Source organism: Pollachius pollachius (assembly GCF_949987615.1).
Source record: "Pollachius pollachius genome assembly, chromosome: 12".
NCBI classification, from domain to species: domain Eukaryota; kingdom Metazoa; phylum Chordata; class Actinopteri; order Gadiformes; family Gadidae; genus Pollachius; species Pollachius pollachius.
The window spans coordinates 12,452,404-12,578,406 of NC_136945.1; the positions used below are offsets into that span (position 1 = coordinate 12,452,404).

Consider the following 126,003-nt stretch of genomic DNA (forward strand, 5'->3'; position numbering starts at 1 on the left):
AATTTGAGTTGCGAGAGGGCTCACACCAAAGCTTATCATATGCAGCAGGTTAGTGGTAGTCCTACCAACTGTCTCCTTCTCTGAGCCTCTCTTCCCCCTTATTCGTCACTAATTGTAGCAATCTTCAGACGCTAAGCCCCTCGCCTTACTGGACCTCTGGGAAAGCATGGAGCACATGCTAGCCATTAGATCCCATTCATTCTGCAGCTTTAAGATGTGGCTGTCCCTGCCACAACCCCACGGGGCTGGCTTGAGCCAATCTCGGCAGCAGTGGCAAACGCAGAGGGCTGAGAAGAGATTTAGATAAAGGAGTCTTAACGAGCCAGGCTCCATAAGTGAATCATCTCAGTCCAAACTATGGAGGAAGAGTTTTGTCCACCAAAATAGTTAATTGAAGGGGAGAGAGAAAAAGGCAGATACAGATATCATGGGTATGTTTGCTAAGAGAGACCACTGAAATGTAACCTTATTGTGAATGAAATCTGAGCCTGTCCACCAGGTGATGTAAATCAATAAAGATTACCCAAGTTGTATCTGGAAAGTTGGTGTCTCTTCATTGAAGCTATTTTTTTTTATGATTTTAAAATTGTAAAGGAACATTAATTGACTTGATGACCGTTCAGTTGGACCTCTAATTAGTCCAAGGGTCACATTTGTAAGGAACATTGTTAACATATAATTATATTTAAACTGTCACTGATGTTTTGACACACTCTGCGCCATACTTAGAAATCGGAATTATTAACGTACACTGTTGACTATATATATATATATATATATATATATATATATATATATATTACACTTGGTGTGGTAGCTGCTTTTTCTCATTCAGATAATGTCCCTGGACTTTAAGTTGTGTACTTAGTTTATATTTACTGTTAGTATTATATATCACTGCATTGAGACTCAATGATTTGCTGATTTGAACTACATTGCCACCACTCTGTGGGGCTTTGGGTTGAAAAGGATCATCAACTCCAGCTCTGTTGAGAAACTCCAAATAGGCCTACTACTATTTGTGTTTGACCTGGTAAACAACTGTCTAGACTTGTTCACATGGGTAATGTTGTCCAATCTATGTTATTATTCTTCATTATTTGCCTACTATGTTAAATGTGTCGTTTTTTCAGTTTTCCGGCGAATGAACTAAGAACATGACCATAATCACTTGTTCTTCTTGGTATGTTATTTATTCTTCTTGGGCTGGGACTGTTAAACTGTCGTACACTTCTTGTAGGAAGCAGAATACCGGAAGTTGCAATACGTTTGACCGGGATAACGCTACAATTCAGGATCCTTTTGGCCCAGAGCAAGACCATCAAGGAAACTACACGCAGGCGCAGCTGGACTAAAGAAAGGGGCTGCCCTAAGGATATAACTCCTCCCTTCTGAGACTATTGAATTACGAATGCCAACTACTTACCGTTTGGTACTTTGATTCATATATCGACTACGTTGGACGTTGTATTGTACTTCTAGTTCGTTTTAGTTATTATAGCGGGGGGTTTATTTATTAATCTCGACTATAACCAAAAGAAGAAATGGCTCAGCAGTTTGTCGAGACTACAGTTAAGGGAGACAAAGTGGTGATGTTTATGAAGCCAACGTGCTCGTATTGCATTATGGCCAAAGATGTTTTATCCAAATACAAATTTAAACCAGGACATTTAGAATGTATTGACATCAGTAAACGCAGCGACATGGCCAAAATGCAAGACTATTTCCTGGAAATCACCGGTGCTCGCACGGTAAGTTTACAATTTGATTTCCTTTGATCATGAGGCGATTGTAGCGGTTTAGTATTTTTGAAGAAATAGTCTGTTACTGTGGACAGTTCTTGTTTGATTAATGTGTAGGCCTTTTGTAGTATAGTCGCATTACGGGTATTTGTGAACTGATGTCCAGTGTTCGCTGTATCCCTTCCCTTTGATCCAACTGATCAAAGTGACTCAATTACCGTCTCGGAAATGATGCAGTGATCATGCACAGCTGTTCACTTCAAACGGTGGAAAATAAAAAATGGTATCAATGCAACTGAACTCATCAAATGATCTAAATATAATCAAGTGGATGAAGTCGTTTTTCCATTGCTTTGAATGTGTATATACTGGGGGGAGGTGCACACAATGGTTCTGTGATCACGTGCCTCACTGACAATGATGTGCGTGTGTATCGTCTACGTTCCCACAGGTGCCACGGGTGTTTATCGGCGAAGATTGCGTGGGCGGGGGCAGTGACTTGGCAGAACTGGATCAGAGTGGCAAACTGCAAGGCATGCTTCAAACTATTGGAGCGCTTCAGTGAAGTATCACTGCCCGCACAAGGTACACACACACACACACACACACACACACACACACACACACACACACACACACACACACACACACACACACACACACACACACACACACACACACAGCATGAGGCAGTTCTTTAAGAGTGGTAGGACTAGCTGCTACGTCGGGAAGAGGGAGTGGAGGGGGGGGGGATATACAACCATTAGGTTTAAGGACATGTTCACAGCACATGGGTAAAAAGAGTGAAAGCAAACAAAAAACGTAACATTTTATTGCTGAGAAAACACGGATACACCCTGACATCAGTTTCATAGGATTAGTAATGTGCTCCTCCTGATTGACAGGTCCTCTGTGGTCCCCCCCCCCCCTTCAAAGTCAATCTCTCGCTGTTCTCCCATTGGCTGTGTTAATCATATGCCAGTGATCTTAGTGCATTAATTTCCCTCAGGGGGTCACATATTGGAAATGCTATCGGCAATAAGTGATGTATTAAAGAACACATTTTCAATTTGATATGTTGATCAATGGGTCCATGAAGACGTCATGATAGTGTTAGCTTTTGTGTGTGCCGACTTGAATTTGAGCTTCGGCCAAAACCATATTACTACCCAGCATTACATAATATGGTCTTAATTATAATGATAAGAGGATATAACATAATTCACTTGTTGGTACCATTTAGGCTTAAATAACGAACTGTCGAAACAGTTGATTGAAGTGCTGTGCAATAAAGTGTCGCCCAACACTGAAAGTGCACAAAAGGAAAGAAAATAAAAAACCTTCCATATTTAATGGCTTACAAAAATAATCACAGCACCATTAAATCATAATATATGATTCATGTTATTCCAAAATGAAATAAAATATATTTCACCTCTTAAATTTCCTAACCATGAATAAATATTCACATAACTTGAAGAACATTAAGAAATTATGCAAAAAGCACCTTTTTAAAAATGAACCAAAGGCCATGTTGCCTATATTCATCTACATTTTATAATGACATTGTATTTCATTTTCTGAAATGGATCATAGAAATAGCCCTGTTCGACCAAAATGGCATTGAGACACATTGAATAATGAATCGCATTTGAAATACTGATGCATGTAGTCTTTTAAAAGGAAAAGAACGTAACATAACGTAACGTTATATGATGTCTTTCCACATGAAAACAAACCTGAATGTGCTACTGGTGGCATTCGGGGTTGTGCATCAGACCTCTGAAAGCTTTACACTATGTTCTCCCAACAAGGCAACCCTTTTAGCTACATGACATTTAGATGTTTTTGAACTCCAGAGACAAGCAGTTTTTAGTTGTTTTTTTTTATTGAAACCCTTCAATGTTTTTTACGCAGGTAAACAGACATCATGGGCCAATTATATAGTGTTAAAACTATGGGATTTAGTAAAAGTGTCTCTCAGGCGTTAGGGGATGAACAGAATGATCCAGTAATGTCTCTAAAGTATACAGGGCTGCAGTCCAGCACAGTGGTGTTTCTGGTCCAGTCCAGGCTTGTTCCACCTGGTATGTCAGTATTGGTTGTAAATATTTCATTTTCATGTGATAGATGGTACCTATGTACACTCAGTCAGCCAGTCAGATGAAATATACATTTTGAATGGCTGTTGGTGGATGAGTCACTGGACCAGGCTTGACACTCAGGCTTTTCCGCGGGCGACAGAGTACGGGTCTCGTCGTGTGGACGCCGTTCCATTGGCTGCTTGGGGCCACGGCGACCTTTGCACTCTGCCCCACGGCGGTGGTGTTGTTGTGGTGTTATCCCCCCTAGCGTGTCTCCGCTTCGCCGCACTCCAGCCGTCCAGTAGAAATCCCCAAGCAGCCAGTACCGCAGCCCATAATATTGCTCTCCCTGCCGTCTTCTCTCCCAAACCAATGTGTTTGATATGTTCTCATGTTTGGTGACCCCCAACCTCCCCTTCCCACCTTGACCCTCCCCCTTCCCGTGTGTTCCACAGGGTGTGTGTGTGTCGGAGGGGGGCCGTCACATGACCGTGCAGCGGGACTTGCGTAGCTTGCGTCGCCGCTGCTGGTACTCACTGAGTTCCTGCAGGTAGCCCCTGGACGGCCAACGCAACCTCTCCACATGGTCCCTCTCCTCTTCTAGAACGCACACACATCACACGTCACACACACACGCAAGCACATGCATGATGACACAAACAAAAAACGTATAGAAACACACACACATGGGGACACGCGCACACACATGCACGGGCATTGATGAACACGGACGTGGCAGCTCTCAACACTAATGCTTAATGTCTATTAATTGCTGAGCACACAAACCTACGCTGTCCCGCCTTGTATAACGGCCAACACGTCAACCGTGTTTGTGTCACGCTTGATGCCGTCTTCTTTTTTTTTACAAACTACGAATGAATTATTCTTCTTTCTCATTTGGTTGTCCAGCTGAATCCTTTTCTTTACTCGTGCCTTTAACGACCGTCCAATGGATCCTAAACAAGTTTCCTGTGTATGACTAAAGATGACAATAAACGCTTTCCATCACAAATCATGTGCGTCACTGAAATGAGTCACATTCTTATCTGCTCGTTTCATAACATGCTTTAGCTGATGCATACGTACTAATGCCAGAAGGAATATAAAAGAAGCGGGCAATAACAACCTCCTGTAACCGACCACTCAGTTATAAGGAACCATGAGCCAGTGTGAATGAGCAACGGAGCATTCCCAGTAAACGCCACAGCCCGGTTCAGCTTCAGCCAATTAATGATGTAATATTCAAGACTAATCTGACCTTCTACTTTTCCATGAAATGAGTGTGTTGGAGTTAGGCCATTTCCTGTGGTGAATTCTGGAAGCATGGTGTGATCTAAAAAAAGGGCTTGTATGCCATGGAGGTGAAAGGTGAGAGAGTGGGGAGGGGGGGATACAAACAGACACTGACCCGAGAGCTCCAGGAAGTCTGCTTTGTGGCTGAAGATCAGGTAGTTGTTGGCGATGAAGTGGAGCAGCCATACATACAGCTGCTCGGCGTTGTGACACTGGGCAGCGCATAAGACGTTAGAGTCCTACATGGATCAGTACAGCATATGCTCCCATCACACGAAGTGAATTTCTCTTATCACAGACACACGCACGCACTGACCTTTGCACGGCGGAGTAGCCGGATCACACTGATACCGGTGGATGCCAGCTCCCTGCTGGGCATGCTCTGAAGGTAGGCACACACGCACACCTCACACAGATGCTGTAGGCGCTTCACTTGGTACATCTCGGCACAGACAAGCACTGCCATGGCCTGCAGCACACTGGCTGGACATAGAAACACACACACACAAGCACACACAAACAAGGCACAGTCTGATAGAGTGTAGGCTTTCACAAACACATCAAAACCTTTAATTTCTATATATTGAGAGTAATTAACTGTGGCCAGTATTCGTCCAGTATGGTTCTTTTGTTTTTTATAAACAGTGAATTTTTGCGCTTGTTGTCCTTCAAGAAAACACAATTGGTCATCACAGCTGTCAGTCAAACCCGCCTGTGGGCAATATGCACACTATGCCAACTCTCCACTGATTCCGCCCCCGGCCAAATGACGGGGTTGAATCCCTGCTGCCAGCCCAGTGTAAATCAAAGAGACTGCTTGTTCGTAGGGCTGCCCTGCTGAAGCCGACCATAAGCACCCACTGCGCTGCTCCAGTGGGGATTCTGACGCCTGTGGCTTTTGTTTGGCTGCTTCTGGAGATGTAACCTTGACTTGACTTTGAGCAAAAAAACGCAACAGCACAGCGGCATCGCCTCCCCCTCTCTTTGGCAGCTCTCTTTTCCTATTTCCACGTTCTACTGAGAGACATGTGGGCAAGTGAAAGCCCGTTTTGTCCTTTGCATGCACCAAAAGGGAGTTTGTTGAATATTTCTCACCAGCACCACTATTTGTGTGTGGGAAGACATAGAAACACGATTGTTTATTTTAGGTTTGGGGTTATGATTGATTCATCCTGAACCCGTGGAGGTGTGAGAGGCTCCTTACTAACTTACTTTTTAATATAATACATATAATGGACTTCAAAAAAGTAAAACAACGATATGTGTGACACACTGATAATTCAAGTCTTCTGAAGAGGTATGCTTAAACAAATCTTTGTGTACCAATGGAAATTTTTGCCATGAATGTTTTGGGTGTGTGTAAATATTTCCGAGAAAGACTCAAATACATATGTTGGTGGTGATTCCGCCTTGTTTTGACTTTATGGAAATTACCCACACCCAGTTTGACCTCCTGCAAAACACGTGACTTTAATATTAGCAGTGAGCATTGCCAATGAGTGCTTTTATTGAGCACACTTATGCATACTGCATGTGTAAAAGCTGGTGATGGCTCTTTCACACCTGGGAATGTAACTGGACAACATATCTCCTCATGCTAATCTCAGCCTCCTCTGTTCACTTGGCCAAGGTCACCATTGGCCTCGCCCTGATCATCTGATACATAGAGCAGGCAAAACCAGGAAGCGTCTACAAGAAATTATAGACATGATCCTCATTGGCTGTCACGATTGTCATTCCCAGAAATGTAGACATAGCCCCAGGTGACATGTCTTATCTTTATTTTATCTTTAGTTCAATCCCATTTAAGTCCCAGGTGTACGGTCCACGGTTGGTCATAATTGCATGTCAATCAAGACCTCTTCCTAACAAGTAGGTGGTTCTTGACACAGTTAATCAACGCAGTGTCCCAGGGTCTCCATATGAAACGTCTGGCTCTGTGAGGCTAATGAAAAAACCTAATGGCGGTGATGTTCCTGAAAATGCATGGTTCAATTTGGGGAATGGTATATGTGGTTTAATTTGAGCTCACTACTGTTCTCTGCAGTACTCCGGGGAGACGCATTGGCAGCCTGTGCAAAAACACTTGGTTTCATAAGGCCCTGTCATCTTGTTTCAGAAGGACCATTAGGCAATTTGGTCGCTATTGTGTGTTTAATATTCACAAGACCTTAATTGTGGGTTTCATGCCCTCTCAAAGGTAAAATAAAAAAACTATAATGGCTAAAATACTGTATGCAGGCTGATGACAACAGTGTGATGTAAGTATTAAGGAAAAACACAGCTTTGCCCACATCTCAGAGCCCCAAGATCAGCCGACACTGCAAAATACATGCCATAGATTTAGCTAGGTAGATATAGCTATTAGACGGAACTGCAGATTGGATATATTAAATATTGTTGGGTAAATATAGTATTTTCTGAAAAATGATCTTATAAAATGTATAGATTCAATTATTAACAAAGGCTTGCTATTATTTCATAAATAGTGTAGCTTGAAATGTTTTCTTTTGAGGTTTTGTGTTAAATTGGTTTTATTGATGTTAACACAAATGAACACAAAACCTCAATGAAAAACATTACAGCATAAACTGCTGCGTTATGCTGCTTATGCTTTTTCTTCCCGCTGTTACCCTCTGGCCATGGCCTTTTGAAGTAATAATTTTGTATAATGGGGGTGCTGGCATTCCTTGCTAAGCCACTGCATATGTTACTTCTGGTCTATGTTTTACCGTTTGCATATGAGGTGGTCTGTGAAAGGTCTTTATGACATTTTGGTGGTACACCTAAACTCAAAAGTTGGAAACCACCGCCATAGATCAACTTTAAAACAAAAGCCACGGTCTACAGCTCAGGCCCACCCAGCACACAACGTCTTTTGGACGTTGATATCTGGGCTAAATCCCCTCTAGCCCAGATATCAACGTCCAAAAGACGTTGTGTGCTGGGTGGGGGCCATTCTATATCATTGTGATATATATATCTATACAAATGGGATTCAAATCCTTTCTAGTGTGTTCTTTAGAAGACAGCATTCTGTCTTCAGTACCTCTGCTGATGTCTTTGACGGTGGTCTGGATTCTACATCAGTGACCTTTGGTGTTGAAGGAGGTTGACATCTTGTTTGATTGCCCAGCCATGAAGCTGTTCCGAAGTCATACAGAGCCTATATTTAATTTGCTATGAAATATGTAAAGCACGTTGGCTATCTTTAAAAGTGCTTTATAAATGCAATTCATTATTATTAATTATTATAATAATACTATTATTATTATTTATATTATTGCTCTTAAAGTCTTCAAGCTGAAAATTATAGAAAGAGACACCCTTCCTAACCCTTAGTTTAGAACATGGCTTTTCAAGCGTTTGCATGAGATTAAATACTTCCCTTGCTTTTTGAAGCAGCAGCAGCAGCCGCAATGATGGTGTTCATGTGTTATTGGGGCGTTTTGAATCGTCACGCAGTACACTCACCAGGACAGCAGGTGTCAGTGTAGAGGTACTCCAGGAAGGAGAGGAAGGTGTCTGAGGAGACTCCGTGGATCGGCACCACTCGGCTCCGAGCCTCTGCGTACTTTCCACTAAACATGGCCGCCATGACGTCACAGCGCGCCACCAGTACCGCTCTGTGGGCTGGCAACACACTCCCTAGAGAAAACACACACACGGGCACACACACGCGCACGCACACACACACACACACACACACACACACACACACACACACACACACACACACACACACACACACACACACAGACATACACACACACACACAGACACACACACACACACACACACACACACACAAACACAAACAGAGACACAACCACAAAGCAAAAAATAGATAGTTATAGTTCAGTCATAAGACAGATAGCACAGATAACAGATAGAAAGGGAATAGCATACATGAACATAGGCTATATTATAAAACATCAGTGCCTTACAGATTCAAACATTCTTGAATCGAAAATAGAACACATTGTGTCACATGAGTCAAATTAATTCCACCAAAAGGTCATTTAGCAACATAATTACTGTGATTCATTGAATCAATTATAATTGAGGGTCAGGGGTCAGGGTCAAATTTCGAACTGGGGGCTAAGGTCTTCCCGACTCAAAGCAAATTTGAACTCTTACTACTTGGAATTCATATAAATTAGAATCAGTTATCTGATGAGTAAGTAAAGAATACACCAAGACGGGGTGAATAGAATGTATGTGTTCTATGTTTTTGTGTGTGCCTACCACTGCCCGAGTGTACCACATTAACCAACAGTGATAACATATTAGATACTTTCATATATAACAAGCGCTGTGAGTGCAATTTTGAAAAAAACCTAAATATACATTCTAGTTTTATGGATGCAACAACTGTTTCGTATACACAGTAGTACTCTAATAAGAAACTAAGGGAGTTTATCTGTTCTATGTTGTCTGTTTGGGGGAGCTTTAAAGGGTAGATGTTGATACTGAGGTATGTGTACATACCAGCACGTCATGCGTGTGTGGTGATGTTCTATTAAGGTTACTGAACGGACAGAGCTCGCACTATTCCGCCCAACATCCCAAATCTCCTGTCTGTCTCGTGAACAGCATAGAGATGCCCACCAGATCTGAGGGGGCCTTGAATGTAGAAGAGGCTAAGTGAATGCTTGGGGCATTGTCTGCAGCCTCTGCCATCTCTCACTGCTGCTTAATACAGTTTCAGTGAAAAATATGATGGCCAATTTAATCACAAGGATGGATTGTGCTGACCAAAGCCGGGAGAGCCGCGCTCTAACTCCCCTCTCTCTGAGGCAGAGGATGCCGGAGGAGTGAAGCATTTATGGGACGGCTTCTCGCAGCACAGGAACTATTCTAGCAATACAGATGAGCAGGAGGAATAAATTGTGGCTATGGGGAAACTGGAGAAACCTAGCTGTTTTGGTCATCAACAACATCATGCCGCAATAGGACACAGTGAACAATATGATTGAAGTGTTTTCTTGAGGTCAAAAACAAATAAATGTGATATTTATAATCCTTAAATCAAGGATTATTAATGTGACCTTTATTCACTGTCAGAGTCAGAGTCATTGCATTAAATTAATATGTGTATTCACTTGTGTGTGGGTGTCTGTTTGCGGGTGTACGACTGTGTGTGTGTGTGTGTGTGTGCATGTGTGTATGCAAGTGTGTGTGTGTGCGTGAGGGAGGACTTGCCTTGCACCATGAAGATGACGTCAGAGTAGAGAGGAGAATTAAAGAGACTGACGAGGGTCTGGGGGCCAAGGACTGCAGCCCGCGCACTGGGGGTCTCCCTGGAGGCCTACACAGAGCCACACACACGCAAACACACGCACACACGCACACACACACACACACACGGCCACACACACACAACCATACACGGCCCCCCCCTCCACACATACACACGCACACACACACACACACACACACACAGTCACACACACACACACACACACACACATACAGCCACAAACACACAGCCACGCACACACACCGCATACACACAAACACAGACACACAGTCACATACACAGAAGGAAGACAAGAATAAGAAACACACACACACACACATCTCGAGCGTAAAGGAACTCATCCACCCCTATATATCTTCAGAGACATGGAGGAGATTCTACTCCACAGTTGCCGCGGCCGCTAAGGCTCATAATTCTAATTCTATGCATTGGTCTTCGCTCACCTATCGAATATTAATAGGCTGTCGGCCACTCTGCTTCACACAAGTCACGCCATCTGAGCTGAATTGCCAAGCACAGCCGCTATGGATCTGATGCTAAGGCTGGGAACTGAACAGCCAATTGAAAGACTTCCTGACACATATTTGCCCTTGAGAAGAATGTCTTACGCAAAAATACTAATAATCCATGCAAAGGCTCTGAACCGTGTTTTAAAATGTGACTATTTGTGATTGTTCTATGTGTGGTGGGAGCCACTCGTGTATATTGCCACAGAACCCCATCGTCGATACTTGACCTTTCTCTTTCGACTGAAAAACAACAACAATTGACTATATTCTAACAGCAGTGTTGGTGGCAGTGGTGCCTAGGGAGTGTTTGATATACACATACCAGCTTTAGAAAGCGTTTGAAATATCCCTCGCTTTATATAGAAGACATACAGAGGACGCATTTTACTGGGAGCACCTTGCACTGTACATGTATCCAGGGAAGCTGAATGAGTCGCTCTGCATTAGCCTAGCCTAGCTGCCTGTGGGTTTGATCTGTGCTGACCACTGCTGGAGGTGAATAGACCTCCTTCATCCAGATGGGTAGCCATGGTGTAGCGTAACGTGCCTGGTACCACAGACCTGTCAGGTCTCAAATCCTTCCTCTAACTGTGGTAATAGTAGGCACTCATGTTGGCACGCGCATACACATACACAATTCACACAGCTGGTCCTGGCATTGGAAACAGATCACAGTGCTTGCTGTTTAACAGGGTTTTCTACCCTCTACATATGCCTCTAATTGCTTATTTAATCATTTGTGATATGCTTAGTCTCACAGTGGCTGACATGTGATAAGGGGCAACTAATTGTGTTAATTACAGGTTCATTATTGTTGCTTATTGGATAATGAGATGAGAGGCGCATGGTTGGTTTAAACAGCCAAAATGTGTGATTAGACTCTAAAATGGAAGGCGTTTTGTTGCAAAATGTCAGGTAGACATTTGTTTTCGTTAAACACATAAATAGTAACACTATCTCTCAAAAAGATCAAATAAGAATTGCATTACGGACTGCTAAATAAATTAAGCAGTCCCACAATGTGTATGCGTGTGTGTGTGTGTGTGTGTGTGTGTGTGCGTGCGTGTGTGTATGTGTGTGTTTGTTAGTGTGTGTATATATGTGTGCGTGTGTGTGTTTGCTTGTGTTTGTGTGTGAGTGTGTGTGGGACTTTGTGTATTTATACATATGTGTGTGTATATATGTGTTTGTGTGTGTGTGTGTGTGTGTGTGTGCGAGAGTGTGTATATGTGTACGTGTGTGTATGTTTGCTTGTGTGTGTGTGTGAGTGCATATATTTTATGTGTGTGTGTGTGAACGTGTATATGTGTACACGTGTTTGTGTGTGTGTATATATGTGTGTGTGTGTGTGTATGTGTATATATGTGTATAAGTGTGTGTGTGTGTGTGTGTATAGGTGTATATGTGTGTGTGAGTTATCACCTTATCCATGCCAACGAAGGAGCGGATGCGCTCCATAAGCTGTGCCACAGCCAGGGTGTTCTTCAGCTTCTCCACGAGGGCCTCCTGGAGGTGGTCCCATTCCCACGCTCCTGCACCCAGCACACCCTCACATTAGATACACATACACACCCATACTGTCAACCTGCAATAGCCTCCTTTAGTTCACACACACACACTCCCATTGTTATGATCCTATTTGTGAAAAAACAGGACCTATAAATAACAATAATCCCATTCACCCGAACTTAGCTTTGTTTAAGTGTTTAAGTGTTAAATGATTTGTGGTGTATCCTTCTGCCGATATGCATTTGCCCATTTTCAGAGGTCAACACAGTGGGAATAACCCTTTACGACTACTTTTCTGTTAGAAATTGAACCAGATAACTCTCAGCCTTCGACTTCCCGCGAAGCAATGCTACTTAGCCATCTGCTGTAGCCGCACATTATCACCAAAGATAGCGACATACACACACAAACAAGCATTCACAGAAACCAACCACATTATATGCAGCCAGCCACTTCAAGATCCAATAAATCAACTTCTCTAACCATTAACCCATACAGACCAAAATAGAAGAAAGGGGAAAATATAAAAGTCCTGAAAAAAGTTATGATATGTCGCCATCTCTGTGGCAGCGAGACAACATCCACCCTACATGATACACTATGGTTGGGCGCGCTCCTTTAAATAACCCGGCAAAGCCCTTCAGCCTGATTGAGGGGCGGAGCGCTTCAGTATCATCCACCCGTAACACAGACAGCTGTGGGGAGCACAGAGGCGGATGTGCAGCACTCGGCTTATTAGCTCTTCAAAAGGGCTGTATGTGGTTTGAGGAGAGAGAGAGAGTAAGAGGAAGGGAGAGAGAGAGAGAGAGAGAGAGAGAGAGAGAGAGAGAGAGAGAGACACACACACACACGCACACAGAGAAAGAGAGACAGACAGACAGACAGACAGACAGACAGACAGAGACAGAGAGAGAGAGACACACACACGCACACAGAGAAAGAGAGAGAGAGAAAGAGAGAGAGAGACAGACAGACAGAGAGAGAGAGAGAGAGAGAGAGAGAGAGAGAGAGACACACACACACACACGCACACAGAGAAAGAGAGAGAGAAAGAGAGACAGACAGACAGACAGACAGACAGACAGACAGACAGACAGACAGACAGACAGAGAGAGACAGAGAGAGAGGTAAGAGGGGAGTTTGGCTAGGCTGCTACCGGGGAAGATATGTTGTGTTTGGTTGCTAAGATGCAGGATGCTTCACTGTAGGGTTGGCTGAGATGAGGAATTGAACAACAGGGCTGGGGTTGAACCTGAATTGTTGGGTAGTGTGTGATGCCATGAACACAATCAACAGTCAAACTCATCAGATTAAGATCCCACACACACTCCCTCACTAATGGTAAGCAATTTGGGTGTCTTGAAAAGCGCTCTAAGAATGCATTTAATTATCTTATTATTAACACTCAAACATCTCTTGTCAGTCTAACATCACATGACCACTGTTCTGTGCACGGGGCAGAACTCGTCCTGCCCTGAACATGACACAGAGAAACCGTCTCTGCTGAATAATCCATCGGTATGCCATGGAGACAGACCTAGAACAAACAAACAGACACCCTGTAAAATCTGCCTTGAATGACAAGCAGCTCTTGTCCAAAGATTCCCAGTGAGGGATGGATCGTGTTGGCAGGGAACAACGATGTCTCCATTGCCCTGCTACACCGGGAACGAAGATTCATTCAAAATGAAATTGGAAAACAACTGTCCACTAATTTTTCAATTTCCCGCACTGTACAGTGCAGTACAGAACAGCATGACAGAAACGGTCAGACTTACACACTAATTCAATGATCAGAGAGTGAGGAAGACAGTTATACTCCATTAAGCACTGAACATACAGAAATAACGCACAAATGTACACACACACGCACACACACACACACACACACACACACACATACAAGCCATGCTTACATTATTCCACAGCGATGTGTGAACCATGTTGATGGTTAATTGAATTCCTTAACACAGCTGATTGTGCTTTATTGAGATGCGTCATCGCCTTGCAGAGGCTCTCTATAATCACACACACACACACACACACACACACACACACACACACACACACACAGCTCTCTCTTGCTCTGCTTATCTCATGGAAACGCAAGCTATTTTTTTTTCTTTCCTTCTTGTTTAAACTCCTCCCCCCCCCCCCCAGCCCCCCTCTTCTCAATCTCACATCCCCCGCTCCTATTCTCTCCACAAGCTTTCTATGTGCCTCGCCTTCTCATTGTACTCAATGCTCCGAGCGCACACACACGCCTGCACACACGTGTGTGCACGCCACTCAACCTGTGTGGGTCCTCACCAGGTTCTTTATATTCTCTCAAACAACTCTCTCCCTCCCTTCTTTTTATTCATGCAATCACTCTGACAAATACACACACATTGCCACACACACATATACACACACATCATGCCTCAAACACTCCCTGCCACACGCGGACACTGCAGTTTGTCTTTCTTAGGTTGTCCCATCTCTTGTGTTGCACATTAACACTATATTACGCTATATTATTTCAATTATTGTGTGTATACTGCATGTGTGTGTACATTATATTTGTGTACGTGAGTGTTTGTGTGTGTATGTGTGTGTGTGTGTGTGTGTGTGTGTGTGCATGTGCATGTATTCAGTCAATCAGTGAAGGTTGCTCCTATGCATGTTAAATTGGCACACAGCGGTGAACAAGATGTCACTAGGGTCCTTCACAATACGGACCGAACATGAAACACAGACCGTAATGAAGGGCTGGCATGCAAAACAGCACAGCACTGCAGTCTCTCAGCTTAGGCTGGATATAAATCCCAATAAGAATTCCCTTAACTATTTTGCATAGCTATGATAATTGGTAAAATGACGTACGGTGTACACAGAGGCCCACATACCAACATGTTATCTTTGCAGAGGTGTGTTATTTACCTTTTGGGATGACTTTAATATCTACCTTAAGCCATCTACTACCTAGTGAATCGATTTCCTTTTACAACACTTTTAATTAGCATGCCATTGACAAGCAATTGTTAATGAACAATAGAAGGTCCTGGATAAAAGCCAACAGATGGCAATATTGTCAATAAAGTATTGTTTCCTAGTGCTAATGCATCTTTGTTTGTGTCCATTGTAGAGCAAAACAATGCCAGATCAAAATAAATGCTCAGAGCTCCTTCGAGTCGCAGCACATGGTTATTCAACCTGAATTGTAGCAGAATGCTATTGTGAGTTGCGGCACATTTCATATTCATGTTGTGCCTCTTATGCAGAATAAACCAGAGGACATGTCACCAAAGGAAGTAGACTGCATTCCACGGCAAACATTAGTTGTGATATTTAAATCACACCGAGCTTCTTCTGACGCATGAGATCTAAAAGTCTCTCTTCTATCCTCCTGGATGTGTCATTGCAGATGTAGCGCAGAACAACTGTTTCTACGGTGATGAATTGAGGCTATTCAGAGACTAAAGCACTTTGTCAGAGATAAAATATAAAATGATTCTGTTTCATGGGCCGTGTCCGTGCATAAAAAATCGCAAAGGCCAAGCATAAAGTCAATTTTAACACCATTAACAAAATTGTAATTTATTATTTTTACAAATGTTTACTTCAAAACTAGCTCATGATGGATAATCCATTTCCGCTCCCACAAGCTAGTTTCTTAAAAGGATTAAATCTGAACCAATCCAGATATCGCCCTGGGGTAGGAACTCAATCCAGGAATACTGCAAAAGCACCAATACTGTAGACGCATTGAAAATGACAGTGTGACAAAACGATTCATCTTTGCAATCCCTTGTTAAACCAAGCCCCAGACAACCAGGCGTTAAACAGTCAAGAGGTTATGTGGCATCGTACAGACACAACATTATGGAAGGCGCCCAGTATTTAAAAAGCCAGGACATGCACAGACTTCCTGAACGGTAAAAAAAAAAAAAAAAGCAGCTGGCATTTCCACACTCTGAAACTAAGACTTCAATGCTGTTCATGCTAGCCTTGGGGACAAACAACAAGCAAACCTTTCACACCTTACACACACTGGGGTTTATGACCTGCCTCATGCAACTTTTATTTCCCCCTGGGCGGGAATCCAACCTGGGACTGTTACCACACATCACCTCGAAATTCTCCTCCTACTTCCCTGTCTCTCAAATCAAAACATCATTTTTACTAACACAAACTTATCGCATTCATACACAAACACACACACAAACACACACACACACACACACACACACACACACACACACACACACACACACACACGCACGCACACTCTAACACACACTAGCACACACATACACAATGCATCACTGAAACCAGCCAAGTAGTCCCTCACACGGCCTACCTTACACCATATATCACTTATATCGCTCAATAACTCAAGCTACATAAACAAATTCATCACCTAAAGAAAAAGAAGAATTGCTGCCTCAAAAGCTACTATGCACAAACCGAAGACTCTTATCACATTAGCAATAGTAACAGCAAGAACCATCACAATTAGGGGAAAATCGCTTTTATGCCTTTAGGATTGTAGCTTGCAAGCATTGCAATTTTAATGATATACAATTTGGGAAAGATACACGCTTCTAGGTGATCAGTTAGGCGGTGACTCCAGCAAACTACGTCAAAACAGTGCAGACGTGTTGATTGCTACCATGTGTACTGTAGAGTCATCTCGCTCAAGCAGTCCTACAATATGATAGCAGAACTTCTGGAGGAGACAGCACAGAGCCTGGGTCGGGAACCAGGAACTGGAAGGGGCGGAGTTAGGCCTTGTTTTCTGTTTCGTTGGAGATATTCTACCAGAGTTAAACTCATTCATGTGAGCGGCTGGAGGGGAGTGTAATGCGCTATCGGCCAATCCACACAGTGTTGATTTGAACTCCTTTACAGACACACATACTGTTTATTAGTGCTCGGCGAGTTTGGTTTTGCAGCCTCCAGCAACATGATTAGTCGAAACAAATACGAAGCGAAAGAAAGGAAAATGCCCTGTTCCCCCATATATCATCTAGACTTTAGATTATGAATTACTCTGATTTCTGAGACAAACTGTAGAGTAATACAGAGCAGGCTGATGGCAGGGCCCATTTCCTTAGGAGGCAGGTAGTGGAGAGAGCGTGCAGGTTAATGGGGCCGGCTGGTTCTGGCTGTTTAGACATGTAAGTGGCCCGCATCGCCCATATGCTACGATTGTACTCACACACTTTAAATGCCTGATTTACTGTCGCCTCTTTATGCTCTCTGTGCTGCCGTCATATGCAATGTTGAGTAAAGGCTTGAGTCATAGGCCTCCACTTCTGTTGACTATTGATTTCTTTGCAATATGTATTCTTGTTTCAGCTTAGCCTCAGTTTAATCTATAGCCTTCAGTGGGTTTCTAAGTGGGCTGTGTGGAATGTGTGCCTCACCTCTGTAAAGGAACATGAGGGTCTCCCACAGGCACAGGCACAGCAGGGGGTCCTTTACCACCAGGCGAGAGAGGCGTCCCACCGTGTGCCCGTCTGGCCGCGGCATATCGTCAATAATCCCGCCATCCCACGTGGAAAGCAGAGAGTGGGGACCACCGTCTCGCTCTCGACAAATACACCTCGACTGGGGTCGTTCCCTAGAAGTGCCAGACACCAAAGTCACCCTAAGTGCTCTTTATACAATTCAATAAAACTTTATCGCTTCATCACCCTTCAGACGGGGGGGGGGATTGCTAAAGCGCTATGATTTACGACTGAAGGCTTTTCAAACAGTGGCCCCGACCTGGACTTGGGTCCCAGAAGCAGCTGTCTGAAGTAGGGGCTCACGGCGCACAGTACCGCCGCGTGCGCCCAGCCTAGCTCCTTCCCAGAATCCCCGGCGAAGAAGGCCACATCAGCGAACTGCACGCCGCGCTCCAGCAGCCACTGCATGTCCTGGGAGAAGCTGGACTCCTCCACCCGGATCGGAGGGAGGCGAGCTGCACCGCAGGAGGGAGGTGGGGGGGGGGGGGGGGGGGGGTCGTCGTCGAAACGAAGGCGTCGGGGTACAAAAGGGAAGGAGCAGAAAGAGGGAGTGGGCGGGCGAGAGGGGAGGTTTAGAGAGATGGAGCATCGTTCTGGAACAATCAATGGCACAACACATCATCCCCTCCACTGGTGACCGTTAAGAAGGACGAGAGGACGGATGGATGCGGAGACATAAACGACGTGAGAATAATGAGTTGTAGAACAAAGAATACTGTGATGTCTAGCCAACAAGGAGGAACGGAACGGGGGCTGTGGATATGAGAGGAGAACGGGACGACAACCCTTGGAAAACCAGAGGTGCAGGGATGAGCCGGATAAAGATATATAGAGGTGTGAGACAAAGACAGGGAGTTAAGTACATAATGATGCATTAAGCGCGGTGCTTCGGCAGGCCCGGAGTGAGGAGGTCTTACAGGTAATGGCCATGTAAATAATAGCCCCGCAGCAGACCTCATCTCCTTTTTAACGGTCCCTAAAGCGTATCGCTGAACCATTGCCATATATATTCAGGGCTGGCTCTGGAGCACCGGATCGCATACAAACCTACAATGGAGTGAAACCTACAAATTGAGACGAAGAAGCCGTTGCTGCCAGGGCACTGCCCTCTGTGATGTTCAGGGTCACGGTTCCGGGCTGAGATAGACTCAGCGGACGGATCGATATCACCTCGAGAACGGAACAGATTAACCTATTTTGAGATTTAGGAACAGGGACACATGGGGGCTCGCCGTCGACGGCTCGGGCAGAGGGTACGGGGAGCGGATTAAAGACCGGCGCGAGGGGGAAGGTCAAACCGTAATTCAAATAACCATTTGTTTGAGGAACAACAATTTGAAAGAGAGAGACGTGCGCTAGACGCCTCTGCCTCTCCTCGCTCCTCCCCCCTTCCCTCTGCCAGAAATGGCAGGGATATGTCCTTGAGCAAATCACTGAGAGCGAAACGGCCAGTTACTCCTGTCGATTTTAGACTGGCTGGGAAAATATCAAAATGGTGGGTGGCGTCATGGGGGGAATGGGTCTAACAGTGTGCATGTAGAGAGGAAACGAGCAGGCGGGAAATAGCGCGTTCTCAGCAAAAGCACTCCCCTGCTTCATAAAGGTTTATCCTTTTATAGTTTCATCGTTTTATAGTTATCATTTTATCATCAGAGATGACATCAGAGAAAGATTTATAATTTAGACCTTAGAGGTATACCATTATATTTTGCAGTTGCTTTGCCGTTCCAAATGAAATGAACAAGCTCAGCAAAGCTTCTTGTTGGTAAAATGAAATTATGATAGGGTTCATATATTTCACACGTTTCATCACTCATTTCATGGCTCTTCAAATTCAATATCAACAAATAATAATACCCTCAGAAATACGTCCTGTGAGAGACTATATCATCCTAATGCGCAAGCATAGAAACATTGTGTGTAGAGCTGTATCTCAGAGTAAAGGGAGCACCATATTGACCTCTGACCTGGTTGTTCCAAGTGAGGAGGCTGTGGTTCATTCACTTTATTGACACGCCTCTTATCTGGTCTCTCTTTGGCTTTCTGCTTCAGACACTGGATCATGAAGAACTCCAACTGGGGACGAATCAAACATAGGAGAATAAAGACTTGGTTAGTTTGAGGAGCAACTAACAAGCTTTGCCATTACAGTGTTCAACGTTATTTACTATTGTTATGTAAATATCGATTCCTCTTTGTTTATTTAATACTGACGACCATTGAGCACGAGTCACCAGTGCAAAGTTTCTGCAGCAATAACCAATAATTACATGTCCTGTGTATTACGCCAGGCTCAGGAACTGTAGCATTTAAAGAAGAGCAATTCCTACCTATTGGAATGATTCACATGTTCACACTCTGATAGCTTACATTTTAATCAGATCTACCTTCATCTGGTTACACAGGTCTGGTGCTGCAGCCTCGTTATCAATAATTTGCACCTTAATCACTTAAAGGTGACATATTATACCACCAGATGTGAGTGTGATTAGCCATTACAAGCTGTTTTGAAAATCTGCCTCTTCTGACATCACAAGCGGGCGTGTCCGCCTAGATGTTTGCTGGATAGATGAGTCTACCAGCCTAACCAGTGGACTTTAGTAGACGTGCTCATCTGTCTTATTAATCCCAACCACACCTGGTAATATAACATGTCCCCTTTGATAATTTCACACGGCCAAAATGCTGACATAAAATGGGAGATTGTCCAGTGTGTTTGGTCATCACAAGGAGGCGCAGAATAAGAGCAGCACCCACCACACTGCCAAAGTAGCGTCCCACAAAGACGTGGTTGAGTGAGGGCAACTCCAGGTAGGTGGCCCCCAGGTCCCGGGACAGCTGGAGGCCCTCGCTGTGGGGCACACTGCTGCTCCAGTCGGAGGCACACAGGGGACAAGTACAGGGGGGCCCCTCGTCTGGGGGCCACAGGGAGGAAGAGGAGGAGGAGAGGGAGGAGGAGGACGAGAAGGAGGAAGAGGAGGAGGAGAGGTAGGAGGAGGAGGATGAGAAGGAGGAAGAGGAGGAGAAGAGGTAGGAGGAGGACAAGAAGGAGGAAGAGGAGGAGGAGAGGTAGGAGGAGGAGGATGAGAAGGAGGAAGAGGAGGAGAAGAGGGTTACACATGAATAAGGGGTATTTTTCATATGTTCTCTCAGTTTTACCCTTTATTTAACCAGGTTGCTCTCATTGAGATTCAACATCTCTTTTACAAGATAAACCCCGGCCAAGACAGCTGCAGCAGACAATACAATACACTACACAACAACATACAACAGGGAATCATTGAGTCGGGCAGAGAAGAAGGAGCTAAACGTACGAGGCCAGACCGTTGCATTGATCTGCAACCGTTGCAGTCCCAGCTTCGACCATTGACTTATTATTCTGTCAGTGGGACAGCTGCCTCAGCCTCATCTTGTGTTCTAGCTCATTCAAAGACGAGGGGGGCCGGAATACTATTCTGTTTCAAAGCATTTCATCAAGTTGCATCAAGGAACCACTTTTTTAAGTAAGGCTGGCCCTGGTTTAAGCAGGCAAGAGTCTTGCGTTGGTAATGCTTAAAGCCCATGAACTAGACCAGGACAAAGACCGCACCGTCATGAGGGGTAGAGAGCTCCTGTCATTGTTGCTGAGGATGATGCTGATAAACTGAGATCAAATCTCCTATTGTGTGCAACAAGGTCCTTATCGTGTACACCAAAACCAAAACAATGACCAAAGCCTTCAGCGATGAAGGCGGTTAAACATTTACAAATGGGACCTGACTGAAGTTGAAACAATACCCATTCGCTATCTCCGGTCTGGGCCATTAATTCCGATAATGTCTAACCTGTTTAACATGGGTTAGGGTAAGACAATAAGGATAATGGTAAGATGAAGATTCACCCTCAGATTCAGCAAAAAGCCTGATTAATCTGGCTCTGCACATCAGTACTGTATGTGCAATAGCGTGCGTTCATTGAGAGGTTTCGTATGCTCGATACATCCAGGGCTGACAACGCAAGGGGAAAATTAGAGCGATTAAGCTCGAGGAGAATTCCGCTATGGAGAGATTGCACAAAGGAAGAGGCAGCCTGAGGATGGCAGGAGCAGAGTGAGGGAGCTAGAGAGAGAGAGAGAGAGAGAGAGAGAGAGAGAGAGAGAGAGAGAGAGAGAGAGAGAATGGAGAAAGAAAGAGCCACACATACAGCTCAGTGATCAGGCTTTGACGTCTTAAAAATCGGCCAGCATTGGTACACTGAATGTGTGTATGTACGTTTGTGTGTGTGTGTGTGTGTGTGTGTGTGTGTGTGTGTGTCTGTCTGTCTGTTTGGGGGAGGTGAATGTATGAGTGTTTGTGCGTGCGTTTATGTGTGTGTAAAAAGGGAGAGGCGGAGAGGGAGAAACCTGGAATAAATTGTCCAAGGCTGATAGACTGTGACTGGGCATCGCTCTGACATCATCACTCTGTGCGTTGCGCGCTGTGTGAGGGTATGCGCGTGCGTGTGAGCTTTAATGGCCAAATTACCGCTACGCTATAGAGCATCCTCTGCTCCACTGGCGCCCCTGGGTGCTCTAAATCCGTCAGCAGGAAATGGTCGACGATCGTCCGTCAGTCTCAACGCTCATCACAGGGGGATTCACTTGGAAAAGCTCATAGCCGGCAGAAACACAATAGAGACGACCTGCATCCCTCACCTCACCTCACCAATGTCCGTTCCCTCCATCCTTCTCTCACATCAAAACATTTCTCCCCGTGCAACAGCGTGATCAGCTCGGCTTGCCCTAGCAGATCTCTATCTCTTTCAGGAAAGATTAAAATACAATGCCACTGGGTTTGCTTGCTCACAGGGTTCATAAAGGGGTCTGTGTTGTTTGGTGCCAGCGGCTGCCGGATAGACGTTTGTCAGGTTAAGGAGAGCTGACGTTGAACAGCACGGCCACAGGGGGCGGGGCCGTTACTCATAAACCTGCACTTTGGTGTTTATTGAACTCTTGGCCTGTCTGTGATTGTGTGCCTATGTGTTTGTGTGTGCGGGGCTTCTAATATCCTCATAAATATAGATGAAGGTAATGCCTTGCGCCGGCTTGTTACCCCACAAATATGCATTAGAACCGGCAGGATGACCAGCGATCAAATTGTCAGTAGATCATTATCATTATGTTGAGGACAAGCTAAAGGACAAACGCCTCATACAGCATTGAGGCGTGACTATAATAAAATCCCTGCCAGGTTGAGACAGCAGATTGTAGCAACCCCGAAATCCAATCCTGATTGTACCAATGACACTGGTGACAAAGGGACTGCTTGTTCAAAGATTAGAACGAAAACAATTGCAGGCAGCTCATTAACAACGCAGGTAGATCGAATCTGCTCCCAGACATCCATCCCTTAATGCCAAGAAAGCTCTTATGGGACTCCTACTCGTGGGCGATTGTGGGCTTTTTCTGAACCTAGTTATTATACAAGGGCATCTGATGATATACAGTTAACATTACTAGAACAATGTAATCCATAAAGGACGAGAGAGAGAGAGAGAAAGAGAGAGAGCAAAAGAGAGAAAGGGAGAGTGAAAGAGAGAGAGTTAGAGGCGGATGCTGCCTAGGGCTAACATGTGGTCGTTCTTCCCTCAGCTCCCTGGAGCCCTGAGATCGATGCAATATCGTTGCGCTCACCGTGCAGACGTGCTCCCACGGCGACCAGGATGACCGGCACACCCCAATGCCTCAGGAGGGGGCGGAGTCTGGGCGCGTAGCCATTCCTCACCTGCTGGAAGGCCAGCTTGTCGTTTACAGAGTACTTAATGACCAGAATGTCCGCCTGCTCAAGCACACTCCGTACGCTCGCCCAATCACTGTCCAGCAGATCCTGGTGGAGGTGATGTAGTAGGTGGTGGGGGAGGGGGGGGGGAGGGGGGGGGGGGGGTGTAGCATGGAAAGATTAGATGGTGCTTAAGAGCAGTTTAGCGTAACAGAAAAAACACAGCATTAATCTACGCCATACGACTCTGAACTCAATTTCCCCCCCCTATGTATCTTCCTATGAGTCTCCCTATTTCCCCTCGTTCCGGGATATAGTTGCATTACATAATATCTGAATTATTTTTCCTGCTCAGTGCAAGATTACGGGCAAACCGTTGCAAGCTTTGAACAGAATCGTGTTTTGGAACAGATTATATCTTTGCCACGATAAAAAACGAATGGACGGAGGCAGTTCAGTCACCATCATGTCAACAATGGAAGTGGGGGGGGGAGGGGTCACAAAGGATTGGTTTAAAAGGATCAACAGTTTGTCGTTTATTTCACATATACGATTTATCATTAACCACCGATTGAGTGAGTTGAGGTCATGTGCGTGCCCTGATTCCTGCTGGAATGACCATCATTCACTAAAGAAAGAGAGCGTTGTCGTGCAGATGAGAGTCTGCATCCCAGCAACGGCAGCAGCCTTGAGTTTTTGAACATCCTTTGAGCCACGGCTGCAGACTCAGAAGTGGAAAACAAAAAACAAAAACCAGCAGCTCCCTGACTCACGCTCCCAGCACAGACTAAAATACCCTGCCTGCTTTCATTGCATGCTCCGCCGTCTTGGCCTGTCCTGACCTTCCTCCATCGCACTGAATCAAATAAGAAAATAAAACCTGCCGCGCAATCTTAAATTAATGGCTGGAATCCAGATACGAAAGAGAGAGAGACAGAGATAATAGAGGAGCCCAGGAGTGAATGATTTCATAAAGGACAAATGATTGGCCTGTCAGGGAAATGGATTAGATTGAAAAGTCGTGTCTATCTTGTCTGTCTGATTGTCTGATCGTCTGATCCATCCATCTATCCCTTTATCCATCCATCCATCCATCCATCCATCCATCTGAGCAACACGTTCGTCCGGACCCAGGCAGCAGCCTCTTACCCAGCTGGGGCAGTCCCGCACCACCACGCTCACATCCCCAAAGACCTGCGAGGTGTACTCCATGAAGGCCGGGTGGTGCAGGCTGTTCTCCAGGTCGTGGGGTCCCACCACTGCGCCCTGGCCCAGGTAGCTCCACAGCAGGCCCCCCTGCAGCTGGCCCTGACCCATGGGACCCTCCTCCCCGGGGCCCACAACCCCGGGGCATTCGCTGCCGAGGGCCACGATATGAATGGACCTGAAACAGCACACCAGCGGCCCGACATAACCATGAGAGACATGGGGGGGGGGGGCCAAAACAATGATCCATACGAAGCACTGAAGCCGGTCCAGAGGTTTGGCGTGCGTGTGGATGGCGTTGGCATGCACAAGTGATTTATAAATCGGATGCCAAGCCGCTCTCTGTCCTCCCTTAATGTTAATGTGTATCACGCGGACAGCGCATCAAATCATTGAGAAATAACTAGCAGTGATGTAAAGAATGAAATAACTGTAACATATAGGCTTAACCGTTTGTCTTTTTTGCCATTTTGGTTACACTTCACCTCATTTGTATCATAACTGATAATAACAACACAAATTATAATAAGTAATATGATAATGAATAAAACATACATTTTGCAATTAGAATAATTATTATTATTGCATGATTATTGCATTGTTATTGTATTATTATATTAATATATTCGGGGGAAAACAGCGTGTATGAAGATACATCTGAATGAGATAGGACATTATCTTAAAGCAACTTACATTGTGGGGTTTTCTCTCGACTCTGCGCCGCGGAGCACGTTCTCCACGGTGCGTTTTCACATGAGTCTGCAGTCAAAGGCTTTTCCGCAATGAGTCGCGGTTCTGCTTGCTTTCTTAATCCCTCTCATCTGTGGCATGTGCTCGTTGAATCACGGCCGGAGAGTTTCGCAGCTCACTCGCATGTGTGCCTCTCTTTCGAATCATTAAAGCGAACCTTTTGGAGAAGAAACCCCCCCAAAAAAATATGTCCTGACCGCAGATGCGCACCGGACCGCCGCCTGGCGAGCCTGCTGTCCACCGCGCTTCGTTTCAGCCGGTTAATAACATCAGGCGTGCACTATGCTACACAGAAACAAGTTGTCATTCGCTTAAAGAAAACAGAAAATGACGCTGAACCAAATATCCTTGCATCTCGATGTCCCAGTCCATGCCAAGGGTTATTCCGTAGAAGAATGAAGCCCCCCCCCCTCCCCCTGTAAGTATTTCTGGCAAAGTGTAATAAGTAATAAATAATCAGGCTCGGAGAGCGAGGCAGCGAGGGAGAAATGGGACTGAGAGACAGACAGAGCAGAGAGCAGAGCACCCTACCGAAGAGAGGGCTCGCGCCTGACTCAGCACATACACACATACGCACACAAACACGCACACACACACACACACACGCACGCACGCACACACGTGCGCACTCACACAAACAAGCGCGCGCGCACAAACACACACACGCACGAACACTAACCAACACAATCACACACACACGCGCACACAAACACGCACACGCTTTGCGCGTTGGAGTGCCATCGGGAAAACGACGTTATTGTAGGCTACCCCTTTGGAGCGACTCGACATCGAATAAATCCAACTATTTTACTGCTCCATACAAATGTAGCCAATTTCTGTAAACTCCTTGTCATTGTTTGTGAGCTCCGAATTAAAGGGACTGGACTGACTGCTTGTTGTAAATTAGACTGCCTGACAATGGCAAAGAAGACTTCAGACGCCATTCCTTCACACGATAATTCAGGCCAGTTCAGACAATTCAGTTCCCTACTGCAAAGTAATTACAGAGAAGTGCAGAACCAGTTTGAATATGTGGATCATTTTGTATCTGGGGTCAAACAATAGTTGTGCTTGATGTCCCATGAGGTAATTTATAGGCCTGTATTAAATTATGTCTTGAAAGGTCAGTGTACCTACTTGGCTTGCAGACCAGGTATGATTTGAAAGCATGACGTGGAGTTGTGCTTTAAATGTCTGTTCAGAGTCCCGCCCGGCCCTTTACTGCCATGAATTATGAAAGACGCACACAGTCATCCGAGGCCAAACGGCCCGTCAACAGCTGTTTGTGCTGCGCTACCTTACATGCTGAGGCCATAATGGGAATACATGAACACAGGAGCAAGCAGTGTCCTGCATTACTCCACCCGCTGTTGTGTCTACTCGCTGACCCCCTCCGTCTGACCTCATGCAAAACGTCCATCTGCTGGCTGTTCTATCTCACCCCTTCGCAGGTTTGTTTTGTCCTGCAAGTCAACTTTGTTATTCTGAATGTTCCCTGTTCAGCCGTAGCCCTAGGTCTCGTGCGTGTGTGTGCATAGTGTTTTACATGTCAAATGGTTTGTTAGTGTTCAGAGAATACCAGAGAAAAGCGCGGTACCTGCCTCGTGAACAGGGCCTCTGCAGGCCTGTTGCAGCCCATGGGTGCCAGAGAGCCAAAACACAATCTCTGCTTTCTTTTTGCCAGCTCATCGATAAGTCAAATTATATCACAAGATGGCCCAATTTCCTTTACTTTCATCAAATGACAAGGAGACTTCTATGGCTGTGTGGATTGTGAGCATCCTAGACATAATTATTTATGGTTAGGGAAATGCATTATGCATGAGGGATATTGGTATTCCTCTGGCTGCAGCAGTGCATCCATATCCCATGCATTTAGCAACCCCGAGACTCCTAGACTTTTTCAACTGCAGATGTCTTAAGCAGAACAGAACATTTTACTGGGAAAAGATACAGGTCAACATTCACTTCATTTATTAATGAATACACATTGTCCACTATGATAAAATCCCAGATCCACAGCATCACTATCAAGTAGGGATGAACCGATATGGAATGTCTTGGCCAATATGATACTCAGAAGCTACTAAAGGCACCTAATGATATTGGTTATTTATCCATCATGATCACTATTGATTACTTTCAATGCCAACATAGCTGCATGGGTGCACATAGACAATTGATGAATCCGTTTTCTTCCCTGCAATATTAATTAGTTAATACCAGCTAGTAATGTCAACCATTGTCATGCCGTCTACAGATACCAATTACAAACATCGGTATGGCCTATATATTGCTTCCTCCATACGATCAGGATTTCTTCTCCTGTAGGGCTTTAGCTGCTTTGGCTGCTTTGGCCTCCTCCACTTTGGCCCTCTGCACCTTGCCCCTCTCTCCCTGGTAGAAGTCTGACTCCCGCCATTGAGGGTCTTCCGACAGCTTGACGTAGACCTCCCCGTTGGCCTCGGTGACGGAGTGGACTCTCTGCTTCGGGCCCTTAGAGAGCCACCTGGTAACAGGGGACTTCTCCTTGGGGTCGGTGTACTTGTATAACCCCTCCCCTTCAGCCAACGTTATCTTGTACTTGTGGTTTGGACATATAATGCACAATTTGCCGCCCAATTCCTGCAAGAAGGTTACAACTTTGAAAACTAACAAATAAACAACATCCTCTTTGAGGAAATCTCTTTCAAAAAGTATTTTACCTGGGGACGTTGCAACTGAATTGTGTAAGGGCTTTGCATTTCTAACTTGGGCGTGCAAAGAAATGTTACTTTATTAACAAGTTTAACAAGTTTAACTTGTGTCTGGGTTTTTTCTCAATGTATATCGTGGGGATTTAGCCTAAAATGTCCACTGGATAGATTAAAAGCAAAAAAGAGTTAATAATGTTATAAAGTACACAAGTACACAAATCTATGGGAACTCTTACCTCAATGTCCCCAGTCTGCAGAGCTCCTGCCTCATCTGTTTCAAAGGGGACACAATAATCACTGAATTGCAAAGTAAGAAAACCCTCTTTAGGATCCTAACATTTTGCTGGCTGAATGCACCTTACGACTGTTGGACACACCCGGCCATAGATAACAAGGTTTTTGAGGTTATCAGTGATAAACAACAAGATCATATATTAAGCCATGGTATTTTGGATGCTTGTAAGTTACAAAAAGCAGGTAAAGGTTATGGTCATTTTAGGTTTCGGTAAATCATGATAAGGTTTTGGATTTTGGGATTATAAGTGACAAATTATAAGAATGAATGATGACAATTAATTGACTAGGACTGCAAGCAGTCACACAAGGTATTCAAAGCCCACACACCGCCTATCCCAGCGGCAGCATTTTTCAAGAGTTACACACACACACACACATTTTCACAAACACACGCACACGCAAGCACCCACATGCACGCACACACACACACACACACGCACACGCACACACACGCAAGCATACACGCCCTATTGCACACATAGCAGCCACACTGGCACACACTTACGAACGCTCACACACACAATTAATTAATAGCTGTTCTCTTCACTCCCCCCCCCCCATCTACAATTAAAAGCAGTTGAGCCTTATCTTTTTTCCAAACGTGGTTTCAAAAGTTACTCACGATAACAGTGAGAGTCCATAGCATAGAAAGTTTCCAGGTGGTAGATGACCAACACATCTCTTCCCCCTAGTGTTCTGATGGAGCGTTTGGCCTCAATCAACTCCTCTCTCATCCCCACGAAGTAGGCCTCTCCTCTGGCATCCTTCTTCCCTTCCATGGCATGAGACAATTCTCCAAAACACAGGAAGCATTCAAACATAAATATACATATTTATAAAATTATAAATGTGTTATATTATTTCAAAGCACTGCTAGAGCACCACTTTTCTTTCTTAATGGTATCCAAGGTTTGCCTGTTCTCAGGCTCATTGAGAATATTGCATTATTGCATTTTTATTATTATACGTTGTTGATAAGTTCATAACAAATAATCGTACCCAGCCTAATTTTTTTAGGAAATATATTTGTATTTGACCAAAAACCTAAGAAGCATACATTTATCCTAGTTCTCTGTCAGTACCCAAGTTCTGCGTACCGACAGAGAAACCATTAGTTACATAATCTTAACATAGTGTGACAGAGATGATGCCAGGAGACACGGCTGTATATCTGTCCGCTTTTCCAACACAAGTATTGGGCTTCTAGTGATGACAAAATCAGAGCAAACTATGAGTAAAAATAAAGTGATGTTTAACCCAAAATATCTCAATGCTGTAAACCATATCATATCATAACCATATCTGTAATGCATGTAAACATATACATACCAAAGTGGTATGTACCAGAAAGAGTAATGAACTTTTGAACAACAGGAACCCCATTTGGAGTTGCCTCAAACTAAACTAGAGAATAACATACTATGTAAGAACTACTCCAGAAATGTACCAGTCATGGTACTGTATAATAATGCTCTTCCACTGACACTTTCTTGCCTAGTACTGTAATACCAATTTCCTTTCTGTGTCAATTATTTCCTGTTTTCAAAAGTTTGGTTTCTTTACCTTGGCACTCAGCAAAGCAGTTTCTTCACCAAAGGCCAACAAGAGCTCTGACAGCATTTGGGGAAGGAGGCCAAACACTGAGTTCATCGTTATCTGTAACCCCCAGGCAGGTATACGTTGACTATATTGCGTAAATGTCTTATCACTGTCTGCCAGAGGCTCGCAAACGGTCCAACAAAAATTAGTTTATTCGTCATAATTCACAATTCAATTAAGTCTATGGATTTAACACATGAATCACGTAAATTAATTTCCCTGCACTTTCAATTGGTAATCAACACACATAAATGATCATATTTCTTATCCTTATTCAATACCATTCCTATAATGCTTTTCATACTATACTTTACTATATCATATACCATTATGATGCAATAGAAAAGTGGACCCAATATTTTAGTTTGCTTTGCAAGCCGGAATTATTTCTCTGTTACCCCCTAGTTTCTTCCAACCAATCAGCTTTCAGAAGCTGACGGAAGCGTTTTAGTTTGATCGGTAATGCAAAGAGCCTAAACTGCAGTAAAAACAGAGCCGTATCGAAATAAATCATTGTAAGTTATAAGCCTTTGTATAATATTAACATAATTTATACAAATAAAAGGAGATGCTTTATAAAAGTAGCATGTATCTTTGCGTCATTCAGACAAGCACTATCCGGTGTTAACAATACTGGTGTCATCTGAATCCATGTGCCTGGATTCATCGGACTTTTTAGTTTGCTCTTTTTGAGGAGGTAACATTGATCTGGATCAGTCGCTTTGGGAGTATGCTTTTCGTGTGCCTATCGTTTAATAATACGACACTACGTGACGATACTATAGCCTACTCATCAAAAACTCTTCGAAATACATACTTGTCATTAACCTTTTTGATAAATGAATCCAGTATTTACTTATTATATTATCAGATAACGTATTGGCACCTACAGGCATACAGACATATTGACGGGAGCATTTATGTTCTAACAGGATGGCGGCACTGCGAGCATGTGGCTTCATAGTGTTCCGTCGCTTAGCCAGATCTACACCTCCAAATAACATTGAGTACCTTCTCTTGCAAACCTCCTACGGAAAACACCACTGGACCCCACCTAAAGGTATAACATATTAGGCCTATGTGAAATGTTCAAACCATACCACTATCAACTATACAACCAAACAACTATCACTCCAACTGTCTCTTACCCCTTATATGGCCAGGTCACGTAGACCCAGGGGAGGATGACCTCACCACAGCCCTGAGGGAGACCCAGGAGGAGGCAGGCTTTGGGGCCAAGCATCTTCGGGTGGTTGAAGACTTTGTAAAGGAGCTCCGCTATGAGGTGCAGGGGAAGCCCAAGGAAGTGTTGTATTGGCTCGCCGAGCTGAGAGACCCAGAGGCGACCGTGACTCTGTCTGAAGAGCACCAGGACTACCGCTGGGCCCCTCTGGAAGAGGCCTGCTCCCTGGCACAGTACAAAGACCTCCAGGACACCTTGAAGGCAGCACAGAAACACCTTACCTAAAGACAATGCAGAACACTAACAGAGAGCCTATGCAGAAGGAGAGCATGAAGTAGAATAAGTCATTTTTGACTGAATAGGGATCGGTCTGATCAGAAGCAGACCAACTGGGAAAACATGAGAATACGATTCATGTGCCAGTTCTATTATAAAATTGCTGCTATTGTGGGCTCTATGGTTTCAGTTTTTATTTTCTTGTTTGCTAAAGTTAATTTCCGCAAATAATTGTATCCAAAAACATTCTAATCACTGTCTAACAAGTGTTAGAATGGTCCCTTTTACATTTAGGTTCCGTTAACATAACACAATATAGTTGTCTGGACAATACTAGCCTTGTGAGACTATCCTGATTGTCTTTTGCATTTTGCAATATTGCGAAACCATCATGCAGAAAGAAACCGAATGTGAACTTGTGTGATCTGGATGGTCTCACGAGGCTAGTACAATGCCCTCATTGGGTTATATGATAATATCAAATGTAATGCTGTTGAGCAACTGACATGTTGCCTCACACTTTTCTTTTGCAATAATCTGTCTAATCACAAGTAAATAAATTATTTTAATTTATGTTTGTTCTATTTTGATGGTTTTGGGAGCAATGCCGATGCTGCTTGTACCTTTCAATCCCTTTTAATTAGTCACTGCCTAGCTTCTGTGGAAGGACAAGCCATCAAGGAGGAGCAATAAGTCAGAGATAGGAGACAAACAGTAAAGACACATGTTAGCAACAGCCCTACTGGGAGTCTGCTCGTCCCCCTGAGCGTGTCAGCACCATTTTGCCTGTTTCAAATTCTGTGTTTGCAATTGGTACAATTACTAATAATTGATTGAAGTATCTATTTAAATCTAAACAAACAGCTACATAATGACAAACAAGGTGAAAACCGATTACAAAGTACTCCAATGACAAACTATTTTATTTGGATAAATTGCCAACATTTCACAATAATTGTATGCTGTATGTTTCTTTTGCAATAGTTCCCCCCACTTTATCAAGCCAAAACCCCTCAATGCATTGTCAATTTCCAATGGCATGTCAGTCAAACGCTGACGCTAAAATCACAAACAAAAACCCAACAATGTAGTTCATACAATATAAATCTCGTGACATTTGTATCCTCGCAAACAAAACGAAATGAAGCATCAGACAATCAAACTAGGCCAAGTGAACACATAAGATTGTGGGTGGCTACATCAGTTCTCAGTCCAATAAGTGCGTAGCCTTCATCCTCAAAAGGGCATTTAGGGCACAGAAAACACATGCTCCAAATACACACTCATGGATGGAAAGAACTAAGTGAATCCACCTTTGACCTACCCCAAAAATGGATATATATATTTTCCATATACACTTTCAAATGTTTTTTTTCAAATAGATACTTGTGTGCGTGTAGTGGGTGTGTTTGTGTGTGTGGGGTGTTGGGAACCTTTTCATGGTCTTTACATTCTAAGGAAACAAAAAAACAAAAAAGGCAACGAACAAGTTACAAAAAAGGGTGACTTCTAAGATATAACATTTCCTCTTTTTATCAGCTAAGCCGAAGACGAGCCCTAAAGAGGAACTACTGCTGGCTCTACTCTCTGAATATAACATGGACATGGGTTGTGAAAATGTGTTCTCTTAATGCTCATCAGTCCTCCCATGAATTGACATCAGTCTTCTGCTCTTGGGCGAGGAGGAGATCCATAGCATGCAGTCAATCCCTGTAATGTGAATGACCGCTAGATCCACGATTGGCCCAATTCGGTGAGCAGGAGTTCTTTCCTCATTCACCTTTGTGTCCCAAATGCGGTGAGCAATATGGAAGATAAAGCATTTTGTTTCACAGTCAAGAGTCACAAGATCCATTTTCAGGGATTCCAGGAGAACAAGGAGAGAACCATCTACATGCATCAATCCCTCTATAGCACTTGAAAGTTTGTCGATCTTTGTCGACCAACTGGATTTCCTTGGCAGTAAGTCCATCCATGTGTGTATGCGCGTGTGTGTGTGTAATAAAAAGGTACGCCAGGTCCTTGGCTCTGCAAAATGTGATGACTAGAATCAAAACGTTTAAAAAAAGAAGCGTCAAGCAGGATAACTTAAAACAGAGCATGGCTTTCATTGTTAGGATCATACCTTTAACATAATTAGTCACATTGTGATTCTCAATTCAGGCTGAAGAGAGATTTCAACTAAACCAGTCAAATCCACGCCCGTGCAGGCTGCCAGAAACGATTACAGAACACAGGCCATGTGGAAGGTTTGTCCAGTTATCCAACTGGACAAACCATTGGGGTTAATTCAGACAACTCTAAGGTGACAAGATGTTCAACCAGTTGAAGAAGAGGCAGAGTGGAGAAAGGCATGAGTAAAAGTCCAATAATAGAAGGTGCACACTATCACAAAAACAATTGGTACTTTTGTTGAGATTGATTGCAATAAAATGTTTGAATGTTAGTTTCCGTCACTCAACATACGTTATTCTGTCCTGTTTGGGGTAACAATGTTTTGGCTCAATTAAAGCACAAAAAGTAACAATATTTTTGGGACTTGAATGGAATCGAAAAGTTCACATAGTGCAAAGTTTCGTTAAATGTCCAGATTTTTGACTCGCCGAGAACGAAAAAAAATAGGCTATTCTGGACCGTGAGTAACTCAGTCTACACTTATCGGTGGTGGGATACTGTATTTACACATTTTTTATCATGTATCCCTGTCCTCGAACAACACCCACAGAGACAAAACTAAGAGGAAAATGAAGGTGAGGAGGCATATAGTTTTTACTTTGACTTATTCCTCTCCTGGCATAGAGTCTGCAGAGGCCCTGAGGTTTAAGAGGCAGAGACGTGAGGTTTAGGTTCACCTGGGATACTCCATCCAGTGTCAGGAGAGCTCACCGTCATGTTCTTCACATTGTCCTTCCTCATATCTTCTTTTCCTTATGATGTGATGTGAAGTGGGAGATGTACAGGGGACTGGTCCAGATGTGTGTTGTGTGAAGGTACGTTTTTGTTTGCAGGATGTAGTAGGATGCATCAAATTTGGGACAGAAAGACAAATTAGCTATGTTTAAGAGGCACACAAAATGACTGACTGAAATGACGACGAGGGAAGGAGATCCGAAAGACAGGACAGATACAGAATGAGTTAGCCAGCCGTTAAGAGGGTCAAGCCACAAACTTTACCTTATTCAGACTCCTGAAGAAAACAAACAAATTCAATCAGAGCCAGTCACACAAACAGACTGATACACACAAAGACAAGTACACTCACTCAAACCCCCCCCACACACACACACACACACACACACACACACACACACACACACACACACACACACACACACACACACACACACACACACACACACACACACACACACACACTTCAATTTCAAAAGAAATTAAAAAATGGAGGCGGTTGCAGCACGACCAAGTCAGGTCATCATGAGTCCTCGTTGCCGGAGTCGTCCTGGTTGTCATAGCGGCGGGTGGACGTGCCGCTGCCCCCGGTGGTGCTGGCCTCTCCGCCAGATTCCATCTCGCTTTCGTCCTCGTCCTCGTCCTCTTCCTCCATGTCGTCATCGTAGAGGTCGTCGTAGAGCAGGTCCGAGCTGCTGTCCTGGGACGGCACCCTGGTCTGCACGCAGTACTCTGCCAGGGTGGTGGGCACCTTCACCCCGTCGCGCTCCGCCTCTGCTGCTGTGGACAGCACCTGCTTCCTGCCGGGCCGAGGAGGGACAGGTTGTTGATCAACTACACATTTAGCTTCACGTATATACTCAGTTCACACGTGGATCCAGTAGGTCATGCCACGGTATTCCTCTGTCTTATTTGTGTGGACTTGTGTAAGCTCCCCAACTATCAGGTGGGTTGACTGTAGATTCCGCACTGTAAACATAACCGGCTTGCATTGTGATATTTGATCAATGATTCAAACATTCCTACCCAGCCCCAGTATTTCCCAGTGGTATCATTTCATCATAAAATATAAAAGCTATTTAGACCAAATACTAAATCAATGATGCGATGACTCCTACTATAGTTTCCAAAGGTTTGGGATTTATATCGGTCTTGTTCTCATATTTATTTATTTTTGCATTTTAATGCTTTACGATAGAGTGAGATAGACAGGAAGGTATGAGAGAGCGAGGGGAAGGCATGCAGCAAAGGACCACGGGCAGGAATCAAATCTGGGTTGCTAAGGTAAGGACTGAGCTTCAGTGGTACGAGCTCTACCCGGTATTTGACCAGATAATTTACAATAAGTTCTCCTGAATATTTAACATTATCAAGATTAGAGAATTAACAGAGATGCATTCTCCTCTAAGATGATGTTACTCAAATTAACTCCAGTCACATATATATATATATATAACTAGTAGAACTGACATATCATAAATAAGGCAGGATATCAATTCCTTCATTGCACGTTTCAGTGTTTAATTACATGTAGCTTAGTGTCTAGATCTGTATACCCTGATGGCGTATTGCTGTTGGCGTATTACCTGATGATTTCAGCGTATTCTTTATCCTTGCCCTTGCTGTCCCGCCACTTACGAAACATGACGGACGCGTCCACGTTGGCAGGGGAGAACGTGTTGGGCTCATTGAGCAAAGAAATTACACTTAGTAAAATGGTCCTAGGGATAAGAACAAACACAATGACTTCAGAAAATGTTGCTGTTTATGGAAAGGTCTATCATCTAAAAACCTGGACCTCTTTTTCTATAGAATATAAATACTAAATGCATACAGTGCTAAAGAGCAGCAAACACCATTTGGAGTCTTATGGCATTTGAATTACATTCGGTCAGCCGTTATTATAGAAAGAGTAATCAAAAGGTTGTGCATCTTCAATTTGGACCACATGACATCCACAAGGGGCACGGACGTAACTGATTAGCGGCGAGATGTTATTACCTAACGTTCTGAGTGGGATTCCATCTTTCTGAAGGAAGTTCTCCACTCTGAGGGTCGTCCACAGGAGGATGCAAGATGGATATGCAAACGTCCCCATTCTGGAAAGACCAACCAGAACTCACAGTCTGACAAGCTCACAGAAAATATTGCCTTACACAAATCATTAAATCGAATAACGAAAAGTTGTTGTTTGGTAGTATTGTTTCATAAATTTAGCTACTATGAAGGTGATGTGGAAACAGTCAAAAGATTTTGACTTTAAAATGCAGAAACCAACATGATATCAAGACTACTAATGGTAAAATAATGACACAAATTAAAAAACAAATAAGAAATTATATACTTGGTTACATAATGAATATGAAAAAATGAATTGCATGTTCAAAAAGATGTCCAACCCATAGGAGTGTTGGAGTTTATATGAATGTTATACCTCATAGATGTTGGGATGCCACATCTTGGTGAGGAAGCGGAAGGTTGGCGGCGAGTATGGATAATCGATCGGGAACTTGATGTGGGCCTAAAGGGAATCCGATAAAGGTATATGCATCATAGATTACTAGTCTATTTAAATGTGACCATGGCAATATTACTTGTGGATGCAACTTACTACTTGTCATTGTCGTTCAATTGACAAAGGTTTTTATCTAAATCTTTAATTTCTAGCACTTTAATAATGGCAAATGCCCATGACTATCTGAACATTAACATGGTCAAAACAAATTGTCCTTACATTTGCCTAATTTGTCTAACATGCAGCCGTATCAAAAGAAAATGCATTCTTTATTTCTAGGGTAACCCTAGCTTGTGAACCCCAATCACAAGCAGACCATCTTGCTCACTTCTCTTCTCTGGCCAACTTTTGCTTAAAGTAGAAAACATCCAATGATAACGACTACACATTGCCACAGGCTTTTATACCTTCGGATATAACCCCTTGGCCAAATCACTGAATGTAAATTTAAATCAATGTTTTCTCGAGTTCATTCGGTTTGGCTCACCTTAAAGTAGCCTCCCTCATAGAGTGTGTTTGGTGGACCAAAAATGGCCACCTCCCAGTTGTACAGGTCAGACTCTTCCACCAGTGTGATGCGGAATCCCTCCACTGGCTGCTCCTGAAGAGACTTCAACTCCATCATCAGGGCCTTCTGGGAGCTTGGGGTGGTCTGGTGGGCCATTCTTATCCCACTTCTCACACAAATAAGAACGTTGGAAGAGAAAATAAATAAATGCAATCCTTTTCAGATCTGATTCTTACACAAAATGAGTGTTTTACATTAAAGTGTTTGGTTAAATATAAGGGGGGTGCATTCGTAAACAACGTAAACAGGGACTACAATTATTCTAGAACATTTGAGGTACATTCAAGCTCAATTAATAACAAAACACATTCTTAACTGACATAACCACTGAATATTCAAGACAAAATGGCTATGCTATGTAAGTGGCATTGTATGTAATTTAGGGCCTTATGGGGAAAGGCGAAGTTATTGAGCAATGATTACCTGAAGTCTTTCTCTTTGATAAGTATTCGTTTCGTTACAGTGGACTAATTGAAGCAAAACTACTTTCGGTCCATAGTATTACCTAATCTTGGAAAACGGCAGCAGCAGCTAATGGTGGATTTTCTGTAATGGTCTATGGCTAACGTTATTCCTCGTGTTGTTTCCAAAATTCTTTGTGTGCCAATGTTGACAAATGACATGGAGCTAACACCAATGTAAATCAAGATATCACGGTCATCATTATTGGAATCAACAGTGGAGGCTTGCCCTGCTTGACATTTTCGTCCTGTTGGTTCGGATCGGAAAAGCGCTCAGCTGATCCCTGCTTGTTTATGTTTGTTTATCTGCTCTCTGGCAGTCTCAACTTCTCCCCACGTCAGCTAAACCCCACCGAGGAACTTCGTTAAAATGGAAGATTTTGTTCTGGCTGTTGTCATCCCGTCGAGCACATCGACCGTGTAGACCGCCGCAAATAATCGAGTTTGTATTCGCGGAAGGGGCAGTCAACGAAATACCTGTATTGGCGATTCACTGTGTATTTATCGATTTTTTATTTTCTACCATCGATACTTCCGGCTACCTTTGCGCGTGTCTGTAAACGCACGAACGTTTACTTCTGAACCCGACGTGCGCGCACACTGTCGATATTACCAATCTCTGCAGATAAATATTCTAAGATAAACATATTTAGAATATAATAATTGGGCTACATAACAAATTCACCCCAAATTCTGACATTTTGTTATTATATATTATATTGTTTAAGATTTTAAATCCAAGTGATAAGGTAAAACTACATAACACATCAAATGAGATAAAATGAAAGAGTAAAACAGGATTAAGGTTTAATATGGGAGAGACATCTGATTATAAAAATGTTTACTGCAGTTTTCTTCCAAAATAAAATTGAGTTCGCCGAGGTGTATCTGAACGCACCATTTACACCACTCTGAAAAGTAAGCTAACAATGATCACAGCAGGGATAGGGATTCTATGTATTCAGTTTGACAGGTTATCTGAGGTGTGCATATAAAATATACAACACTACCAAAAAAATAAAAATAACAGGTGAACCCCACCTTCTTTCTATAAATTTGGAAAGTACTTGAACGAACCATCAGCAAGCGAAAGAGCTTCCGTCATCTGCGTGAGGCGGTGACGTCAAACAGGAACCCGAGGAAGGAAGGTTGACAAATCAAGATGGCGTTCCACGATGAAGCAGGAAAGAGATTTCAATATAAATAATACTCCTGTGCAAAAACACACTCGAAGCAAGGTGTCATCTCAGCAAGCGACCATTTGGATTTTGGAAGAACAAGACGTGCGGATACTGGTACAATACCTGTGTGTGTAAATGTTGAGTCAGTTTTACATGGGCGGTGGCAGCATTGAGTCAGCCAGTCATAACACAACTACTACCACCAGGCCAGCAGCATAGCTAAGCTTTACGCGTCAACGTTTGCGTTTTACCTAAAAACCCACATACATTGCAAACATACACTTGAAAGAATCATTATCGTTTACTATAAATGTGGCGAACCATAACTTCTGTGTTCGTCACCTCCTTTAAGGTGAGTACATTTAGTTTCGCTTGTTGCTGATTAAAACATAACGGAACACCGATAGCTTGTTTTAAGGCGACAGTTTGATAAATGTCCTTATTGACGCCCTCTGCATATAATATTAGGTGGTTGGTGAGCTGGTAGATGGTTGATTGCTCTGTCTGTACAGGTAATCATTACCTAAAGTGCATGGGATGTTTACATTGCATCTAAAACCTTCACAATCTAAAATGAATTCTCGAGTATGCTGTCATAGTACAACAAGTGTCCTTGCTAATTCATTTGTTTAACGTTACTATTTGTTTTAGGGACCTCGCAATAATTAGACATTTAAGTATCAGATTTTAGTTCAAAGGACGCAACCTGTTGTATACATATATTAGCAAATCCCTTTATGACAAGCGAATCACTCAACATGTTATCATTTGTAAGTTATTTATCAATAAGCTGTGTCAATGAAGCACCTTATTGTGCTAGAGCGTGACTAAATAAGAAAATTACCTTTTTTTTTAAGAAAAACGGTAATCTATGGAATGCGCAGAGCTAATGACCCTAAAAATAACTTCGCAAATAAGTACAATTTGAAATGGTGTCTCTAGCATAATGATGAGCTCGAGCTTTGAATTAGACAACCTTTCTTCTTGCATAAAGATATCCTTTATATAAACTAAGCTAAGATAATGACTTATCTGAATAGGAACCAGTTAAAGCCCAGGGGGGTCACAGTGATGCACTGAATGTCATATTGATGCTATGTTCTTTTCTATTAATTTCTTAATTTGCTATTTGTTTACAGAATCTCTAAATGGCTGCAAGGAAGTCTGGAACGGACAACTACAACAATGGTTAATATCAATTTAATTAGCTTTAAATTCCTCTGCAGTATTCTTTTAGTTTTCTCTTTCTATCCCTCAATTCAGTTCAAATAAAAATGGGGCCACCCCTTGCCATGAAAATGTTTTTAAGCTCTTGTTAAACTTTATTCTTTCCTTGCCGTATGTTAGGTCCCCTCAGTTACCTGGAAGATGTTCCCTTCAAAATCAACGAGCGGTTCCGCTGCCCTGCCAAAGTGGGGCTGCCTGTTGGGTTCTGTTTACCTGATTGTGGTTCCGTACTGAGTGACTTACAGGTCTGTTTGCTTTATCAATGGCATCAAGGAATGTTTATCTTTATCTTGGCTATTTACTGTAATATTGACATTAATTGAAATAATACAAGGGTTAGTTAACCAGTTCTGAACATAATGCATTTGCTTGCCTAGCTGACACCACAATAAACAGTGTTATCCAAATAGGGAACCCACATCCAAAAGCTGTTTGCAAATAGCGTCTCTTTAGAAGCTGGATACTTTGAACATAAAATATTTAAATTCCATCTTGTTAACCTTTACCTTCTACTCAAAGCCGTTGCCTTTGGCATTAGCATGAATAGCTTACCTAGGCTAATTTAAGGGACAAATGTGTAGACGCTGTAGTCACAGGTATGTTATGGTGTAGCCAAAGTTGTGTTGGTCTGTTCAGTCAGATTTCGTTCTCACCACAAACAGCATAATCGAAACAAAAAAATCCAGGGTCATCTTGCATCGGTCAACAGCCAAGTCAGATTGATCAGTTGACTTATGCCCAAAGAAACCGAACCAATAAGGGAACTTCACCAGGGTGAGGAAAAAATGCTCCAAACAAACAGTGCCCTGAAAGCGCCTTTGGATCCATGGAATTAACTGGCAGGCATTTTGCTCTGGGAGATATCCCTTACCACTAGACTATCCTTCTCCCTTATGACGGAGTCTTCTCTACAAATGCAAATGCGTCCATGTCTGTGCTCGTAACACATGCTCAGAGGTTGATTGTGGTTAAGCGGCACTGGTTGTATAGTTGCCAGTAGGGGTATTTTTCTCAACTGCCTCCATATGCTTTTCTGCAGTATGACTTCTCGCTGGAGAGGAGAAGTGTGCGTTGGGGACAAGAGCTGGCCGAGGCCCGGGCAGGCGAGGCGAGAGCAGAAGAAGCAGCAGCTGCAGCCAGACAGGAAGCAGAGACCCAGGCTGCCTTGGCCCAGGATGTTGACAACAGAGATGGGAACAGACATTCCGGAAAGGACCAGGACCCCCCACCACCTGCACTCAACCCAGTTCTAGCGGGACTTTGCCACAATGACATCCTCACCCCACTCCCAGCACCTAGCCTGGGGCCTAGGAAGGCCCTGCCCAGCACTCCTTTAGTGCATAGCCTCAACCTGGCTGACTTTGAACGGGAAGAGGACCCTTTTGATAAGCTGGAACTCAAGACTTTAGATGATAGGGAGGAGCTACGCAACATCCTCGAGAGCCAACCACAGCCCCCGCCTCCTCCCTCTATTTCCCCACCAGAGCCTGCCCAGATACCGCCAGTCGTGCACGGTAGCTCTCCTCCTAACACCAACACCAGCCACCTGGTTAAGCCAGGCTTTGTTCACAAACCTAATGGGTTTGTTGGTCTGATGGACATGGATCGAGCAGGGGGCCCGGGTAGAGGAGCACTGGACTCGGACGATCGACCCTGTAACATCCGGTCGCTTACATTTCCCAAACTATCAGATCCTGGTGACAGTGAGCCAGCTCGTATGGGCTACCACCCTCTTCCAGTCCCAGTTCCCCGACGTAACGTAGTAAATGGCAGCCCACCAGCGTTCCCAAAGACCCATGTGATTGTTCCCCCGGACCCATCCAGCCACCCTAGGAACGGTGCTCCGAAACCGGTATGAAGTTGATTGACTAGTTTAATCCTAAATTGTCTTGAAATAATTATTTAAATGTTAATTGAAACTTAATTATGTATTCATTTCTATTTGTATTTTCTCTCTGAAGACCCACCCAGGGGCGGGCATGGGGGGTCTGCCATGCGGGGGAGCTCTTCTCAGCCTGACCCCTAGTGAGCGCCAGTGTGTTGAAACCATCGTTGGCATGGGATACTCCTATGAGGGAGTCTTGCGCGCCATGCAGAAACAAGGGCAGAATGTGGAGCAGGTGGGGTCCCCACTCAACACATCTGTAATCCCAAACACTGCTGTTTGCCTATGTTAAAACCAACTCTATTTGTTAATCTGCTTCTTATCGTGAACAATTTGACAGATGATACCAATTTCCTGTAATCCAGGGAATGTGATCTGAACAGGTTCACCTTGTTTAAGAACATCTTTTCAGCTATGAACCTGAATCAATTGTGTCACAGGTGCTGGACTATTTGTTTGTGCATGGACGTCTGTGTGAGCGGGGATTTGATGCCATTGCTGTGGAGGAGTGTCTAGAGATGTACAAGTGTTCAGAAGAAAAGGTGTGTATTATAATTGTTGTAGCAAATTGAGTTGTAACTGTCAACAGCGCCAATGGAAAGTTGGCCCTCCCAAATAATTAAGGTGTTTGAAAAGCATGAAGCAAATCGAGGTCAACACTATGTTCATGATGTGCTGCTCAGAATTACAACGCAATATGCACGCCAACCAAAATATTGAATTTGACGCAAACGCATCACAAGGAGAATACACCAGGCCATTGCTTGCTAATTGACAACCTCGTGCAGAATGACATGACAATGTCATTTGTGTTAGGGTGCCTACATAGGCTTTCCCCTCATGATCTGTCCCATAGAACTATAGATTGTTATTTTAACCCATTTCTTTGCACTCAATGTGAATTGATATAATAAATTGTACCTGCGCGATGCCCTTTAATTGTGTAACACATTCTTATTTCCCCCTCAGGCCTTGCAGTTTCTTGAGCTGATGTCAAGATTTGGTGAGATGGGCTTTGAGCGAGAGACTATAAAAGAGGTGCTACTGGTCCACAACAATGACCAGGATAAGGCTCTCGAGGACCTGATGGCACGTGCCACAGCCAGCTGAGCCAAGCTGGTTGGGAAGTCAATGCCCAGTGCGAGGCTTGTCTCCCTCGATCGCTCCCCCCCACTCTCCCCCAATCCCTTCCTTCTGCCTACCTTAATGACACCAGGCCCATTCACTCTGCTTTTGGAAGGAGAGAGGGCCTTGATTCCCGCTCTGTGTTCAAAACATGCCTCTGTACTTCTTAAATACTGTGTGCCTAGAGCGGAGGAAGTCAAAAATGTACTGTTTTTGTCTTTTCCTAAATCCTGTGGTTGAATACCACAGTTGGTACTGCTTGATGAAAAGCCAAGATTCTCTTGGCATGGAAACAGTCTGACGCTTTCGAGTTGATCAGCTAGCACTTTCAAAGGCGTGGCATAATTTGATGAGGGCTCTGAGAGCAAACAGAAGGGAATCTGGAGCCAGATTCACACCACACCAGAAGAGGAAAAACAAGTTTCACATACTGACACTTGTCAGTTAACTAAGCTGCATTCTTCCAACGTTCAGTTTAGCATAGGCAGTACATAGAGATCAAGCGGATTGAGGACCTAAGGAGGCTGTCTGTAGAATAAACCAACAAACATCTGAACTTTAAACACACACAAAGGCACCGCCACCAGACAGAGAACTGACTCCCAAGAAGTGCCCTCTCTGTTTTGGTTCATGGCGCTTGGTTGTACTCTTACTTGTCTCATGTTTTCACTTATTATTCATCTCTTTGTTTTCTGAAGGGCACCTTTTTTTTTTTCATATTACGTTTTGTTTTGTTTCTTTTTTTAGGAATTGCATAATGGATTCTTAAAATGTATTTTAATTGCCTCTGCTGTAATAGTGGGCTCTTCAACCTGCACTGGAATAGATTGCTTAAAGATTTGGGTAGAAGAGGTCAGTTCTTTCGCAGAGAAATATTAGGACATGTCTCAATGCATACCTTTTGTGGCACCAGTTTGTCAAACATGGCACACAATATCCCATTTTGTAGATGATCAACTTATTTAAATATCGTACACTGACACTTTGGTTGGAGAAAATGGTTATGGAGTCATGTGCAATTCTGTATTGTAAACAAAATGACAGAAGTCACCCTTTCGATTATAATGGGTTCTGTTTAGAGACTAAAAATAAGTCTGTGGGAAAAAGTTAAATAATGTGAAGTGTGTGCTTTCCAACCATGCTAGAGTGCAATAGACCCAATTAACAATGAATGACTGGTGACCAGCACTTTTCAGCCTCTGCAAATATAATAATGGGGATAAGGCATGGCAAGTGTTTGGGAAAAGGCTGATTTGTCCTCATTGATTTGATGCTGTGTGTTCTTTATTCTCATATTGGTTTCATGGAACACAGTTTAATCCAAAATAATTGTAGCTGTTTGACTTTCATATTCATACACTTAAAGTTATCTGTTCTGACATGTAATGCAAACTGAATTTAATCTCGACTGGTCTTTGTTTTATTCTTTTTTTAAGTTGAAATATATATTCACACATTTCAGATGTGAAAGTATTTTTCATGATGGTACAACCCCGACCTCTCTCTTGCTCTCTGTGCCCGATTAGAGTCTCCCAAGAGTCTTCAACCACTGCTTTGTGTGGACTGGGGTTGTAAAAGACATGGTGTCACATTAAGGGCTTCAAGTAAAATCAGTATGGGGCTAAACGTGACAACTTCCTCTACTTAGAATTGGTCCAGGACCTAGAAACAGCCAAACGAGTGTTTAAGAGTAATAGGTTTGCTCATATAGGCCTCTTTGTTGCCAATACCAAAACTATATTTTGTAATTGATTCACTGTTGGAAACTGGGTACATATAAAATAAAATGTACACCATGAGGATTGCAACAAACATATAATTGAGACTACATTGTTTCATTGCATTGGTCCAAAGCTGATGCTAAGATCCCTGACTCTAAAGTAAATTGCATTTATCAACAAAGCCTTTTTTGTTTAAAGGAAGATGCATTGTGCAAAATACTAATAAGGTCTCCAAAATACAAACCCTATTATTGATTGACAAACCTCAGCCTAAATCTGTAGTTCATATCCTAAGGGATTTCTTCCTATTGTATGCACACCAGATGTCATTGTTTGAGACTGTCTTATGCAGAATAAAACAATGTGTTATTTTGATGACATGTTTAACTTCCGCCCCATTTTGCTCTATGTTACATTACATTACACAATTTGATTATATATGCATATGTTATGTTTATCCATATATATATATATATATATATATATATATACATACATGTGTGTATACATATTTGTGTGTGTGTGTGTGTGGAATTCTATATAATATGTGGCCTACTCTGAACAGCTAGTAAACTAAAGTTAAATTTTGCCTCCACTGTGAAGGATACCTTATAAATTAGACCAGAATTCCAGGTTTCTAGGGCAACTTCTAATTCATATTATTAGTTGTCGTGGGTTGTGATGGGGAAACCAAAGCTGGACATGTATACTGTGTGTGTCTGGATTGGTGATTAAAGGAGATAAATTGTTAACATATAAAGTCTCTACAGAAAGTCAAATCTCCTTGATTGCTAACACTACGCCATACCAATGAAATCCTACTGATGAAACGTAAGGGACCTTTACTTAAACAGTTTTTCAGCAACCTGAGTTACTGTTGGGTTTGTGCTAGAAACCAGTATATAGATGATTGCCACTTGGTGACACTCAAATTTCTACCTAGATTTTCTTGAACTGAAAATAAAACAAACACATTTCGTTTTTCATGTGATGGTAATGTAACCACGTATTTGGGTTTATCGGGATGTTTTCCATCTGCTGGATGAACATAATATAATTGTACCAATGCATTTCAAATAGCAGTTATTTTAGACCCGGAACACCACAGGTGTGACGACGTTCACTAAACCACTAAATATTCAATGAAAGTGGTGATCAGCATTCAAATGATCAAGTTAAAATTTTGAAACTGCTAGCTGCCAACACAAAACATTCGCCAATATTGGTCCCCTGTTTGGGGTATGATGTCATGTGACGAAGCCAGTGGACGAGCACGCACATAACGTCAGTGTTCACGAACGACCTTGTTTTTGTTGATATTTAATCTTAGTGCGGCTGCGCGAGGGTCAATGTTTTCATCGTTGCTGACGCGACTCTCAAAACGGGCAAAAACGGGTGTTAATATTGCGGAGAGGGGAGCCTCTCATCTAGGCTCCTCTGTCGAGACCGAGTCAATAACCAAGAAACGCCGTGCCGATACTTTCTGCGGAACCCAGAGGCTAGCTGACGTTAGCAAGAAGCGTTAACCCTAGCTAGTATCTAACCTAACCCTTTATGTGATCGCTCTCGTTTGCCACCGGACGAGGGCCAAGAAAAACATAGTTAATCGCCATTATATGATCCAGTTTACAGTGTCACTATTACCCTCCATGTGGGTGAGGGAATTGTGTGTGTCAGACTATGGCGAGAAAAACAGTTAGCAGGAAAAGGAAAGCAGGGGAGCCCAAAGACCAACAACAGGTAGGCGGAAACCGAGCGCTGCGATGGTACCGTAAGCTAGCTGAACAAGTTAGCATCCTAGCTGGGAAAGGCGCTAGCTCGTTTTTGTATTTCGTGACAAATGCATATTTAACATTTGACAGCTTGGTTTGGTTAGTCATTTCGCTGATCATTCCCATCCAAGACGATGCACGCAAAAGCCCATTAAAAGTAATCGTGTTTAAAATTTGGGTTTACTGTTTGTATTTGAATGTTCGTAGTTGGCTAGGCTAACGAGTAGCGTGCCATCAAATGTTTTAAGATGACACATCGTCTCATAACATTAATGTACAAGGACAATGTTACAAGTACAGCGTTAGAGTCGCCGAACCATTTTACCAACCTCTACGGCGAGCATTAGTCGTATTTAACACGTATGAGGAAATTCATATATTTGTATTTTAAATCGGTTGATTACGGTAAATCATTTGGCTTTGAAATTGTTTGTTTTTCAATTTAAAAATCAAACCAGAAATCCAAACGTTTTTAGCGGAGGTTTGTAATTTAAGGTATGACAATGCCTTGTGTGTTTTGTCAATTATATGTATAAAAATGCTCTTGGTAAAATGCACACAGATTTACAAAGTATATCAATTTATTCTTATTCAAATTTATAAAATAGGAGGAATACGCTTTACGCGGAGTCGTTCTTCGGTAGCCACAAGCAAAGACGATGTTACAATTGAGAGACGTATCTATACATGAACAGCTCATTCATATCTGCTTGGTGTATGGTGCTAAACTCACCAATAATACACCTCTACCGACAGCGTGGGCATCCTTTGTATCTATATGCCCATCTTTCACGAAAATCCACGTGTGTTATGAATGAGAAACTTCCGTCAAGTCTGCCATGGCTTGGTGTTCTTAAGTAATTGAACTCATCACAGAATTATTGACAGAAAGTTTTTTTTTTTCTAACCCTTAAGAAAATGCTTGGAGTCAAAGAGAATGACCCAAGCTGTCTGTAGAGTCGCAATATTGGTTAGTCGATCGACATTAAATACAAGCAGATAAGTCTTATATTTTCATGTATAGGGCTCTCCATAGAAGGAATTGCGTTCTAGAGGCCTCCGAATTGTGATCCTCTTGGTCGCTTACAGCTAGTTTATAAGATTACCACAATTTATGTATCAAGGAATGCAAATAAAGGTATTCACATAATATATCCTCTCTCTGTGACCTTGCCTAATGGCCAAAGTCTGCTTGTATAAAGGTTAAACCCAAATCAATAAAACACACTAAGCAGGGTCTGATGTTCTTGTTGGAGGTGTATGTACTAAATCCAACAATGACTAGGGGGATTTTTCTTAACTGGGTCAGAAAGCTTGGAGCCCTTCATGTACTCCATGGGGATAGGTCATACATCCTCATTGAAAAGAAAATATTGATATTTGATGTATTAAACATTGCTGTTTTTCATTTTATTATATTTTGTCTTGACAGTTGGGCTGGTGTCAGTCTGCCCCCAAGCGGAGTCGCGTTTCTTCATCTTCGCGCCATGCCCATCAGTGGTGGGGCAGCCGGAGCTCGGTGGTGTGTGCCCTTCGCGGGCGCGAATTTCGGCCGCAGCAGCAACATGAGTTGCGGCTTCAGCGGAGCCTCCGGGGGTTTGCTGCTGGCCGGCTCCCGGGCATCCTCAAGGAGAGGGAGTTCTCTCTGGGCCGCCTCAACAAGGTGTTTGCCTCGCAGTGGCTCAACCACCGCCAGGTGGTGTGTGGGACCAAGTGTAACACGGTGAGATGGCTCTTGGTAGCAATTAAGGAACTATCCAACCTAAACCGGAGCATAGAAATTGAGTAAATAGGGGCTTCATTTTCAGGTAGTAAGAGAATAGTAGTAGTAGTAAGATTTAAATATTTATGAACAACTCCATACATATCCATGTGGTCACTTAATCAATTATTGTGTGTTCAAATATTTTGTTTGTGTGCTAAAGCAATATGGGATCAAAGTAAATGTATTATAGATATTTGTTCTTTGTACTTTTTTTTGTTGTTGTTCAAGCTGCTTGAACATTGATATTTCTGACTTGGACGAGCTAGGCCCCAGCTTTGGCCTAGATCTTCTTTTTAGTTAAAGCATAAGACGAGTCTGCCTTTCTTGCATCCTTTCAGAAAGGCACATAAAATAGCATTACCCTGAGACATCAGGAAAATCTGAAGGAAATTGTTGATTGGACAAATGCCTTCTTTCCTCCTCTCTGCAGCTCTTTGTAGCGGATGTCCTTACCGGGCAGATTACCCGTATTCCAATGCTGAAAGACCGGGAGCGTCCCAGCGGAGGCTCCGGGGTAGTGGGCGCTGGCGCCGCCGTCGGCAGCCACCTACTTCCAACTGCAGGCTCTCGATCCAGGCTTGACCAACAGGGCTGTGGTATTCACGCCATTGAGCTGAACCCCTCGAGGACACTCCTCGCCACAGGAGGGGACAACCCTAATAGCCTGGCTGTCTACCGCCTGCCCACACTGGACCCAGTTTGTGTCGGAGATGTAAGTACTTGAGCCGCTTCCACTGCCTACCTATGACTGGGTACGCAATTTATTTTAAAAATATATGCAATCAAATATAAATAACTCTTTGATTTGTGGTCGTTGTCTTTCAGGATGGCCACAATGACTGGATTTTCTCAATAGCATGGATAAGTGACAGCATGGCTGTTTCTGGTGAGTAGCTTTACTACCTTTTGCGTTTGTAAAGAACTGACAAATGGATCAAGAACCAAACCGGAGACTTGTGAACATGCATGGGGGACGATTGTAGCACATAGTCAAGATTGTTTTCTCCAAATTTGTAGGTTCCAGGGATGGCTCCATGGGCCTGTGGGAGGTGACTGAGGACGTGCTTGGCCAGGCTGAAAGGAGTCAGGAAGCGGTGCCCTGCTACTCCCACATCTCCCACAGGGCCCTCAAGGACATCCCCAAGGAGTACACAAACCCGTACAATTGTAAGGTCCGAGCGCTGGCCTTCAACAATAACCACAAGGTAACGTTAGTGCTGAGGAGACAGGGAAACCCAGATATCAGAACACTTGAATGCCAATGTCCATTTCAAGTCCCTTATTGAAACTAACCCTTATTTGATCATTTGACCTTTTACCATATTGTTTTTTAGGAGTTAGGCGCTGTGTCTTTGGATGGCTACTTTCACCTCTGGAAGGCTGAGCATAACCTGTGCAAGGTAACCGTGCATAGTGCCTCTACTTCACATTCATACTTTTAAACCTAAACATCCACCTGACACTTTCATTCCATAATTTGAATGCGTAATTTCCATATTTTAGCTGCTGTCCACCAAGCTCCCCCACTGCAAGGAGAACGTATGTCTGGCGTACGGACAGGACTGGTCAGTGTATGCAGTCGGCTCACAGGCTCACGTCTCTTTCCTGGATCCTCGACAGCCAACACAGAGCATCAAGTCTGTCAACTCCAGGGAGAGGGGAAGTGGTGGGTACTCCATCCAAGACACCCACTGTACAAGATAAAAGCTTCCCCAGGAGACTTCTCTTTTTGAGACATGAATAATGGCTATACAAATAACATTCAATTGAATTTAGTATGTTGCATTGATTTAAAGGATTACTCAAAGTCTTAAACATTGGTTTCAAATGAAATACAACTTAACACAGGGAACCAAATATAGCATTACCTCTCATAATAATAATATTATTAATAATATTACTAATGCTAATACAATAACGACAGAAAATTTAGATTGTAATGTGTTAATGGTAATCCATTTAAAATGCTTGTGGGACACTAAGCAGGGAGTAATGTACTCTTAGCCAAGGCCTGAACATTGTTTTTGTCCGTGTGCAGGGATTCGATCTGTGAGTTTCTACGAACACATAGTGACGGTGGGCACCGGCCAAGGCTCCCTCCTCTTCTACGACATACGGGCCCAGAGATTCCTGGAAGACCCCCTGAACCCGGCCGGCGGGTACCGGCAGCGCCCAGGAGAAGGAACCCTCAAGCTCACCACAGGGAAGGGCTGGCTGGTATGTGCTTGGCTTTTATTTCAGTTGATTCACTCCCAGGGAAGAGGTATAAATATCGGTCCGATAAACCAGGGCTGTAGATTGCAACAGTTTTGATTCCATATGTTTTTATGATTGTGAAGTTAAAGGTATTAACTTTCACATTTGCGAGTGGAATGTGCTGCTATTATATATTTAAAATCAGGTGAAAGAACTATACTTTTCTTGAACTATATAAACAAATTTCTATAGTTTGACTATTTCTATAGTCAAAATTCTATTTTAGTAGTCAATAGCATCGCCTGAACCAGCCAGAATGATGACAACAAAGGAAAATGATGTCACTTGGAGGTTATGGAGTAATTTGTCTCCAAAGCATCCAGCGTTAACAACTTGTCGTTTCAATGTGACTTTTGTGATCGGATGCACCAGATCGGAACACAGGTCTGATGTCAAAACTGACCCCCTCTTGAATGTGAAAGCTGTGGCAAGATATGTGTTCAGATTTCACCCTCAACAGCCTATTTTCTGCCCCTCCTTTTGTAATTATTTTCAATTTAATTATTATTATTTATTTTTAATTGGCTTCCCCCATCTTACATTCAAGGCCAAACTATAAGGAGTGGCAACGATTTATTTCTAAAAATATGTTTAAAGGTGTGTGCTACTCAATTTGTATTTGTGCTACTGAAATCTTTAGCTTGTAAGCATCAATCAGCACTACCACCTATTAAAGTTGGTTAACAGCCCTAAATAATGGTGAAGGCTTTATTTGAGCCTGCTTTAATTATATACCCTGCGACACAGCTTCACCAAAATGCATATCATCATATATATATAAAATGTATTCATAAGAATACAAATGAATGAAAACTCATTGGGATTATTTGTTTACGGTTTGGTGGTGAGTACTTGTTTACTGGAGTAGGCCTACAAGTTTGCACCCCAGTTTGAAAAAGTCAAATCTTTATAAGTTACTACAATTAATTAATATAATTACCAGGGATGTTGGTTGGTCACAAACGTTTATTCACTCATTTTTTGCCATGAGTAGCAGCTGATTATCGGTAAGCGGGATCAGCTTATCTGCTGTATTGTTGGGTTTATCTGCTGTATTGTTTAGTTTTTTCCTTCACTTATTACGCCCCTCCCCAGTTTTTAATGTGTGTGTGTGTGTGTGTCTCTCTCTCTCTCTCCCCATCCACCCTCACTCCTCCAGAATCACGATGAAACGTGGAGGAGCTACTTCTCAGACATCCACTCGTTCCCCAACGCCGTCTACACCCACTGCTATGACGACTCCGGCACCAAGCTGTTTGTGGCCGGTGGTCCGCTCTGCTCCGGCCTGCATGGGAACTACGCAGGGCTCTGGAGCTAGAAACTGCTCTCCCTGCCCCTGTCTCATCCCTTGGTCCTCCTGTGGCTCTATGACTTTTCATTCAGACCTTCACTGCTCCCCCCCCCCCCCCCCCTCCTGCAGCTTGGACCCTTGACTCTCCGCGGTTTCACCTCCCCTATTTAATCTTTCCCGCTGTTTGGCCTTTTTATCACACGTAGACTCAGGAGCACAATCTTACTCCCTAATGTATGATGGCGTTCTTTCTTTTTTTTCCTTCCAATTGCGCTATAGCATGGTGAACCTTGTTTTCTGGATCCACCATTTGCAAGGCCACACTTCTCCATCAAGTCCTTGAGATTCCTACTGTTTAGGTGCTTTTTCTTTTCATTGTACAGGTGTAAAGACAATTTAACCAGTGAATTCTGAAGAGCTGCGGGGTCACCTCTGAGAAACACACAAGAGAGTTGCGAATAAAAATACGAAGAATAAAGATATATATATAAGTATATATATCTATATATATCTCTATACGTTTTTCACCATTCACTACCTTGATAAAAGAATTGTAGGAACTGGTCTACATCAAAAAAAGAATCAGTGTTCAAGGGGTTTTATGTGCAACTAGTGACACAACTGTCTCTTTACACACTCTGGGTACACTTGGCAGTTCATTTCTCCCATCAAAATGTATACATTTTAAAAGAAGGAGAGGAATAGTTTGTATTCAATATTTAACTGGAGGACAATTTGGACTCGGGGATCGATTGGCTGGATTGCGCAGAACTGTTTTAAATATGTTTATATTCACCATCATAAATCATCAAGTCAAGTGGACAATTTATTTTCTCGCTCTAAGATAATGGCAGTACGAACTTATTGCTAAATATGAAGTAGAAATTCTTCAAATAATTATCAAAGCAAATGTTTGTTTTTTTTGTGTGTGTGTGTGTGTGTGTGTGTAATTTGAAAACCCTGGCCGTTTATATTTTTGTGAGGTTTATTATTTATTTTTCCCCACTGTCACCCTTGTTGATATGGTAAGCGGTGTGGAATCCGCCACTTAACTTAAGGTTCAACGGCTTAATTGACTACTGCGTGTTAGTGTCATCAGTTTAATCCAATGACAGCTCTCATTGGCATAAGCATAGACAAAGCCAAAAACAGACTATCATTAACTGTTTAAATTCCTCTGTTGAAGTCTGGCATTTGTAAGAGGGTTCCATCCCTCTGATCTGAGCATCCGTGCAATGTTCTCTTGTTAGTCGATTAAAAGATTTTATTTCTTTTTCCTTTATTTTTTATCAAGGAATCAAGTATTCCTTGATAAACAGAGGCAGGGTAAACATCGGCCTTCCTGAAGTCTTTCTGTGAAAGACTGGTAGGGTAACATAGGTTTGCCTTTCTACATTGAACTTACATCCATAGTTTTCATAACAATAATGCCATGTAGAAAAGAGAACCCTAATAAGGACAAAGTTGAACAAAGAACACCCCATCACCTTTAAAGCGTATTTTATATGTGTGTTAAATGCATAGGGTGAAATGCATACATTTTATGGATATGTCTGAGAAACACTGTGGATTGACCTGTGTTTAAATTGGTGGTGCCCTCATTTTTTTATACACACATGATTGTTTTTACAAATGACTGAATCAGTGGATATCGTATATCAACATCTGAGAACCAACCTAAAAGAAAGTAAATATTGAGGATAATAAAAGTATATTGATGTAAAATCTCTGTATGCCTATCTTATTCTCCATGCACCATATCATGTATTCTAAGATATAAAGTGTTGGCCAGAGGTATTGTCACTTTTATAAAAATCTATTTAAAACATATTTTAATTCGCTATTTAGGTGTGCAATGAAATATAGGCATATTTGAATATCCATAATTGATACACCAACCGTCAGAATTAAATGTGCACGTCCAATGTCATACTAAAGCACAGTGTATTGGGAGCCTTAATTTGCAACTGGGACAAACTGCTAAATTAAATGTAAATGTTAAATGCGATTTTTAACCCCGGTTAATGTGAGGATCTAAAACGGTCCAATTACTAGATATCAAGGTATATCATTTGGGAAATGTGGGTGTAATCTTGGCTCGTTCCCAGGCGTTCTCACCTCACACACAGCGAAACTGTGTGTGTGTTTGTGTGGGGGGGGACTTTCAGTTACATGGGTTGAGCTTCTGAGAGGTGTGACTGTGAGGGAATGACTTCAGATAGAGGGACATCGTTTCCCTTACATCTTTCGGATACTGCTTTGTCGAATTAATCGTCAAATCTCTATATTTATTATCCTTGTCTTTTTTGTTACGCTTGTCATGCTCTTATTTTCGCTTTGGGGCTGTATAATACCCCAGAAATTGCGTTGCAGTATACCGGGATAACGCCTAAAACGAGGTTCCTCTCCCAGCCTCTTGTGGCTTTGAAGAGATTGTGGTTAGGAGGTTGCGCGGCTGCGCAGACCAGACTCGGGCATCAACCGCGACATCGCAAGTCACGTGACCACCTTGTCTGCTGCTGGCGGAGTGAAGCGTGTTAGCAGGTAATAAAAAAAATAAATCTTCTCGTCTTTGTCAAACTTAAGTGTTGGGTTATTAGCACAATTTAATTATTGTTTCATAAGAAATCGTGTGTATGTGTTGAATATGCGTCTCCGTCGCGCCTATTACACGCTCTTTTGGTAGCTTTTTTTTCGCATTTTTGTGATTGCTTTTCACCCGGCAAGCTGCGTCGGGATGGGATTGTGCACTGAGGCCATTTTCCATAGGATCGATAGAGCTTTGTTGTTAGCCCACTAGCATGTTTTGATGTCATGTGTTATAAACTACCAGTGGCATGGGATGAAACTGTGTTTTGGTGTGTTTCTCCTTATTGACGATTTATTGTTATGCACATGACAGTGCGCTGGTTGACTTTCTATCCCGACCCTATTTTGTTAGCGATAGCCTCGACGGCTAGCGCCATCCCTGCATTTCTATGGCATTGTGTCAGCTAAGGGGAGTAGGCTAGCTAATCGTAGCTTACGCTAGCGAGGACAAAGGGATACATAGAATTAGTATTACCATTTCGGTTGGTAATATGTTAAATGGTACTGCATCGTGAGGAGAAAATATATTATGTGTGAAAACTAAGGCGTTGTTGGGGATTTTTTGTATCCGACTATGAAAACAAGTAATGCAAAACGCAGCTGGAGGATCTGACGGTCCGAATGTATACGTGTTAACGTTTAATATGCCCAGGGACAAAATACGTTTGAATAAAGTGGCTAAACGTTGATGGTCTTTCACGTCATATATGCGGTGCAATGCCATATAAAACTCATGACATGCCAGATTGCATCTCTCGAAGGTAGGATCGTGAGTTTTGTTGGTAATGGTTTGTTGTTGTTTGGTTTCGTATTCGTGTTGGCGCAGAATCTTCTCTATTTTATGAGTCAAAAAAGAAAAATGGAGAAGACAATACACATATGTACGGTATACAACGACGTTGCCTCGACCATTTCAGTATTTTTTTAAAATAAAATTGTACAGTCTTTTCCATGGTGTTTTCGCTTTAGCTTTGTTCAGTCCTGCAGCCAATAGCAAGAGTGCGTCCACACACGTCATTCAACAGCCGGAGCTGTATTGCTATTGTTCTTCCACATAAAACAAATGGGTCAGTGGGGATAACAATACACGAGCAATAGATCGTTATAGTTGTTTGTTTAAACTGTACCAGTATTAGTAACAATTAAGAATCTTTAAAATATGAAACTTTGCATGTTGTATTGTGTTTATGCAGTGATTTAATATTTAAAACCTTTTATTTGCTCAAGCTAAAATGTGTAACTGAGCCGAATAGTTTTGGTATTTGGTAAATAAAAACATCTGATGACTTGCCACGAATGCTTTTTTGTTTTAAATGTCACATTTTACAATTTTCCTAAAACAGTTTATCTGGGACAGTGTATATATAAATCGCATGTATTGTGTCGTACCTTAGAGTGGGTGCCTGGTGTGTGTATGTTGATGATTCTACTACAAAATTGCACAGTTGTTTATGCCTGCTGAGTGTGAGTGGACGTTGAGCTCACTTCCCTCCTTGACCTAGTTTATTACTCCCTCAGAGCTATTGCATCACCAAGGCAATAGTTAGCCAATGTTGGTTTGTGTTTTTCAGAAGGCAAAAAAACGATAAGGAGGAATTTAAATGGCTGTGGAGTTGTTTTGCCTAGGTTTAATTCATGTGTTAAGACATTTGTACGAATGTACTAAAAACTATATAAACGGCCTAGCCTTTATTCAAAGAGCCTTATTATATTAAATTTGTTTATGAGATGAAGGTGAGTATGTGTCGCTCACATTTTTTGTGCTTCCTTTGCAGATTTTTCTATTTTGTACATACATAGTTTTGTATATACTGTATATGATGAGCTCGCTGGGCGGCGACAAGGCCCGGGGCCCTCGGGAGAAGACGCTGCCCACCGTCACACACTCCTCCCAACCACAGAAACAGATACAGGTGAGGTCTCACCTTCCACAGTGGGAATTGATTGCAAAAGACCAACATATACAGTTGCATATTTTTCCGCCACAGAAATAGCTATAATACTGCAGATACACAAATGTTCAAATTCCGAGGGAAAGGGGAATTCACTTTTGCATTGCATGTGCGTTTCCATTTCCAGTATTTTCAATTGAAGAAGAAAAATCTGACTCACCCACTTTAAAACCAAAACACTGTTTGCACTATATATATATATATTCTTTCCATTTTTGTCTAATGATCCAGGCTACTGCAGAGCAAATCCGCCTTGCCCAGGTGATCTATGACAAGAACGATTCTGACTTTGAGTGCAAAGTCAACCAGGTGAGGATGAAAGAGTCCCCTTCTAAATGCCAATGCAGGATAATTGTTGCCAAACCCTGATGGTTAGGAGTCGGCCTCAGTTTTCCTTTGTGAATGTATGCCTTTCTGCTCGTCAGCACACTTCAAGACCATGCTCAAGTTAAACCTCTTGTAAATGTGATGCTTTATCCCTTTTAAATAATTTTTGCTTGACCTTATGGCTCTGCTCCTAGCTCATGGAGGTCACAGGGAAGAACCAGGATGAGTGCATGATAGCGCTCCACGATTGCAACGAGGACGTGAACAGAGCCATCAACTTCCTCCTGGAGAGTACATCCGACACGGTAGGCCATTACCCTAGACCCACACGGACTACAAGAAGCTTCTTCCTTCCTTCTGTTACCAATTTACTAAGGAGTTATTTAGCAGATGCTTTTATCTAAAGCGACTTAAATGGATATAAAACATTTTTCTTTCATGTCATAAATGAGCAAGTAGGGGTTGGGCATCCTGCTCAAAGTCTCCTACACACTTAGTACATTGAGGTTTGAACCAAAAAACCTTTCAACTAGGAGCCAAAAACCGGTCTTCCCTTACCCTAAAACGGTTCGCACCCTCGATGCGACATCCACCAACATGCGTTCTACCAATTCAAAACCATTATTTCCAATGCGATCCCTCACACTTGGCGAATCAATATAACTTCCAGGACTGTTTAAATTCAGCGCCACCCATTGCCACCCGTTATAATAAACGCAGAGCAATACCTTAAATCCAATCTTCCCCGCCATGTCCTTGCCTTCCCTATCAGGCGTTTTATCCACTCATGTATTTTTGTGTTGTATGGCTGTCCCCCAATATTCATTTTTATTTAGCAGCCTAGAGGATGGACATTGCCTACATTCTGAATTAAAGGCTTGTTTCATTTGACAGAGTGCAAGGATTCTAGCTTTTGGATTGACTTGGGGTAGCTTGTTATTTCAGCTACCCCAACAGGTGAACTTGTTTGAGTAAGGATTAAAATACTTGCTTGCAGTGGAAAGGGGCTCGGTAAAGAACAAAGATAAGATATGCTCGACCATTCTCCAGAGTACCAGACACATTTTGTCTAGTTTGTTGGAAAGTCTGTCCTGAGAAAACACAATAGTTATTGACAGTATTGTATTTATTAAGGATAATAATGGCCAGTGGACAAATGGTTAAGTGTTTCTCCAACTGCATGCTGGACATTCTTGGTCAAAGTCCCAACCCTTCCCAGGCCGGCTTGTGGGCACAGATGGTTGGGGGCAGGTGGGGGTGGGGTGGGGATCGCTCAACTCTCTGTAGTCCCCCCCCAACCAGCTACCTTTGTTGTTTTTGTCTTGATTAAGGAACCAAAATAGTAAGTGGTTCCTGTTTTGAGAAGGGCAAAAGCCTATTCGTGGTAGGCTGAAATCTAACCCTGATCCAAATTAACAACATAGGTTGTGGTTCTGCACAAATCAAGATGAAACATCTTGGTAAAAATGCAGACTACCAAGATAAAGTATGGTTAAAAAAAAGACTTGAGTCAAGAACCCTCCTTCTGCATATATAAATACTGTCTGGAATGGGCAAGTGGTGCACATGTAAGTTGAACCAAGTTATTAAATATCTGATGAAATTCCTATGTTTTTATGTTAAAAATAATACCAGCTTGTAGCTTAAAATAACCTACACATAACTTTGATCAATGCTAATCGGTAAGAATTACATTTTATTTAAGAAAATGACATCCTATTATAAAAAAATAGTCTCGTACCTCTTTATTTCCAAGAGTATTACTATTGACAATCTCAAAGTTCCCAAAGGCTCCCAAGTTCCTCCACTGCTATATAATAGACAGAACACCATTATTTATTTATTTATTTATTTATTTATTTAAAATCTGAAACTCTCATGAGAACTAACTGGGAGGTTAGCTACTAACGTTCATACAATATTACATATCATTCATGCAGAGACACATTCAACAAAAACAGGAACAGGGAGAAGAAAAACAAAATCAAAGGAAATGAAAAGGGCTGCAAGCACAAAATAAGTAGAGTAACATAACAAGACATGTTTGCTAGTAATTTCAAACGACTCCAATGTAACCCATAAAAAAATCAAGAAGTGGTCACCAATTGTTTTGAAATCTGTTCCACGTGATGGTTTTGATAAAACATAGGTTTTAAGCCGAAAATGTACTGTCAGATTTCCTTTCAACAAGAATGAGATTTCTATCCACCATATCCTTGCACCTTGACATCAATGTATTTGGAGACCTCTCATCCTCTGTGTCTGTGCTCATCTCTAGACCTCATGGGAGACCGTAGGGAAGAAGAAGCCCCTCGTTAAGGAGGGACCGTCCGAGAGCAAGGAGAACAAGGAGAACCGGGAGAAGAAAGGAGACAAGGAGGCCAACAAGGGTCGCAGTGCCTCCAGCCGCAGGGGCAAGGGGGCTAGTCGCAGCCGACCGGGTACAGCCCCCACAACAGAGACAGTCACATCCCACCCTGTGTCGCTACCCCATCCATTCGTGATGGACTCACCTGTGTGTGTGTCTGTGTATACAGCCGCACGCCCAGAGGAGAATGGGGTGGAGGTGATGCCCGTGGAAAGGGGCTCGGAGCGAGGCCGGAGGGGCAGGGGAGGCAGAGGAGGGTTGATTGGTACGTAAAGAGAGAGAGGGGGGTGGGAGACATTCAACCTTGTTCCGTCCTTCTCAGTGGCCGAAGGCTGAGATGCATTGTCTTCTTCTCTTCTCGTATTCTGTAGGAGCCGGAGGTCGAGGCAGGGGCAGAGCGCCACCAGGGAGCCGGTTCTCAGCCCAGGGAATGGGGTATGCACCTAGAACCTGATGTTGTTTGCCTTCATAAGCAGAACTGCAAATTACATAATGTGTTTGTTATTAAAAGCATTTCTTTGTTTCCCTGACTATCTTCTGTCGTACAATACGGTAACAAAACTCAATAGGATATAGACCCTTAATGTTATTTGCTTTGCAACAGAATTTTCTTGTCTTTCTCATGCCCAGTCCCTCTACTTTGACTTATCACCAACACTCCTTTGTTTTTCCCCTCCTCTTCTACCCCCAGGACCTTTAACCCGGCGGATTACACCTCAGATTCCCGCACGCGGACCGTGGACTCAGAGGTGTGGGACACCGGGGCCAACGGCACCAACCCAGATGGAACAGGTAGGTGGCGTTAATGTGCGTCCTCCTATTACGACACGCAATTACTATCCTGACCGGGTGGGGCTCTGATCTCTTGGCGTTCCCCTGCGTCTCTTAGCCTGGAGGAATACACTGGAAGACTGGGCTGCTGAGGACTGGAGCGAGGATGTCAGTGTGAGTTACAGGCAAATGTTGTGTGTTCTTATGTGTCTTCTCTTCTAACCTCCAGAGCCATTTCAGAATGGGTAGGATGATGAGTGTGAGGAGGCTGAGCATATTAAGCCTTTATTAAGAGTGAAGATGTTAATCTTCATTTATACCACTCCTATAGTGGTAACCGTATGAATTGCCGCTGCTTGAACTATAACAATAATCTCTGTGGTTTATTTTTTCCTCAGCTCTCCGAGACCAAAGTGTTCACCTCCTCGTGTGCGCCTGCGGCTGAGAACCACATCACACCTGGACAAAGGTAAACAAAAACACATCCATCATACCGCTGATGGATCAGGCTCTTTAATAACGTGATGCACTTTAATAATGATAGTCAATACCGCAGCAATAAAGTTGCTCTGCTAAGGATATTCCCATGCTTCGTCTCATTGTTAGCCTGGACTTGGCCACGCTGCTGCAGAAGCCTGTTGGTGGAGGTAGGGAGGCTCCCCCTTCCTCTTCCTCCTCCACCTCTCAGAGCCTGGTCTTTACCAACTCCCACCACCACCACCATCAACCGCAGCAGCCCCAGCTTCCCCTCAGCCGAAACGCCACTGGCAGCACAAGCTATGCACACGTTGCCCTGGTAAACTGACAATCGCTTCTGCTGCTCTGCCCTTTCCCCCTACATTAATGATACTCTTCCTCCCACATGCTAACAAGCATCTTCACCATAGGTCCCCTTTTTCGTTTGGGATGTAAATTGTTGTTTTTGGCATGACACAGGATTCACCTGTGTCATGCCAAAAACCCTCTGCTTAAAATATATTTCCATCTCTTGCTATGTGCATCAGTCGTCCGTGCTTGGAGCTGGCTTCGGTGACCTGGGACAGTCTAAAAGGAGCCAGCCAAGCGCCGGAGCTCAGATACTGGAGCAGCTAAAGGGTCCCGGCCTGGGTCCGCTGCCATCCTCCCAGGCCACGCCCTCTGTCGGCACCCAAGGGGGTCGTCTGCCCGGCCTTGGAGTCCCAGTACCTCCGCCAGTCTCCTCCAGCTGGGACCTGAAGGTGTCAGAGCCCGGTGCCTCCTCGCTGTCCTCGCAGTTCAGCCGTGAGTGTGTTCTCTTTCCTTCTCAGGATTTTTTCTAGCAATGTTGATCTGGCCAAGGGGTCGGCTCTGGATTATTTTCATAATATAATTTATGAAATCCCTTTTTTTAAAATATCTATGTCACTCAGCCCAGCCCTTCTTAAGGTTAAGGTACACTAAGGAATATTAGCTAAATCCAAGGGCTGGAACAGTGAATAGGAACAAAGCAGAGGGATCCCTCCTTCCAGGGAAGGTTAGGAATGCAATAGTCACCAAATGGGCAGACATAATTGCAGCAAAAATAACAAATCAGGATTAGTAACGATTAAAGAAATACATAGTCATGATTGTAGACTAGTCTGTTTGATCTGACGCGTCTGTTTGATAAGCCTCCTTTGATCCCATCAGCGTATTACAAAGGTAATATCATAAATCTGTGCCCTTCTGTGGGAAATACTAAAAGCCACTCTGCAGCTGAGTGAATGCAATAGAAGACGTCGTCCCAGTACCTGAAGGTTATGGTCTGCTGTACCATACCGTCAGCACTGGGTTGAAAAGGCTTGAGTGTTTTTGCCCCTCCTCTCTTTGGACCGCACCTCAATGTGTGTTTGTGATGCTTCCAGGGGAGTTTGGTATGCAGCCAGAGCCCTCCCTAGTTCTGAGCCAGCTGGTCCAGAGGCACGCGGGACCCTCGCTGCCCCTGGCACGCCAACCCAGCCCCCCGACGGGGCAGCGGCTGCAGCAGGCCGCCCCCGCTGCCCCGTCACCCGTGCTCCAGGCGGGCCAGGGAGGCCCCGTGCTGGCTGCTGGTAGTGCCAAGTCTCCTGCGCCCAGTGCAGGGCTGGACCCTCCGGGCGGCGGCACGCCGCACCAGCAACAACGGGCGCAACTCAAGGGCCAGAAGCGAAGGATACCCCCCACGTCCAAGGTACAGCTGGACCCCCCACGGACACTGTGCAAACACTACTTAGGAAGCATGCCATGCAACGTTTGGTCTGTGAGATGCCTGACGTCGTGCCTGACTTCCACTTTGTAATGGAAGGTTACAGAACCAGCTCTTGGCAGCAGGCGTTGCCGTTAAATAAACTAAAACCCATCACTTTAAATTTATTTACAGTTCTCTTAAACTCAATGGTTGTAGTCAAACTCTTTTGCCGATCTAATCCTCTACATAGAGCTTTACATTTTTAACATCAACTGTAACATCTCTAAAGGCCCTTGCACAACGAAACAAAAGCATAGAGCATAAGTCAAAGCCAAACATTTTTGTGGCCTCGTCTTTACATCAGAGCCGTCAGCTGGTGGATCAGCTTGAAAAGAAATGCATCAAATGCTCCACCCTGGAAATCCCAGCTCCGCATGCGGTGTGGAATTGCTCGTGAAGGCTCATGAAGGAGGCAGATTGAAAGAGGATGTGCTTTACGCTGGCGCTGTATGCTTGGGTCTCGTGTGACATGGCCCTAAATAATAATAATAAATGAATAAATAAATATTTTATAAAGCGCCTTTCAGGATACTCAAGGTTGCTTCACAAGAGTGGTAGGTGAGGGTTTATGGCGTGTGAGTGAGAGTGCAAAATGCGCAAGGCGCTGGGTGGGGTCGTGAGTTAGAGGCCATAGGCCTCAGTGAAAAGGTGTGCTTTCGTGTACTTTTTGAAAGTCTCCACAGAAGTGGCACAGCGGATGTTGGGGGGGGAAGCTGATTCCACAGAGTGGGGGCGGACACACAAAAGGCCCTATCCCCAAAGGTCTTGAGTCTCGGGGAATTGCCAGCTGGTCCTTGTCAGAGGACCTGAGGGACCGTAGGGGTGGAGGAGGTCAGAGAGGTAACGGGGGGCCAGAGCATGAAGGGACTTGTATGTGAATAATAGAATTTTGAATTTAATGCCGACCTTGACTGTCAACCATTGGAGCTGCATCAGGGTGGGGGTGAAGTGCTGCCAGTGCTTAATGCCAGTTAAGACCCTGGCAGCTGAGTTCTGCACATATTGCAGTCTGTCCAGGGTTTTAGAGGGGAGACCGGTGAGTATGGCGTTGCAGTAGTCCAGGTGGGTTGAAATGAAGCAGTGGATCAGGGTTTCAGTAACTGAGTCTGAGAGTGAGGGTCGGAGTCGTGCGAGGTTCTTCAGGTGGTAGAATGCAGATCTTGTGACGTTCTTAATGTGGGACTGGAATGATAGGGTGGGGTCCAGGATGACACCCAGGTTGCGGACTATGGGTGATGGGGTGATGGAGCAGCCATCCACTTCAAGGAGTAGATCACCAACCTTCCTGAGCAGTGACTTGGGGGCCGACACCATGAGTTCAATTTTAGTGCTGTTCAGTTTGAGGAGGTTGGAGTTCATCCAGGTTTTTAGTTCTTGCAGACAGTTGATGAGTGGACCAGGCGGGAGCTGATGTGCTGATGTATAGTTGAGTGTCATCAGCATAACAGTGGAAACTGAGACCGTGGTGACGAATAATTTGGCCAAGGGGGAGCATGTATATGGTGAAGAGGAGAGGGCCGAGCACAGATCCCTGCGGTACTAAAGCTCCAGTCATTGTACGATGAGGTGACTCTGGAACCTTCCTCCCCAGATCCCCTCCACGGCAGTAGAGATGCCAGGCTCCGCAGACATTCCCGGGCTCAACCTCCAGTTCGGAGCGCTGGACTTCGGCTCCGAGTCGGCCATCCCAGACTTCGGCGTCGTGGAGAACTGTGTCGTTGGCGCCTCGCGGGAATCAACACCGGGCCCCGTGGCCGCTTCAACCGCACCTGGACCCCAGAGCCAGTCCAGCCTGTACTCCACACCCCTCAGGTACCAGAGTATACTGTAGTACCTGACTATACTGCCTGGGTCTGGAAACAGCCCATTTAGCACTTTTATTTTGAACTATGCATAGGCAATTAATAACCCTCTGCAGTCGCTTGGGGCCATTTGGGAGGGCAATGTTTGGTAAACAAACCGAAACGTCTGACGCTCTGTGGAACCTTCAACCCCATCTGTTGTCTCAATGTTTGCTGTGTTTTTTGGTGTCAAAATTGTATTATTTAACGAAACACAGTAATAACAATACAAGAGATTTAAGTCAATTTTTACATTCATGAACAAGCTAATTAACAATCAGAAGAAAATAAAAGAAAACTGGGAAATGCAATGTAATTTGCTCAATTTTCAGTTGCACAACAGACGTCTAGCAAGCAAGGAGATAAATGCCAGAATATAATTTCTATTATCTATGTTTAGCTTATCTTTCTAACCCTTTTTACAAAGATGTATCCAAAAATAGCGCCAGAAATGCTATCAAAATAATAACTTTGAGACCGTAGAAGAACATGCGTCTGTCCCACCTACCTTTCAAACCTGGATCGATTTCAGAAAGTTTGCATTCTGAGAGATGTGTGTAAAACCCTTGACTGAATAAGTGGGTGCCAAGAGCGTGCAAAGTCCTGACTCTGTGTTGTGCTGGCTGTTTGACTGACAGTGAGTCTCTGGGCCTCCCGCTCTCGGTGCCGCTGCCACTGCCCATCTCCTCGTCGGAGCCCGTCTACCACTCGCCCTCCATCACGCTGCCCAACCTATCCGCCTCCTCCCTGGGCACTGCCAGTTCAGCCAATCCTCACGCCGCCGCCGCCGCCAGCTCCGCCGCCTCCGCTCTATCGTCCTCCTCTGCGGTCCCGTCCACCGCCTCCCCCTTCTGCTCCGTCGGGGGGAGTTACGACGCACCTTTGTCGGTCCACTCGCGGCTGGCCTTCACCCAGAGCAAAGAGGCCTCTGGGCCGGTCATGGTGAGTGGAACCCAGGCCTCGGTGTGGGAGTGGAGATACCGCTCACTACCGGCCAAGCATTGGTTTTAATATTTAACGTAAATATTCGTAACCTGCCAAAAGGTTGAATCTTGCCACCATTGGGTGGTGGCAAGTTGCACCACCACAATTGCATAAAGAAGCAAAACTGTGGCATGCTGTTTTAATTATTAAAGTTTGTAAAGATATCTACATAAGTTGCCTAACATGAAAAGAAACGCTTGGGACTTTCAAAATCTTTTTCCTTTGTTTTACGTTTTAGTAGATTCCCTGTTTGATCTATCACTCATCCTTTGTTACACCGAGGCTAAGTTTAGTTTTTGTCTTGTCCCTCAGAATGGCTTGAACGGCATGAGGACGTCAGTTGCTTTAGACAGTAAGTGCTCCCCTAATGTTTTGTCTTTGATCATAATAATGTACTGCATATATTGTAATGCAAGAGATGACTGAGAAATGTTCCCCATGGTACACTGAGGTGATGGTCACGTACTGTCCTGCTGTGTTATGATTTGTTTTTCAAATATCTTTTGCAAAAAATAGCAGATCGGTTGCCATGGCACTTTTGTTGACGTCTTAAATAACACACAAACTCTCTTGCTCCCTCTCCCTCCCACATCCCAGCGTCATCCGTGTCATCCACACCAAAGCCTGACTCTCCATCTCTGAGCGTTAGCAGCCACAGTGGGCAAGGCGGCCCTTCCCACCACCCCTCGGTTATGCCCAATCACAATGCTGCACTGGCCAGCCTGGCCCAGGACATGCCCACAGTCAGCCAGCTCAGCTCTCTCAACAGGTAACACAAACGCACTCTCTCATTGCTCTCTCTCATTCGTTTCCCTGTCCCATTCTTTGTGGCGTCTCAGACTCCCATCCACTGCCACTCTCTCTTAATCCATCTCTTTAATTCTATGTATCTGTCTCAGTGTCTCTCTCCCTCAGTTTTTAAATTAGATTGAACTTAATTATCGTTATGAGTACAGGTATAAAGCCAATGTAATGCAGGTAGCATCTAACCAGAAGTGCACTGTAGTATTATTTACAGATCTGCTCATATCTATATCTATATATTCACTGAACCCCCATCTCTTCTCAGCCATGCCAGCAGTCACTCCTCAGTCTCGGCGGTGGGCTCCAGTGCTCTCACTGTAAGTCAAGCCAAGCGCTAATGTTCTATGTTGATACACGATCATGATTACTTTTGTGTCTACCTATGGTTAGCAACAGAAACACTGAACTGGCTCTCCAGTTCATTGCTGTCTTCAGTCTTAAGGTGACTGAAAATCGTTGTGGTTTTTAAATATTTATTGAAGTTGTGGAGCTGATTTGGACCGTACATGTATACCGCGATGGTCATTAATATTTGTTGATCATTCATCTCGACGCAATCTGCGCTAGTCAAAGCTAGTAAGCCAATGTTTACTAACACAGCTGTATGTGAATATAGCTTTTCTGTAGGTAACATGACTTGTTCAGTATCACAACAGATTTTCTTTGGATACCAACCAATACCAACTTTCCATGGAAGAGGGATAGCCTTTTTTTAGTTTTGGAGCAGGGAAAAGACCTCAAGAACCAGCGTCTCCAAAACATGGACTTATTATGGAACGCACCCCGACCTTTCATGATACCCCTCATTTACTAAACTATTGTACACTTGGATGAAAAAGTCAAACTTTTAGCAAAAGGTTGTCTTCTCTAGGCTATATGATTTTACGGGTTGAATCCATCTGCCTTTTCACTGGCGAAATTCTTATTGTAAACTGCTGCGTATTCGCGTTGTGGATGATGTGAACATTGTTGACTTTTTTCACTAAGATTATTTGCTCTGCATCGGATCTTCAAGTACGTGTTATTCTGATGTAGTTTAGGATTGTTTCTAAAATGCCCTCCTTTTCCCCTGCTCGCCAGTACACCAGTGTGGACAGCAGTAGCATGAGCTCCCTAGCGCCCTCGTCTGGCTCCTACACGTCGTCGCAGATCCCCGGCCCGTCGCTCCACTCGGTGCACCACCACCACAACAACATCAACATCAGCAGCAGCAGCAGTAGCATCAGCCACCTGGCTAACATGGCCAACATGGGTGGCGGCATGAGCAGCGCCATGGCTAACGCGGGCGCACTGCACTCGGCTCTGGGGCTCAGCTCCAACGGCATCAGCGCCGCCTCCAACCTGGCGGCAGGCCGGACCGCCCCGCTACTCTCCTCGTCCAGCGGTATGTACATTCAACCGCCCCAAACCGGAGCACTGGTCAAAGGGTTTAAAGGTCTAAAGTTATGGACAACAGGATCTAAAAGCGTAAATGAACCATAATTGATCACTTAGGGCAGTATCCCACTAAACACCTATCTATCCTGTCAGGAGAATATCCAAAAGTATATTGATATACATTTCTGTTAATAAACTCAGTCTTGGAAAGACTAACTAACCCGGTTGGGGTCCCCCCTTTATATTAAAGAGGTTTAATTAAAGAGGTTTAATATAAAGGGGGGGATTGTATGATTTTTTTTTTCAATGTTTCTGAAAGGCGCATCTATGTTACTTTATTTTTTAATTAATTGTCTTTCTTCTAATGGTTGGATTAGTTGACATGTTATAGACATCAGATCAGTAGTGATGGTTGTTAATGTTGTTAAACCTGCGCTATCTAACCTTTCTACTTAAGATATTTACTCCATGAAAACATCTGCACTTGAAACAGCTAAACTACAACGTTTCTCAAGAATAAAACGCATCCATCCATGAGTCGATCTATCCAGTATTGTTCTCTATAGATGTTATTCTGGTCCACAATGGCTCACTTCCTTTCACTGGGGTTTATTGTTATTTATAGGAGACCATGGGTATCGCTGACTTTCAGGTTTAAGTAGAACATGTAGTCATGGTGTTTGGTGTGTTTCTCCTGCCAGGCAAAGCCCCTCCCAACCTGTCCCAGGGCGTGCCTCCACTGCTGCCCAACCAGTACATAATGGGCCCCGGAGGACTGCTTCCAGCATACCCAGTAAGAGCCCCTGTAGTGCAAAAGTCCCCTGTCATTGGTCACGTTTCTTCTGGCCTGTTGATCTGCATTTAACATGAAGTACATTCTATGTATATCTTTGCTTGCTATTGAGAAAACAAGCTATTCCATAATTTTTTTACAGTTTACTACTGAAAAGAACCTCTCTCACACTCTGTCGTTCTCTCATTTTAGGGGAGGGGGGTGACAATAGTTAGTGTGTTATGTGTTTTGAGACTGACGCCTGTGTCTTCTTGTCGCACACAGCAGATCTATGGCTACGAGGATCTCCACATGCTACAGTCCAGACTGCCCATGGTGAGCCAATAGCGCATGACAATATTCAAAAGGGCCACATTGAAGCACTGTTTTGGGCTATGCCATCTTTTGGTCATCTTGTGTATTTTACCAATCATTTTGAATCCCTGTCAAAACTGACGTGTCCCCGTCCGTGGCCGCAGCCCTCCTTGCAGGATTATTACGGCATCACATTCCCTGGGCCTGCAGCCCTCTCAGGCAGAGACGGGAGTCTAGCCAACAACCCATACTCAGGTATGGCCGGATCCTCAAACCCTCCTATTACCGCCCGTGTGAATCCATGTGACAGAGCCATGACGTGGACCAACCCATCCCCTCAATGCAGGTGAAGTCACAAAGTTCGGAAGGAACGACTCCACCTCGCCGGCCCCCCCGACCAGCCTGTCGGGCCCCCAGCCCCCCCAGGGCCAGAGCCAGGGCCAGGGCCAGGGCCAGCCTCAGCAGCCCCAGGCCCAGGGCCAGCCACAGCACCACGGGAACCAGCAGGCCTTCCTGCCCCCGGGCTACAGCTACACCGGCCTGCCCTACTACCCCGGTGTGCCCAGTGCCGTGCCCAGCGCCGCAGCCTTCCAGTACGGGCCCACCATGTTCGTCCCTCCGGGAGCCCAGGGGCCGGCCTCCGGCAAGCAGCACGGTATGGGCCTGGGGCTGGGCAACCCCTCTGCCAGCCCCTTCCAGCAGCAGAGCCAGCAGCAGCCCAGCGGCTACGGCCAGCACACCTTCAGCTCAGGTCAGCAGCCCGACACACGGAGAAGAACGGATGTTTCAGACTTTTGCTAACAGAGATGGTGGAAACGTCTGCTTTTTGTCAATTTAAAAAAGAAAAATAGATTGTATTATTTGCCTATGTTGATGTAGAAGAATATTTAATTATCTATACGGCTTCTAAACTTTGCCAAATTACATATCAACATAATGAAAAAGGTATTCATCAGATGTCTTTAAGCAGTTAAATAGACTGGAGCATTTGTATTTTTGACTGTTTAATATCATACCGTCTGTATTTCTAAATACCCTGGTATTCGGTGATAGCCCCCACCCCTAGCTCAGACTCCTAAAGTGCAATGTGTCGTGTCTCACAGGGTACGAGGAGCTGACGGCCGGGCCAGCCGGTGTGGACTACAGCAAAGGCTACAGCAACTCCTCCCAGGCCCAGGCCAAGTCTGCTGCTAGCGGCCCTGGGAAAGGTACCTCGCGCGGTACCCTCCTCACACCCCAGCTTAGTGAAGACCCCCGAGCTCCTGTACACCACCTTAACGGCCGTCCTTCTCTCCCACAGGCGTCTCCGTGACGTCCAGTAACTCGGGAGTTCCAGACATCAGTGGAAGTGTTTACAATAAGAGCCAGGTGAGCGTCCCCCCTCCTTGAACACACGTCTCGTTGCATTTAATCTCTGATGGTTCCGTGGATATAGTTGTTTAAATATGGCAACGTATTAAACCTTAGCCCTACAATGGAGCCAAATGTGTCCTGTTTCCACACCCCGGCCAGGCCTTTGACAAGCAGGGTTTCCACGCCGGGACCCCGCCTCCCTTCAGCCTGCCTTCAGCGTTGGGGGGCCCGGGGCCTCTGAACCCTGGTGGGGCCCCTGGAGGCTACGCCCCGGCCCCCTTCCTTCACATCCTGCCTCACCAGCAACCCCACTCCCAGCTGCTACACCATCACCTGGCTCAGGACGGACAGGTAACATACACGCACACTTTTAAGCACACATACAAGTACAACTAAATGCCTTCCATTCAGATTAAATGTGGAGGACTCCTGTGTATCTTGTATCTGTGACTCCTTGTTTTCTTCGCTAACGTACTATTTTGCTGAAATGATTGCATGCTTGGATGATGATTCACGTAGGTGGTGAGACTCGATGGGAAAGCTATATTTACTCATTAAACGTGGGGGAAATAAATTAAAATGAGCCTCTGTGTGTCCTGCGGGTCCAGGGTGGTCCTAGCCAGCGCGGCCAGTCCAGTAGCATGCAGCAGAAGAGCCAGGTCAACAAGTCCAGCTACGGCAGCTCTCCCTACTGGGCCAACTGAGACGTCCTCTCGGTCTAATGGTGGTTTTTCGGACGGACATCACAACCGACCGATTAGGCTATCAAGGAACCATTTTACAGCACCATGCTAAAATACAGACACACAACCACCCTTCCCCCTCTGCTCTATATATCCCCTTTTCAAATTTATGGCTGTTGTATGTAAAATATATTTATGTATGTATTTATACAGTATATATGTATTGGTAGAAAATGAAATGTGGTTTTCTGCATTTTTTTTTATTTTGAAGGACAATTTATCAACAAAAAAAATCGTGGGAAGATTGCTAATCATGGAGAATTTATGAAGTTGATGGTAAATATACTTGAACACGAACAAGCATCATGTGTAGTGGATTTTCTTTTGTATGCATACATGAACCCTGAGAATGATGTACATAAAGCTATACATCAATTTCACGGCAAAGGCCTTTTTTTAATTTTGAAACAAGTTTTTGTAACTTTCGTCTCCCCATCTGTGAATCCTTATATTGAGGGGACTTTAGTTGATCGCTTGACTTTCTTTCCCCCTCCCATTCCTTGTCTCCTTCCCTCTTACTAATTGGCTGTGATATACAGCCAGGCCTTGGATTTGATGTCATTTTAACATTGGTTTAATCATTGTTGTCCAAATTAAAAGTTCTGAACTGTTAAGTCTTGTTATATCGCAGTTCACTTGAACACTTACATAAACACTGGTTGCCCTATAAATTAAGGGGAAAATGGGAATAAACAAGGGTTAAATCATCCTATATCTAATCTCGATTAGACAATTGTGATGAGCCAGATAAAGGGTTTCCAAATCAGTCACTGCGCTATTTTTCCAAAAAGAAATGGCTAGAGACCTGGTAAACCACAGGAGTCTGTTCTTAAAGTATTATGTAGTTTTAGGTCTTGAAAAAAGATGCAGATGAGCCAATAGTTGCAAACATGTTACAGGATCAAGCTCTGGTAATATGGAGCAATATCTTGAGCGAACGGTTTCTGCCTGCAAAACGTTGAAGGTGCCTGCCTCAAAAGTGAACCCATGCTCAAATGCTGTTCACAACTATCCTATTACGGCTAGCAATAATTCCATGCTCTGAGCTTGAGTATTGTTTATCATCTACCAAGATAAATGTTGACACTGACAGAGGACCCAGACAAATGACTAAAAATGTCACATGGCATTTATTTACACGGATAGAAATAACTTCAAGGCACAATTCTGAAAAAGTGAGTTGATGTTTTCCATTTATATAAAGCATATTACACGAAAGTCACTTGTTGGTCATTAAGTCCAGCAAACAAAATGCATCAAAATAAAAACTGTACAGGTACAAAGTAAATCATCTATTCTGCCTTGATCTTTTTCTTCTTCTTCTTCTCAGTCACAGGGGTCTCAGGTGCCTCCTCGGTTTCCATGGCTTCAGACTTGCGTTTCTTTTTCTTCTTGGCGGGGGTTTCCACTTCCTCGGCGGCAGGAGCCTCAACATCGTCTGGAGTCTGAACTGTCTCAGCCTTGATTTTCTTCTTTTTGACTGGTGTCTCAGACTCTCCATTTTCAGCCTGAAAGTTAGAAAATATATGAAGGTAGCTTAGTGAAACTACCAAGTGTAAGATCACAACTGTAGTATCCGCAAGCTAATTGATGTCTGACTCGCTTCAGTGATTTGGCCCACTGAATGGGACCAGCCAATGGTTCGGAGTCATTTTGATATGGCACGCCGTATACTGAGATAAAACCAAGTGGATGGCAAGATCCCAAATCAAACATGCCAGGAAAAAGCAAGCAAAGCACTGGTCATTACCTTTATCTCTGCGGTGCCGTTGGCTCCACCATTTGCCTCCTCATGGAGTTTACTCTCACGCTTCTTGCGTTTCTTTTCCTTTTTCTCCAGCTTCCTCTTGATCTCGGTGGTCACATCAACGGCCTGTGATGCAGAGGATACAATCAGTATGCAATACAAGAACTTAACAAGCATACACCATCATGGCACTCGCTGTGTCAGGCTCATTAAATCATTTTTGTACCCCCAGCATTTAGTCGGGGCAAGAGTTGTCATCACTCACAACGGTTAGGCGAAGAATTTAGCCTCACTATAATTTTCCTGCTTCTACTGGGCGGCAACTGTCACATGTGAGAAGACTCTTTACCTCTTTCATTGCCTCCTTCATGACATCAACGTTCTTCCTGGGGAGGTCACCAGTCTCGTAGAAGGACAATCGCTCCTCTACCTGGTTGCGGAGCTTGTCACCAAACACACTTGTAGGCACCTCTGTAAAACACCACAATATCAGTCAATACGGGCAGCATTGAGTTTTCGCATCCTTTGTAAGCCAAGAGACTGCTCAGGGATAAAGCTATCATCATCGTCAACCCAAAGGTTGAATAGTGTTGACGAAAAATATCGACATCATCGCCACCATCTAATGTGGTTTAAAGATGCAGCCTTGACTCACCAGAGAAGCAGTCTATGCGCGAGGCGATGGTGCACTTGTTGGCCAGGTATCTGGAGATGCGGCCCTTGTTCTTTGCAGCAGCGCGACCAATGAATGTTGAGTGGAAGATAAGGCCGTATTTGGGAGTGTTGCCACGTGTCTTCAGCGCTCTGTTGATAGGATGCTTTGACATTTAGAACAGGCAAAATTGCCAATTGATGGAAAAGACTACACACTTAAAACCCAACAGGAGAAATCTAAGACTAGTCTATCGACTAGTCGTGTTCCTCTACCTCAGTGCTTTAAGTGGCTGCTCAGACTTTGGGGGTGCATAAGGACATGAGAAAGAGATCACTCTGGAAGTGGTTACACAAAAGTGTCCATCTCCAGTCACTCTTCTCTGCTGCGGCCCATCCCTGCCATCACTGCAGCCACTGGTTTCCCCAGCAGGGAAGGGTTGCCCCAGTACCTGAACAGGGCTTTCTCTGCTCCCAGGATCTGGACAGTTGACGCTGGGTATTTGGCCAGATTGGTCAGGCTTCCAGCATGTGAAATTAGTCGAGCTCCCACCTGAAATAAAGACAAACGTGCATCAGAATGGCAAACCCTTTGATAAACGCCGGTTTGGCTTCTAGCTAACAAGGACTTTCAGCACCTAATTGGTTTCTCAGCACAGTTACTCAGGGGATTGACAGATTTGGTAAAACATCATTAGTCCCAACTATCGCTGTGTTCATAATTTCAGCAGATCTCAACTCACTACTTCTCCGATCAAGGCGGCTAGGTTGGGGGCCACTTGGCTCATCCTGGAGCGCAGGTACTCCTGCAGCCCCCGGCGGTAGTCTGCCAGGGACACCACGCGGTTGGAGAATCTCTCGATGTTGATCAGGTCGATGGGAGATATGTCCATACCTTAACGCAAAAGAATAGGCAGTGTGAACAGAAGCTTTGAATACAATAGCAGTATCCATTCAAGGCATGATAGAATGGCCTTGACATCAGTTTTTCCATCTCTGGTCAACAGATGCAAGCTTGTTTCTCCCGACAGGATCCGCAGAGAGGGCTTGTTCCTTCACTACAGGTTTATGAGAGCTATAATAATTTGCCCCTCTGTGTTAGACACCAAGGACACACAAGAAGTCCAGGGTGGGCAAAAAAGGGGCCATATGCAGTCATCCAAATACTATAATTACTCATATGCATGTATAACTTACCCATGGAGCTGCGTGAGGCGTCCAGGATAGCCTGGGCCTTGGCACTGTCCATCACCACCTCCTCCAGGCTCTCTAGACTCTCCTCAGAGAGCTCCTTCCTGTTGCCAATCAGCTGGGTCAGGCGGCAGTATGTAGAGTTGTCTGCAACGATCTTGATCAGCTCTGGGAAGTGGTAGCCATACCACTCACTGGAGGGATAGAGAATAGTCATTAAGACATTGGTCGTCTCCTGAAAGCCATGCCATTAACAGATCTGAAGGCTGTGACGTAGCAATGGCCAACTTCTTACCGGACTCTCATTGAGAAGGTGTTGATGTCCTTGTCGAGTTGGTCAAGGAGAGCAATAGACTGGATGATCATGTTGTCCGCTCTGTTGACGTTGAACTTCACCTTAGACCGAGAGTAGCTGTGGCCTAGACCCAGTTGTGCCTTGGAGGCGGCCTGGGCAGTCAAACCCTTCACCAGCGAGTGGAAATGCAGACGAACACCTGAGAACAGTGAAAATGGGTCAGACATGTCCTACTGCAAGAGAACAGAAGGCTGTATTCCTGGCTGTTTCAGGTTTTCAGTATAAACCATCACGAGTGTCTGGGTAATAAACTTCATCACAACAGCCCAGTCGGTCAAAAACCAGTCAATACAAACACCTCACCTCTTAAGATCTCTGCCACCACTCCCCCTGTCTGGATGGAGAACGAAAGCTCCTCCTGCAGGGCTGCACCTATCTTTGAGTCTGACACCCCCAGCATGGACTTCTTTTTGGATTCAGGCATGTTTGTTTCAAGAAACAGCCTCAGGTCAGCGTGAACAACACCTGCAGGGGTTAGAAACGAATTGATTTTAGAAATCCAATTCACAGGGTCAGGTGATTGCTTTAGAGCAGAGAATTAAATAGGCATATATTCCACAAATTATTTTACACTTGATCGATCCGGATGTTCAGAATATTTGGAGGTTGTCAGCACAGGAATTCAGTGGATTGACAGATAATTCATCATCATAACATCCGAATCAAGTTTGATGCATAAAAGGTGCTTTTTACCTTCAGAAATAGCGTTGATGTTTTCCAGGGCACCCTGTGCCGATTTGAAAGGGAAGAAGGCCGCCAGACTGACCATGCTGGTGAACTTTGCAATTTTGGTCACACATTCTTCCACCTGCAACAACCGGTTTAGAATGTTAGTGTCAAGAAAGGCAGCGAATATCCAAAAAATGTCTCTGGGTGTGGGTGGCTGCGTCGTTTACCATAGGAAGAAGCATTCCGATCTCCTCCACTTCTTTCACCGCGAACAGCGCATAGCCTGCGGCATGTTCGAACAACACATGCAACTGCACCTGAAAATGTTCATTATGGTTAATAATTAAACGGGACTGAAGGGCAATAGCAGCGATAACAAAATGTATAGCCAATCCACGATCTATAAAAACATTACACGTGGCGGAAAAATGTATCGCAAAAGTATCGCCATAACTTTTATAATTAGGTAGCAATTCAATCCAAATGCCTAAATGAAAGAATACACCCAATGTAAAAAAGGTGCATTGGTGAAGCTTGACCACGTTGCTCTAACGGCACCCACGTGGTTGCCTGAGTTGGGCCTGTTGCTTCAATAGCTAGTTAGCTAGGGAGCTAAAGTGCGCCACACGTTGCTGCTGTACTACAAATAATCCCTAGGCACAGAAGACACCGTATTGACATTTAGTCTAGAATAGAGTAATGATTGAGTAATAATTACGTTCATACCATGAGATGGTATGAACGTACAGATGGCGCATACACGGTTACTTAAATACTCATACGCCATATAGGTTAACATGTGCATGCCTTGCCATGCTGACTAGGCCCTGACATTAGTAAATCTAAAAATACATCAAACACGACTCTTGGAAATTAGATAAAAACATCATGCAACTAGAACGCATAACTGGATGTAATCCATGAAAAACAACACTACCTCCCATATACACACATCGCTTACCATGATGAAGACGACTCTGCTGCGACACAGAGTACGTTCCGCTACCTCTGCTTCGTTATAATGGAAAGATCTCTACCGCTGCACAGTTCCTAACCCAGTTTATACCGCCTTCATCTCGCGAGATCTGCCCGAAAGTTGATTTCATACGCCACCTATTGACCATGTCAATTACTACAGGCTCAAATACCGGGGGTTAGTAAAAAGTTAATGAGTGTCTTCTTCTGTTCACAGAGCAAGACGCACAAAATATATGGTGGCGTGCAAGTGTTTAACAACATCAGTTCCTGTAAAAGCATTTTATTTCAGTTCATTCTGACAACAGTCGCAACCTGAACTGCAAATTTGTTTTCAATTAAGAGAGGAAGTATGTTGAGTGTTATATCTGAAACGAACACATTAAATTCTCCACAGCTACCCGTTTCCAGGGAATGGACGCATGCAGGTGTGTTTGCAAAGAAAGGAATATTACTTTCAGGTCATAAACACCTAATTGGATAGAATATTAATAGACTAGTTAGGTATAGGACCTATACCACACACACACACACACACACACACACACACACACACACACACACACACACACACACACACACACACACACACACACACACATACACACACACACACACGCACACACGCACGCACGCACGCACGCACACACACACACACACACACACCACATTCAAACACTAGTTGGCTATACTATCTAATAACCAACATATAGCCAGGGCTTTGAATCTTGACGAAGATTCAAAGCGACAAAGTCAGTTATTAAAATAGGAAGGATTCCCACCAACCTATTCACGTAAATGATCCCAATATTTGTCTTGCCAGGGATGGGGTCAAGATTCAGAGTGGTCAGTTAACACCCCTAATAATAAGGATTCCTGAGCAATATTGTGGTTTCCATGTTTGTGGAGGAGAGCACTTGAGGAACCTTGCTGAGCAGTGGATCTGAAGGGAGAGGGCTTGGGAGCCATGGGGTAGAAGAAGCCTTCATATACGGGCTGGCTGGGAGCTGAACTGACACACGCTCTCCTCAAAGCATACTTCATCCAGCGACTGACCAAGGCTTACACTACACGGGTGAGTATGGATGAGCTGGATCTGTCCTTCTTTCTTTCTTTCTTTCTTTCATTTTTCTGTCTTCCTTGGTTGTCTGTCTTGTTCTGTCAAACCTGCATTCCTTCTTGCTTATCTCAGTTGTATATCAAATGTTTAGAGCTATTCCCCGTTTCACGCTCTGAAGCTTTCGCTCTCTCTATCTTGAGGACAAGACTTATCTCATCTTTTGTCCTTGACACTTTGTTTTATAATTCTGGATCACACTTTCTATTATATTATTTGTGTCTTTATCTATAGGCAAACCAGAATGTTCCAAGGAAATTACATGAAGCCTTAATGGCAACAATGCATTTGTGTTTAATACTCTTTACTTATTTTGGCTTATAAATAAAGCTTGACATGCTTATTTGCATAGCTACAGGATAAGTTACTAAGCTTGTTGTGTGTGAGAGCTACAATCATACCATGTGACTCCCGGAGGTGATCATCCGTGATATGGCAGAGGAGAGAGATTAATGAAGAGAAAGTTTGATAATCTGATGTTTGTGTGCATGCCATTGTGTGTGTCACCAGGAAGTGCAACATGAGTATGCGTAGGGCAGTAAGTGGCTGTGTGCTGGTGATCTGTTTGGTAGCCATGATGGTGGAGAGCACAGAGGGACACATCACCTTCTTCAGCCCCAGAGAGATGATGCTGATGAAGGTAACAGGACTATACTTGTCTGTCTAAGGAATGGGTCCAAGCATATGCTTTACCTTACCCATATCTTATTGTGTGTGTGTGTGTGTGTATGTGTTTGTGTGTGTGTGTATGTTTGTGTGTGTGTCTGTGTGTGTGTGTGCTGTAGGAGAGAGATGGTAAGAAGGTCATGGAGCCCAGATCAGAAGATGGTCAGTTCCAAGAAGCTTCCCTCCCAGAGCTTTCGGAGACTGAAAGTGGAGGAAATCCTGTGAGCACTCACAAGCAAACATCTTAGCTTACATAGACATAATGTAATATATAAATGTTTGCCTTCACCAGGGGCTTTGTGGAATGCTTGTATATCAATGCATGATAATGCACTTTTATCACAATTTATATGGTGTCTGTTGGCTTCCTGACACATTTTTCTGTGTGTATGTGTGTACGACAACAGGACAAGACAATTGAGATTGCTGTGCGCCTTTCAGCCCAACAGTTATACCATGTGACTCCCGTGCTGGAGGAGATCATCCGTGAAATAGCAGAGGAGCGAGAGAAGGGTATGGTGAATTGAATGGTGGATCATGTAAAGGAGGTACAGGAGCATGGAAGCAGAGCATAATCAGAATTAGCTCTTGGTAGATGAAAAGAAAAGTGAGGCTAGATTGGATGCATACCAGTATGTCTAATTACTGCATTTCTCTGCTTTTTCTCTCCCCTGTCCGGGACCCTGAAGTTAATAAGTGAAACCGAAAAGATGAAAGGACAACTTTAATTTTTTACCAATCAACACTTATTATGTATACATCTGCAAAAATCAACCAATAAAAAGGAGAATGATTGTGTCACCCTGTCTGACGGCTTGGCCTTTGTTGGAGTGTCACCATTTCTCACATTATATAGATATATTTTAAAGTAGAGTAAAGTAAATAAAATGAGCAAATGCAATCATAATATAATTCCTTTTTTACATGTAATTATAAATAATTAGACTCCCAATAATTAGAATAATTTGATATTAATTGAACACAAAATTGAAAATAGCACATCAGTGTGGATAAAATAACTAGAAAAGAGTAATGTACCAAAAAGTAAATGCAAACCAGCAATATAGATTACATGGCCCTGTTGAGTATGTTGAATCATTGGGAAATGGTTCAATAGTCCAGGCCACATTGTTTATTATCTTAACACAACCACAAATCTTAAAGCTGCAGTGTTTACACTTTAGTGGCATCTAGCGTAACAGATTTAGCGACAATTGATTGAAAATGAAAATAAGAATCACATCAAATATGTTTTGTTTAGACTGAGCCCTTAATATCTATAAAGGGAGCAGTTCCTCTTCCACAGAGCCTGCAATGTTGCACTGACATATTTCCTCAGTAGCCCGAATGAACAAACAGCTCTAGAGTACACACATATATATATAGCTTATTTCACCTCAATACTCTGTTTTCTACACACCATAGAAGAACTGTAACCTGGTTTCAGTCATCAGGCTAGAGTTTTGACGTCAGTCGATCACTGATCTCATAGTCCTTGGCTCCGAGGGCGGGGTCTCTTGCCAGAGGGGCAGGGAGGACTAGAGCGCAATCACTGTCAAAATACTTCCCTGTAATTCCCTCGGTTTCCTCAGAGACAGCACAGTATATAGCACTCGCCGCCCCCTGTTTTGCATACTGGGAATGGGACGTAGAATTTATTATTTTATTCTGTATGTATGTATACACAAATAATTAAACACACATAATTAAAACACACACACACACATACACTTTCATGGTACCATGGTACCTGGTTCCAAGTCGCGGTTTCTCATGACTTTTGTTCATCAACTCCAACCATTTTTTGTTTCATAGAATACATAAACGGGTTAGAAATAATATGTGGGCTATGTTATTACATGCTTAATGTATTTTAATATACATAATTATTCCCAAAAAAAGGACAATGTTTGTTTAATGGATTGTTGTTATTAGTTCTGCAAAGCACAAGCATTAGATCGACCAGCATAACCAAACTATTTGCTTATCTGACATGCATCTTATCGAAACAAATCACAAAGCAACTAGTTATTTTTCACTGGTCCAGAAAGGTTAAATCTTCAGTCTTTAACTGATTGTGCTATTGTGTGTGCTGATTGTGATACATACTCAGCTAAACTATTCGTCATACGTCAACTACGTCAACTACGTCAAACACGAAGGAATGTTATTCATTTACACTCACCTTGAAAAAGAAGATTCCAATTAGCTTGAAGATGATCTGTACTGAAGCACTATAGTGTCTTAGCACTGATGTCATAACGTACCCAGGGTGGACCGAATTTGCAGTGACACCTTTTAAATAGAAAGTTAAATATGATGCTTCATGAAAAAAGATTAGAATCATACATTTATTTTTAATTTTCTGGTTTACCTTTTCTTAGTACCAAAATTACTTAAATCATCTTTCATAGTCTATGTATCTCTAAATTAAAATTATAAACGTTTTCATATTATGCTAACAAGTTATGCAAGTTGAATAAAGCCTGTCTTTATCAATACTGCAAGCCAGCATGGATGTCTGCTTCAGCTACCCATCAAAGGGGATTTTCTTTAAAAAATCAAGCACCCATAGGAGTGTGGTAAGAGCAGGCAGCAAGGGGTTCAGACAGCACAACCCACAGATAGGAGGGAAGGGAGGAATTAGTATTTGGTTCATACCTGACCCATTTAGCATTCGTGCCAACTCGTTGGTGCATATGATTTGGTGCAGCTTGGTGTTGTTATAGACGTGGTCCATCTTGTAGGTGAGGTCTTCTCCCTTGAAGTGGGAAAAGTTCACTATACCCTTGAAGTGGTTTGACGAGCAGACGTTAACGATACGCGCTGGGGCTGATCGCTTCAAAAGATCTGGAGAGTGAAAGAGCAATAGCATGAGAGCCTTCATCCTTGTTAAAATCGGCTGAATCTATTGGATTTACCTTGCCTTACAAGTTTAATAATAATAATAATTACAATAATAATAATAATAATAAATTGTTTTTTCACAGCGCTTTTCTTGGTACTCAAAGACACTTTACAAAAAGAAATACATTCAGACAGTACAGACACAGTACAGGCAAATATACAACACTACAATAATATACAACACGTTAAGAGAGAGAGAGAGGGTGAAAGGATGATTCGTCTGATGTTGTAGGTGGTCCTGAAGAAATGGGATTTAAGCTGACGTTTGAACGAAAGGAGTGTATCAGAGTTTATTGCGTTACAAGACAAGAGATGTAGAAGTGAGCAAATCTGAAAAAATGTCACAGCAATGAAACTGGTGATACAGCGGCAGCCTTTTTGGATGTTTATGAAAACGCCACAACAGCGCTTCCAGAGTTACTAGCTGTAATTGTATTAAACCCCTGCCATATTATATAAACGGCTGAGGCTGGCCAGACCCAGGCCAGTATAACCTGATATCTGTGTGAAAGGGAGGGGGGCCGGTCGATATAAAAACAAGCTTGCAGATTTGTCTGGTTCCAAGGATGTGAACCAGTTTTTTTTTAAACACAGAATGGTTGACCATGGATTCATAAAAGGGCCAATATTTAAATACTGCGACTGTTTACATTCTCACCCAATCCATCCCAAAATAAATATGATTTGATTTAGGATAGCTAGGAAAGATTAGGTGTACATATAATTAGCAATCACTCAAACAAAAACAAAAAACTGAAATGTGTAATGTGAAATGTATAGCAGCATAGTGCTGCTTTGGTGGTGCATAGTGTATTATACGTATCACACTACTCAATTGCAGCTTTAAGCTAAAGCAGTTTGAATGTCGGATTTTAAAGGCCGTGTTGCAGGGTTTATTTTCCAACGAATTTGTGCAAATTGCTTGTTGGTAATAAAGATTTAAACTGTTATTTATTGTATTTAATGTTGCTAGGTATCATAAAACGGAATGTAATACGAAAAAATAGGTACTATTTTAGCGGTTTGCTATTGATTCTCATTTCCCCCAGAGTGCATTGCATGACGTCACGTTGGGAGACACGGACCAAAGCCGCATTGAGACCCTTGAGAGTAGAGACTAGTAAGAGAGTGTTCAGCAGATTATACAGATACATAGATAAATACATATATATTATATATGGTTAGTATATGCTACACGTGAACCTCCTAAGATGGCGCAATTTGATTGGTTCTCTATCTCGGGATATTGGGCAATATCCCATGATTGACATCTCAAACTCGATGTTTTCATCACAAAATGTCCGCTAATAACAACAAATAAACTGCTAAAAAAACAAATAAATCCCTGCAAAAAGTTATCTTGCTAATTTTTGGAGTGTTCACGTGTAGTATATACTAAAACATTTAATCAACAATTATTCACCTCAGGCTCCGTGAATAGTGGAGAATAATTGTTAATTAATAGCCTAGACAGATAGATAACCTAGTCAAGTCTTCATTAATACCAAACGACACAAATCGTCGGGAATTCATTTAGGTGATTCGGCTGACACAGTATAGCCTACAAGATCACACAGAACAAAGGAGACAACAAGTCTTACTGGACGTACACAAAATACATCACATTAAAACTAGACACATGCGTTGATAGAAAGATAGATAGACAGATAGAAAGATAATTAAATATGTTCTATTATTTTCCTTGGAGCCAGCCAGTCCTGTGTGCGTATGCAAATTAGCCATGTGCGCCTAACACAAGAAAGAGTTGTGGTGTTTGAATGGAAAACATGTTATATACTGTTATGCCTTTAGGGGGCGCGGTATAATCTAAGTAACTGTGTAACCATGAGTTGCCAGACAAGATGAGTCTGTAAGAGGAACAGACATGTTCATGTTGCTGTACGCCTGCTATTAAAGTAGCCACGTTTCTATGCATATTCCTCCCTGTCGTTTTTCATCATAAGTATCCACACAGTCTGTAGAGACACAACAGACGTAATGTTGAGAACTCATACTAAAAACGGACAGCAAGCGAAAGCTAAACCAGACAGTATCAATCACATGCTTTGGGTCCATTCTAACTTATGATAAGAGGTTAGTCTTTAAATCTTTGCAGTGACTGAATGTTGACGATAAAACAGATTGTTTTGCATAAGATGAGTCTGTGCAGCTGTGCGTGTTTCCTTTCCGGCTTCGGCATACAGCATGGTTATGAAGGCCTTGTGGTGAGTTGTGGACGCATACTGCAAAATGTATATCGGTATTGCGCAAAAATCGGGAGATGGGGACCCCCGAATATATGTTAAAATGTGACTGCATACAAATGTGTCCACAGACATGGTGACTAATGTACGATAGTAAGCATATATCAAAAGGCTATTGGCTTAAGCAACACCAGTAGAGGCATATACTTTCCCCTAAACTTTTAAACGTTGTGAACGTGCAAAAACATAATTGTATATTTATGTGGCATTCAGTCCAATGCTTAAAATATATTGTGGCGACCACGGGTGTGGGCGCCATGTTCCGGAGCCGCGGGGATTCTGGGAGTTGGGGTAGTCAGTTGACAAAGGGGGTTTTGTTAATTTGTTCTGTTGTTGGGGCTAATTTCTCGGGATGATGTGTGTTAATTGTGTGTTGTTCCATTGTTGTGTGATGTGTAGTGTGATCGGGACCATTAGTGAGAGTGTTGTGTGTGTTGGTCAGGTGTCCCGTGTTTCTGTTACGTTCGGTTTGTTAATAAAGGCAGTCCGTAGTCGTGCGTGTATGGGGCACGGAACTGCATAATTGTTCAACCTGGGCTCCCGTCTCGTCCTTCCCGTGCTGCTCGCCACATTGGTGTCAGAAGTGGGATTGGCCTGCGCACGCGGATAAAGGATTGGGATTGACGGTCGAGCCCATGGAAGCCCCAACTGACGCCGACGCACCCTGCGTTGTGGGAGCGCAGCGGCCCACGGACAGAGAAATGGCAGCGGTCAACCGCCCCTTGGTGGCAAGGACGGCAGTGAAGCTGCCGAAGTTCTCCGGGGCAACGCAGCTTGAGCCGTACCTTACTCAGTTCCGGCTTGTTGAGTGGCACAACGGCTGGGGTGCCGGGGAGGCGGTCGTCCACCTAGCCCTGGCGCTGGAGGGGACGGCGGTGCAGGCGCTCCTGGACCTGGCCCCAGAGGACCAACGGGACCTCCGGGCCTTGATCCGGGCGTTGGAGAGGCGTTTCGGGCAGCGGGCGGCCGTGAACGACAGCCGGGAGCTGCTAACCAGCCGCCGCCGCCAGGAGGGGGAACGGTTGGGGGTCTACGCAGCCGATGTACTGCAGTACGCCCAGCGGGGCTACCCCGACTTCCCTGCTGCGGCTAGGGAGGAACTAGCCCTTCATGCGTTCCTTCAGGGACTTTCCCCGCCGCAGCTGGGGCAGCACGTCCGCCTCATCATGCCCCCGACCCTCGATGTGGCCCTCGACGTGGCGGAACGGGCAGAGCGGGAGTTTTGCGACCAACCCAGCCTGCAGCCGTCCACGGAGGATGATTGCCAGGACCAGTGTGGTCCGGTCAAGTACTGCTGCCGCCGCTGTGGTGCCCGGGAGGACGCGGCTGGGACAGCCCTCTCCCGTGGCACAGTGGCATTCCAGTCCGGGCAGGACAAGGACCGGGTCCGGAAACCCAGGAAACCGGACCTCGAGCCGGAGCAGTGTCGGTGGGTCATGGATTGCGGGCGCCGGCGTGGCCGTCGGAGGGCCAGGCGTCGGAGAGCGGCGGAGGATGGGGTGAACGGACGGCGCTCCAGCGCCGCCCTACCGCAGGAACTGGTGGGGGTCCCGATGGCGGTGGTCCCCGACCACACCCCCAGGACTAATAGGGACTGTTGGAGACGGGCGTCCCAACCAGGGAGGAAGGCTGCGCCGCAACGGGGCCGCCGCTGGCAGGGGCCAAGGCGGCGGCGCCGACCCCCTGAACATTCGGGACTATGTGTTGGGTGTTGGGGTCGACGGGACGTCTGACCCCTAAGGTGGGGGCTGTGTGGCGACCACGGGTGTGGGCGCCATGTTCAGTTGACAAAGGGGGTTTTGTTAATTTGTTTTGTTGTTGGGGCTAATTTCTCGGGATGATGTGTGTTAATTGTGTGTTGTTCCATTGTTGTGTGATGTGTAGTGTGATCGGGACCATTAGTGAGAGTGTTGTGTGTGTTGGTCAGGTGTCCCGTGTTTCTGTTACGTTCGGTTCGTTAATAAAGGCAGTCCGTAGTCGTGCGGTGTATGGGGCACGGAACTGCATAATTGTTCAACCTGGGCTCCCGTCTCGTCCTTCCCGTGCTGCTCGCCACAATATCTTTGGCATTCAGTAGGCCAATGCTGCGGTAAAGAGTGTAAAGTATGACCAAGTGTTTCTTTCTGTTCAATAGATTGAACTTTATCTATCCCCTGTAGGAGAAATTTGTTAATGTTTGTCCCTGTAAAACAATAATGGTAAAAAAAATAAATACAAAACATGACGGTAACTAAGTAAGTCAAACCGTCGAATCTGAAGGCTCTACTTCCCCTAACCACTCCCACCAATGCAAACCGAACAGAACTGAGTAGGGGAGGGCCTAGCCTAACTAGTGAACGACCCAGAGAAACGCAACGCAAATTCAATGTGAACATGTATGTAAAATCCCGGACGATTTTGAAATTCCGCCACACCTTTTTTTTTTAAAAGTGTCTCAAAAAGAGGGCATGTCCGGGCAAAAGAGGACGTTTGGTTACCCTACGTACGGGACCCCATTTGATTCCTACCTGTTCCACTGTTAAATAGCGGCCCAAATTGGCGGGGGCTATCCTGGTAATTTGCGTGTGAGCGTGAGCATGGGTTGAATTGCGTGTGTCTCACGCCAAATGCGTGAGACTGAGAGCCCTATATTTGTGGTTCTTGCCACCTCAGACGCCATAGTTCTAGTACTAGGCTGAGGCTACCTTCCACCACGTCTCCCAAACGTGACGTCATTGCCGAATGCTTAAAAAACACCCGTTACTGCCAAAAACGACAAAAACTGGACTGTAACACTGTGAGTGCTTTATCTACCCATTTAGCAGATTAACCATTAAGCATACACTCAGGAACTGAGTGTACTATGATTTGTACAGTTACTGATTACACAGCCTGATTTAAGCATCTTGCCAGAGCCCCCGCCGACCTACACAAGACAAATGCATTGGAGATGAGATATACCATCTATGAAATCTCAATTCAGCTCCAGCTTTGGCTCTCTATGGTATTGGTTATTCAGAATATTTGGGTTCATTAAAAATAATGTGTCATAAATTGTGACCTTCCACCAGCCACTCTGCAACATTTTATATTCTTGTTATACAATGCAACTTCGAGATACTTTCCCATATCATGGTTTCTTCTTAGGGTGAGATGCGCCAGATGACTTACCAAGCAGCAGTTTGGTGAGAAGGAACGGTCCAAGGTGATTAGTGGCAAAACTAATTTCCAGCCCGTCTTCAGTGATCTCCTGGGGCAAACCTTGATTCAGAAAAAGAGAGCTCATGGTTACATGTGTACATTGTTTAAGCATATAATGCAACACTTTCATCCTTGTTTGATCTTTCTCGACAAGTGGCATCTTTTAGATTTGAAATATGTACGTTCACAAAATGAAGGAATGTTTGCGGGTAGCATTCTAACCAGGCCCGCCGCTCCATATACGCAGAGAACGCAGAGTGCGTAGGGCACCAAGTACCTGGGGGGGGGGGGGGGGGGGGGGGGGGGGGGGCACCAAAAATTATGGTTTGTAAAATAAATTAAAAAATAAAAATAATTATTACATTATTGAATTAAAAAAATATATAAATTAGTTATGAAGAGGCCCACCGTTGTTTTTTCTTAATTGCATAACCTATCACTCAATTTCGGCAATTATATGTTTTTACCTAATATATAAAAAGAGGCTCCCCCCCCCCCCGCCCGCGTAGGGCACCGAAACGGCCAGCAGCAGCCGTGATTCTAACCCTCTCTGTAGTGATGCGAGATAGAAGAGAAAGAAGAGCAATGATGTCTGGTTCATGACTGGTTCAGGACTGACCTGACGCCCCAGCATTGTTGACCAGAATGTGAAGGGCCTTCTCCTCCTTGTTGATCATACTGGCAAACTCCCTGACTGAGCTCAGGGAGGACGTGTCCAGGGGACGCAGATGGACATCTTGGTTATTGGTCAGCTCTCTTATCTCTTGAACAGCGGCACCACCCGCCTGCTGGTTTCTGCAAGCCAGGATAACACGTGCACCACGCCTTGCAAAGTCCAGGGCGATATACTTGCCAATGCCTTTAGCCGGAGAGAAAGTAAGAGCAAGGTCGGAGGGAGGTTTAAGGACAGGGCATAATGTATATTCAGTGTTTCCCCTAGGATGGAGTTGCAGCAGCGGAGGTGAAATGTTTTTTTTTTCTGCGCGCAAATTTTTTTGTGTGCTCGCAAAGCGCCGGGAGGTTTCTGCGTCTGCCGGCAACAGAAGGGTGTACAGTACATTTGTGCACAGTAATGAATAGGGGAAATATGGAGAGATTGAACAGATTACAAGTATAATCTTTAAAACCATTATTTACTATTACCATTATTATCAACAACCAACCTATACATTAAAATCACGTAACACAAATACGACAACAATCGAAAAAGTCTGTGCCTCAAACCAATGCATCTTCCCACTCCCTCCCCTCTCCCCATCACAAAGGTTGTAGTGGGACCATACAGAAGCCATGCCTCTACGGAACGAGTTGTGGGGCTCTAGAGTCAATAATGGCGACGCTATTGAAATTTTACCATTGGTCGTTTTCAGTTTTGCACTTTGCAGACGGTCCCTAAGCTCGCTGAAAGCCGACACCTCATAGAAGCCAACGCAATTCACCGTTCGCTAAAGACGGCTTTTTTGGATGAAAGCAATGTTGTAGCAATGCTGGTTCTCTGGGTTACTACACTTAATTGTGTCGCAACGATGTTTCACTGATGATCTATTGAACCGCAAACTCCGAATCTGCCAATTAATTTCCAACTTTACAGAAGTTCCTCTCTGTTTAAATGCTCACAGCGTGAATTGACCTGGATATGAAGCGTCCGTAGCGCAAAGTAACATTTGTTTCTAAAGAGAAGACGGAGCTCTCCTCTCCGTTTATATGCTTTACTCAGGTGTGTGAATTGACCTTGATATGAAGCGTCCGTAGCAAAAAATAATATAACATTAGTTTTTTTAAGAGATAAGAAGGAAGCTTTCCTCTCCTCTCCGTTTACATTTAATCACAAGTGTGTGAATTGAACTGGATATGAAGCGCATATCCAGCGTCCGTAGCGCACGGAATGTTATATTATTTTGCATAGCGCAAAATATTTTAACATTTGTAATTTAAAGAGATAAGCTGAAGCTCTCCTCTCCTCTTGTCAAAAAGAGGAAATTCGGCCGTCATATTTCCCCTATATGCACCTAGCAGCGGCGGTAAGGTTTCCTGGTTCTGCAATTTCCTAGCTGAGAAGCACATGAAGCCTAACCCTTCCAGTATGTTTTCCTTTCAATTCCACTGAACCCTTGGTTTACCGACTGCTTCCAGATGTAATTGCTTTCCCGGAAAGCCCCTCTTTGGTTCATAGGAAACATGTGCCAATGACATCAAAGTTGTACCGTCCAAAGCAAAAATAGAGACTTGGAAATTGTAAACAAATAATGAATGACTGTAGGTTCAGCCGTATAATGCATAATAAATAACAAGCCTACTTGCTTGCCGCAGCAACGAACAACGAAAATTAATAGTATTATTTAGTTTATATACTAAATATTACTATAGTTTAGTTACTAAAAAATAATTTCAGTGTCATAAAAAATAAATATCGAATCAAATATAAATGACTTAATGCATGCTAATTTCATTTCTATGGTCAAGATATTTCCCTTGATTACTTACCTGTATTAGCACCCGTAACTATGGCAGTTTTCCCCTTCAGTTGCACAGTACATGCATTTGGTTTCCAAAACAATCTCTGCTGTAATCGCAGTCCCAGAAAAAAGGTTAAAACTGACCATAACGGGTTATGGAAAACATCTCCCCAGAACCAAGCCATCTAGTCCAAAGCGTGAACAATTGATTGTGCGGCGGGTTGTGTGTTCCCAGATCGGGACGTTCCAAGGGTCAAGGCCAAGCCTGCATTGGAAGGTACTTATGTGAAACAGAGCTGTATCTGCAGCTGCGACAGGGCGGGGGAAGTGCAGTGCCTCAATCGCGCGCGTCGGAGCGGTCTCTGTATGTTTCAGTAGTTCACTTGGTCTTGAGTTGAATAAATGTCTGTAATTAATAAAATCCATTGGCCTGTGTGTATGTGTTCTGTAAATAGACAGAAAAGGTAAAGAAAATATTTGCAATGATACAAAGAATATCATGAATTAATTGTTATACCTAACATGCGATAGGCCTACATAATAATAACAAAGCGAACGGACGACTCAGCTCTGACAATATAGGCCTAAATGATTTTCATTAATAAGCCTCAGATAGGCTCGCTGTAAGGCTTACAACATTTAAACGAAATCCGGTCATGATGAATCATCTTCCACAAACTAGGCTATTCCTAAACCGGTTGCCTTTATTACTAACCCTTACTTCGATATTAATCACACAACGTACATCATATACGATTATAGATAGCCACCGTTTACAGTTTGAAGATGCGATGGGCTGACAAAATGTTCGTCGGCGGTTCGCCGCCGTCTTTATTAGACGTAGGACCTAGGATATAATTATAGCCTAGGCTGCTACATTAGCTGAGTCCCAATCTCGTTAGGCAGGCTCAACATTGCTGTGCTCGCTTCATAAGCCTGTGAAGAGTAAAGTAGTATTTGTACTCTGTTTTCTTTGTTTCTGAGTTTAAAGTCTGAAAGTCTTTTCTACGATTAAAGTCAGAGTTCCTTAGAATTCGGATTTTTCTTAGATTAAAGTCAGAGTTCCTTAGAATTCGGACTTTTCTTAGATTAAAGTCAGAGTTCTGATATTAAAATTCCGAATACTGACTTTAAATATGAGAAATCTGACTCCTGAGATTAAAGTCAGAAGTAATATTTGGCTCTAATCCTCTTCCATATACATTTTTCTTGTATGTCATAAATATATGACCCTTTGAGACTCCGAGGCTACGCAAGGAGTACCCTGGTCATTGTCATAGAACAACCATCCAACCAACCAATAACATGCCTGAACCATTTAAATGGACCCTCCCCTATCTTCTGTAACGATAGCAGCAGCTCAACAGAGGGCCCCCACCCACAGAGTCACAGAGGATGTGAAACTGAGGTCGTGGAATGGAGTCTGTGTGACTCACAAGAGGGGCTCATGAAGGAGGGGGCTTAGCAGGGGCTATATAATGTTCCCACAGTTATTGTTGGGGTGCGTACTACATGGAACAGAAGAATAAAGCCGAGGAGAAAACTTTGGAAATGTATTTAGTTGAAGTACAGATATAGCTTATGTATTTGTTTGAAGCGTATATTGCTGGCCAGGAAGTTCTTTGGCAAATGGACAGGAAAACGGGGACACTCAAGTCAAGATTTAGAACCATGCTCTTTTTTCTGTGTTGAAACCACATGATGCTATAGTAAGTATTCTGGAGAAGGACAAAATGAAGGATTCAGTAGAATCAGTAGAACCAAGAGAGGATCAGCAGGAAAGGGGTCACAGATCTCGACCTATGGCTTGTCTGCGCCACAGGTTAATTCGGGTTGGACTGGCGGAGGCCCTCTGCACCTATGTTATGATGGTAAGATGATTGCTATCAAAAAGTAGTGTACATATTTTTATTAAGAAAAGAAAAACATGGCTGTCAGTTAAAACGTTGAACAATGAGAAATACAACAGAACAGTGGGGTTAAGGGTGTGGAGTATATGTTTACGAGTTTATGGTAACTTGGAGAGGTTATGGAGTTTGGCTAGCCAGGTAAGGCGCCAAGTTTAACATCAGTGTCATTCACCTTTGACCTGACCCTATGATAACCTAGGTAACAAAAACATCATGATCTTGAGTACACACACACACACACACACACACACACACACACACACACACACACACACACACAGTCACATGGGTGTCACACAAGTCACATGGTTTGGCTGAAGGGTGGGGATTGGTCAATGGTGGTTGTAATCAAGGAAGGGGCCGTTTGTCAGTTTAGAGAATGTTAGGGAGGTGGCACTCGGCCACATAGAGAGAGGGGCTGCAGAGTCACATGATGTCCATCTGTTGCATCAATCTTTATACTGCCACGCACACAAACTTGCATGCATGCACGCACGTACACACACTGGTTCACATGGGGATTGAAATGAGTTCAAACTCACAGGTCGAACAGGGGTTCCTATAAACACATGTGCCCATTAGATTACTAATACTACGTTAACGTTTGTAAAACTAGGTAAGGGTTTACTTTCTAAACTGCACTGAATTTGAAAACAATTCTGAATCCTGAAAACAGTTAGTACCAAATAAAACTTTATTTAGACAGTGACAATACCAAGGCAATGTTGCGTTAAGTTATGTGTTGTTCTAGTAGATAAGGTTTTTGACATCCAGCAAAAGGCTTCAGTGTTCCAGCCACAAGTACACAGTCTACCTGTAGTCATCTCCTAAATGTTATGTATCTAAAAAGATACAATTGTAGGTTATTAAAAAAATTGGATCAGAAGGTTTTACATGACAAGGGAGCTAAGGCTATTTTGAATAACGATCATAACCTTTGTTCAGGTGTTTGGCCTGGGCTCAGTGGCACAGGTGGTCACGGGCCATGGAGCATTCGGACAATACCTCAGCATCAACATTGGCTTTGGCCTTGGAGTGACCATGGGAGTGCATGTTGGAGGTTCAGTCTCAGGTAACATTTTGAAGGTCATTAGCATAGGTAGAGTAAAGAGAAATAATGGACACCGACATCATTTCCATAACACTGATAACATGACTATAGTTTGGTGTTTCAGCTTTTACTATTCACATGCAAACACTGAAGAAATTAACTCGCCCAAGAGAACCAGTAGCACCACCGAGAGCAATGATTCTGTGTTGATTTAGAGACGCGATATACAGCATGTGTTGCTTCTCTTCCTCAGGGGCTCATATGAATGCAGCAGTCTCGTTGGCCATGTGTGTGTTTGGCCGCCTTGCGTGGAAGATGCTCCCTGTCTATGTTTTCGCCCAATTTCTCGGGTCGTTTCTGGCTGCGGTGACAATCTATACCGTGTTCAATGGTAAGGACCGCTGTAGCCATTCACTCTTGTACTGTTGTTGGATCATATGTAGTTGGATTGAATTGCTACCTTCTACTCTATCTATTACAGATGCCATCTATGACTTTGGGGGTGGGAACCTGACCACGACGGGCGCTAAAGCCACCGCTGGGATCTTCGCCACCTACCCTGCCCCCTACCTCTCTCTGCAATCTGGATTCATCGATCAGGTTGACCTCTGCACTCCTGTTATATACTGTACAGAACATACTGTTCTGACAGGGCGTGCACACTCTACCATGAACCGATTTGTGATTGTGCGTGGAGGTTGGGGCCGGATACTAGGTGGAGTGGTGGCAGGATAGTGTTGTGTGTCAGGGTGTTAAACTTCAGCCAAAAGGTTGTGGGTTCGAAGCCAAATGTCTGCAGTGTACCTGTAGTAGGCATCCTTCAGCAAGATGCATACCCGCAACCTGCTACTTAAAGGTCCCATGACATACCACCAGGTGTGAGTGTCATCAGCCGTTACAAGCCGTTTTGCTCACACTCACACCTGGTGGCATGTCATGGGACCTTTAATGATCTGTGACGACCTGTACCTGCATGACTGTAGGTCACCTTGGATCTCCGACTCAATAGTAGGACCATATCATGTGGACCTTTTACTGTTCCAGGTTTTGGGAACGGCCATGCTTCTGCTGTGCCTGACGGCACTCTCTGACCAGAGGAACAAGCCGGCAGCGAGGGGCAGTGAGAGCGTGATGGTGGGCCTCCTGGTGATGCTGATTGGCGTCTCCCTGGGCAGCAACAGCGGCTACCCCATCAACCCCACCAGGGACCTGGCACCCAGACTCTTCACTGCTGTAGCCGGCTGGGGCCACGAGGTCTTCAGGTGATGAGGAAGGAGATGATAGCGGCTTTGAATTAAAAGTCCTGTTTTTAAGGATGTTGGCACATTGACCCGGAAAATATTAGGCGTCTGGTCTAATAAACACTTGTTAGACAGTGTTTGCAGCACAGTGTAACACTACCTTTGTGCCATATATATTTAGCAGCTTTGGCAGTTTAAAACCATTCCTTCATTTTTTTTACTTTGAGGTATAGCCATTAGCCATTCATTTACTGAACCATTATAACTCATTAAGTTGACAAATGACAAAATAGACAAATCGATCACATCGAACACACCCACCATCACGTGTCAACAATTGCTTAGATTCATACATTTTGATTTCATTCACTCTCCTTGCAGAGCCGGAAACGGGTGGTGGTGGGTGCCTGTGGTGGCGCCCTTGTTAGGAGGTGTGATGGGTGCAGGACTGTACAAGGCTCTCATAGAGCTTCATCACCCAGCCATTGTGTGTGATCAGAACGGCCATGGAGAGCAGGAGGAGATGGATCCCCTGGAGAAACAAAGCCACGCTGATGTGTGTGTGAGAGACACTTCCGGGGAAATGTGTGACAGCTCACCTGGACCTCTGTTACGCTTGAGTGAAAGAGAAGAAGCTAAATATATATCTTAAGCATACATGTTAGACATTAATTGACTAGTAGATTGTAGATTGAGCAGGATAAGTGCGCAAGGAGTGAATAATGTCCCAAACAGTGACTTTAATTAAGTGACACAGAAATGTATTTGTTTTATTATAAATAAATGTAGGCATATACATTTATACAGTATGCATTAAAACAGGTAACCTGTCAAGGTACCCGTAGAGCAAAATATTAGGCATTTACATTATTTATTATGGGACAGCTTGAAGCCAAAGTATGAACACTGTGTGTCTTAGCCAATCAAGCGCCAGTGAGATTTAGAACAAAAGGAAAGTGTCAATGAAACAGCATCTTTCCTCGGATGCAAAGATCTTGGGTTTTGGGGGCGGGACTCTCTTCATGAGGCAGGTTAGAAGCACCTGCACTCCAAGTCAGAGATTGGACAAACTGTCCTGTGGGATGAATAAGTGTATGAACTAATTTTTTCTTTTGTTTGACGTTTGTCTGCACTGTGTTTGAGACGTCGAATACTGAATTAAACATCAGTAAAAGGAGTCTCACATGAAATAATTTGGTGGCATGAAGGCTCACCCTACATAAAGAGACAGTCTTTCCTCAACCAGAGCGAGAGTGTTTTACCACTGGTAACCCAAGCAGGGCCTGGGTTGGGTAAGCAGCTAACAGCCAACGGCCATGCCAAATGTGCTTTGAATAACTTGTTTTCTTTTGTTTATTTTTCACTGTAAAGGAAATACCAGGTAATCTTGTGTGCTATTAAAATCCTTCAAGCTTGAAATGTTTATTATGATATGACTTCCCTCCTACAATGCTTGTTACTTCTCTTTTCCTATGTGTTTACAAGACCAAAGATACTTAATCCCTGCTGGACATTGGCCTGGTCTGGATAGATATTAATTTTTCCTCAACCCATCTTTTGATAAATAAAACTCAATTTTCAACCCTTCATTTGCTTTTTGAACATGTTTGTTTCAGAGGTGAAGTGAATCCTAAACGTAAACAAAGCCCATGTACCACCGACCCCAGCGCCCTTTTCAAGCGACTCGCGGGGAAAAGTCTTTGTTCTTCTCTTTCTCTTATCTGCCGTTGAATGGGATTTTCTTGGTCCCCCTACAGGCGAAGTGGTGCATTATGCTTAACTGATATGGCATGGCCCTTTCTGCAAACAGGCTGAGCTATAAACGTTGCAAATCTCAACTAATAATTCCAACAATAACAAGGCAATAATACACAGTGAATACCTCAATATCAATGGGGTTCTTCCCTAGCGGCTAGCCACAATGAGACCACCGGAGGTCAAGCTTGCGAGATTTTTAACAAGATTTTTTTGTCCGTGCCAAGATCATCAAAATCAATAGAACATCCTCCAGAGCCAAAACAATTACAAATGTATCAAAACAAATATCTACTGTATTCAAACATGTGAACAGTAAGTCTGGAAAAAACATAGTTCTCATGCTGCCTCTAAAACCTTATAATACTTGAATAGCTTATAGAATACCCTTGTGGAATAATTATAGCTTGTATGTCCTTAAGTATTATAGTGCACTGTGCATTGAAACATATTCAACCAAAGGTTTTGGATAGATTATTTCCGAGGTTGAGGGTCATGCAAAAAAAGGTGCATACAAACAGGGTTTCTCAACGCCGGACCACAGCATGTTTCCCCACACTGACATGACCCTTGGCCGAGCCCCCAGGACCGCTCTGGGTCGACTGCTTCTTCTTGGGTGTGGCCACTTTGGATCTGCCTTTGAAAGCCTTGGTGGGGTCCAGCTTGTTGTTGAAAAGGGTGTCCCCCGCGGGGTCCACTGGGCCCAGCTCGCGTTGGAATGTTAGCGGTGGATACAGAGACTCCCACTGCTGTAGAGGGAGAAGAAGAAAATAGAAGGTTCTCCAATAGGGACGATGAGGAAAGAATTGACCCTTTCTCAAACCCAAACTAAATGTATGACGCAGACTCTTAACACATTGAATCAACATTTCTTCATTCATCTATCATACGGTTGACACAAAGATAAACATTATTGCTATGATCATTTTCCAGCCAATAATAATTAAGCATAATAGAGATCTTCCCAATGTCGAAAGCCTTAAAAATACATTTAAGAAAAAAACTGAAAAAAACCCTGATACATTCAAGAATAAGATCATCGTCTGGGGGATCCCTTACCTTGGCCTGGGGACTGGCTCCATAGGGGGTGAAGGAGTACTGCCACTCAGGCAGGCCCAGGTGCGTGAGCATCAGCCGGTAGTAGGACGTGAAGGTGGGGGTCAGATAGTGCCAGTACAGGGAGCGGTCAAGGAACCAAATGTGACTTTGCTGGGCTACAATCCCTGGGGACCAAAACACAGATTGTATATATTTTTCAACTGTTTTAATGTACAAGGTTTTTGTGCTATTATATTAGTAAAGACAATTAAACATGAAGAAAATAAAACCTTGGCTGCAGTTTCTGTAGACCAGGCATACTTTTCCATTTCCGCCACAGGAATCCAGCTCAAAGATCCGACTCCGAGAATCAAAATGAGGTACAGCAGGACAGTCTTCTGATTCTGTCAAAATGTCGTTGATGTGTTGATACAATAATGAATGTACAAATGATTAGGCTACATGGTTCCCCAGATATTGAACATAATGCGTGACCACCATTTATAGTTTGCTATATTTTTTATTACATTTTTTATGACCGTATACTTATGTTACCTTCTAAATGTAAATAATTCTGACATATGCAATATGCGATATATGCATTCATTTCAACTCAGACATAAAACAACATACAACCACCATCTCGGAGAAATTCTCAAGGAAAGGAAACTCTACGGTGAGGAATAGGGAGGTTAGCTTTACCACTTTCTGTGCTGCCCCCATCCCAGTCTAGGTCAGCAAGTGTGGGGGCATTAGGCAGGGAGAAAAGTGTTGTCGGGGGATGCAGCTGTCGTAGCCTTACCACACTGTTAATCATCATGCAACCGACTGGCACACACTCATCTGTAAAAGGGGAAATACATATTTTCAAATATTCAAATCCATACATCATGGACATTATAATACACGCACTTATGTTTGTAGAATAGTCTTTAAATTGGACTTAGACCACCTACTATCAAGTGTGACACTCCATGTGAGTGTAAACCCGTCGGTTGTCAAATAGAAATCTCGCAGATCCTCTGGAAGAATGCATGTGTTTTTCTGCAGAGAATTATAAGTGAGTCTTAACGACCCGACCATTATATTACACATGCATACATCGAATAGCACATTAAGACCAACCAACATTTAAGTACGCTATTACCCTAATCTTTGTGTGAATGTGGTTTGTTTGTCACCTGTTCCCATGACAGCAAAGATCTCTTTTCTGCAGGCTCCCTCTCAACAAACCGAGTGTCTGCAACGCCAGGCATGCTCTCTGGAACATATTCAAGAGTATTGTTATACAATATAAGTGTGAATAGCAGCGGTCGTACCACATCCATTCAGGGCCAATGTTTACAACAACTGGCATTGCGGTTTAGTGTGCAGATAAAACAACAGTACACACCAAGTATTCGGGTAATGCCAAGTGTAAGTCTTTCAGCAACACCTTTTTTCTCTTCCATATTTATTATCTTATCAAGCTCTCAAGATAAGGCAAAACCTTGGAGCATATTATTTATCATTGACCAGCTGACAACAACTATACGACGGCAAATCCAGAGCAAATCGATATAGTTTCAGCATCATTCGCCGGTTCTTCTTCTTATTTTTGACATACTGACATTACCGCCACCAATAGAGCTGGAGTACACACAGCCTCAGGACCAGTCCAAAATAAATCTGGGAAATGTAGTTCAAAACGAACATACTTCAAGGCAGTAAATTCAACCAATAGAAAGAGAGAGAGAGAACGGCGAGAACAGACAACAACCAATCGTCTTTTGTGTCCACAGTAAATGGCGGGACTTGTTTCCCTTCGCAACGCTTGGTTCCCGCAATAGGCCCATAGGTTCCCGGGGAGTGGCGGTAGTTTCAACATGGCGGCAGCCCTAACGAGAACTGAAGAGTCAGGAATATTTTGGATTAATGACAGTATCCTTTGTGTATTTTGACCTACCTATTGCTTTTGACATTTTAAGACAGATTTTGAGAAGCGGTGAAGTTTGTTTTCTTAAGCGTTAGTATAACTATTACATTTATTGGAGTGGCATATTGTGTTCATTTTTCCTCTCACTATGTTGGCCAAGGAAACATGATGTTGTGATGCTGAAAGGGTTAACGACAATGTGTTGTGTGGTTGTCGCCTGAACTTGTGATCGCAGCATCAGAAGAAGAGCAGTCCGTTGTACTGGTTCCAGGTGAGTGTTAATGTCATGCTTTTAAAGAAAGTTCCTCATTCTACACTACTTTATCATATTTTTGATTTTCTTTTCCCTCAAACTACCTAAGGAGTCAGCAGAGATACAAAGTTTGGCATTGCCAGATCGAGTGAGAAAGATACAAAAATGAGAGACAAGCGTGACTGTAAAAAAGGTACCAAAATTGAGAGGCTTCAGGGTCAGTTGCAAAGCGCTCCTTCACTGACTTTCAAAGCACAGGACCTGATCCAACCCCACACTGCAGTCACCATAACTACTCCTGCGTATGCCAATAAAGTCACCCCCTTGTCAAAGGTAAACAAATTGGTATATTTGTTCAGATTCTTCTCATTTAGAATTGTCTTTTTCCTAATAATAATAAAAAAATGTGTTATGCCAAATCCTATATGACAAATGTGGTTCGGACAGAATGTATGTATTTGATGTAAAGCTTGAATGTTTATAAAGCATCATTATTATTTTGCTGGTTTTATATTATAAAGTGTTTGGTTCATGCTTACAATGTCCCTTATTCCAGACCAACACCAGCAGAACCCAGAGCAGTTTGAAGGACCTCTGCCCAGAGGATAAGCGGCGTATCGCTAACCTCATTGAAGAACTAGCCAGGCAAGGCATTTTAATGACAACTTATGCCCAGTGTCGCCTGAACTAAAATAAGCTTAACAGATTGGTGTTATATACAACACTTCTCAAAATTAACATATTGTCCCCAGAGCAGAGAATGACAAGTTTACAATTTCTTGCATAAAAATGCATTATGCAATTCTGCCTTAACACTTCAGTATCTCATTTAAATTTCCAGAGTTAGTGAGGAGAAGGATGAGTCAGTGCAAAGGCTGCGGGACGAACAGCAGACATTTGAGCGCAAGATCCAACAGCTGGAGCAGCAAAATGTGCTCATCGTTCAGGAGAGGGAAGGTATCCTTTCCATATGGACCAACTTAAGTGTGTGTTCTCTGCTTTTGCTATGGTATTGATTGGATGTTATTTTTAAAACATGCAAACCACAGTTTGCCGCACCTATTAATTTGGACCATTGCCACTTATTGGAAAAAAAAAAATCAAATGTTGACTATTTGGCAGACCCTTAGTGTGATTTTTGTTGAAGAAACATAAACTGGCAAATTAGGCGTACCTACTGGTAGACTGTTCATAAAACCCACAACTTTACCAACAATCTTGCCATCAATATATATATTTAAATACATTTTTCAAAAATGTAAATACCTTTCTTTTTGGAAAATGCATTGCAGGCTATTTTGCTAATGGGACTTGGTCTATTGGTATGGTTTTCAAGTTAAATAATAATTTAGCCAACTTAATGATTTTTTGATTATTATGATAGCATGAAACCTTTTTATTAATTTTCCCTATAGAATCTCTTTGAAACCATATTTTAAGCGGTCTAGCGTCATATTTGATGAGGTAAACTGCCAGCTCTATTATGCAGCAATTCATGGGCATCGAACCTTCCCTTCCTTATGGCAAGCCAATTATAAAATGGTGGCACCAGTGACCACTGTATGCCTCTTTTTATTATTTGTTTTAAATTAAGGACATTACCGTAGTTGAATTAATTCAAAACACATTCATTAGGCATACCTTATTATTTCTGTCTTCTCCTTGGGTTTTTTTGAATCCCCTTACTCCACAAGTGCATGCATACTTTGGAGTGCAGGGTTTGCTCTTAACTAAAACGCCCTGTGTTCTTCAAACACGTTGAGTTTCACAGTTCCAGGGTACGTGTACATATTAGTCAGCTTTTTATCAACCCTAGGGACTTCTATATTATAATTGGTTTAGCACTAACAAATCAGTTGGAACAAACTAATTATTTTGCGAATACATTTGAGGGGAAGTGCCAGACTACAGGATACACAAATGGTAAAAAAAAAAAAAAAGTTGTGTGCCAACTTGTAGGTCACGAACTGGAAACAAAGCAAATTTAACATAAGAATCATTTGTAGATCGGTGAAAGTTAGGAAGTATTTCTTTATGACGATTTGAAAATTTGCTTAGAGTTCTAGGAAGGAGAATGGCGTGTTATCCCCCTGGCTGAAACCCATTCGTGATACTTCTTTGGAGCCGTCGTTGTGTAGGAGGGCCTCATATAGCCTAGGGAAGACCAGCATGCTTCGTCCTCCCCCAAAAGTATATTTTACTTTAGGGGGATTCAAAAATAATTCACACACTATTTCAACCAAGGGTAAAAAAGTCTAGTGAATGATAGTTTGCGTGCATTTTTTTGATGCATCCATGTTTTGGAGATCAGGTTTCCCTGGTCATTTACTATAGGCTTTAAGCTATTTGCAATAAACCATCATTGCCAGTGTAAAATACCTTTGCTTGGAAGCCATGTCCTTTAGTTTTACATTTGCAGTCTAAACTACAAAATTAAATGCATGAATCTATCAAGGAACATAATAACTTGACACTTGTCTACTTGGTGGTGTTGTACACGATTGCATCATTTATGTTGTACCTTCTGGCACCTTACACAATACAGGCCAGTAGAGGCCACCGTAGTCATTGGAAAGGAAGGGGTGAGGGCGGGTATCCAGTGGGTTGCCATCTGCAACCTCACCGCTAGTGGCCACCTAACTTTTACATCCTGGACCTTTCAAGTAAAGTAAACATTTAATATCATGGCTCTTTGCCTCTCAGTGTGCCACCCTTAGGCTTTCCTACAGGGGGCAGTGCTGACTAAGAGCAGAGTTAAACTACCCACTGTTCAGAAGATTGTGATCAAGTTTAGCAGCATTTTACATATTTTATGTAAACTTAGAATGTAGTGGTTTTCCTTTGTTTGGCCTTTGGCAGAGTGTTACCTATGTTAAGGTTAATTTAGGTTAATTTATCTATGTATCTGTCTATGTTACTGTTAACAAGATAATGGAGTTAATAAAACTATTACAACTATTATGTAGAGATTTAAATCTTTACAATTTTTATCACAAAACCAGTTACAACTAATTCTTTAAATATGTCAACATCTTGCCATACTTCCAATAATGACTGCTGATTGTTGCACATTTGTTTGTTAGGATTTCCTTAACATCTGATTATCTGACTACCTGTTTTCACAATCTCACTCAGGTCAAACCGGAATGTGGCCAGCAATTTGAGTGGAAAACATTGCAAAATATGAAGAGTAATATGAAGAGTAATTGACCCACCTGGTTATTGCACGATTGGCAAAGGCAGCAGGGAAAATGAGGGAAAGCACAACTCAATTAAAGGCACTTTGGCTCAGAGACTTGGCATTTACACCAAACTTCTAAACTCCATTAAAAAAGCATTTGAGGGGAAAAAGCGTTCGGATCAAAATACCTCAGGGGGACAACATAGTCTTTAAAGTGCACACAAGAGTCAGAAACGCGCTTCTCAGCTGGGCGATTCCGGCACTTGTGCGAAAGGTTAAGGAGACACCAAAGGCAAACATAGCGAAGGAGAATCTTGTCATGACTAATTCCATTAGGTAAGGGCTTATCTTATCTAACAAAGATTCAGGGTTATCGAGCGCAGCCACTATGTTCGGCTGTATTTTAGCCTCTAGCCGCCTAGGATGAGAGGGAAATGTTCCCTTGATATTTTGTGAGTTTATTTGACATTTTAAACTGTCTGGCAATCAGGATGAAATGACTTTCAAGAGCAAAGGATGTATTTTTTGTTGCGCTTCAAGGCACTTGGACCCTGGATAGAACCAAAGTCAGGGGTACATTGGCATCTAGGTATGCCTGTCTTATTATGTTTTATCCCTGGAAACATTAAACACTGCCAGCCATTGATGGAGTCATTCAGAGAGGAATTCCCACGCTGTTGTTATTTTTATACATCTCATTTGTATATCTTTTTCTAATTTTGTCTTTAATTTAATGACATTTCTTTGAACAGATAAAGGCAATTATTATAAATAAAAGTCATCGTAACAGTCAAGATTGTTTTACCAAACAATTAAGTGGCCAATATATATACCCACAAAAAAAAGCTGTTTTAACAGCTTACTGAAGTGCAATATACTGGTGTTCCGACCCAATAGGAAGGAGCAAATACTCTTGCTGTACTTTATGTACTTTATACAGAAGAATACTTTCTGTTTCCCTTTTTTTTTTCTGTTTTCTGTGCTCCCCAGTCTTATTTTCAATTTGTCAGGCGTTAAAGCTGCTGCCTAAACTTCAATCGCTTACCCATCATTGCTGTCTTGCCTATAGACACACACACACACACACACACACACACACACACACACACACACACACACACACACACACACACACACACACACACACACACACACACACACACGTTCGTAGACATTCTCTCTTGCTCTCTGGCTCTATCTCTTCCCCTTCTCTGGCTCAGTGTGGTTGACTTGACACACTGTGCTAAAGCTTTAAAATATTCCCCCCTCCTGTGCAAATGTGTTCCACCTTGAGGTGGATTTCATTATTTCATTTGTGCGCTGGCCTGACAGGAGAGTGAATCATTCTGACAGGGCCCGTCTGAGGCCTCTCCGACTCAAGCCCTCGGCTCTGTGTATTTTCGCCGCAGCACGGGGAGGCAGTTAGTCGTTGCCGTTTTCTTTTCTTTTTATTTGCCACTCTGAAAAAAACCCGACTAGTTTGCTCGGGTTCTTGGCCCCCCCGATTGGCTGGCCTCTCAAGGCTGAGGAAGAATCATGTTTAGTGCAACAGCAAGGTGGGGTTTTATTGGGTCTTGCTCCTCTTCGGTGCAGATTACCCTGTGCAGGAGACTTTGTCTGCCTGTCTCTGCCTCGGGGGCCTCTGTTGCCATGGCCCACATCCTGGGGGTTGCTGCAGTACAGCACCGAGACCGCCTAGAAGCCTCTTTATTGGTGGCAGATTGGATACTGTAACAGATTTATTAACAGATACATGTCTACATTGCAGTTCCAGCTTCAAAACGATACTGCGTGCATGACGCCGATTTTTTTTAATGGAGTTCTTGTTGGTGTTTTTGCCAAGAGTGACCGTGCGGATGTAATGCATTGACTTGGTTTGCTTAACATTACAGACAGTGGAATAAATCTCCTCTGGGGAGACGAGCAGCAGCAGCAGCAGTCCTCCTATAAAAGTGTATTCAGTTGATTCCCCGCTGGACGGTGTGCTGCGTAAACCGAACACGTGGTCCATGTTTACATGATGGGATGCCCTTGTGATGCCCTTCCTCCTCCATGAAGGACCACTCTATGGCCTCAATCAAAAGGGTTTCACTTCATGTTTATGAAAGCTGCTCCACAGCATTTGTCTATTGTGCTTCTTTCAATTTGAAGCCCCCCACGCTCAACCAAACACGTTTGACCCCTTGGATTTGTTTCCACGGTCTGATTTAAAGGCTGCCGGTGTAGTGTTTCCTTATGGACTCTCCCTTCCATGTAGCCATGAGTCCCAGCTGTGAGTTGCTGCTTAAATTGAGCTTTTCTTCTCTTTTTTTTTTATCCAAGCTGTGTTGGGCAAAAAAAAGAGAACCCCCTCATCTCATGGCCCACCATCATAAAAGGATTTGTCCTGAAGGAGTTGCACTTTTACGCTCACCCAAGGCTGTGGCCGTGTGTGCACACAGCCTACTTTATTGAGTGGAGTTGTGTGTAGGCTATTTCATCACAGCAGGAAAGTGTGTGTGTGTGTGTGTGTGTGTGTGTGTGTGTGTGTGTGTTAACCCCCTGCCCGCCCCCAGGTGTGAGGTTATTGTTGTTGGACTGCATGTGTTTCTTGTGTACTTCTTATATATATCTTTAGACTTCCGTGTTTATGATCTTTTTGTATTCGTGGCTGTGTGGCGGGCGTCATTAGTGGGCTCCCGTGTCGCAGCGGTGGTTGGGTTCCAGATTAGTTTGGTGCACTCTGCCAGCTCTCTGTCTGGCAGGCTGCCTCACACGACACCGGCCAGCCCAGCTCCACGCAGCTTGGCCCGACCCAGATGGCGACAGCTCGGTGCCATGACAACAACTTTGATTTTGTTGGCCACTTTTTTTGCACTTTTTCTTCTGCTTCTCAAGTTTGCCTCGACTCTCTCTTTCTCTCAAGTCTGCTTTTCCTGTGATATGTTTTTTGTTTTGTTTTGTACAAAAGAGGATTCTAAAGGCTGCTTCACATTCAGCTGGGAGTGTAAGAGGTGTTGTTCATCAAATAATATATTTGTTGGAACAACTCACTTGTTTGAGTGTTTCTAAACCACAGGATATTGTAGGATATTTTGTTGTAGTACTGTGTCTTATGATCTATTATAACACCTCATTGTTGAATACATGATTCAGATTGTTCAATAACATTCCAAGGATGTGCATTCTTTTTCAATAACGGGCCACCTCAGGCTTTTTAAAGGACTTAATCAATGCGTGACAAATCAAACTTTAAAAACAAGGATCCAAAAGAACTGCGACCGGATGTTTCCTTGACAATGCAAAATCAATACGCCCAAAAAATGTATTTCACCTGAATTTAAGTCAATAAAAATAAATAATGTTATACTTCAAAGTAACTCACCTCTTCTTCTTGTTGGTGGTATAACACCCCTTCATTGATTTATTCCTTACGTATTTCCCAATAATAAATCTGCGTTTTATATTGGAATCCCGATGCCTGTATTGTGATGCATAGCGTCTTTTGGCTGCTTGAACTAGTGTTGTTATCAAGTAGGGCATATCACAAATAATCAGAGCCAAACTTTGCTTAATGTTCAGATGCTGTGGACCAGCAGACTGGGGTTCAACAGTCTTGGCAAGGTTGATGTTTTTCAATTCCTGTTTAAAAAAGTGTTCCTGTTGGCCCCTTAACCTCCGATGCCTGTAGGGCTGCAGCAGCAGTACAAGGAATGCCAGGAGCTGCTAGGTCTCTACCAGCAGTATCTGGCCCAGCAGCAAGAGAAGCTCAACCAGTCCATAGCACAGCTTCACAACAAGGTACACGCTTTAATTACGTTGCTGTTAATGCACGCATATATGTACAAAATATACTTTATGTATGTATCTATACAGACCTGCTGTCTCCGGCTGCTGATGTTCGTGTAGAGAATGGGAGAGTGAGGGAGGATGTTATTGTGTGTGTGTGTGTGTGCGTGTGCGCACACCCTACGAGCCATTTTCAACAGCCCTGTTTACCGTCCATCACAATGCGCTCTCCCACTGACACACTCAGATACGTTGGAAAACACTTGCCGTCAATGGTGGGAACACCTTCCTTTCTTTCTTGCATTTTCTCCCCAGCAGAGAGTGCTTTTTACACCAACACAACACGGGGGCCCCTTAGAGGGCTACAATCACTGCTCTGAATCGAGACCCCTTCTCCCACCACCAACCCGGCCTAAGTCTCCGCCCACCTAATTTATAGGTGCCGCCGTGAAGCATGTATTACGTAATCATGGCCCTTGCTCATTGTTCACATGGCGATTTGCGGCTCGCCACGCACCTCTGAACTGTTTACGTTCTGTGAGCAGATTCCGCGAACTGCGTCAACGCAACTTTATGGCGAATCGACGACTATAAATGCCATGGCCGTGTGCAAACTGTCCGCGGCGCACTTCACGATTGGCACATCACGCCGACTATAAATTCCTCCTTCGCAGGGCTGCTAGAGCACTGGGTCAGTCACGTGGTCCCACAGTGTCTGTGAGTGATGGGTCGTTTCCTTCTCCCTGAACCTTAGACCATTCGTTAAAGTCTCTTCCTCTAGTTTGATTTCTGAGATGAACACGTTATGCCTGTGTCTTTCTCAAAATACCCCTGACTTGCTCTCGCGCTCCAATGAAGGTCGGTGATGAGAAATCAGAAATCAAATTCTTTAAACCTTTGAGCACAGACCACATGTTTTATTTACCAAAGTTATGCTTTGGTAAAGGGATCTGCATTTTTGCTTCAGCATTGCTAGGGGACGTGTGTAATAGGAAGGAAACTTCAGGGAACGTGTGTAATAAGAAGGATAAGGCAGGGAATGTGTGTTGTAGGAAGGGAATGCTAGGTAACGTGTGTAGAAGGGGGAGAAAGACATGGGCAGGTGTAACAGGGAGGGAACGTGTTAAATAGGGAGGAACAGCAGGGAGAGGGGAACAGGAGGAGAACTGCAGGGAACATGGGTGACAGGGAGTATGTACTGGAAATGCACGTGTTTCCCTGTACTGCATTCCCTCCCAGCAGTTGGGAGGGAACGGCAGGGAATGCGTGTAATAGGGAGGGCACGGCAGGGAACACGTGTAATGGGGAGGGAACGTGCAGTATTGGCACTGTCACAACATGTTCCTGGCTGATCCAGGGTGTGATGAGAAAAGGCGGGCTCTGAGTCGGCCTCCAAGTCGCTTTTGTCAATCGTTTATTTATTTCCCCATCCAGGTGTCCGTCAGTGAAGCAACTCCCGGCAGATCCTCTGGCAGCAGGACGAACGTGTCAACTCTGGACGCCTCGCACCCAGGCCCTGACCCCGGCCCCAAGGGACCACCCCGCACCCGTAGGAGGGACAGTGGAGGCACACGGGAAGCCCTGGCCTGCGGTCGCCAGACCCTCTCGGACACGACCCCTCTGGACTCCTCCTCCGGCGAGAGCGGGCCATCGCACGTGCGCACGGAGCCATGCAGAGCCCGGCGCGGCTGCGGGCATTGTCCGGCCAGCGGCGCCAGCGGAACCAAGCCGAGGAGGGAACGGGAAGAAGACCAACACCTAGAGCACGGTGGACCACGGGCCTGCAACGGGTATGTCCGTTACACTTAATCATCCATACCTCAGAGGTCTCCTCCCCCATGCCTCTGTTCCTATAATCCCAACCTGTATCATGAATCCGCAAGGCGCCCGTTTAGCTGGTGAGCTGACGACACCGTACACATTTTCCCTCTCGCAGGCCAAGCGAGGCGGAGGCCGCGGCACCCCACGGGGGCCGGGCAGCCCTGACGGACCCTCCCCTGGACCACGAGGACTGGGAGGAGAGGAGACACCAGCTGCTGCTGCAGAAGCTGCAGCTGGAGGCGGAAAGGGAGAAGCTGCAGACACGGCTGGCCGAGCAGGAGGAGCGGCTGGCCAGACAGGGCCAGCAGCTACGGCAGTCACGACTCGACTACAGCAGGTACGGCGCCGCGGCGGCCGGCATATGGTGACCTCGCCGGCTGCCATCTGTTACCCTAGACCCGATGAGAGATTGGTCGCTAGTGAACCTTGGTTTCACCCCCCCCCCCCCCCCCCTCTCTTTTTGGGTTGCCAAAGTCTAGATTCTACCTCGCCCGCTCTCTCTCTCTGCTTCAGGTTCCAACAGGCCACTCAAGCGCAGCCCTCCTGCTCCATCACTGGAGGTGGAGCGTCACCGAGCGAGCAGCCCTCGAACCGGCATTTGTATTTCGGGTAAGGTTGACTCACACGCATGAACACACATGCACACACTGACAAACACGACCACATGAACACACACACACACACACACACTGACAAAGACGAGCACATGAACACACACACACACACACACACACACACACACACACACACACACACACACACACACACACACACACACACACACACACACACACACACACACACACACACACACACACACACACACACACACAAAACCCCTAAATCTGGGACACTTGCTTTGGGTTTAACTGGATGTGATGTTCCTGTGGTTTTTACAGTGGGTGTGAAGATGCAGATGCTGCAAAGCACCTCTTGAGTAAAGATCTGCCGCAGACTTCAGCCAACGCTCTTCAGAAGGAGCTCTCTATGCGCGGTGAGTTCAGAAAGCCTATTTTTCTCGGCTAGTTGGTAAACCACATGCCTCAAAACTCCTAACCACAGGCAGTTTTGTTTAGACAAGTTTATGTTCATTTTAGCGCTGATGTATGCAAGAAAAGTTCTGGAGAGTCGCTCTTGAGAGACACACACACACATACACACACACACACACACACACACACACACACACATGCACACACAGACAGATGCTTGCGTGCAAACACACACACACACACACACACACACACACACACACACACACACACACACACACACACACACACACACACACACACACACACACACACACACACACACACACGCCTCATTCATCTCCTTCCTCTTCTGATTTAAATCATTCCTCTTAATTCCAGTATACGTCTACCATCATGATCGAGACAGTTTGTGCCCTACAGTCATCATCTGCTGTCCTTCATCTCTACACACACCCTGTGTCCTGTTTTCCTAAGTAGTTTTCTGCTCTCTATTTGTTAAGTTGCAGCAACAAAACATTGAGCCGTGCTACCTGTTTCGTCTGCCAAGCAGCCATTTTGATCTTTGACCTCTCTCCCGACAGAAGCCTTGCGGTGCTCCAGAGAGGACATGGCTACGTCACCGGTCACCACGTTTGCCCGCATCCCTGAGGCCGTACCAGCATGTGCCTTACCCCTGAAGTCCCCTGAGGCTAGGTAAGGATCTCTTCATAGGTTATGATCTTAAATGGGTTTTGGCTTTCGCCCTCTCCACTGCCTACAATCAGATTGGCAGGGGTGTAGTCAGAATGTTTGTTTGATGTTACCTGGTAACTCAAAAAAGCCAGTGACATTAACACATGCAATAGCATGCTTTTAAAACCTATACAGGGGAATGTATTCTACTTTTTGTGTTTTGAGTTGAAATTCCGAGCATGATCAATCCGTAACACACTACTTCATTCACTACACAACACTTTACATCTAAAATAAGTTGTATTAGGGTACGCTGCTCCTTTGAAGGATTTGTCTTGAGGGATTGATCCCTCGGACTGTTTCAGGCACACACTCAATGTGACAACTTAATCACGGCGATTTAGACTTTGAGACGACGAATCAAGTGTGACGTGGCTGTAATTGACGTCAAACCGTTTCCTGCTATGCACATCTATATGTGCATATCATCTATATTCCTATATTCATAGTGTACAAAAAAGTGTCCCGAATTGACCAAGAAAAGTTGGCAGCAGGAAAACCTACAGACTCACCTGGGGGAAAAAAAGAGAAAAGTTGAGGTGTGAATTACGCACAGGAGGGTAAATGAGGCCGTTTTACTGGTCAAGCTAACTTCTACAGCAGGCTGGAGCTAAATGAAGCTCCTTTCCCGGGCCAGCTAATACTGTGGCCATGGCTGTCAGGAGCCACGCTGCGTTCCATTAGTCGGCCTAGCGGGGACCGAGCTGCAGGTGTAATTGAACAGACTTCTGGATGCACACACACAGACACACACACAGACATACAGACACACACAGTCACACACAGACACACACAGAAACCCACTCTTCTCCCTCTGCCACAGTAATGAGACAGAAAACGGGGGAGGGGAAGAGCAGGGTGGGTGGGATGGTGTAGGGGTGTGTGTGTGTGTGTGTGTGTGTGTGTGTGTGCGTGTGCGTGTGTGTGTGTGCGTGCGTGCGTGTGTGTGTGTGTGTGTGCGATGGCGGGAGAGTTGGATAAAGTGGAGAGATGGAAAGGAAGGAAGAGGAGTCGGAGGAGCTTGTGATGGATAGAGCTGCGAGGTGCAGGGGAAGATGGAGGCAGCAGGCAGAGAGGGGCTGGGGAGGACGGGGATGAATCATTGCGTGTGGAAGCGTCCCGGGCGCTCTCAAAGAAAGGAATTCATCGCCGCGACTCTTCTCCCGCTTGTTTGAGAAAAGTAATTAATGTGACAGTGTGTGGTCTTCCCTGTGTGGTGCTGCATGCGTGTGTGCGGTGGGGGTGTGCGATGCATGCGTGTGCGGGTGAGGGAGTGAGTGTGGTGCATGCTTGTGTGGGTGTGGGTGTGGTGCATGCGTGTGTGGGTCTTTGTGTGACTGTGTGAACATGTGAGAAATGTCACAACAACAACAACAACAATGACAGAACCTAGCTGCAGAAGGCATTTGTAAAATAATAGCATTGCAATGCATGTTATTGTTTGTACCGTGATTTATTTTTACCTGAGGCGGCGTGTTAATGTGTGTGGTTCCCTGTGTCGTGACGCTGACAATTCGTCTCTGTTACGACCTGATGTTGACAAACGAGCCCCTCTTACCCCTATGCCCCCCATTCCCCCCCCTCCCAACCCCTGCGCCCCCCCTGTACTCCTCACCTCACTCGGCCGCGGCACTATAGCTCTCTTCATGGCAGCACACCCAGTTCATTCCTTCACTTCCAATGAGTAACCCTTAAGCAAAACGGTGTGACGTCCAAGTTGAACTGTAATCTCCAAGCAGATGGCTATTAATTCCAGCAAGGGATACCGGGGGTATCGGACCATATTACGACCCCATTTGCACCCCCAAACCTGATTAAAACCATTGCGGTGGACTCCACACTGTGACTGTTTACTACCGGTTGTGAGTCAATCGCTCAAAGGCCTCCCACTCATCCATGTGTGGGCTTTAAACATGCCCATGATGGAATAGTGATGCAGTCATTAGCATCCGATGTATGTTTTTGTGGTCCATGCGTTCACAGGTGGTGAATAAAATACTGGAAGCTAAAAAAAAGCTATATTTTGATTTACTGCGGTTGATTAACTGCAGTAAATAAAGTGTGGAATTGAAGCGGCCATAATCCATTTTTTTCTGATCCTGTTTTCGCTTGATAAATTATGATTCTACATTTTTTGTTGAGCACTTCTGTACTCCAAAATGACAAACACCTGCAAAAGTCACACTGGTTGGCCTTAATGGGCACCAATACCTAATTTAAATCTAGAGTAGGCAATTTATTTATAAATTTATCATATATATTCATATATTTGTTAAAATTCTCTATGCAACCGATGGCAATAAAAAAACCTGAATTCCAGTAATTGTGGCTTAAATAAGCCTATCCGATAATTAAGTTCAGCATAAATGAATTGATGGGATGGCCTACCTCTCCATCCTGTTTGGCACAATGCCCTCGCACTCATTGCACATGACCCAAGTCTTCCACAGGGCAAGGCATACCTATTGCTAAAGCTAGCATGCTAGTCGAGTGTTTTGGGGGAGTGGCATCAAAGGGAGGCCTGAAGAAAGGGGTGAGATTCTTTGGGCTGGAACTTTCCAAATCCAGCTCACTCTGGCTGGTTTCTCAAAATTGCCTACCCTGGCTTTAATGTAGATTATATGGTTGTTGTAGTTTGACACACTTTTATTTATTTATTTACACTGGAAACATTCTTTGCATTATTCACGCAGTAATGTACCGATCTTCAAGTTGTTAAACGGTAGTGTTAGCTTGGTTTTCTGAATGTTTGGGAGGGCACTAGTACTACTGTTTTGATTTGGGATGTCTCGCAGAGAACCGTTTTATTTCTTTATTATTCATTAAAAATGCTGCACTTAAACATCTCTGTAAGCCTATAAAATACTGCATTGCTGTTGAACCTGAGTCTCTTTGTTGTCATATTGACGCATGAACTTGAAAAGTAGCAGCGTCCTTGGCGATGCATATTTGTATATGCGACATATACTGTAACCCTATAGTGCTTTTATAGATTACAAATTGCAAAGAAATACCTTTTTCTCCAATTTTTTTCTCCATTCGTGCTGGGGCACGAATCAATACATTTATTTGTTTATTTTCCTTATCAAACAGTCGACATAGCATTATCTTGCCTGTCCTCATTTCATATAGCAACACCCCCAAACGACCATCGAAATTGAACCAATTCAACGGAGAGGTTCAAATGGGACGGCACAACTCTGGGGTCAACACCCCCCCCCCCCATCTCTCCATGAATCCCGCGCCGGTGGCTAATGAGAGACTTCCATCCTGGCCTGCCGCTGGGCGCCTGCTATCGATTGGCTGGAAAATTGACATGCGGGGAAGACGCGGCAACCATTGTTATGTTATTTATTTTTTATGTCACTCTTTGGCCTGCAAATGAAAGGGAGCGCTGGGGTGGGACGGCTATGCTTAATGGAACGGGAGGGAGGGGGGGAGAAGGAGGCCGGGAAGAAGAGGGGGTGGGGGCACCTCAGGGAAACTATATGCGGCGTTGCGGCGGCGTACTCTTTAGGGGTGGAACCCGCACCCACGTTTAAAGCAGCCCCGCGTTGAGTGAACTGAAGACGGTTGAATATAATATGTTCTATGGACATCAGAGGAGCGCCACTCTATGTTCCCGCAGAGGCCGTAAGGGGTGAGGGTTTGAACGCCGCCGCTGCGGTAATTGATGTCTGCTCGGAACTACATAATGGGACCTTTTTTGTTCTTCATAGCCCCCTTCATAGACGCTAAGCGGCCAATTAGTCAAGCAGAAGAGTCCTTTAAAGTTATTAATGGTGCGTGCACACTGAAGCACCGCTGTCACTCAAGTTATCTACACCCCCCCCCTCAAAGTTCTATGGAGACTACAGGATGCTTCTTGGATGGCTAGTCGGAATGCTGGCGCTATTAGCAGAAGCTAAACCAGAGTCTGTGTGTGGCTTCAACATGTTGATCAAGACACGTGTCAATAAGTGAAAAATTAAAGAAAGCTTTAGTGAAAATCCTTCCATTATGTGTTTGTGTCCACCTGCTGGTGTTTGTCATGGACTGAAAGCTGATTTGTGGCTCGAATAATTTGCCTTTGCACCTGACTCACTGTATAATCAGCCGAAACACATGAGTGAAGTTATTTGCTTTTGTGCTTAAAACACTGTTTGAAAATGTATGAACATTATTTGTGTTTTCCGCGTGCAATGTCTGCTCTTTAAACCTTCACTGTGCTCCCTCCCCCCCTCACCCCTCCGCCGTCTTCACAGTTCCTCCGCCCAAACTACTGCCCCCAACGCCCCCACCCCCAACCAAAACACTCGCCTTGTTATAGATTGTGACCGCCGGTAAGTGATGCATTATTCATTACCACAATGTCGTCAGTTGATGGATGGCTGTTTGAGAGCCCTGTCCGTTAAATAAATCAACAAATAAAAATGCAAATTCTCACATTTCCAGAGCGGGAGCCTAGCCAAAGTCCCTCCCCCCCCCCCCCCCAACACACACACACACACACACACACACACACACACACACACACACACACACACACACACACACACACACACACACACACACACAGCATTTCTTTTCTCTTCACGGATCTGCACTCCCCTCCAATCTCTCCGTCACTCACATGCATGGCCATAGATGCACGTGCTCGCACACAAGCACACTTGGATGCAAACTATTATTGACAGGCAGAAGGGTAGCAAATGAGGGCGGCAGATTCTTACTTCAGCGTCTTGTGTCTTCCCTGGCTTTTCCAACTCTCATTACATACACACCGCGCGCGTGCGCGCACACACACACACACGCACGCACGCACGCACGCACGCACACACACACACACCTTTGTGGTGTGTGCGTAGAGTGAAATATGCACGGCCTCTTGCTCCTTTCATGTTCCTGTCCTTTCAGGAAATTGTGTGCTGCTGAAATGTTAACACATCAGATAACAACAAGATTATCTGTCCCTCTGAAGTCATGTCTGGTGAAAGTCGCCATACCCCGCCTGAAAGCCCTGGCACCAGGGTCTGTGTGTGTGTGTGTGTGTGTGTGTGTGTGTGTGTGTGTGTGTGTGTGTGTACACCAACTAGAGAGTGTGTGTGTGTGCGTGTGAATACCAACTAGAATGTGTGTGTGCGTGTGCGCATGCATGAGTGCCCGCGCCTGTGTGTGGATGCAAATCGATGCAGCTTAAAACGAGCAGAGAATTATGTGAGCAACATCAGTGGACCGTGCTTTTAAAGAATTCATGTTTTGTATGTGGAGTGCTCGGCGTTGAGCTGTGTACACACTGAATAATTTATCAAGGCAGCCAGACTGAAGGATTGAATCTCTATTAGCTTAATCTTCCTCGTTTTGGTTTATTTATTTCTCCCCACATTCTTCTTATTTCCATTCCAGGAGAGAGGTAGGGAAAGAGAGAGAGAGAGGAAGGGAGAAAGAGAGAGAGAGCGAGAGAGAGAAAGAGAGAGAGAGCGAGAGAGAGAGAGAGAGAGAGAGAGAGAGAGGCAGGCTTGGACCTCTCTCCATCTCTCCCTGCACTGCCTTTCCCCGGCTCACACCTGTAAGACTCTAGGCTTTGCTGCCTGCCTGCCAGAGTCTGTTTCCACTTGTTAACGCCGCTTGTTGAAGTTCAGAGACCCTTTGGCATTAAACAGCTTTTTGTTCTTTATGTGTAGAGGGATTTGCGTTTGTTCCTCCTATGGTTTGTGTTTTGAAGCATGCGATTAACCGTGAACAGGTGGCCAGAGCGGTCTTTGTAGTGGGACATTTTGTGTGACGGCGGGGCCTTGTGTGTAAGGTTAAAATGTATGTGTTTTGCTTACATATCCACTCTTACTTTTAGAGTATACTCCTGGCTGTGCTTTTGTGAAGAACCGGTTTTAAGGCAATTCAGATTTGTTTATTTTGAAAGATGCTTTAAGTTGCATCTCAACGACTGGGTCGGGATTCTAGCAGAGCCAAAAGCCATCCAAATGAAATGCTCCCGAGTAGCTCCGTTGGTAGAGCAAGGTGTTAACACTGCCAGGGGTCTGTGCTCAGTATGTATTCCCTCACAGTGTACCCATTCTAAGGCTAACACTCTTCGGGTAAAGGAGATACATAGCATCCATTATTGTCTTTAAAACGTCAAATAGTTCCAATTCTAATCCCGTGTCCTCATTTTACTGGTTAGTGTCTGTACATGTTATATGGTCTTCCAATACACCAAACATCCCTCCTCGACATGGACGGCTGTAGTGAGTTCAGATTCGATGTCCGACGGTCGACTCACTTGGATCTGAAAGGTCAACGTCGATCAAACGCGCATCATTCTCATCTCCTCATTTCCCCCCAGGTTGGACTCCTCTCTCCTGCAGCTGCTGGAGGTCCTCAGCCCCGTCCAAGTGCCTCCCCGCCGCCAGCCGTCCTTCCAGGGACACAACGCCACCGTGCCACACGGTGCCCTTAGGCAAGGCACCGCCAGGGCCTCCTCCCGATCAGCATGCCTGGCCCCTCTGAGCTCCTCCTCCTCCTCTGGACGCTTCACCCAGAGCCCCCAGCAGGACCTTGAGGAGAGCCAGATACTGGAGGACATCTTCTTCATTTGCTGAAGTGTGTGTGTGTGTGTGTGAGCCACATACAGGGGTATAATGCGAATCTGCGTATGTTCACCTCTTATGTCTTAACAATATTTGAAAAGTGTTCTGCTAATACTGTATATTTTAATATAAATAAACCTAAATTCCTTCTACAAGTGTTTTTTCATTTGCATGCAAGTGTTCTGTTTGTGGCCGAGTCCCTGGCTTATGCTTAAGGTTGTAGAAGGTGTGTCCTTGGCTTGTTTGTCAAAGAGGTAAATTGTCGTCGGAATCTAAGCACCCAACAGTGTGTAACTTAGCAGTAATTGGTGGTGTCAGAACAACGCGCTGTATAGAGCCAACAGGGGTATAACGGTGACAGTTAAGGTCAGTAAACATCACTCAGGACACAACAGAGGTATATCTTTTGTTGTTTTTACTCTAGACTGTGCTTTATTATTGGGCTAAGCTGAGACGCGTCATTCATTTAAAATTACAAAAAGAGTCCAGGGGACCAGAGAGTGGTGCAGTCTGGAGAGAGAGAGAGAGAGAGAGGGGGTGAAAGCCTAAAGCAAACTGCCCAATTAGAAGCTTAGCTCAACAGGAGCGGGGGGCAAAGCTCTATTATGCAACATTCAGTCCCCCGCCCCCCTACCCACTCTCCACGTGTGCTGAAATCGGGAAGAGAGTTCCAGAATACGTTTGTTGTTGAAACCATCGTTGTTGCAAAATGTATTTCGAGGAGTAATACTAATGATGTCTCCGAAACAAAATCATCGATAACAGCGTTGAGAGATGTCCATAAACAGATTGTGATGAAATAGTGCAGATTTCATTGAATTAATGCTGTTGATTTGAAGACAACAGTTGAAGATCAGAGCTCTGTCAAACAGGAGGGAAGCAGCACAAGTAAAAAAGACAGAAGAAAGGAAACTCCACTAACCAAAGTGGTTCATGCAAGCAGTCAAACATTGATTTAGCATTTAATCTGGTATTTAATACCATGAGTACCGATGTGAACTTAGAATACTGTGTTATTAATACATACCTGATTGATCAATCAGCATGTTATGGAATGTTTCATTGATAAAACTTGCACATGATGTCTAAACAGGTTGTTTTGTACAATCTTTTAGCAAAGTGAATTGGCTAGTAGAATGTTAGAAATACAACAAAAAAATGTAATTTACAGTGTTTAGAGGTACAGTAATTGATTGCAATAGTGTAACAGCAATACTCTATTGTATTAAACCTTCAAGTGGCTGACTTTTGGATAGGAGTCACCAAATTCTCCAGGCGTCAAATACAACCCTATGAAAAAAAGGAAATAATTAAAATAAACTACAGTAATAATAAATAGCAGTTAAAACCATAATATATGGCAGTAACAGAGCTCTGGTCTTTAGTCAAATGGCACAAATCAATAAATAAACAAAACAAATAAATTAATGGAAAGCAATAAAAATCTTGTCTTTGACATCACTTGGTCAATTGGAGCATTATTCTCCATGAAAGACGTGCTGAAGGCCTTTGCGCACAGGAACAATGATCATCATTATAGACAACGATGCTGGCTGGCGCATGTCGTATAAAAACTATTTGGTCACGTACCAACTCATAGAAAAATAATGCCATGTAAGCATGCATATGATATCGCACATGAGTCGTAAATAAATATTTAAACAAATTAATAGAACACTTCCAAATACTTGTATATATATATATATATAAAAAAAGAGAAAGGTCAATGCATGTCTAAGCTCTAACTGAGGTCAGTGCTCTCCCTGACGGTGACCTGGATAAATGCCTTGCTCAGGTCCCATAATTGTACCATATCCTAGAGACTTCTTTCTTGTACCTGGTTTTCAACGAATATTATCATGTTTTCATTCATATATTTTTTTTGTTGGTTTAGTATTTAAAGTATCATTTTCAATCCAGTCCTTGTAGATAGCAGTAAAAGTCCTATAAAATATGCAAACCTATGTACAGGAGGAAAACAGAGCAACCCAAAAAAAATGTACACTATATTCATCGGTTTATCTATATATTTATATATATATTTATATTCAAACGTTTGCACCGTTTCTTGTTCTTTTGAACCATTTTTTTGTATTTTTTTTCCTCTTTTTCCCCACCCTTCTAATGTAAACAGTTGCAGCTGAAAATCGGAGCAGGTGAAGATGAGCATTCGACTGGCCTTGGTCCTTTTTGCTTCCCCTCTCTCCACTCAGTTAACATTGAACCGGCAAAATTGCCCACATTATGACGGACGTTAAAATGTTCCTGGCACAGAAATATATGCTGGAAAATGCCTTATTGAGGCAATTATTCATAGTAGATACTGTACAAACTTTAATATTTTTTTGAACCAAATCCTTGTCATCGATGAGTCTGGCGTGGGATTGCCTATTCCTGCCAACAGAGTCAAGGAAATGAAATGGCACAGTGGAGCTAGCACAGATCTAAGGACATTTTATCGTGTCATGTTTCATGGGTAGAGTTGTTGCCAGAAGATGATGCTATTCATTTTTTTAATTGAGCAATCTCTCACATTACCCCGCCGATGGTTTTAATGAAATGCCTGCTTCAAGCTGGAGCGAAATCACCTTGAAATGAATTGGTTTGTGTGGGGATGTTTCTTCTCCTCAACCTTCCTCGTCTCCTTTCCACTTCAACAAAAGTTAAAGCACTCCTTCAAGCTAGGTACTGGCTTTCCCCTTAGAATGTCATGGCGTAGTGTTGGCCTACATAACGAGATGTTCTTTTTTTCTTGCGGGGTACAGCGTGTATGGGCCTTGTTGATTTAGGAAGGTAAATGTTAACGGTATTCAATCTGCTTGAGAAAGGTTAGCCATAGACGCTAGGGAAATGGAACAATAAGCAGTTAACAGTTAGATTTGGAATGGCGGCCAACAGAAGCATGGTGTCATACCACCTTATAAATATTAATAAGGCAATCTCGACCATTCCTATCTGTGTCGAGTACAGAGGCCAATAAAACCAACTCCCCTGACCTTTTACAGGTATATAGAAAGTGTTCATGCCATTTACAATAATGTGAGAAACTTTGCGCAGAATCAATATAACACCGGCTGGCATCATATAGCACGTATGATTTTGATATGCTTATTGCTTCATTTTCATAAATTTGTAAGATTGAAGATCCTATGAACCAATGGGTAAGGTAATATTACAAAACGAAAGGTATCCCAAAACTCTAATGTTAAGCGTTATAGATCCATACATTAACTGCAAGATGTTAGAAAAGCCACTCTTTGAATTCAGCCTTAACTTCCTTCAAATGTTTTTTCCAGCCGGACTGAAGCACAGGTGATGAGCGTGAGGTGAAGATGAGTGATGCACTAATCAGAACCATCCTGACATCGTTTATGCCTCTCAGCGCAGGCAGCCTCCACATCTGGAGGACCAACTCGGTGACCTCTCCCTACCCCCAGAGCGTGCCATCTTACGGCCCCCCTGATCGCAAACGCTAGCCGCAGACAGACAGTTAGGTTGCAGCAGGTGCACTCCACCTGGTTCAGTCGTCCCCCAAGGCGTCCAATCAGGTTACCTTAATGCCCACATCAATTCCTCCATGTGTGTTCCGATGACTTTACAATAATACTCGATGCTGATTATTATTTTTTCCTTCTTATCCAGAGACACCAATGAACCGATTCAGGTATTTTTTGTGTGTGTGTGTTGTGTGTGTAAAAGTCTGTTCAAATAAAAAGACTTGCATGCACTGTGAAGCTCTCCAAAAAGACGACTAAGAAATGACATGGGTCTTGCTGTAGGGGTTTTGACATCATAATAGCGTGTTGGCTGCTTGGAGTTCAGTTTGGGTTCGGCTTGAGAGCACAGTGCTGGATGGCGAATACTGCAGGTGGCAAGGCAACCTGGACGTGGTGGCAGCCCGTATGCTACATGCACTTATCTGAATGCAGAAAGAGAGCAGTGGGGGAGGGGTGGGGGGGGAGGGGGGCGTGAGACTCATTCATTTTGGTTCAAGTTTTCAAAGAGATGTGTGCACGTTGTGTTGTACGGTATGTGCAATGGTGTTCGTGTGTGTGATTGTGTGTGTGTGTGTGTTGTTGGTTGCGTGTGTCTCTGTGTGTGTTAATGTAATGTTGTTGCATTGTTGTGTGTGTTTGTTTGTTTGTGTGTGTGTGTGTGTGTGTGTGTGTGTGTGTGTGTGTGTGTGTGTGTGTGTTTATGTGCACAGGTGCTCATACACGTGTGAAGCTCAAAAGATATGTTTGGAATAGAGTCGAAGATAATTGTCCTTGTCGTCCAAAGTTATTTAGCCTGATTCTCTTAAAGCCTGCTACTGAAATGTGGCTTTTTGCATTTTTCAGATACTATTTACACCATATGTGTATATTTACACAGAGACACATCTATATTTCAGCAATATCTGATGTGTCAGCATATAGGTAATCAGAGATAGGAATGGCTGCAGTTTTGGGAGCTGCCAGATTTGCGATTCTTCCCAAGCAGAGCAATGTATCTAACTCCAGCTAAACTCTACAAAAAAATTACAGCAACATCGTCAGTAGCCGTCCTATATACAGACACACACATATATAAAATATGTGCATATAAATACATATATTTGTTTTTGATTAATATCTATTTATCCATATATACTGTATATATATGAATACGTTTGCTTGAATGCTTGGTATATATATGTACTGCAAATATAAACAAGTTCATATATCTCAAAGGTATCTGATGTTCCTTATCATAACTATGAGGTTAGGATGTCAAGATATAAAAGGTAAGGCTGTGATATGTGAGCAGCCCCTCCCCATGCACTCTCCATCCCACCCCAGACAAAAAGAAATGAGGAGAGAAAATAAAAAGAAATCAAAACTTTCTTTTAAGTAATTGTAAACTAGCGAAGTGAGCGACCCCATTTGGTCATCTGAAATAGTTTTGCCTGTATTCAAAAAGCATATCAGCAATATATATGTACATATACATATGTCGTATATATATATATTCGAAATGTACATGTCTTTTATAGGCAACTCCTTAGCCAGGTAACACTGATTGAAAGAGATGCACTGGTCCGAGTATATTAGAGCTACAAGTCCTCAGCAATAAAAATGTTTGGTCTTTTGGTCCCTAAAACAACTAAGGAATGACAGGTAAGACTCCCTGGAGACCGTTGCTATAGCTCTCCTTGGCAACAGTATCCCCTGGAAACGGACAGGCACTCTGAGCTAAACATGGCCATCCCAAATTGAAGCCAATTTGTGTCCTGAAAATATCACATTCCCTTAAGTTCTCTCTCTTCAAAAATGTGTCCTTTTCGCATTTCAAAGTCTGGAAAAAAAATTGGTCTTCGAAAGCAAATTGCCTCATGTTTGACCCACCGTAAAGAAAGATCTCCGAGGGCAATCCACAGATCTTTTTTCAATCATTTTTTTTTGTTTTTATGTTTTTTCAAGAGTTTGTTTTTGTTCAGGTTGGACTTGATGCCCTTATTTCCATAAATAGTTCAGTGGTCAGTTGGTCGTTTTTAAGGGGTTTCTGAATTATTATTTTTTTCTTCATCTTCATCTTTGCGATTGGACTAAACGTCAACCTTCCTGGTCCAGAAAAAAGGGTGTGTTTCAGTCAAGTTGGGAACAGTAAGGAGAGAGGTGTGTATGGGTGTGCAGGGCGAAGGGGCGAGGGCGTCCGAGGGCGGGCCAGGCTGGTACAAATACAAAGTCTTTCTTAGTTCCAAAGGTTTCGATACATCCAGCGTTCTTTGTCCTCCACTTGGTAGTCGCTCTCTCTCTCGCGCTCCTTTTTCTGAAGCAGCCTCAGTGGTCCATTGGTCGAGAATGCACTCGATGACAGATAGCAAGTAGTCAAACATGTGGTCCAGCTCTACATAACCTGGAGGGAGTTAAGAGAGAGAACAGCGTATTATTGACAAACACTATTAAAGATAAAAAGGTCAGATCGACTCAAAATCTATTATTCATACTATTAAAAGGGTTGTTTTCTAAAGTATTCTATAGTACAATTAATATTCTGTGAAACACTAGAGAAAAAAAAGTGAACTATTTTATAAATTATAAATAATTCTAATATAAATAATCTAATAACAGAGATAATTATCCAAACATAAAATATATGTATATTAAAAAGACGGTTTGGTTGTCATTGTAGGTATCTTGCTGCTAACGCTAATGAGTCGTAGATGCGACGATGGTAAAAGATGATTTTGCAATGAAAGGACCGGAATACACTTTGCTACATACTGTTACTGTATGCTTTTTGAACCAAACAGAATTGTAATGTAATCGTAGAAAATCCTAAAAAAAACAATAATAAAAACTACCGCAATAAAAGTAACTAGGGTTTAAGAGGGCCGCCATAACGTCTAACGGCAAGAGGAGTCCTTGTCAATATAAGTTATGTCGGACTCTTAAACACCTTTAAAACTGTCCAAGTCAGATGGTCTACGAAAACGATGTAAACACCTCTGTGCCATATTATCAAATTACAGCATACATCTCCTTTAAAAAAAGCACATTGAAGAAGACACATATATTTTCTTATAACTCTCTTACAACGCATAATATTTTTTATTCATTTTATTTCATCAAATGAATATATGGAGTTCAAAGTGTTTTATGGGTTTTTTCAGGAGCCAGCATTTCTCCGAGCTAAAAAGAAAAGAACGAACCCTCCCAAATAACATTGAACGTGATTGGAGATGTCACATTGAATTGGAGTCGCATATTTCTGTGACGCGTTCCTATTAGATGGCGGGCGCATCCTACTGAGCGCGATGATTCGCCTCGGGACACCATCGGCGTATGCTTCAGTTAGTTTGTGAGTGGGTGATAAGTTGCTCGTGAATGAAGTCATCAGTGGTGAATGAGCAGCGCTGCCTAAACTCTCCATCACGCAGATGAAGGGAGGAGACAAAGGGAGGGAACGGCGGGCGTACCTGCCTCAGGGCTAATAAATGTCTGTTGGATGCAATTTCTGTCGCTGTGTTGAAAACACTCAGCCGTCTGCCAATGATCCTTCCCCTAACAGGAGTAACGTATGGTGGGGTGCGCGTGTTTTATAAACGGTATGTGATATATACTATCGATGTAAAGTATATATGTTTTAAATGCAGTATACTATATACTGTGCATATGAGGTATGTATGTTTTAAATACAGTATAATACTGTGCATGTGAGGTATGTTTTTTTTAATGCAATATATATACTGTGCCTGTGAGGTATGTATGTTTTTAATGCAGTATATATACTGTGTATGTTTTAAATGCAGTATATATACTGTGCATGTGAGGCATGTTTGTTTTAAATGCAGTATATAAACTGTGCATGTGTGGTATGCATGTTTTATATGCAGTATATAAACTGTGCATATGAGGTATGTATGTTTTAAATGCAGTATATAAAGTGTGCATGTGAGGTATGTATGTTTTAAATGCAGTATATATACTGCATGTGAGGTATGTATGTTTGAAATGCAGTATATATACACTGTAGTACATGTGAGGTATGCATGTTTCATAAACAGTATGCATGGGAAATATATGTTTTCCATGCAGTAAATATACTGTACATGTGTGGCATGTAGGCTTTATAAGCAGTACACACAGTATAAAAGTTTGCATGTAGTATATAGTGTATACTTTAATATACATGTGGGGTTTATTTGTTTTATAAACAAATTATATACAGGCCTGTGAGCGATGCATTTCCAGAATAGTGGCTGGGTATAGGGTTCAAAAGGTACTGGGTTTGATGCCCCAATGTACAAATTCAAACTATAGGCATTGTTGAGCAAGACATACTAACACTACCTGCACCTTAACGGCATGCATCCCTCCCAAATCACTGTTAGTGGCTTTTAGATGAAAGTGTCAAATTATAGCTGTTGAATGGAAACGTCGGCTTCATTTACACATTTATAGAAGTTGGTAAGTCATTTCTAGCTCCTATTCCAACTACTAACTGGTCTGCCCGCTAAACAGATGAAGAACAGAAAGCATACACAGCAATGCAGAAACACAATTTCCTCGTCTGTATTTGGAAGCATGAAGCGTCCCTATAGAGTGTGCAGCCATTTCAAAAGCACATTTACGGTATTACGATGATTTTCAAAAGGATGGTTATTAAGTTTCCTAATCCAGTAGGCCTAAATGTCATTAAAGTTGTATTGCATATAGTCCTCTCGCTGGGACCTGACACAATAATGAATTTCATAAGTGGGAAATCAAATTCCATAAACGATAAACTCCCTTGAACCCGCACACAGTTGGCAGCGGTTAAAAGCTACTTTTTAGCAAACAATTCACAACCACCGCTTTTAAGGGAATGGCAATGTTTTTTTCATTAAGAAAAAACCCACACACTCAAAAACACACACACACACACACACACACACACACACACACACACACACACACACACACACACACACACACACACAATGAATCCATGCAAGATTGTGCAATCCAATAATGTCACAGTATTTAAACCTGTACACCTGCCTCAACAGAAGTTAAGATGGAAATGTTTTTTCAACTCATGGATTGGGGGAGGGGGGGGTGGTATCAAAGATAAGTCCAAGGTCTGACCTGTGATGTTTCTGCCCCTCTCCCCCCTTCCCTCACCCGCCCACCAGGGCAAGGGGGGGACTGCTGGGGGGAGGGGGGGGAGGGGGGGGGGGGGGGGGGGGGGGGGGGGGGGGGGGGGGGGGGGGCAGGGAAGGGGGCGGGGCAGGGAAGGGGGCGGGGCTAGTAGGGGCGGTTGGCGTCCTTGGGCCGCTTCAGCTGCACCTTGAGTCTCTTCATGCCGATCTGGAAGCCGTTCATGGACTGGATGGCGGCCTGCGCACTTCCTGGGTTGTCAAAGCTCACAAACCCTGAAGGGGGAGGAAAAGCGGATAGATGTGGTTAGAAGTGAGACAAAAACCTCTGTTGAAACATCGAAGTGAGGAATACAACTACAGGCAACATGGGATGTGTCACAAACGTGGTCACAAATAGGATTTTTTTGTAAATAAAGAATCAAAGACATAAAAAATTACAACAATAATATTGATTGGTTAATAATATTAGAAAATATTATTATTACAAAGGAATATTATTTTATATTATTATTATATATATTCATTCGTCGCCTGTAAACAAATAACTTATGTGGTAACATGCCTTCCTTTAGTACAAGACACAAACAGGGCATTTCTAGCACATTGGCGGAAACTCCAGCAGCTTTCATGACACAGATACCCATTCCTCTGGGCGTTTAACAAAAACCTATGTGATTCATTCATGCTCAGACTCAGGTAAATTATCTGCGGTAAAGAAGGTTATTAGTCATGGAGAAGGAAGGAGAATAATACGAAGAAAAAAGAGGAGAAGAAGAAGAAGAGTAAATAATCTCTTGGTTTTATTTGTATTACCCACCAAAGCATTTACTTTGGTTTGTCGCCCGATCCACAAACACTTTGGAGGAGATGACATTACCGAAAGGAAGGAACATCTGCATCAGCTCTCCATCCCCAAACTCCTGGGGAAGGTGGTAGATGAACAGATTGCAGCCTTCCGGCCCTGACCACACAGAGGAAGACACAACACGGAGAGAGGGAGAGAGACACAGAGAGACACAGAGACAGAGACAGAGAGACAGAGAGAGAGAGAATTGCGGAGGGTTAGTAGTTGTAGCGAGGAGAGCGGGGAAGAAAATGAGGTGGCCATGAGATGACGTGAAGAATGAGAGTACAAAGGAAATGTAGATATTAGAAACTAGAAGCCAAAACACAGACGATAGAAGGATAGGGGAGGACATGCCTGACTTAAAAATGATCTCAAAGATGTCATAGTTAGAATGGAGGAAACAGCATCTATACACACACACAAAAAAAAAACTGACAGTCACAATTTATTAAATGTACACAATAATCTTCAAAACGTTGATTATAAATTGCAGTTATTTGTAAATGGAAATTATGAGTTCCAATTTATCTTTGACAACGTTAATTGGGTTTTGATTTCCAAAGGGGTGAACGGTGATTTTCTTCCATCACGCTCAATGAAGGCAGGGGTATAGTGAAAACAAGCACGGTGACCAAGCAGAGCGCTCAACGTCAGTGAAGTTATTTATTCTCTAGTTGTGTACTGTGTGACCACAAGGGGGCAGTAACACCCCAAGCACAGACCCAGCCAAACGGGGGTCACTGAGTTCCTTTCAGCATAACTGGAGTTGGTCTCCACAGTTTTTTATGAAACACTCTGGAGATGCCTATACAAAGTGTTGATAAGAGTGCAAAATACAAGCTGATTTATTTGCTTCTTCATTTCATTCTTTCACTCTTGGAGTAGTTTGTAAAACGCCAACCCCAAAATGGATTGCTCAGCTTTATTTCACTATTTTCTCTCAGCCAATAGGAAGAGACATCATACAATCACGCTGGGGTAAAACGATTTAAACTTAAACTTTATCAAGTGTCACCTATTCTGTCATGAGCCAGCCTATGATTAGAACACACATCTGTTAGTATATATCACTAGTGTGTGTGTATGTGTGTGTATGTGCATGTATCTGTGTATGTGTGTGTGTATGTGTTTGGATAGGGATGTGTTTTTGTGGATCTGTGTATGTGTGTGTGTGTGTGTGTTTTTTGTGCATATATGTGGGTATGTTTGTGTTATTGTGCGTATTTGCATGTATGCGTGTGTTTTTTCTGTGCATCTGTGTGTGTATAGCGATGTATGTTTGTGGATCAATGTGTGCATGTGTGTGCGTATGCCTTTGTCGGTGTGTGTGTGTGTGTGTGTGTGTGCGTGTATGTATGCCGATGCACATATGTGGCTATCTTTGTGTGATTGTGTGAATGTGCGTGTATGTGT

At 43.7% G+C, this 126,003-nt stretch overlaps 15 protein-coding genes across 29 annotated transcripts in view; 8 read left to right on the forward strand and 7 right to left on the reverse strand.

Moving 5' to 3' along the window:
- The first annotated feature begins 1,401 nt into the window (after window positions 1-1,401).
- On the forward strand, window positions 1,402-4,832 carry glrx (glutaredoxin (thioltransferase)). The gene is made up of 3 exons (XM_079747406.1): window positions 1,402-1,751; window positions 2,194-2,327; window positions 4,282-4,832. The coding sequence occupies exons 1-2, from the start codon at window positions 1,545-1,547 to the stop codon at window positions 2,305-2,307; spliced, it is 321 nt and encodes a 106-aa protein (XP_079603532.1). The 5' UTR covers window positions 1,402-1,544; the 3' UTR covers window positions 2,308-2,327; window positions 4,282-4,832.
- On the reverse strand, window positions 4,308-27,225 carry rhobtb3 (Rho related BTB domain containing 3; the record flags this gene model as incomplete). The annotated part of the gene is made up of 14 exons (XM_079747641.1): window positions 4,308-4,426; window positions 5,235-5,358; window positions 5,436-5,602; window positions 8,594-8,763; window positions 10,321-10,430; window positions 12,314-12,423; window positions 17,812-18,008; window positions 18,155-18,350; window positions 19,863-19,971; window positions 20,653-20,810; window positions 23,546-23,738; window positions 24,780-25,014; window positions 26,884-26,891; window positions 27,184-27,225. The coding sequence occupies 14 exons, from the start codon at window positions 27,223-27,225 to the stop codon at window positions 4,308-4,310; spliced, it is 1,938 nt and encodes a 645-aa protein (XP_079603767.1).
- Window positions 27,226-27,537: 312 nt separating this feature from the next.
- Window positions 27,538-30,211, reverse strand: rfesd (Rieske (Fe-S) domain containing). Of its 2 annotated transcripts, XM_079747482.1 has the most exons (5): window positions 30,143-30,211; window positions 29,202-29,372; window positions 28,519-28,553; window positions 28,292-28,336; window positions 27,538-28,211 (listed from the first exon to the last, which is right to left on the reverse strand). In XM_079747482.1, exons 2-5 carry the CDS (start codon window positions 29,356-29,358, stop codon window positions 27,897-27,899), a joined length of 552 nt encoding a protein of 183 aa, XP_079603608.1. In that variant the 5' UTR covers window positions 29,359-29,372; window positions 30,143-30,211; the 3' UTR covers window positions 27,538-27,896. The 2 variants fall into 2 exon arrangements, with proteins under 2 accessions (XP_079603608.1, XP_079603609.1); XM_079747483.1 differs by lacking the exon at window positions 28,292-28,336.
- Window positions 30,212-30,607: 396 nt separating this feature from the next.
- On the forward strand, window positions 30,608-32,188 carry nudt2 (nudix (nucleoside diphosphate linked moiety X)-type motif 2). Of its 2 annotated transcripts, XM_079747475.1 has the most exons (4): window positions 30,637-30,693; window positions 30,786-30,875; window positions 31,111-31,238; window positions 31,342-32,188. In XM_079747475.1, exons 3-4 carry the CDS (start codon window positions 31,112-31,114, stop codon window positions 31,644-31,646), a joined length of 432 nt encoding a protein of 143 aa, XP_079603601.1. In that variant the 5' UTR covers window positions 30,637-30,693; window positions 30,786-30,875; window position 31,111; the 3' UTR covers window positions 31,647-32,188. The 2 variants fall into 2 exon arrangements, with proteins under 2 accessions (XP_079603600.1, XP_079603601.1); XM_079747474.1 differs by lacking the exon at window positions 30,786-30,875 and having other exon boundaries at window positions 30,608-30,693.
- A 365-nt stretch (window positions 32,189-32,553) lies between these two features.
- ube2r2 (ubiquitin-conjugating enzyme E2R 2) lies at window positions 32,554-38,638 on the reverse strand. 4 transcript variants are annotated; one of them, XM_079748084.1, is made up of 6 exons: window positions 38,136-38,638; window positions 37,550-37,736; window positions 36,982-37,068; window positions 36,549-36,646; window positions 36,134-36,268; window positions 32,554-35,347 (listed from the first exon to the last, which is right to left on the reverse strand). In XM_079748084.1, the coding sequence occupies exons 2-6, from the start codon at window positions 37,724-37,726 to the stop codon at window positions 35,071-35,073; spliced, it is 774 nt and encodes a 257-aa protein (XP_079604210.1). In that variant the 5' UTR covers window positions 37,727-37,736; window positions 38,136-38,638; the 3' UTR covers window positions 32,554-35,070. The 4 variants fall into 4 exon arrangements, with proteins under 4 accessions (XP_079604210.1, XP_079604209.1, XP_079604208.1 ...); XM_079748083.1 differs by having other exon boundaries at window positions 37,550-37,739; XM_079748082.1 differs by having other exon boundaries at window positions 38,054-38,638.
- Window positions 38,639-39,234: 596 nt separating this feature from the next.
- Window positions 39,235-46,043, forward strand: ubap1 (ubiquitin associated protein 1). Of its 4 annotated transcripts, none has more exons than XM_079747813.1 (7): window positions 39,235-39,624; window positions 40,412-40,460; window positions 40,620-40,744; window positions 41,539-42,351; window positions 42,461-42,619; window positions 42,825-42,926; window positions 43,354-46,043. In XM_079747813.1, the coding sequence occupies exons 2-7, from the start codon at window positions 40,421-40,423 to the stop codon at window positions 43,492-43,494; spliced, it is 1,380 nt and encodes a 459-aa protein (XP_079603939.1). In that variant the 5' UTR covers window positions 39,235-39,624; window positions 40,412-40,420; the 3' UTR covers window positions 43,495-46,043. The 4 variants fall into 4 exon arrangements, with proteins under 4 accessions (XP_079603939.1, XP_079603940.1, XP_079603938.1 ...); XM_079747814.1 differs by having other exon boundaries at window positions 39,235-39,399; XM_079747812.1 differs by having other exon boundaries at window positions 39,235-39,386.
- Window positions 46,044-46,538: 495 nt separating this feature from the next.
- dcaf12 (DDB1 and CUL4 associated factor 12) lies at window positions 46,539-53,314 on the forward strand. Its single transcript, XM_079748487.1, has 9 exons — window positions 46,539-46,970; window positions 48,435-48,725; window positions 49,198-49,479; window positions 49,593-49,653; window positions 49,785-49,972; window positions 50,102-50,167; window positions 50,271-50,433; window positions 50,806-50,984; window positions 52,183-53,314. The coding sequence occupies exons 1-9, from the start codon at window positions 46,911-46,913 to the stop codon at window positions 52,339-52,341; spliced, it is 1,449 nt and encodes a 482-aa protein (XP_079604613.1). The 5' UTR covers window positions 46,539-46,910; the 3' UTR covers window positions 52,342-53,314.
- Window positions 53,315-54,791: 1,477 nt separating this feature from the next.
- Window positions 54,792-71,341, forward strand: ubap2a (ubiquitin associated protein 2a). 3 transcript variants are annotated; one of them, XM_079748617.1, is made up of 27 exons: window positions 54,792-54,858; window positions 56,679-56,816; window positions 57,087-57,164; window positions 57,377-57,487; window positions 59,461-59,623; window positions 59,720-59,815; window positions 59,922-59,985; window positions 60,242-60,342; window positions 60,440-60,495; window positions 60,720-60,790; window positions 60,928-61,117; window positions 61,326-61,581; window positions 62,184-62,488; window positions 64,137-64,357; window positions 65,025-65,328; window positions 65,683-65,722; window positions 65,968-66,139; window positions 66,440-66,491; window positions 67,255-67,558; window positions 68,253-68,344; window positions 68,609-68,659; window positions 68,803-68,893; window positions 68,985-69,389; window positions 69,742-69,846; window positions 69,939-70,006; window positions 70,106-70,342; window positions 70,600-71,341. In XM_079748617.1, the coding sequence occupies exons 2-27, from the start codon at window positions 56,721-56,723 to the stop codon at window positions 70,693-70,695; spliced, it is 3,825 nt and encodes a 1,274-aa protein (XP_079604743.1). In that variant the 5' UTR covers window positions 54,792-54,858; window positions 56,679-56,720; the 3' UTR covers window positions 70,696-71,341. The 3 variants fall into 3 exon arrangements, with proteins under 3 accessions (XP_079604743.1, XP_079604744.1, XP_079604742.1); XM_079748618.1 differs by having other exon boundaries at window positions 70,151-70,342; XM_079748616.1 differs by having other exon boundaries at window positions 59,461-59,815.
- Window positions 71,342-71,845: 504 nt separating this feature from the next.
- On the reverse strand, window positions 71,846-76,364 carry nop56 (NOP56 ribonucleoprotein homolog). Its single transcript, XM_079747514.1, has 12 exons — window positions 76,309-76,364; window positions 75,575-75,664; window positions 75,372-75,486; window positions 74,982-75,143; window positions 74,619-74,817; window positions 74,330-74,517; window positions 73,876-74,027; window positions 73,585-73,685; window positions 73,137-73,285; window positions 72,831-72,952; window positions 72,485-72,607; window positions 71,846-72,242 (listed from the first exon to the last, which is right to left on the reverse strand). The coding sequence occupies exons 1-12, from the start codon at window positions 76,309-76,311 to the stop codon at window positions 72,027-72,029; spliced, it is 1,620 nt and encodes a 539-aa protein (XP_079603640.1). The 5' UTR covers window positions 76,312-76,364; the 3' UTR covers window positions 71,846-72,026.
- A 1,590-nt stretch (window positions 76,365-77,954) lies between these two features.
- On the forward strand, window positions 77,955-78,879 carry mlnl (motilin-like). Its single transcript, XM_079747949.1, has 4 exons — window positions 77,955-78,079; window positions 78,225-78,326; window positions 78,513-78,618; window positions 78,795-78,879. The coding sequence occupies exons 1-4, from the start codon at window positions 77,960-77,962 to the stop codon at window positions 78,803-78,805; spliced, it is 339 nt and encodes a 112-aa protein (XP_079604075.1). The 5' UTR covers window positions 77,955-77,959; the 3' UTR covers window positions 78,806-78,879.
- Window positions 78,880-78,885: 6 nt separating this feature from the next.
- Window positions 78,886-89,165, reverse strand: LOC307083914 (retinol dehydrogenase 12). The gene is made up of 6 exons (XM_079747948.1): window positions 88,941-89,165; window positions 87,076-87,315; window positions 86,427-86,516; window positions 80,767-80,955; window positions 80,291-80,400; window positions 78,886-79,740 (listed from the first exon to the last, which is right to left on the reverse strand). Exons 1-6 carry the CDS (start codon window positions 89,095-89,097, stop codon window positions 79,561-79,563), a joined length of 966 nt encoding a protein of 321 aa, XP_079604074.1. The 5' UTR covers window positions 89,098-89,165; the 3' UTR covers window positions 78,886-79,560.
- Window positions 89,166-90,367: 1,202 nt separating this feature from the next.
- On the forward strand, window positions 90,368-93,800 carry aqp7 (aquaporin 7). 3 transcript variants are annotated; one of them, XM_079748711.1, is made up of 7 exons: window positions 90,368-90,621; window positions 90,735-90,783; window positions 91,768-91,894; window positions 92,127-92,264; window positions 92,355-92,473; window positions 92,918-93,135; window positions 93,496-93,800. In XM_079748711.1, the coding sequence occupies exons 2-7, from the start codon at window positions 90,778-90,780 to the stop codon at window positions 93,764-93,766; spliced, it is 879 nt and encodes a 292-aa protein (XP_079604837.1). In that variant the 5' UTR covers window positions 90,368-90,621; window positions 90,735-90,777; the 3' UTR covers window positions 93,767-93,800. The 3 variants fall into 3 exon arrangements, with proteins under 3 accessions (XP_079604837.1, XP_079604836.1, XP_079604835.1); XM_079748710.1 differs by having other exon boundaries at window positions 90,368-90,783; XM_079748709.1 differs by having other exon boundaries at window positions 90,368-90,783; window positions 92,127-92,473.
- A 1,583-nt stretch (window positions 93,801-95,383) lies between these two features.
- On the reverse strand, window positions 95,384-97,471 carry tpgs2 (tubulin polyglutamylase complex subunit 2). The gene is made up of 7 exons (XM_079748712.1): window positions 97,301-97,471; window positions 97,089-97,168; window positions 96,864-96,951; window positions 96,610-96,750; window positions 96,198-96,311; window positions 95,929-96,092; window positions 95,384-95,618 (listed from the first exon to the last, which is right to left on the reverse strand). Exons 1-7 carry the CDS (start codon window positions 97,356-97,358, stop codon window positions 95,397-95,399), a joined length of 867 nt encoding a protein of 288 aa, XP_079604838.1. The 5' UTR covers window positions 97,359-97,471; the 3' UTR covers window positions 95,384-95,396.
- A 295-nt stretch (window positions 97,472-97,766) lies between these two features.
- On the forward strand, window positions 97,767-115,161 carry kiaa1328 (KIAA1328 ortholog). The gene is made up of 12 exons (XM_079747444.1): window positions 97,767-97,827; window positions 98,058-98,093; window positions 98,185-98,408; window positions 98,632-98,720; window positions 98,917-99,032; window positions 104,927-105,036; window positions 106,459-106,814; window positions 106,961-107,182; window positions 107,359-107,454; window positions 107,745-107,839; window positions 108,422-108,533; window positions 114,895-115,161. The coding sequence occupies exons 1-12, from the start codon at window positions 97,773-97,775 to the stop codon at window positions 115,148-115,150; spliced, it is 1,767 nt and encodes a 588-aa protein (XP_079603570.1). The 5' UTR covers window positions 97,767-97,772; the 3' UTR covers window positions 115,151-115,161.
- An 8,727-nt stretch (window positions 115,162-123,888) lies between these two features.
- The window catches only part of celf4 (CUGBP, Elav-like family member 4), a gene marked incomplete at both ends in the record, with an annotated part of 13,104 nt that continues 10,989 nt past the window's right edge, over window positions 123,889-126,003 (reverse strand). For 2 of the 3 annotated variants that reach the window (XM_079747495.1, XM_079747494.1), the window contains 2 exons: window positions 123,889-124,016; window positions 124,621-124,704. In XM_079747495.1, the coding sequence (XP_079603621.1) occupies window positions 123,889-124,016; window positions 124,621-124,704 (212 nt within the window). The remainder of the gene's footprint in view (window positions 124,017-124,620; window positions 124,705-126,003) is intronic. The other variant, XM_079747496.1, reaches the window with a different exon arrangement.

Excerpts from the sequence above, each read along its gene's own strand:
- glrx (XM_079747406.1), top strand. The coding sequence starts at position 1,545 with ATGGCTCAGCAGTTTGTCGAGACTACAGTTAAGGGAGACAAAGTGGTG. Across the intron at positions 1,752-2,193 it reads AAATCACCGGTGCTCGCACG|GTGCCACGGGTGTTTATCGG; the intron begins GTAAGTTTACAA and ends ACGTTCCCACAG.
- rfesd (XM_079747482.1), bottom strand. The coding sequence starts at position 29,358 with ATGGAAGGGAAGAAGGATGCCAGAGGAGAGGCCTACTTCGTGGGGATG. Across the intron at positions 28,337-28,518 it reads TGCAGACTGGGGACATTGAG|TTAGAAATGCAAAGCCCTTA; the intron begins GTAAGAGTTCCC and ends TGCACGCCCAAG. Across the intron at positions 28,212-28,291 it reads TTCAGTTGCAACGTCCCCAG|GAATTGGGCGGCAAATTGTG; the intron begins GTAAAATACTTT and ends ACCTTCTTGCAG.
- nudt2 (XM_079747474.1), top strand. The coding sequence starts at position 31,112 with ATGGCGGCACTGCGAGCATGTGGCTTCATAGTGTTCCGTCGCTTAGCC. Across the intron at positions 31,239-31,341 it reads CCACTGGACCCCACCTAAAG|GTCACGTAGACCCAGGGGAG; the intron begins GTATAACATATT and ends TTATATGGCCAG.
- ube2r2 (XM_079748084.1), bottom strand. The coding sequence starts at position 37,726 with ATGGCCCACCAGACCACCCCAAGCTCCCAGAAGGCCCTGATGATGGAG. Across the intron at positions 37,069-37,549 it reads ATGAGGGAGGCTACTTTAAG|GCCCACATCAAGTTCCCGAT; the intron begins GTGAGCCAAACC and ends GATTCCCTTTAG. Across the intron at positions 36,269-36,548 it reads AATCCCACTCAGAACGTTAG|GACCATTTTACTAAGTGTAA; the intron begins GTAATAACATCT and ends TCTTATCCCTAG.
- ubap1 (XM_079747813.1), top strand. The coding sequence starts at position 40,421 with ATGGCTGCAAGGAAGTCTGGAACGGACAACTACAACAATG. Across the intron at positions 40,461-40,619 it reads AACGGACAACTACAACAATG|GTCCCCTCAGTTACCTGGAA; the intron begins GTTAATATCAAT and ends GCCGTATGTTAG. Across the intron at positions 40,745-41,538 it reads CCGTACTGAGTGACTTACAG|TATGACTTCTCGCTGGAGAG; the intron begins GTCTGTTTGCTT and ends GCTTTTCTGCAG.
- dcaf12 (XM_079748487.1), top strand. The coding sequence starts at position 46,911 with ATGGCGAGAAAAACAGTTAGCAGGAAAAGGAAAGCAGGGGAGCCCAAA. Across the intron at positions 46,971-48,434 it reads AGCCCAAAGACCAACAACAG|TTGGGCTGGTGTCAGTCTGC; the intron begins GTAGGCGGAAAC and ends TTGTCTTGACAG. Across the intron at positions 49,973-50,101 it reads CCTTCAACAATAACCACAAG|GAGTTAGGCGCTGTGTCTTT; the intron begins GTAACGTTAGTG and ends ATTGTTTTTTAG.
- ubap2a (XM_079748616.1), top strand. The coding sequence starts at position 56,721 with ATGATGAGCTCGCTGGGCGGCGACAAGGCCCGGGGCCCTCGGGAGAAG. Across the intron at positions 66,492-67,254 it reads TGGGCTCCAGTGCTCTCACT|TACACCAGTGTGGACAGCAG; the intron begins GTAAGTCAAGCC and ends CCTGCTCGCCAG. Across the intron at positions 69,847-69,938 it reads TGCTAGCGGCCCTGGGAAAG|GCGTCTCCGTGACGTCCAGT; the intron begins GTACCTCGCGCG and ends TCTCTCCCACAG.
- nop56 (XM_079747514.1), bottom strand. Across the intron at positions 72,608-72,830 it reads TGAAGGAGGCAATGAAAGAG|GCCGTTGATGTGACCACCGA; the intron begins GTAAAGAGTCTT and ends TCTGCATCACAG. Across the intron at positions 72,243-72,484 it reads ACGGCACCGCAGAGATAAAG|GCTGAAAATGGAGAGTCTGA; the intron begins GTAATGACCAGT and ends TCTAACTTTCAG.
- mlnl (XM_079747949.1), top strand. The coding sequence starts at position 77,960 with ATGAGTATGCGTAGGGCAGTAAGTGGCTGTGTGCTGGTGATCTGTTTG. Across the intron at positions 78,080-78,224 it reads GAGAGATGATGCTGATGAAG|GAGAGAGATGGTAAGAAGGT; the intron begins GTAACAGGACTA and ends TGTGTGCTGTAG. Across the intron at positions 78,327-78,512 it reads CTGAAAGTGGAGGAAATCCT|GACAAGACAATTGAGATTGC; the intron begins GTGAGCACTCAC and ends GTACGACAACAG.
- LOC307083914 (XM_079747948.1), bottom strand. The coding sequence starts at position 89,097 with ATGGCTTGGTTCTGGGGAGATGTTTTCCATAACCCGTTATGGTCAGTT. Across the intron at positions 80,956-86,426 it reads TCTCACCAAACTGCTGCTTG|ATCTTTTGAAGCGATCAGCC; the intron begins GTAAGTCATCTG and ends TTCACTCTCCAG. Across the intron at positions 79,741-80,290 it reads TTGGAATCTTCTTTTTCAAG|TATGCAAAACAGGGGGCGGC; the intron begins GTGAGTGTAAAT and ends TCCCATTCCCAG.
- aqp7 (XM_079748709.1), top strand. The coding sequence starts at position 90,646 with ATGAAGGATTCAGTAGAATCAGTAGAACCAAGAGAGGATCAGCAGGAA. Across the intron at positions 90,784-91,767 it reads TCTGCACCTATGTTATGATG|GTGTTTGGCCTGGGCTCAGT; the intron begins GTAAGATGATTG and ends ACCTTTGTTCAG. Across the intron at positions 91,895-92,126 it reads TGTTGGAGGTTCAGTCTCAG|GGGCTCATATGAATGCAGCA; the intron begins GTAACATTTTGA and ends TCTCTTCCTCAG.
- tpgs2 (XM_079748712.1), bottom strand. The coding sequence starts at position 97,358 with ATGGAAGAGAAAAAAGGTGTTGCTGAAAGACTTACACTTGGCATTACC. Across the intron at positions 96,751-96,863 it reads ATGGAGTGTCACACTTGATA|ATGAGTGTGTGCCAGTCGGT; the intron begins GTAGGTGGTCTA and ends CCCCTTTTACAG. Across the intron at positions 95,619-95,928 it reads GAGCCAGTCCCCAGGCCAAG|CAGTGGGAGTCTCTGTATCC; the intron begins GTAAGGGATCCC and ends CTCCCTCTACAG.
- kiaa1328 (XM_079747444.1), top strand. The coding sequence starts at position 97,773 with ATGGCGGCAGCCCTAACGAGAACTGAAGAGTCAGGAATATTTTGGATT. Across the intron at positions 99,033-104,926 it reads CATCGTTCAGGAGAGGGAAG|GGCTGCAGCAGCAGTACAAG; the intron begins GTATCCTTTCCA and ends CGATGCCTGTAG. Across the intron at positions 107,183-107,358 it reads TCACGACTCGACTACAGCAG|GTTCCAACAGGCCACTCAAG; the intron begins GTACGGCGCCGC and ends TCTCTGCTTCAG.